At 41.3% G+C, this 109,115-nt stretch overlaps 5 protein-coding genes across 10 annotated transcripts; 3 read left to right on the top strand and 2 right to left on the bottom strand.

The window, feature by feature from the left end:
* Positions 1-1,402: 1,402 nt before the first annotated feature.
* Positions 1,403-29,412, bottom strand: zer1 (zyg-11 related cell cycle regulator). 2 transcript variants are annotated; one of them, XM_033048963.1, is made up of 16 exons: positions 29,267-29,412; positions 25,869-26,106; positions 24,000-24,159; positions 22,219-22,661; positions 20,128-20,304; positions 14,938-15,052; positions 14,572-14,718; positions 13,665-13,838; positions 12,826-13,041; positions 11,969-12,010; positions 10,418-10,537; positions 8,394-8,509; positions 7,082-7,270; positions 6,497-6,594; positions 4,645-4,747; positions 1,403-3,678 (listed from the first exon to the last, which is right to left on the bottom strand). In XM_033048963.1, the coding sequence occupies exons 2-16, from the start codon at positions 26,024-26,026 to the stop codon at positions 3,621-3,623; spliced, it is 2,316 nt and encodes a 771-aa protein (XP_032904854.1). In that variant the 5' UTR covers positions 26,027-26,106; positions 29,267-29,412; the 3' UTR covers positions 1,403-3,620. The 2 variants fall into 2 exon arrangements, with proteins under 2 accessions (XP_032904854.1, XP_032904855.1); XM_033048964.1 differs by having other exon boundaries at positions 29,360-29,409.
* Positions 29,413-29,503: 91 nt separating this feature from the next.
* Positions 29,504-64,483, top strand: tbc1d13 (TBC1 domain family member 13). 4 transcript variants are annotated; one of them, XR_004416647.1, is made up of 13 exons: positions 29,504-29,828; positions 30,611-30,684; positions 31,532-31,572; positions 38,756-38,817; positions 40,688-40,787; positions 45,406-45,488; positions 45,676-45,835; positions 46,340-46,541; positions 48,129-48,292; positions 49,459-49,619; positions 51,215-51,272; positions 54,205-54,323; positions 54,994-55,096. XR_004416647.1 is itself a non-coding variant. In XM_033048967.1 (13 exons), the coding sequence occupies exons 1-13, from the start codon at positions 29,806-29,808 to the stop codon at positions 58,435-58,437; spliced, it is 1,296 nt and encodes a 431-aa protein (XP_032904858.1). In that variant the 5' UTR covers positions 29,504-29,805; the 3' UTR covers positions 58,438-64,480. The 4 variants fall into 4 exon arrangements, 3 of the variants coding, with proteins under 3 accessions (XP_032904858.1, XP_032904859.1, XP_032904860.1); XM_033048967.1 differs by lacking the exon at positions 54,205-54,323 and adding an exon at positions 58,372-64,480 and having other exon boundaries at positions 54,994-55,095; XM_033048968.1 differs by lacking the exon at positions 54,205-54,323 and adding an exon at positions 58,372-58,463 and having other exon boundaries at positions 54,998-55,095.
* Positions 64,484-65,788: 1,305 nt separating this feature from the next.
* On the top strand, positions 65,789-69,094 carry endog (endonuclease G). The gene is made up of 3 exons (XM_033048972.1): positions 65,789-66,402; positions 67,255-67,364; positions 68,533-69,094. The coding sequence occupies exons 1-3, from the start codon at positions 65,866-65,868 to the stop codon at positions 68,813-68,815; spliced, it is 930 nt and encodes a 309-aa protein (XP_032904863.1). The 5' UTR covers positions 65,789-65,865; the 3' UTR covers positions 68,816-69,094.
* spout1 (SPOUT domain containing methyltransferase 1) lies at positions 68,822-91,056 on the top strand. Of its 2 annotated transcripts, none has more exons than XM_033048971.1 (12): positions 68,822-68,839; positions 75,643-75,685; positions 77,389-77,502; positions 79,184-79,343; positions 80,145-80,234; positions 83,413-83,462; positions 85,849-85,979; positions 86,321-86,393; positions 87,962-88,060; positions 88,157-88,259; positions 89,371-89,518; positions 90,477-91,056. In XM_033048971.1, exons 1-12 carry the CDS (start codon positions 68,831-68,833, stop codon positions 90,537-90,539), a joined length of 1,083 nt encoding a protein of 360 aa, XP_032904862.1. In that variant the 5' UTR covers positions 68,822-68,830; the 3' UTR covers positions 90,540-91,056. The 2 variants fall into 2 exon arrangements, with proteins under 2 accessions (XP_032904862.1, XP_032904861.1); XM_033048970.1 differs by lacking the exon at positions 68,822-68,839 and adding an exon at positions 73,443-73,569.
* A 292-nt stretch (positions 91,057-91,348) lies between these two features.
* On the bottom strand, positions 91,349-105,443 carry cel (carboxyl ester lipase). Its single transcript, XM_033048966.1, is given in 13 exon segments — positions 91,349-91,542; positions 92,451-92,525; positions 92,527-92,614; positions 92,617-92,645; positions 93,604-93,807; positions 95,056-95,239; positions 96,758-96,875; positions 98,286-98,393; positions 99,115-99,245; positions 100,120-100,317; positions 101,559-101,678; positions 102,994-103,141; positions 105,087-105,443. Coding segments are annotated over 13 exon segments (1,611 nt in total). The 5' UTR covers positions 105,117-105,443; the 3' UTR covers positions 91,349-91,364.
* Between the last annotated feature and the right edge of the window lie 3,672 nt (positions 105,444-109,115).

Below are 109,115 nucleotides of genomic sequence, written 5' to 3'. Positions count from 1 at the left end.
CTCCACATAGACCTTTATTGTGCAGTCCCTGTCGTAGTTTGATGTACCATCATCTTACACTTCGTGGAAGTAATTTAGGATGTCAAGGGCTAGTTCAGAAAATGTGTTCATTTTGACAAGGCATAGAGCATCCGGGATTTTGAAAATATCTTGCATCAAGTTCCCATGTGATTCCAGTAGCTGCACATCTCGCTTTGCGTCAGGGGAAAGTACTTGCACTGACTCCATTGCTCCTGGATACAAACCTTCTGCTCCTTGTACACCCGATACTTAGATGTTTAGACTCTGAATTAGAATTCCCTTGCAATTTAGAGTTAGACATCCATTTTTCTGTAACATATTTGCTTCAAAATTAACACATCCTTCAAATACTACACCTTTAGAATGCAACATTCTTCTGCAGTTATGTTCTTCATTACACAAGAAATGTATTGGTTTGAGTACCTCACAGCTTCTTGATAATATGGCCGTCTACTACCCAGTGAGATTGGCCTTTAGCCTGTGTTTGTTGATCTCAGCTTGTATAATATTTTGGAGGGATAGGAGGAAGGAGGGAAAAGGGTACTGATCCATGCTCTCCAGACATAATTATTAACATAAGGTAGGCAAAGGCGCAGCTTAGCTGTGTCACACTGACCAGTTAAATGATACCCTAAAGATGAAAACTCAGATCATGACACTTAAACATCTGTATTCCAACTAGTCAGCTGATAAAAGGCATGGATAGAATAGAAGACTCATTGATGCAATTCAGCTTTTGCATTGTGTACCTCCTGTTCATATCACAGCCTATTCACTGTATACAATAGAGACCCACTTCCATGGACTGAAATACAGAGACAAGGAATTGTGAGCTGCATGTCTTCCGTCTTTTTTTTAAAGTAGCCAAAGAATAAGAGTACTGATAAACACTTTTCACAACCAGAGTGTCTCAAAAGGCTTTGTAGTCAATGAAATAGAAATATTATTTGTTGGAAATGTTGCAATCTTCCCTGGGAAATTTGGAATTATTTTCTATAATAGCAGGTATTTGTAAGATATCCTTAACCTCCCATTCTTTCTGCATCCCCTTCTCATCTCCACCAACACCTTCTTCAAATTGCTTTTGGAAGTGAGCCATTATATTAACTGTCCAAATAGAACTCCAGTTCTAAAGGCTGGGAATTCTCTCAAGATGTGTTAAATCCATTGATGCCAAAACCCACGACAGTGTATGCCATATAGGTTTACACCTAACGTAGACTTGATCACTGGAACATTGGGTTCTCCTTTTCTAAAGGCTGCAACCAATATTTTCCTGCTTGGTAACTAAAGTCAGGGGGCAGGGATGACTGCTGCATGGAAGATCATGAACTTTGTGCTGGGTTTGAGGACTTCATTCTTTTTCTCAAATAGCAAAGCAGCTGTGCTGGCAGAGGTACCAACAACATCACTGCAAATTCCTCCAAATTCACCGGGATGTCAGCAACCTCTTTCAACTCAACACATAGGCCATGATGTAGTTCAGTTGGCCAGACTCCTGGTGGAGACACACTGCTCTGAGCCTCGCCACTCAGAAAGACAGAAGAAATCATTCAAAGAAGGTTTCAGAATCATCTTGAAAGTGTGCAGAATCCCCACCAACTCAGAGGTATCACTGTCCATGATCAGTCAAAGGGGAAAATAAGTTTTTGTCATTATGAAACTTGATAATATTACCTTCATTGTGCTGCCACAACTTTGGCCCTACAAGGAAAATTGTGTTTGAACCCAATGTTCAGAGATTAGAAACACCCTAAAGCCCAGTGTAAATTGAGTGGAAGCAAGTTAGCCTCTATGCCAAGAGGCTGCCCAAGAAGCAGATGCCTAAAGCTTTAGTGGGGTGTGACAAACAGATTCCTAACTACAGCAGTCTTAACCTCTGGAACACACAATTGCTCTTTTCTCACAATGGTAATAAATATTTTCCCACTACTAGTTGTTTAATAAAACAAGGATTCTCAGTGCAGTTGTCCAGCTGTTCCATGTTGACAGTATGTTCGGGAGCTTTTAGACCAGGTAATCACAAGATATACTCCAAAAACAAACCAAGCCTTGGATAAGAGAACTCAGGCAAAAATAAGAGTTGGTACAATGATTACAGTTAATATAAATACTGTGTCCTCTTTGATTAAAACACAATGTGCTGGGGTAACTCAGCAGGTCTGGATAGGAGGGAAGGGAATGGAGGGAATGGATAGGCGATGTTTCAGGTCAGGGCCCTTCTTCACTTAAGATTCCAGCATCTGCAGTTCCTTGTCTCTGCATCTGCTTTGATGCTGGTTTTCTATTGTAGACATGTACCATCAGTGGGTGCACTGGCTCTTCATCTCCAGTGTTCAGAACATGGAAGCCCTGGCTTTGAGAAATATATGAAGTGCGATTGCTTCATTGTGTGACTTGGCCAGGAACAGAAGCACAGCCATGAGATCTACATAGATGAGTACAGTACGTTTTACATCTTCAGCACCCACCTTCACATATAATTTGACACGCTTTCAATACATGATCATAACTGGTTGATTAACATGATACGTGACTGACCATATTAGTTAAATTGCATTCGTTAGATTGCCAAGTGAAAGAGCATCCTCTTTCCCCTCATCTTCCCATCAGTCCTTCCAGATTCAATTTGAATCTAGGTAACTTACGAGTGGGTACTGGAGGGCAAGTGATGGGGGTGAACAAAAAGCGACAATAAATCTGTTCAGCATTCCCCCAAAATGTAAATGTTATTAAAACAGCAAAGCATATGCCTAAATCAGCTTACTAAAGATTACTTACACACCACTGAATTGGCACACATTACCCACCAATATTTGCGATTGTGACTCAAATTGGGCAGTTTTCAGTGGAACTACTCAGCTCATTTGAGGTCATGCCACTATATTATTTTTGCAATTAAATATATTGTATTGATATTACCCGCCAATTGAGAATGCTGAGTCTGTAATTAGAACTGAAACATAAAGAGTCCTCTACAAAGAATAGGTAAGATACAACTTTGCAACAGACCTACAGACCAGGTTCACAGGCTGGTGATTGAATTATCAGTTGCAAGAACTGAATATTAGCACACTTACAGGAACAAGTGCTTCAACAACAAATCATTTATTAATTATTCCTTATTTTTCTTAAAAGTTTATAACTGTTGACATTTGATTAACTGGCACAGCCCAAAAGATTTCACAATCAAATTTTTTCAAGACAAACCATGGAAGCACAATTTACAAAATGACGGGGAAAGAGTGGAGGGAACATGGGACAGGGAGAAAATGTAGCTGAAAAGCAAGAGTGGAGGGAAAGAAAATGAGACTCAAATGGCAAGGAGAGATTAAAAGGAAGAGTCAAAGTAAAGGTAAAAGGGATAAAGTGAGAGAAAACGCTAATTCCTTATCCAATAAAAAATGACACGAATTAACATTTTCTTGTGCAACACCAAATATTCTGCTGTGTGTCATCTTGACACCGTGTCATGCACAGAGGTTCCTCCCTATAATGCATCTTGTGCATTATTGTAGCAGGACATTAAAGTTCCTCAGTGTCTACACAGCACGCTTGACAGGAAGTAGTGAGAGTTGGTGAGAGCTTATTTTCAGTCTTTAACTCAACGTGTCCATCTGCTCCTCTTTAAAGTTCTCACAGAATTTGATGACATTTCTGTTGGAAAGCGAAATAAAAGAGTGATCACTTTCTTGAAACAGATTTGTATATCAACAGTTGCTTTTAATCAAAAGCTGGATAATATTGGTAGAAAATGTAAAGTAAACTGTAGATGCTGGAAATAAAACCAGAAAATGCTAGAAACACTCAACAGGTTAAGCAACAGCCGTGGAAAGAGAAATAGTTAACATTTTCAGTCCAGGACCCTTTATTAGATCTGAGTTTCAGCATTTTCTGTTTCATGATATAACTGAGAGGTGCTTCATCGCGAGGAGTTGTGTCTTCTACACACACAGCAATGCCCACCTCCAATTATTGTAAGCTGACATTACACATTCCACCCAACACTACAAAGGGGACACGTAATTATGTTCCTGTTGCTTCAACCCAAATCTGATGGATTTACTACCAAATTTCGTGGAATATCCATTCCTCACACTGTCTATCTAGTCTGTGAATTTTGTAATCTCAGGGTTTGAGATTACAAAAATCTGCCGATGCTTGCAGATTTCAGCATTCTGAGACATAGCTGTTCATATGAAACACGCAGGCTCTGGCAATTCAAATAGACTGACCAATGACCAAGGAATTAAAAAGATCCCAAATGGGTTTTGAAACGAGATTGCCAAGCACTGAGATGCTGCCAGCAACTTTAATAAGGCAAATGAGTTCTAGTCTGAATATGTCTGCCAATTTGCGAGTAGCTTTATGAGCTTAACCTTTCCTGATGTTGTATTGTAACTCAACTTATTTGCGTTTGGATCCTTGGAATAACTAGTGCAAGATTTGTCTTATGATGCTACGGTGTCCCTTGCAGTGTAATGTTAAAAGCTGAACCACTGCACCATGATAAAATGGAAGAATCAGAATGAAACCTGTCTGGACTGCAACCTCCCGATACAAACTCTGGCTCAAAGTGCTTTGTATGGGACATGTCGTCCTATCTTTGAGAGTTTCACTTACTTTGCCATCTCTTTGGTCTCTGATCTAGCTGCGTCACTCTCGATCACACCCTTCAGCAGTTCAATTCCATTCTCTTTTATCAACAATGTGCAGTATTTCTCAGCTGAAGATTTAAATTAAAAAGTGTTAGTTTACAAGCTGCTTTCAGCTCAAATTTAGCATCTAATTTTCTGATCCAACATTGTACTTTTAAAAAAAGTTATTAAAATGTTTTTATTCCCTAAAATATGTGCATCAAATTCAACAACTGGATTGTTTGATTGGAGAGAGGAGAGGGGATGGGGAGGGTGAGATCAGAGGCAGCATTGAGAACTGCACAGTTGAACATTTCCCTCCCCTTCTTTCATTTGTGGGACACATTATTCTGACAATTTCACAGACCATATTTTCCTAGCACATTCTACTGTACTGCTACTATATTAACAGCACAGACATGACTGATTGAATGCACTGTGTTATTCAACACGTATCTTACAATTTAGGAACACCTCCAAGTCTGGTGTGAATTATGCAATTTACTCTTAATAACTCAGCATTTCATATTTTAAGATGAGTCGCAGGAATGTTATTAGATAAGATCTGACACTGCTCACTGATATAGGTTTTATGAAACACCTTAGTGGAAGGAAAGAGAGTTAGAGATAGAATTTCAGAACTTCAGTTAAAGACACAACAGCCGGTGGGAGGATGAAGAACTTCAGGGTGTAGAGACACTGGAACTGGATCTGAAAGGTGTACATTGGGGATGTTACAGAAATTAGAAGAATCATGGCCATGGAAGGATCTTCAAATAAAGATTAAAATCTTCTTAGTACTGTAAGTACTTAGTACTTAGTGGGCAAATGTTTGGCAGATGCAGTATAATGTGGATAAATGTGAGGTTCTCCATTTTGGTGGCAAAAACAGGAAAGCAGACTATTATCTAAATGGTGGCCGACTAGGAAAAGGGGAGATGCAGCGAGACCTGGGTGTCATGGTACACCAGTCATTGAAAGTGGGCATGCAGGTGCAGCAGGCAGTGAAGAAAGCGAATGGTATGTTAGCTTTCATAGCAAAAGGATTTGAGTATAGGAGCAGGGAGTTTCTACTGCAGTTGTACAGGGTCTTGGTGAGACCACACCTGGAGTATTGCGTACAGTTTTGGTCTCCAAATCTGAGGAAGGACATTATTGCCATAGAGGGAGTGCAGAGAAGGTTCATCAGACTGATTCCTGGGATGTCAGGACTGTCTTATGAAGAAAGACTGGATAGACTTGGTTTATACTAGAATTTCTCTAGAATTTAAGAGATTGAGAGGGGATCTTATAGAAACTTACAAAATTCTTAAGGGGTTGGACAGGCTAGATGTAGGAAGATTGCTCCCGATGTTGGGGAAGTCCAGGACAAGGGGTCACAGCTTAAGGATAAGGGGGAAATCCTTTAAAACCGAGATGAGAAGAACTTTTTTCACACAGAGAGTGGTGAATCTCTGGAACTCCCTGCCACAGAGGGTAGTCGAGGCCAGTTCATTGGCTATATTTAAGAGGGAGTTAGATGTGGCCCTTGTGGCTAAGGGGATCAGAGGGTATGGAGAGAAGGCAGGTACGGGATACTGAGTTGGATGATCAGCCATGATCATATTGAATGGCGGTGCAGGCTCGAAGGGCCGAATGGCCTACTCCTGCACCTAATTTCTATGTTTCTATGTTTCTATGTAATGGTGATGTTTTTGAACTAGTTGTTCAGAACTCTGGAATAACAAATCCCATCATGAATATTCGTTTGGGAAATTAAATTCCATTGCTATTGAAATCCTTGCCTATCCTGCCGTGAACGTTAGAAACATAGAGATACGTCACTAAATGTTACTTACGATAGACTGATGTGAGGTTAAAGAGTGCCCAGGTTGCCCAGTGCTGGCTGACTGGAGCTACTCGCTGAGGAAGAAGGCGCAAGATTGGCTCAAATGATCTGTGGGAGAGAAGGATCATCAGCTCAAAAAGTCGTGTGCTCAGAATACTGTCATTGCCGTAAACATCCCATCACTGGCTGACTAGTCCATCACTAACTCTCCAACCAGCAGACGCTGTGAGGGTAATAGAACATTTCTTAACTAACACACACTTCACCACCTCCCCTTTATTATGAGCAAAGTGAAAAAATAATTAATTCGTCAAGTGGATATTTAGCCAAGTCAAAACATACTGTCACTGGATAAAACATCCATCGCTGACCAAAAAGAGTTTCCAGTGGCCAAAACAACTCTTGCTCTTGCCATAAACGTTCAACAGAACACACAACGGCTAAAGCACTGCTGGTCAAAACAGTCTGTGACTATCCTGCCATTGGCCAACACAACAGAATGATCTTCGCAAGGCTAATGACGCACAATCCCACTGTCCCCAGCCACCCGCACCCATCCTTAGCTCATGCCACAGTGAATGATTCCACTTCTCACCTGTAATTAATGTTTCTTCTTGAGTTCTCATCCCAGCTGGAGATTGCTTGCCACATTCGATCCATCACTTCAACCCGGCGAGGTTCTGCGATGGTCCAGGCTTCGTCTCCATCAAATATGATATGCGACAGTACCCCGCAGGCATTGTACGACACCTCGATCCCATCGGCATTGCTTTCTAGGAGACGGCTGTGAAAGAAACATACAATAATATTCAATTTGTTTGAGGGAAGAGTGTGTGGATGGGGATGGGAAGAGAAAGGACAGAGAGGACTTCCCTCTCATTCTTACCGAGTAAAGTGCTCACTAGCAGATTGGAAATCCAGAAATAATTTATAAATAATAAATTTGTTTACAATGGATTAAAGTAATACAGAGCTATTCACTGTCTGATGCATCTTCACGGTTTATCGTTCAAACATTAACCGGATTAACAAATCTAGGGGATAATATTTGTTCAATATCTTCCCCTCTCCTTCACTTAATATGTCTAGTTTATGAAGCTATAATTTGATTATTTTAGCCTTACTTTCATTCTGATAGATCTGAGCTATACTCCTTCCAAGGCTATATCCTGGATTATCTTAATCTAATTTGATTGGTATTGGAAAATACGCTGATCTCATTAGCCTCCTAGCCGGCACCATAGGTTAAAATTATTCCCCCAAACTTCTCCCATCCTCTTAACTCTGCAAGGACCACTTTCTGTTCTTCTTGTACAAAGTGGGATCAATAATAATATAGAAAAGAACAAGTGCGAAGGTAGCTCGTGTCCTGCACTGAAGGAATAAATGGATCAGACAGGCTCCATTTCCTAACTGACTCTAATTCAGTGAGTTCTCAACAACATAGGCAGGATTGTAGCCACTGGATATGAAAATGTCAGACTGATTAGTTAAGTGGAGAGATTGGAGAAGTCAAGCTTAGTCTCCTCTCTCCTCAGTGGGTTACTATGAGATTCAGGTGCCCAAAATCATGAAAAGATTTTGATACAATAAGTAGGGAGAAACTGGCAGGACAGGCAGTAACCCAAGGTCATGCACAGATGGTAATTGCCTAAAGAACCAGAGGGAGGATAAAGATTTATTTTTAAATGTGCGAGTTATAATTAGGAATGGATGACATGAAATGATGATGGAAGTTGATTTAATATTAACGTTCAAATGGTATATGCCTATGGATATGTAAATCAGCAGACTATGAGATACAAGTGGGCAGATGTGGGAGGAGTTGAAAAAAAAGGGCAAATAACTGAAACAACTTCATAATTTGCAAGCAAATTATTTGTTCCAACTGTTCCTTCAAAACAGACCTGAAGACGCTGATAAACTGTGTGGTCATTAGGTACGGCCGAAGCTGTTTGACCTCAGCAACATTTCCCAAGAGTCCCAGCATGTTCCGGTGTAATTCTTGTTTTCCTTGGAATTCCTAGGATTAAGGAAGGTTAAAGAATGAGGAGAAAAGTAGGATGCATTATATGTGGATAATCAATGTTTGGGGAATTCTAACTTGCTCCTAGACCTTGGGCAGCAAACACTGGGCTCCTAAATCACAACACTCCACAGTTGAGCTCCAAGATCCTACACCAACAAAAAATGGTCTCCAGTAACTTCAATTGTTATTTGCTCACAAGATGCAGTGCCAGCATTTATGGCCAATTCTTTCATGTATCACAGAATAATTACTGATGTATCGCCTTAAAATATTACAGACCTGCTGAAGATACACCCAGTGCTGTTGGGTAGAGGTGGCACACTGCCGTAGCTGGTGGAGCCGCTGCCTCATAGCACCAGAGACCTAGGTTTGATCGTGACATTAGGGTGCTGTCTGTGCGGTGATTGCATGTTCTCAATATGACTGCATGGGTTTCCTCCGGGTGTTCCTGTTTCCTCCCACATTCCAAAGACGTGCAGGTTTGTAAGTTAATTGGCTTCTGTAAACTGCCTTTAGTGTGTAGCGTGTAAAAGTGGTCTAATATAGAACTAGTGTACAGGTGATCGGTGGTCGGCATGCACTCAGTGGTCCAAAGGGCCTGTTTCCATGCAATGTCTCTAAACTAAGTTCCAAGCTTAATGTTTGACAAATTATTTCTGAGTCAGACACGTGCGCGACTTGGGAGGGAAACATACAAATGTGACGTCCCTATGACCCTGCTGCTGTTGTCTTTTAACTAATAAAAGGTCCCTGCTTTGGAAGATGCAGATGTGTCTCCAATGCATCTTGTTGATAGCAGACACTGGAACCAGAGTTTGCTGTGAATGTGGGAGTTAATAGTTAAGGAGGTAGATGAGGCATCTTATCACACAGGCTGCCTTTTTCTGTATTACAATGGAATTATATAATGTTATGTTGTTGGTGCTACAGTGATCCAGGCGAGCAGAGAACATGCAATGACAAGTTCATCTTCAAATTCTGTGACGTTTCAGGTCGAGACCTTTCTTCAGATGCGATAGGTGTCAATCTGAAGGAGAGACCCATCCCAAAATGTCGACTATCCATGTCCTCCAGAGTTGCTGCCTGTCCCCCAGAGTTACTCATTATCTGAGGAGTTGTAAATGAAGCCACATATCGTGCAATCTTAAGCAACCATCCCAAACATTCATGTTTTCAATGAAGGGAAGGTCACTAATACAAGCAACTCTCATGAAAATGTGCACTTTAGCCACATGTGATTTTTTCCATTACAAATTTCAAATTGTGGAGTACAGAGGCAAATAAATAAATGATGGGTCTGTCCCAAACATTATGGAGGGCACTGTATATCTTTAAGAAACTCAATAACACATCGGAACAGTGCAGCACAAGAACAGGCTTTTCAGCTCACAACGTCTGTGCCAAACATGATGTGATGACCATCACTTATCTATCTGTGCGTAATCCATGCCGCTCCATTCCCTACATGTCCATATGCCTGTCCAAAAGCATTTTAAATGCCACTACCCTATTTGCCTTTACCACCAATCCTGGCAGCACATTCCAGGCACTCGCCACCCTCTATGTTAAAAATGTTGCCATGCACATCTACGAAGGCAAGCATATCTATCCACAGTAATACAGTGAAGGCCACTCCCTTCCAAGAGTATATTTTCAGTCCACTGCCTGTGTGTTTAGGTGTTGCAAAACCAAATATAATTGGATTTCCACACTGGCTGTTATGAGATGACTCCATAGCCTTCAAGCACATGAAAAGTACAGAGGACACCAGAATCACATTTAATTAGCCAACAAACGGTGTTGCAAGTCACAACTAAACAGAAAGAGAATCAAGTAATTTTTACCCCAAAATGCACATTGAACATGCACAAGGAAGTACACAACCTCCAGGAAAGAACTTACGTTCAAACACTCAAGAAACAACTTCATTCCATTGCAGTTTAGGAACATCTCGCAGTTGTCAGGAGTCTCATCTGTAATGTTCCACAGTGCACTCCATGAAAACTCCATTACTTGGTCACACTGCACAAAGAAAGAGAGAGATGTACATGGGGCATGTTAGAAACATTTCACATTTTACGTTTTTGTTCACAAATATGCTGAACATTGTTCAATATAATTCACTATTGGAAGTGAAAAGAAAATTATTTCAGGCTCAAAGTCTCCAATAAAAATAGAAAACTCTGTGAACACAATGCTAATCACGTTCTGTATCTAGAAAGAGGAACAGAATCAACGTTCCACTGTTCTTGATGAAAGGTTTAACTATTTATACACTTTCCACCAATGTTACTCAACCTGCTTAGTGTTTCTGCTACGGTATTTTCTAATTGAGCAACTGACTCAGGGGTTGACCACAAAAAGTACAAAAACACATTGGATACTGTTATATGTGCCTTAAATTTCTCCTAAATGTTTGATTGAGGACCATTTCAGAATGAAAGTGAGCTTGAAGTGTAGCACATGTGGGATGTGGATAACAGCTGAAGTCCATTCTCTCTTCAATCAGTTTTTGCCCAAGTTTGCAATTACCGAAAGTAGCCACATATTTTTGGTCATGTTTTTTTCTGTTCTTATTGGTGCCAAGCTGTCATGATCGGCTGCATCATTTGAGCTTTATCAGCCACTGTTATGCAGTCTGGTTAATGAACTAGTTACATTTGTCAGACTTGCAGCAGAACTGGATGGCACCTTGATCCACAAGCTCACCCATTGCCACTATCTATAGTTTAATGTGAAAAACACCTAACTGGGAGAAACAAACTGCAGTGCCCACTGAAGCATAGGTTAATTGCCAGCATCCTCCCGAGGTGAGGAGAAACCACTGGGGGAGAAAGAACAGTGCTTTCAGTCTTGGCTCAATGGGCAGCATCTTCATGTCCAAGATAGAAGCTTGAGTGTTTAAGTTTCATTCTGATAATGAAAGTATCAGAGTATGGTGCAACATATAACACATGGTCAATTATTGCAGAAGTACTGTGATGTCAGATGAACCTTGTAGTAGGCGAGTCATGATAATGAGGTGGATGATACCGACTGCAGACATTGGAGTTTGTCTCTGGAACTGTTGCACTAAAATGCTGAGAACTATACTCTGCACTTTATCTTTCCCTTTGCTCTACCAATTGTACTTGAATTTGCCTTCATTGTATTTTCTGTGGTATTATCAGGTTTGATTAGATAGCATGCAAAACAAAGCTTTTCACTATACCTCGGTAAACGTGGCAATATTAAATCTTAACCTAAAGGTTTTATGATACCATGCAGACTAACAATATTTAAACCTCAATCAACATCACTAAACGGATAATATGGTTATAAATGTTTGTTGGCCCTTATTATTTGCAAATATTCATCCACTTTTCCTACATTATAACTGCGACTTGATAGGCTATAAAATGCTTTGATAGGTTATGAAACGCATATGAAATGCAAGTTTTTCCTTGAACTTACCACTTTGTCTGTCAGTTTCTTTTGAATCAATTTCAACATTGTCTGAAACATGGATTAAAATAGGTCAGAAACATAGTTCACGAGGTCCAATGTAAAACATATTTGAACATTTGGTATTCATTCTGCTTTCTAAAAGTAAATATTTTAGAGATCTTCTGAATTCAAATTAACCATCACTCCAGTCCAAACTATTCAACTCTGTGACCATTGGGAGTGCCAAAGCATTAAATGCACAAGTAGCTTATATTCCATGGAAAGCCTGCTGAGAGCTCTAGAAATTAATCTCAAAAGTTGATTCTTAATGGAATATGAGTAAAGAGTTAAGAACTTTTTTGCATCTGCCAAAAAAAAAAAAATGTTTGCAGCGAAGAAATAGGTGATTCAACCTGACCACCTCTACTATAGTAGCTGACTGCTCATAACTGGATTGTTTCAGTTTGTTCTTCATTAATCGCTTTGTGCATTTCCTATAATGGTGACCACCTTTGTAAATTATTTACTGGCTGTAAAGCACTTTGGCTCAGATACAACTTGTTGTGATGATGTTGGATTTTGTAGATTAAATAAAGACAGAGTACAACTTAGAACATACCATTATGTCAAAGTGTTTAAGAAGGAACTACAGATGCTGGAAAATCGAAGGTAGACAAAAGTGCTGGAGAAACTCAGCGGGTGCAGCAGCATCTAGATGCTGCTGCACCCGCTGAGTTTCTCCAGCACTTTTGTCTACATACCATTATGTCACACTTCTATCCACCAACCTCCCCACCCTAACATACTCCACCAGCATAGTTAAGACTGTTACGATGACACAACTGTACAGTGCTTCTCCCAATCCTCATTCTCACCATACTTACCGTAACAAAGCCCATTTTGCCTACAGCTTCCTTGTGGTCATTGTCAACTTGGCAGACCAGTGCATTGCAAAGATGTACCGCTATTCGCTGAATAGATTCATCCTGCCGTGTCTGATTGAGGATGCCGAGGAGCAGCTCATTCACCCGCCGGTACTGGAATTCCAGCTCTTCCGGAATACTGAAGTTACAGAGCGTCAAGCAGCAATTCCGTTGTACCTACAAAGCCAGGGCGGAACCACAAGATGGAGTTAGGCAAACGAGTGCCACGGTGCTCACCATACAAATTAACAGCAAGAAAAAGCTCATTTTAGAATCAGAGCCAGCGTCAGACAGCGTTGAAACAGGGTCTTTGGCCCAACTTGTCCATGTAGCCCCAACTAAGCTAGTCCCATTTGCCTGTGTTTGGCCCATATCCCTTTCCATGTACTTGTCCACGTGCCTTTTAGATGTTGTGTGTCTGCCTCAACTACCTCCTCTGACAGCTTGTTCCATATACCCACCACCCACTGGGTGAATTTTGTGGGAGCAAAGTTCATGGGTGAGGATTGGAGGGAGAATGATGCCAAACAAAAAAAGCCTGGTTTTACAAGACTGGGGAATCAGGGGCAAGAAAGACATTTGGAGGAAGGGGAAGGTGCACAGGGAGCTCCCACAAGAATAGCCAGAATTCAGCCATCAATCTACAGCACTGTATATCACTGTAAATCCTCAGAGACTAACTCAACTTAGTAAGTATTTATACTGAAGGGAATTGTAATATCTGGCATACATAATGAAGAGCTCAAGTCTCACACAGTTTACAGACGTGCATAGGTGTTGAATTAAGGTATATTTCATACCGTCACCTCGTGGTAGGACTCCATACCATTCAGCACAACCTGGATAACCTGGCGACGGAGCTTAATGCTCTGTTCTTGCCGGTAGTCAGAGCCAGTCAGGTAGAAGAGTGCTGCGCTGCCCGTCACCTGAACACTTTTGTCAAATTTGTGATACTTCAGTGCAGAGATCACCAGCTGCAAAAAGAGAAAAGATTTTCAAAACATTCTCCTTCTATCTATTTTATGACTAGCTTTGTGGTCAGTACATCTCTTAATGATGCTTTCCACATGTAATTATCCCTTCATGTTTTTAATGGAGATTCACACTCCCACCGTTTGCTTGATCATCTTTAGGGTTCATAGAGGAAACACCTAGCATTTTTCCTTAATTGGTACAAGGTTTTATCCTGTCTCTTTCGGGGAGATGGTCAGACTGTAGTGTGGGTGATTAGGGATATTGCTGCATGCCTTAGCTTTCCCCTCCATCCTCTATCACACAGAAAGTTAAAAGCTAAATTCAATATCATCTAATCACTGCCTCCCAATTTATCTTGCTATATCTTACTGAGAAAGTACTGCGCTACTGGAGGTGGCATCTGTCAGATAAGACATTGCACAGAGGCAGTTTCCCCGCAGAGGGGAAAATGGTTCATGTAAAGACATAACTAATGTACCGAACATGATTGCATTCAGAATCTAAAGGAGGTAGTATTTGGGCAAAATGCTGGAGGTCTGTAAAGCTATAAAATCAGTCAGACTAATTTATTTTAAGCAGATTGCCCCTGTAGCAAAATAAAACATCAAAAATTTGACTAAGCACCAGGCCTGTCTTCCAGATGCAAGCAGCGATTTCTTTACATTCAATCGTTTTAAAATTGTCACCTTCCATTTCATGCACTCTTCCTTACTTTTGACTTTTGAACCTTACCCTTAGGGCACGCAGTGGCTGGTCACATTGTTCAATACGTGCGATGTCAAAGAGATGATTTATTGCACGTGAAGCAATCTCTGGTCGATATTCTGTATAAGCCTCAATAGCATTCAGGATTTGATCCTCATTCGCTTCCCCGGTTATCTAGTAACAGTAGCAGAACTGTAACACAATCTGCAGATCAATTGTATGAAAAAATTCAAATGGTGCTACAGGCTCCACTATGCTTATCATTGAATGTAAGCAATTACAGCTGATCATGTATACACACATTGGCATACAAACATACATGCTTACACGCCCCTAAACTAGCATCTTAACTGATGTTAGAAAGAGCAACCAAGGAATGGCAGCCTCACTCACCTTATACGAAGGTATATGAGTTAGATTGCAGAGAGTGGTGTCAAATAATCCCAGGAACTGAAACGACCTATTCAGTGCACGGAATGGTTCAATGCTGCTCTTTTGTGGCTCATTACTGAACACATAAAGTAAATAAGATAAATTAGTGTGAAAACTGGCACGGATTTATTAAGTTTCTCAGAAACATTATATACATTGGAAAGCTTTTTTTTTTTTGCCTCACCCTTACCAACTGATCTTTCACTTTTTAGGTCCTTATTCCTGGAATTCTCTCTTCAAATCTTTTAACAGTTTCATCATTTACGATGCACCTCAAACGTACCTCTTTAATTAAGTGATCAGGCACTTACTGTCAATTTTCACCGAATATGGATATTCTCTTGTAAAGCACCATGAGACGTTTTATATAATAGAGATGTTCTATGTATTGTTTTAAAGTGCAAAATGACAAATGGCTAATTAGATGGTTATATTTATGAAACTATAAATTGATTGCTGGCTAGGATCTTGTGAGAACATTCCTGCTCTTTTCCAGTGCCTCCATTCAATCTTCAACTTTCAGTCTCAATAACAGCAACAGGGCATGAAACTTTGGATCAACCTCTGATCCAAAGGACTGGCCATAAGCGAGGCAGGTAGGGGGAACCAGGAGGAGATGTGGCAGGAGCCACAGCCCTTGTCCCTGACGAGCATGACCGAGGCTCTTACTCAATGTAAGGACGGGATCAGGGGCTGTGGGAGGGATGAGCAACCTGGCTGCAGCACCGTGGATCAGGAGGCCATTCAAGAGGGGGGAGTTAGAAGAAATGCCGTAGTGATAGGGGATAGTATTATTCGGGGGGTAGATAAGGTTCTCTGCGGCCAGCAGAACATGTCCCGAAGGCTGTGTTGCCTACCCGGTGCTAGGGTTAAGGATATCTCTGCGATGCTGGAGAGAAATTTGCAGAGGGAGGGGGAGGATCCAGTGGTCGTGGTCCATGTGGGGACCAATGACATAGGAAGGACGAGGAAGGAGGATCTGCTGAAGGAGTTTGAGCAGTTAGGGAATAAATTAAAAAGCAGAACCTCGAGGGTACTGATCTCCGGATTGCTACCTGAGCCACGGGCCAAATCGGCGAGGGTACGTAAAATTAAAAAGCTAAATGCGTGGCTCAAAGACTGGTGTGGGAATAATGGGTTTGGTTTCTTGGGCCACTGGCACCAGTACTGGGACAGGGGGGATCTGTTCTGTAAGGACGGACTTCACCTGAACGGTGCTGGGACTGGGGTCCTGGCAAATCATATAACTAGGGCAGTAGAGAGGTCTTTAAACTAAGTAGCGGGGGGGAGGTATCAAGGGGGGTAATAACGGCAGGGGTAGAGGAAATAGAGCAGGGTATCAGTGGGGAAGCGGAAATTCAAAATGTGACAGGAGACAGAATTTGTGAAGATAAAGATCTAGATGTAAAAGGGGCAAAAACGGAAAGGAAGGGTAGTAAAAATCATCTGAAAGTGCTTTATCTAAATGCACGGAGTATTCGTAATAAGATAAATTAATTAACGGTGCAATTAAGTATATATAGTTATGATATCGTGGCCATTACGGAGACATGGCTGCAAGGAGATCAGGACTGGGAGTTAAATATAGAGGGGTACTCGACAATTAGGAAAGATAGACAGGAAAGAAAGGGAGGAGGGGTGGCCCTTTTAATAAGGGAGGGAATAACGGCAATAGAGAGGAAGGATATTGCGTTGAAGGATCAGGATAGTGAAACAGCTTGGGTACAGATAGAGAATAATAAGGGGAAAAAAACACTAGTGGGTGTAATTTATAGACCTCCAAATAGCTGTGACGCTGTTAGTCAGAACATAAATCTGCAAATAGTTGACGCATGTAAAAAGGGAACTGCTGTAATCATGGGGGACTTCAATTTTCATATTAATTGGGCAAACCAAACTGGGCAGGGTAGACTAGAGGAAGAGTTTATAGAATGTATTAGAGACGGGTTCCTAGAACAGTATGTCACCGAACCGACAAGGGGGGAGGCAATCTTGGATCTGGTCCTGTGTAATGAAGCAGGATTAATTAAAAATGTCATAGTTAGGGACTCGTTGGGAACAAGTGACCACAATATGGTCGAATTCCATATTCAAATAGAAGGGGAGCAGGTTGAAACTCAGGCTAGGGTGCTTAGTCTAAATAAGGGGGATTATGAAGGTATGAGGACTGAGCTGATCAAAGTTGACTGGGATAGCAGACTCAAGAATAAGACGGTACATGAGCAGTGGTGTACGTTTAAGGGTATACTGTATAACCTTCAAGAAAAATTTATTCCTATGAAGAAAAAAAGGGGTAAGGGTAAGAACAGTCAGCCATGGCTCAGTAAAACTATAAAGGATAGTATTCGGCTGAAGGCAAGGGCATATAAGGTAGCCAGAGATAGTGGGAGGGTAGAGGATTGGGAAGCATTTAAAGGTCAGCAAAAAATAACTAAGAGATTAATTAAGACGGGGAAAATAGACTATGAAAGGAATTTAGCGAACAACATAAAAACTAATAGTAAGAGTTTTTATAGCTATATAAAAAGAAAAAGGGTGGCTAAGGTGAACGTTGGTCCATTGGAGGGTGAGACTGGAGAGTTGTTGGTGGGGAACATGGAAATGGCAAAGGCATTAAACGAGTATTTTGTATCAGTCTTCACCATAGAAGACACAAAAAATATTCCAACGCTGGATAAACAGGGGGCGGTAGGAATGGAGGAGCTAAATACTATTAAGATCACCAAGGAGGTGGTATTAGGGAAATTAATGAGACTGAAGGAGGATAAATCCCCTGGGCCTGATGGATTACATCCAAGGGTCTTGAGGGAGATAGCGGTGGGGATTGTGGATGCATTGGTGATAATTTTCCAAAACTCCCTGGAGGCAGGAACGGTCCCAGTGGATTGGAAAATGGCCAATGTAACACCTATATTTAAAAAAGGAAGTAAACAGAAGGCGGGTAACTATAGACCGGTTAGTCTAACATCGGTGGTGGGTAAAATGTTAGAGACAATTATTAAAGAAACACTAACGGGGCACTTGGATAAACATGACTTCATCGGACAGAACCAGCATGGTTTTGTGAAGGGGAAGTCCTGTTTAACGAATCTGCTCGAATTCTTTGAGGAAGTAACAACCCGGGTGGATAAAGGGGAACCGGTGGATGTGGTATACTTGGACTTCCAAAAGGCTTTTGACAAGGTGCCACATAAGAGACTATTGCTAAAAATAAAAAATTATGGGATTGGGGGTAATATATTAGCATGGGTAGAGGATTGGCTAACAAATAGGAAGCAGAGAGTGGGGATAAATGGTTCATACTCGGGATGGCAACCGGTAACTAGCGGGGTTCCGCAAGGGTCGGTGCTGGGACCCCAGTTGTTCACAATTTATATAAATGATTTGGAGGAGGGAACCAAGTGTAATATATCAAAATTTGCGGACGATACAAAAATGGGAGGAAAAGTAGGGGATGAGGAGGATAGGAAGAGTCTGCAAAAGGATATAGATAAGCTAGGTGAGTGGGCAACAACTTGGCAGATGAAATTTAATACTAATAAATGTGAAGTCATTCACTTTGGGAAAAAAAATGATAGGGCAAGTTATTTTCTAAATGAGGAGGAGCTGCGTTGTAATGCAACGCAAAGGGATCTAGGGGTATTAGTACATGAATCACTAAAAGTTAGTATGCAGGTGCAGCAAGCAATCAGGAAGGCCAATGGAGTTTTGGCCTTTATTGCTAGGGGGATTGAGTATAAAAACACGGAGGTCTTGCTGCAGCTGTACACAGTATTAGTGAGACCACATTTGGAATACTGTGTACAGTTCTGGGGTCCATACTTAAGAAAGGATGTACTAGCCCTGGAGGCAGTGCAGCGAAGGTTTACAAGATTAATTCCTGCAATGAGGGGATTGACATATGAGGAAAGGTTAAGTAGGCTGGAACTCTACTCTTTGGAGTTTAGAAGAATGAGAGGCGATCTCATTGAAACATATAAGATCGTGAGGGGCCTTGATCGGGTGGATGCACCGAGGATGTTCCCAATGATCGGGGAAACTAGAACTAGGGGACATAGTTGCAGAATAAGGGGGGGCTCTTTTAAAACTGAGATGAGGAAGAACTTCTTCACCCAGAGGGTGGTTAATTTATGGAATTCACTGCCCCAGGGAGCAGTGGAAGCAAAAACTTTAAATATATTTAAGACTAAAATAGATGGTTTTTTAGCTGCCAAGGGGATAAGGGGCTACGGGGAGAGGGCAGGGATATGGACCTAGGTATGGTTAGTATAGTAAGACCTGAGTGATCTCCTGGACAAGTGTCGATCGCCTGGATTGGGGTCGGAGAGGAATTTCCCGGATTTTTTTCCCGAATTGGACCTGGGTTTTTATCCGGTTTTTTGCCTCCCCCAGGAGATCGCGAGGTTCTTGGGGTGGAGAGGGGTGATAGCGGTATAAAGGGGAGGGTAGTGTCTTGTGTTCTGTGTCTTGTGTCTGCTGTTTGTGGGTAAGTGTGTCTGTTTAGTGTTCAGCCATGAGCGAATGGCGGTGCGGGCTCGACGGACCTGGTGGTCTACTCTCGCACCTACTTTCTATGTTTCTATGTTTCTATGACTGTATCGGACTAGAGTAACCAGCTTGTGCACTCAATAGAGTAGCATCAAACCCAGGACTTTCTGACAGAGATGGGAATCTCTGTACATGTAATACGACTCTGGTCATTATGCAAAGAAGGGCAGGAAGTTCAGAGTGTTTTTGCCAAGCAGATTAACCAAATTGACAGCATTGAAACAGGCCCTTTTGCCCAATGCCGACCAAGATGCCCCATCTAAGCTAGTCCCATTTGTCTGCATTTTACCCATATCTCATAAAACCTTTCAGATCCATCTTTTTGTCCAAGTGTCTTTTCAATTATGTTATAGTACCTTCCTTCAACTACCTCCTCTGGCTGCTTGTTCTGTATACCCTAAGTGAACTGTTTGTATAATTTGCATACATTGGCTACTGCTCTTGCCTACATACCAATGATTGCCTTTCAGAACTAGTTGGCTGTGAGAGCTAAGGTGAAATATAAATCAAAGTTGCATGATTTTATCTGAGTTTTTTTGCCAGGTGACATATCTACGGTCAATAAAGAAACTTTGGCTTTTGTGATTAAGCCTCAGGTCTCACCTTGCAGGGCCCAAGGCCTCATCATGACTTGAGATTGCAGAGTTATCCAGCATCAGGTGTCCTGAGATGTCTAACGAGACAAGGTTTTTAAGGTTCTGCACAAAGGCAGTGAGGACTTTCCGAGTCAGCTTGAATTTGTAAAAACTGGAAGTTCTGTCACGAGAAATGTCTAAGTGTCTGTAGAAGAAATTGAAGCAAGATATTTGAGATGAATGCATTGAATGACTCATCAGTAACAATGACTTACTCTCTCCCTATCACTCCAGCTTTGTAGTATCTGACTGAGACAGTTAACAGTTTAGTTTATTGTCACTTGTACCAAGGTACAGTGAAAAGCTTTTACTGCGTGCTATCCAGAGGCGGAAAGACAATATGTAATTACAATTGAGCTATTTACAGTGTTTAGATACACGATAAAGGAATTATGTTTAGTGCAAGGTAAAGCCAGCAAAGTCCGATCAAGGATAGTCCAACGGTCACCAATGAGGTAGATATTAGTTCAGGACTGCTCTCTGGTTGTGGTAGGATGATTCAGTTGCCTGATGATTCAGTTGCCTGGGAAGAAATTGTCCCAGAATCTGGAGATGTGCGTTTTCACGCTTCTATACCTTTGGCTTGATGGGAGAGGGGAGAAGGAGGAGTGGCCAGGGTGCGACTCGTCCTTGATTATGCTATTGGCCTTGCCGACGCAACAAGGTAAAAATGGAGTCAATGGAACGGAGGTTGGTTTGTGTGTTAGTCTGGGCTGCATCCACAATTTGCTGCAATTGAGACATGCAGAATATAATGATTCCAGGTCAGATTTCTGATCTGCGTTGACCATGCTTAATTTGCCAAGAGTAATCCAGAAGCTCCCTCCCTTAGCTTGCCCATACCGACTCATGCAAGTTCAAAGGCAAGTTCTACTGGACCCTAATGATGGTCCTATGGAGGCAAAAGTGGTCAAATTAGAATTGCCAATGGCTCTCCTTCAGGATTTATGCTCCTCGTGTACCCCTCTGGAGGGTCAGTGCATATCATTCACTCTACCTTTTCCTTGTGAACGGGCAAAGCAGGGCCCCACCTTGCAATGAAGAAAAAAAGAACAATAAGTCCTTGGTGAAGTTCATTTCTCCTAGATTTGTTTATGGAGGAAAAAAATTGACACTTTTGTTAAATTAATTCTGACCTACAGGCATTAAAGGTGTTAGTAAAGGCCATTGACCCTAATTGCAGGACATGATATGCTGGACAAGGGTTATGGAGACAGAGTGAGACAATGAGGGATAATGAAAATAAGAAAGAAATCCTTACACTTGAGGAATTATTAAATATTGAATATGTGCCAATTACGTTGTGGAACTGGTACTGTCATTGGCACCAATTTAATATCTGGTCATGGGTCAAGTGCACGTTTTACTTGCTTCCTTTCATGCTTTTGATCACCTTTTCTACTGATAACCCCCTATAGAACTCTTTAGAACGCCAGATGGATTGGTATCTGGCTTACTGGGCTGCAGTTCCCACTCTTCCCTTCACATTATAGGCCCTGGTTCATGGTTCCCAGTACTCCCTCGAAACTCACCTGGTTTTGTTTCCTGAAATCCCTAGAAACTTCCCACGCTTCCTTTTAATTAACTTACTGGGTTCGTGAAACAATTTATTACTTTCATCTAGAAAAAAAGCGAATTGAACAATTTGAAGAATTAACAGGGATAACATCCAATATTCTGTTAATCCAGTACCAGCAACATTCTAGGCATGCTGGAGTTTTATTGTACTTCATGAGGCCTGGTAACAATTATTGTCCACTATTTATCATAGTAATTGTTAGGAATGTTGGACTCCATTAAAGGAGCTATTGAATTACATTCCACTGTGACTGAGACACAGGGAATGCAACAATTACGTTTGGAAGGTTTGAAGATGGGTCCCAACTTGAAATGTCACCCATCCTTTTTCTCCAGAGATGCTGCCTGACCCGCTGAGTTACTTAGCACACTGTGTCTATCTTCGGTATACACCAGCATCAGTAGTTCCTTGCTACACAATAAGTTCTGAACTTTGGGTCACCATGCAATCATGACCTAGAAAAAAAATAGGTTCCTCTACCTGAGGTTAGTGAGCTGCAGGAGGACCCAGATGTGCTCCTCAGAGAGGTCCATGTTGTACAGCACTAATGACCCAAGCCGCTTCTGCCACTGCAGCAAAAACTGGATGTCATTCAGCTGGATCCCAGAGAGGTCGAGTGAGGTCAGAGTAGTCAGTGGCCGCAGGAGTCGGTCCACGTTCACTCCATCAGTTATATGACCCAGATTGAGAAAGCACAGCCGGTGGAAGCCAGTGAAGGAGAAGTCCTTGACGAGAACCTGCCGTGAGGGGTTCACCATGCTGTTGTTGTCCCCTTCGCAGCCGCCAGGATTCTCCTCTTCGTAAAAAATGTTATTGCACCCAAATAGGCTGAGTGAAACCAGCGTGCTGCGGAAGTTATTCAGAGTCTGTAGGCTTTTGGCAGAGAGTCTATCGCAGTTCACAAGGCGAAGCTCAACGAGATCCTGAAGAACATAGCAAAACTAAATGTCAGTGGAAGAAGAGTCAGCGAGTCCAGATTACCAAACAAAAATGTTAGCTGCAACTTTACAGTCTGCAATTAGCAAACAAAAAATAGTAATCTCATAAAAAAATAAAATGCTGGAAGAATTCAGGGGGTCACGTAGCGTCTATGGAGGGAAATAGACAGACGGCATTGCGGGTTTGGACCCTTCTTCAGATATCGTTTATCTATTTCTCTACATGCTGCCTGTCCTGCAGAATTCCTACAATAGTTATTTTTTTACTCAAGGTTCCAGCATCTGCATTCTCTTCAATGTAAGTTATATTTAAAAAAAACATGGACTAACAGTCCAGAAGCCTGAAACAGGCATCGCAAAGTCTAGGCTATTAATCCAGAATGTTCAAATGCTGCTGTAATACTCTGAGAATTTAAAATATTGCTCAAGGATAAATATCATATAGCAGCAGAAATGACTATGTGATTGCCTGATTGTAAAAATGATTTCCCTGCTGCCGTACTCATTCCAGCCCATTCTCTTCCACATCCACAACATGGTTGACTGAACTGTCCTTGAATCTTGCAAAACTATCAATTCTCGGGCAAAAAGTATAGGAAATAAATTGTGGCCTTGGCAGAGACGTAGAATGAATAACATTAAAAGAAAACTAACCCCTAAGCTCCTAAAGAACCCCTAATTAGTTTTATTAATACAGTTTTCAGCACATCTATTGTTCAGTTTAGTTTAACGATACTGAAACAGTCCTTTGGCTCATCGATGCCATGCTGCCAATCACTCATTCACACTAGTTTGATGTTATTTCTCATTCCCTCTCTACACACTGGGGGCAATTATTCAGAGGCCAATTAGCCTACAAACCCCTCGTGTCTTTGGGATGTGGGAAGGAGCTGGAGCATCCCAAAGAAACCCAGGCGGTCACAGAGACGGTGTCAACTCCACACAGATAGCACCCGAGGTCAGAATAGAGCCTGGGTCTCTGGCGCTGTGAGGCAGCAGCTCTGCCCGCTGCGCCACTTTGCCGCACTGTTGTCTCACCTTTTTCAGAATGTTTCATATTTTCTATATGGTTTTACACACATCAAAAGTGGTATGCACAGAATGTTCTTAGAAGCTCATGCCTACCTCAACCATTTTCAAAACAATATTTGTTCATTAGCAAAATATTAATAGCAGCAGCGAAGAAATTGTAGTAAAGATTTACAAGGATATGACCAGAATGTAGAAGTTGCAATTATTACAGAGTATGGAAATTCAGTTGTTTTTCTCTGGAAGAAAACAAGGATGAATTAAGAAACATAACCTTACTCATGTAACTCATACCTGTTTGGAAAATGCCACCAAGTCCTCATCGTGAATGATATCCTCATGAATCCCCCTCAGGTGTACATGAGTCAGACGGGTGCTCCGATGGTCTGAGAACAAGCTAAAGAAACTCAAGTGTCCTGGGAAGCTGTTGTCTGTGTTCACTAGGTCCATGTACCTAGAGGAAGCATTGGGGACAGGATGAGCCTTTTTAAACCAACTCGAATTCAGAACTGGAAAGAATGATTCAAATGAGGGGTCAGGAAAACATGGGAATTTTTTTTTCTTGGAACGTCACCATATTTAGTTACAAAGTGCAAATTGCCATTATATATTGCTTCACTTCCAACCCATCAGTCTTTCAGCATCTCACTCAAGCCAGCCTTCAATCCTCTAAACTCAAATTTCCGCAGCTCAACCTTATACTTTAGCTTTTCTAACATATTCTTATCTATTTTCCTGTTAAATTTACCTGTGATTTTTGCCTCAACTATTCCATCTAACGGTAAGATCCATAGTTTCATTATTTTCTTATTGGTTGCGTTCTGCTAAGATTTTCGTTTAGATATACAGTATTAGTGACCTATGTCAGTTAGCAGCACAATACAGAAGCATCTTTGTAACATAGTTTAATAAATCTGGAGCTCTCTGCATCTAAAAACTCTACAAGTATCCGAGGTTAGATAAAGCACGTGAGGCCGAGACCAATAGAATTTGTGGATACATCAAGAAACCTGGAGCCAAGATGTGAATATTGGGTTGAGATAAAGATCACACAAGGTAGATCAGGCTTGAAGGGCTGAATTGTCTCTTCCGCATGCTAGATGGGCTCTTTGGACCTTACTGCCCATAATTACCTTGGTCACTCTTGATTACTTCCTGTTGAATCATTTCCAGTTTCTGAAACCACATAAACCTTGAGCCACTCAATCTTGTTCTGCCATCCAACCATGTCTTGGCCAATCTGCACCTTAACTTCATCCAACTCTCGTGGTTCCTTACCCATTTAATATCCTTGTCCAACAAGAATCAATTTCAGTTTTTGAAATTATCATCTCACTAGCAGTCATAAAAACTTTTCAGGAGAGTTAATATAAAAAAACATTTATAAAATGTCTTTTGTGATCATGGGACATTACAAAATGCTTTATAGATAAATAAACATTTTAAGTGTTACTGCTTTGTAATATAGGAAATTGGTAGACAATTTGGACAGAGCAAAGCAACGGCATTCCAGATCTTCTCTACCCTAATGTGAAAGTTCGTTTCTTAAAAAGCAGATAGCAACAACCGTTGAAGGTAGACCATGGCAATCTTTAATTAAATTGTCAGACGGAAGTGGCGAGATACAATGAGCACAAACGTTGCTCAGCGCTTCTCGGGCTCCCACTCACAGAACAAAGATGAGTTAGCACAATTATACATTTTTCTTATCAGTAAAACACTCCTACCAAGTCTACATATGACATGACTGAAAGATTCTGTAGCCTTTCACAAAATGGGAAAGCTGGGTCCAAATCGAGCTCCTCCAATGACAAGTTATTACTTATCTCTGGAGCGTCAGCTATTTTTTAAATCTTGGCTTCTTTATGGCCTTGAAGAAGAACATGTTATTACTGCAGGCTGCCATCTTAATGTCTTTATTGAAAAGACAATCTGTCCTCCATATTGTGTTCCATATAATTTACAAAGTCATTCAGACTTGGCACCGAGCCATTCTTTGTTCTACTAGTCCATGCTTTTGTAGAAGAACGACTCCATTTTAGATTTGACTATTAGATTTGACTATTAGCTCTTTCACTAAGACATTGCCATCCTGACATCGCCATCCTGAATCATCGCTCTGCCTTCCTTCCCCTCCTTTCCAATTTCGTACACAAAACTCACATATTGACGAGATGGTTACAGATCTCACTGGGAAGGAAGATATCAGGGTGCAGTCTCAGCGTCTCATTATCTTGCATGTAGCACAGTGTTCCCTCGAGGTTCCACAAACAATATTTGGTACAAACAGTCATCAGTGATTCAGGGCTGTACGAAGCCATGTCTGAGAGCACCCTGCACCTCTTTCACAGCCAGCGAGTGGAGCAATGGTGACTGGAGCTACACAGACATCGGGAGAGAGCTGTGGAAGATGAAAGCAAAATATAAATCAGTTTCAGTTACAACAACAAAAATAGCCCCTTTGGCCCGTCACGTCCACGTTGACCGAGTTTAGCTACGTTTGGTTTAGTTCATTGTCACGTTTACCGCGGTACAGTGAAAAGCTTGTGTTGCATGCTCACCAGTCAGCAGAAAGACAATACATGATTACAATCAAGTCATCCATGGTGTACAGATACATGATAAAGGGAATAATGTAAAGTGCAAAATAAAGTCCAGTAAAGAGTTGCAGAATTGATTTAGTCGCACTTGCCTGTGCCTGGCCCGTATCCCTCCAACCCTTTTCTTTCCATGTACCTGTGCAAGTGTATTTTAACCATTGTAATTGTGCACCCCTCCATCCATCCTCTGGCAACTTATTCCCCATACCCACCAGCCTATGTGAAAGAGTTGCCCCTCAGGTCTCTTACAAAACTGTTCCCATTCAACTTTAAACTTCATTGAGCTATAATGGACAAAATGTAGTTTCAGGTTCCAGGTTACAAAGCAAACTATAAATCCTCCAACAACACAATGGACAACAAGAGATTGCTGGAGTCTTGAGCAAAACACAAGATGCTGTAGGAACACATTAAGTCAGGCAGCATCTGTGGAGGGAAATGGAAGAGGAAGTCTAAAGAAGGGTCCCAACTCAAAATATCATCAGCCTATTTCCTTCCACAGATGCTGCCTGACCTGCTGAGTTCCTCCCGTAGCTTGTTTTTTAACACAACAGATAAACTGAAGTTCTGAGAAATACTGTCAGCCATCATGGAATTGTTCTCCTTATACAAGAGAAGATTAGGCACAAGCAAACAGAATTCTAAAAAGATATGAGTGTTTAAATGAAATAAATATTGTCCTGTCACAGATCTTACCTGCCCTTCAAACTTTATACATTTATCTGACAGGGTGGTATAAAGCCTCCCCACAAAAGCAGGATTTCCATCAACATAGCACTCTCAATGCTGCGGTACACAAAAATGCTGGAGAAACTCAGCGGGTGCAGCAGCATCTATGGAGCGAAGGAAATAAGCAACGTTTCGGGCCGAAACCCTTCTTCAGACTGATGGGGGATGGACAGCAAGAGCTAACAAAATTGGGAGAATTCAAGAAGGGTTTCGAAGAAGTCTGAACAAGGGTTTCGGCCCGAAACGTTGCCTATTTCCTTTGCTCCATAGATGCTGCTGCACCCGCTGAGTTTCTCCAGCATTTTTGTGTACCTTCGATTTTCCAGCATCTGCAGTTCCTTCTTAAATGCTGCATTTGGAGTGTTAGCCAGAACTGTGTGTTCAAGTCCCAATTGTGTCCATAATCTTCTCGTTCAGTGTTGAACCCACTGAAATTATTCTTTCTAAATACTGCTTTACCCAATCAATTGTATGCAACCAACCACAGGACAGGATTCTACATTAAATTATATCAATCAAGACACAGATTTCAGGCTCCGATTAATTCTTTACACAACTAACCATGAACAGGCCAGCCCCCATTCAAGGTCACAGCCCCAAACATTGAATATCCCTTTGCCTCCTCAGATGCCACTAGACCTGCTGAGTTCCTCCAACAGCTTGTATTTTTTAGAAACATAGACATAGAACATAGAGAATAGGTGCAGGAGTAGGCCATTCGGCCCTTCGAGCCTGCACCGCCATTCAATATGATCATGGCTGATCATCCAACTCAGTATCCTGTACCTGCCTTCTCTCCATACCCCCCTGATCCCTTTAGCCACATCTAACTCCCTCTTAAATATAGCCAATGAACTGGCCTCAACTACCTTCTGTGGCAGAGAATTCCAGAGATTCACCACTCTCTGTGTGAAAAATGTTTTCCTCATCTCGGTCCTAAAAGATTTCCCCCTTATCCTTAAACTGTGACCCCTTGTTCTGGACTTCCCCAACATCGGGAACAATCTTCCTGCATCTAGCCTGTCCAACCCCTTAAGAATTTTGTAAGTTTCTATAAGATCCCCACTCAATCTTCTAAATTCTAGCGAGTACAAGCCGAGTCTATGGAGCGAAGGAGATAGGCAATGTTTCGGGCCGAAACCCCCACCTCTATCTCTTTATCTGGCAGCTTATTCCATGTACATACAACCCTGTGAAAAGATTGCCCCTCAGGTTCCTTTTAATCTTTCCCCATTCACTTTGAATCTATGCACTCTAGTTTTTGACTGTCCTACCCTGGGGGAAAACACTGGGGCTATTCACCATATCAATGCCCCTATTGAGTTTGCATACATCTATTAAATCCCCCCCCCCCCCCCCCCGAATAAAGGACCCAGCCTATTTTCATAGCTCAATCCTTCCAGACCAAATAACATCCTCTTTTGGATGCTTTCCAGTTTAATGACATCCTTTCAATAGCAAGATGACCAGAACTAGTACTCTAAATGTGGCCTTACCAATGTTTTGCAATACTGGAAAATGACATGTCAACTCCTGTACTCAATACCTTGGCCAATGCAATCAAGAATTCCAAATGCCTTCTTCACCATTCTGTCCGCCTTGTATCGCCATCATAACCTAGGATGTTATCACCAATACAGCAAACCACCCAGCATCTCACTCCCCTCATGATGACCCATAAGCCAAACAGATCCACCTCCCTGCTACAATCCCACACCTGATGCCAACCCCCTCCCCTTCTCTGACTCCCTCCCCTCCCTTCCCCAATTCCCTCTCAAGTGACTCGCCCTCTCCTGCCCCAACTCCTCCCTCCATCGCCTTTCTTTGGACCAAATATCTTATAGCAGAGCTATAGGATCTTTGCTTTGGACCACACTGCGTCCTGCACTAACATCTCACTCTCCCTTCGCTGGATCCGCCTCCCAAACTCCCTTCCACCTTTCCCTCTCACCTCTCCCCACTTCCTCTCCGCCCCCTTTCCTCCCTCTCCATCAACCCCTTTCATCCCTCTACGATCTCCTGTCCCTTCCTCCCTTCCTCCCTCCCTCCCACCACCATCGCCCCCCTCCCCCAAGTCACTCTCTCCGGTCCCCACACTCGTTGACAGCCTCCGTCTCTCTACTCTCAGGCCCCGCTCCGATCACCATCCCTCCCCCCGGCTAATGTTGTCAGGCTGGCTCCCTCCACCCACTACCTCCCACTCTCCGGGCCCCCCGCCACCACCTCACCCACCTCCTGCTGCTCCTCTTCCTCTGCCTGTTTTCTTAATGTTATTTGTTGTTAAATCGTCTTCTTTTCAAACGGGACTCGCCGCACCGCTCTCACCAAACTCCAGCTCCACCTCCGGGTTACCGGAGCCAGTCTGTCAATGGCCAGCCGCTTCCGGGGTCAGCTCGGTCCGTCTCTCCGCCGGGTCCCGGAGACAAAACCGACCATTCGTTGCCCTGTTGTTGCTGCTGATGGTGCAACAGCAGCTCCAGCAACACCTCCTGTACATCTAATATCACGGCTAATTCTGTCATTTCTTCCGTTTCTGTGAGTGAAACGGAGAGTAAGATTTTACTTTTTTTAATCGAAATATTGCCGCTTTAGTTTTGGAAATATTACAGTTTTGGAATAAATCCGAATACATCCACGTCAATGTATAATTTTACAAGACAACTCGACTGTCCCTACGGTTGGAAGAAATAATTAATTTGGCAGCTATTGCACTTGCCGGACATCATATTGACGGCACCGGCTTCCGGGCGGTGGAGAAATAGGAAGTCAACATGTCGACTCTGTACAAGAACAGGTGAGGAGGAGCTGGGAATGGGTTCATGTCCGGGGTCCCGCGAATGACGGGTCGTTTGGTAAACGGGGCCGGGGTTTGGTGCTTCTCTGCGAGCAGCTCTGAAAAGACTGGGTGAAGTGTTGAAGGATTGTCCAGGGATGGTGGGACGAGACAAACTCTGGGCATCTGGATGTCCTCAGGCCAAACCCTGTTTTCTAGGACAACTGTGTTTAAGAAGGAACTGCAGATGCTGGGAAATCGAAGGTAGGCAAAAATGCTGGAGAAACTCAGCGGGTGCAGCAGCATCTATGGAGCGAAGGAAATAGGCAACGTTTCGGGACGAAACGTTGCCTATTTCCTTCGCTCCATAGATGCTGCTGCACCCGCTGAGTTTCCCCAGCATTTTTGTGTACCTTAGGACAACTGTGCTTTCTTTCAATAGCTGGAACCAACGCTTATCTCCACCTCCGTACCTCTGACAGGTGTCTGAAACCTTAGGAACTCCAGCTTTTTATGTCTATAAGAGTGGAAGAAATCTGTAATACCTGCTGGATGTCAATGGAAAATACATTTGATCGCCCAGATGTTAGTGGACATAAATTTAAATTAGAAACATGCTGCAGACCATGCTGTTATTGTTTAAGAAGGAACTGCAGATGCTGGAAAATTGAAGGTAGACAAAAATGCTGGAGAAACTCAGCGGGTGAGGCAGCATCTATGGAGCGAAGGAAATAGACAACGTTTCGTTATTGTTGAACTGTTTTATAGGACCTTTACCTATGGACTGTATTTTCTGTTGTTAGGATTGAAGAATTCAGGATCGCTTTGAATGAACCAAAGATCAGCCTCACCAAACTGCGGGAACTCTGCTTCAGTGGTAAGGTGCATCCTTTCAATATCAGATTCTGGAGAATGGATGGCAAGATGCCTGTGAACATTTGTGTCAGTCCTTAATTGAGGACTGTTTGATGCAGCGAGTTGCTGATCTCTCAAAAACTCAACAAAATCCAAAATCTGATCTCTATATCCCTGTGATCAATAAATTGTAAACGGAAATATGTATTACTTGCAACAATCTGCTTTCAATTTAATATAATCTCAAAATTAACCTAAAACATTGGTCTATCCACAATTAATAATATGCTGTAGCGTAATATCGTAAACAGCTCATAATGGGTTGAAAGTACTGCAGATAGAAAAGCAAATGTGATGACACTGGACTGCAGATGTTGGAATCTTGAGCAAAATACAACACTGGAGGAACTCAACGGGTCAGAAAGCATCTGTGGAGAAAATGGATAGATAACATTTCGGGGTGGGACTCTTCAGTCTGAAGATTGGGCCCCAACCCGAAATGTATTCTGTCTATTTACTCTACAGGTGTTGCCTGGCCTGCTGAGGTCTTAAAGCCAATCCTTATGTCCCACTTTGTTATTCTAGTGCATTAGTCAGTATCCGTTTAGATTGTATCCTGGTGTGTGGCTGAGTGGTAGAATCTATGGGATGTTGATGAGAATGTGAGGACAATAATTTTTTTTAAGGGATTAATGTAGGTTTAGTGTAAAAAAATGGTTGATGGTTGGCATTGACTAGGTGGGTAGAAGGGCCGATTTCCATACTCTATCTCTGCACGACTCTGTAATTGTGCGCGTGATGTACCTTTTCTCTTTTATATTTCACAACGGTCTTTAACCAAGTCTGAGCTTTTTACCTGCTTCTCACAGGAATTCCATTTGAAGGAGGACTGCGTTCGCTTTGCTGGAAGGTAAGTTTTCATTTGAGATCATTAGGGTTGCCAGCATTGGAAGATTTCCTTACATTTTTATCACCTGGCCTCCTGTGCCCATTTGCTGTGCCTGGTCTTTTGATATTTCCCACATTTTTAATAGCCGGTAAACAAAGGTGTTCAGAGAAATAAAACAATTTTCTTTCAATTTTTGTTTTCAAGTTTGCTCACAGCACTGTCCAAAAAATGTCATTACTGTAGATTCCAACAACATATAGGAAGTTTGGGAATTCTGTGGTTGTGTCATGAAAGGGGAATGTGAAACTGATTCTTCAAGGTAATTGGTCTGTCAGAATCCACCTTATAGATTAGAAAATGCTCTCACCAGTAAGTCTAGGTCTGTGTGCCTGCTGAAATATATATATTTAAATTACAACATTAATGCAAAATTATACATTTTTAAAAGGGTTTTGTATAGAAGCGTATTTGAAGATGATAGGATAATCTGTATGTGGATGGATAGATGGATGTCTCGTCTTGTTTCTATCTATGTGCACGTATGTGATCTGGGACCTAAGCCAAAACGGTAGAAGGTAGCGCTAAGATCTTTGCACCACTGTACTGATCTTTGTCCCGTGGTCCTTCGTATACAATTTTGTTCGGATAGATGTTATATTTCACAAGCTATTCATAATTTTTAACTTTAGAAATTCAAGTTTAAGAATTTAACAGCTATTAGAATCCAAATTCTTGCTGGGCCAGCTTACAACAAAGTTGCATACAAAGTTGAGGAACAGTCAGTCCTTCCAGCAAGTTTTTACCTGAACAGGAGGGGGAGGGGGTGGGGGCAATTGCATTCTTTTTTTAAAGTCCTCGAAGCAGCCCCTGCACAGTTGTGGGCTATGGGTGAGTGCTGGAATATGGTGGAACGGGTGAGTGGTGGAATATTGTGTTGGTGAACGGGTTGCGTTGGGGGACAAGGCCTCCTGTGGGTGAGTGGTGGAATATTGCTTTGGGGGACCAGGCCTCCCGTGTGGCAGGGTCCCAACGGGTCCCAGTTGGTCTAGTTTATTTAACAAAAACCCACATCTTGTTTGTTTCTATGTGTGCGTGTGAGCGTGATCTGTAATTGTGATCCTGGACTACGCCACAATGGTACTCAATAGCGCTAAAACATTTGCACCATCTTACTCACAATTGTCCTGTGGTGGTTTGCCAAGTTTCGTTCAGATTGATGTTATATTTCACAAGTTATTAACATTTTTAGATTTACAAAACGACAATTTGAGAAAAAATTATTTCCTGTGCTTACATCTATGTCGTCACAATGGGATTGTAGCCCTGCTCGCAACATTGTTGCTATCCAAGTACACTGAGTCCTGCTAGCCATAGCAGGTGCAAATGCATTTTTTTAAGTCACAGTACACTGAGTTCTGACAGGGACCCAACGGGTCCCACTTGGTCTAGTATCTATCTATATACTATTAAAACTCTCGTGCCATCCGACCGGCTGCCGTCCGGCTGCCTTTCTGCCTTTTGATTCGTTGACTTTCTGCCTTTTGATTTGTTGACGGCTGCTCCTTCCTATCAGCTTCCAACACACTTCGAAACAGCTTCCAACACACTTCGAAACAAACTTGCAAGACAGGAACACTCTGAACCTTTCACTGCTGCAGCAGGCAGGGGAGGTGCAATTTGATTTATTTTTTAATCCACTGCTGAGGGAGGCAGGGGAGTGCTGGAATCTTACATTTGGGAACGGCTTCAGTTCCATTGGACGAATATTGGGTTGGGGGATCACACCATTGGGGGACTAGACCCAACGGGTCTGCACTTGGTCTAGTATATTACTAAAAGTCTGATCTTGACCGCTTTTGGCCCACTGTGCTGTGATTTCCTAGAGAACGCCGCCACCTACGTCCGTGATTTTTGGCCACCTCGCTCAGAGCCCCCCCCCTCTGCCTTCCTGGACCAGAGGATTTTTCCTATTGATGAAAAATCAGAGTGATATTAATGTTTTTTTTTAATTTGTCATTCTCTCTGCTGCCCCTGCTGGAGGGAGGGGGAGCGGCTATAAAACCAAAAAGTGGTGTGCCTCACTCAGTCTCTGCAAGATGGAGGAAGCCAGAGGGTCACGTCTCTCTGAGCTCTGAATAACACTGAACACATGTCTACTCAACTGTGAGTGCCCTTAATGTGGTTTGAAAATGAAAATATGGTTGGTTTGAAGTAAAAAGGCACTGCGTGCAAATGGTTGTTTGGGGGGTTTGGGTTGAAGTAAAAAGGCACTGCCTGCAAATGGTTGTTTGGGGGGTTTGGGTTGAATTAAAAAGGCGCTGCCTGTAAATGGTTGTTTGGGTTGAAGTGAAAAGGCACTGCCTGCAAATGGTTGTTTGGGGGGTTTGGGTTGAAGTGAAAAGGCACTGTCTGCAAATGGTTGTTTGTCTAAATTTGACAACTTCCTGTTTGCACTATATCGATTTGGATAAAACGCTACCACTTACGGCTGTGAATTTTGGCCATCTTACTCAGTCCCCCTCTGCTCATCAGGTGCAGAGGATTCTTCCCGTCAATGAAAAACAAAAGTGTTAATAGTGTTTAAAAAATGTTGAGAATCTCTCTCCTGTCAATCACGCCATGAAGGCCACACCTTTTGTGGTGGGAGGGGGAGGGATTATAAAACCCGGAAGTGTGGGTGTGGCTCAGTCTCTGCATGATGGGGGAGGGAGAGGTCATGACTCTGTCTGAGCTGTGAATCAACTGAACACACTGAATGTCTACTGAACTGTGAGTGTGGTGTTTTGTGTGGTTTTATGGTGGTTTTCATGGTGGTTTCACCCTGCTTGAAATAGTATGAAAATGCATTTGAATGTGGTGGCGTTGCACCCTGCATGAAATGGTATGAAACTGCATTTGAATATGGTGTCGTTGCTCCCTGCATGAAATGGTATGAAACAGCATTTGAATTCGGTGGCCTTGCACCCTGCTTGAAGAGGTAAGAAACTGCACTTGGATTTGGTGGCCTTGCACCCTGCTTGAAGAGGAAAGAAACTGCACTTGAATTTGGTGGCCTTGCACCCTGCTTGAAATGGTAGGAAAATGGATTTGAATTTGGTGGCCTTGCACTCTGCTTGAAATGGAATTTCAAGGAATAGCCGTGAGTCAACTGCCAGCACACCAGCCGTGAGTGAGCTGCCAGCACATCAGGCTTGAGGGACTGAGCTGCCACCCCAAGAATCCATTTGGCCCACAATGTCCATACTAGCCCTCTGGAAACCAGTAGTCCCTGCAGCCAACAACACCCATACCAACGCTCCAGAAAGCCTCCCCCCCCCCCCCCACTGGCCACCAATATTGCGTCGAGGGACCAGCCCTCCCGTGTGAACATAGGACCCAACGGGTCCCACTTAGTCTAGTATATTACTAAAACTCTCATCTTGTCTGTGTGGATGTCTGTGTGTGTGTGTCCGTCATGCCCTGAATTATGCCAAAACAGTACACGATAGCGCTACAATTGTGGACCGCCTTACTCGCCATTGTCCTGTGGTGTGGTGTATCAAAGTTTTGTTCAGATTGATGTTATATTTTACGTTATTCACATTTTTAACTTTACAAAATCTATCTTTGAGAAAAAATTCTTCCATCTGCACTGGGAGTTAACAGCTATGGTGTCACAATGGGATTGTAGTCCTGCCCGCTACAATGTTGCAAATCCAAGGACACTGAGTCCTGGAAGCAATTGGATTTTTTTCCCTGGGAGCACGTGCAATTGGATTTTTTTTAAAGTTTAAAAAGAGTAAGTGTGAATAAGGGAAAATGAGCCACCCCTGCGCATTTGGGGGGTATGGGTGAGCGGTGGAATATTGCGTTGGGGAAACTGGTTGCGTTGGGGGAACAGGTGAATGGTGGAACAATGCGTTGGGAAATGGGTTGCATTGGGTGACCAGGTCAACCATGTGACAGGGACCCAACGGGTCCCACTTGGTCTAGTATCTATCTATTATATAAAAGTCTGTGCCTGTCGCCTGCGGTCCGTCCGGCTGCCTTTCTGCCTTTTGATTCGTTTCCATCGTGTGATGCCCAACGCTCGCAGATGTCCAATCACAATGCCCAATGCTCGCAGATGTCCAATCGGAATGGATCCATTTACATGGCCGGCTGCCGGCTGCATATCTTCCTTTGATTCACTGCAACTCCGAAACCAGACGCAGAATCGCCGACATCTTTTCCATTTCGGTAAAGATTTCACTTTTCTTTCTAAGTATCCGCTCCTCATTACATTTCGTCGTGTTTAAGTACACGTTTTTAATCAAATCCTTCTCTCCCCCCCCCCCCCCCCCCCACTAGTTCAAAAATAAACTGGCTTCTCACCCATAGAAGCAGCACCAGCCCCTGGTGAACGTTCCATCGTGTGATGTCACAATGCCCAATGCTCACAGATGTCCAATCGGAATGGATCCATTTACATATGCCTTTGCAGGAGCCCCAGACAATGGTGAACGTTCCATCGTGTGATGTCACAATGCCCAATGCTGAAATACATTGTTGCCATAGAGGGAGTACAGAGAAGGTTCACCAGACTGATTCCTGGGATGTCAGGACTTTCATATGAATAAAGACTGGATAGACTCGGCTTGTACTCGCTAGATTTTAGAAGATTGGGGGGGGATCTTATAGAAACTCCTGATTACATCTCGTCGTGTTTATGTACACATTTTTAATCAAATCCTCCCCCCCCCCCCCCACCAAATATTAAAAAAAAAACTGGCATCTGACCCATAGAATTAGCCTCAGACTCGGTTTGTACTCGCTAGATTTTAGAAGATTGAGGGGGATATCTTTTAGAAACTTACAAAATTCTTAAGGGGTTGGACGGGCTAGATGCAGGAAGATTGTTCCAGATGTTGGGGAAGTCCAGAACAAGGGGTCACAGTTTAAGGATAAGGGGTAAATCTTTTACGACCGAGATGAGAAAAACATTTTTCACACAGAGAGTGGTGAATCTCTGGAATTCACTGGCACATAAGGTAGTTGAGGCCTGTTCATTGGCTGTATTTAAGAGGGAGTTAGATGTGGCCCCTGTGGCTAAAGGGATCAGGGGGTATGGAGAGAAGGCAGGTACATGATACTGAGTTGGATGATCATCCATGATCATATTGAATGGTGGTGCAGGCTCGAAGGGCCGAATGGCCTACTCCTGCACTTAATTTCTATGTTTCCCTCTCTACACCCGTCTCCTTCTCCCACCCATCCCTCTCTCCCCCACCCCCCTTCCCTCTCTCCCCCACCCCCCTTCCCTCTCTACCCCACCCCCTTCCCTCTCTACCCCACCCCCTTCCCTCTCTCCCCCCGCCCCCTTCCCCCATACCGCTCTGTCCCTCTTCCACCACTCCCCTACCCCTCCCTCCCCACTCTTCCACTTCTCTCCCTTTACCCCACCCCTCTCCCTCCATCACCCCTCTCTCTTCCCTTCCCCTCTCTCCGCCACCCCTTCCCCTACCCCTCTGTTCCTCTTCCACCACTCCCCCGTCCCTCTTCCACCACTCCCGCTACCCCTCCCTCCCTCCCTCCCCACTCCTCTCCCCCACCCCCCTTCCCTCTCTCCCCCACCCCCCTTCCTTCTCTCCCCACCACCCCCCTTCCTTCTCTCCCCACCACCCCCCTTCCCTCTCTCCCCCACCCCCCTTCCCTCTCTACCCCACCCCCTTCCCTCTCTCCCCGCCCCCTTCCCCCTACCCCTCTGTCCCTCTTCCATCACTCCCCCTACCCCTCTCCTCCTCCCTCCCCACTCTTCCTCTTCTCTCCCCCCTTCCCCCTCCTCTCTCCCCACTCCTTCCCCTCTCTCCCCCCACCCCTCTCCCCCTCCCTCCATCCTCCCCTCCCTCCCTAGCCCCCCCTCCCCCACGTCTCCCGATCCCCCTCTCTCACCTCCTACCCCGCTCTCCTTTCCCTCCCAAATCTGTCCCGTTTCCTCCTCCTCCTCCTCCTCTCCCCTCCCTCCCCTCTTCTCACCCCCCCCCCCCCCCCCCCCACCTGTGTGTTTGGGGGGTGGTTAATGTGAGTGTGATGCCTCAGCCCCCCCCCCCCCGCAAAAGCCGTTAGGGAAACAGACCCAACGGGTCTGCACTTGGTCTAGTATATTACTAAAACTCTCTATTTGTATGCGTGTGAATGCGTGATGATTCAAAACCCTGCCAAAACGGTACACGATAGTGCTACAATTTTTGGCCCACCTTACTCACCATTGTCCTGGGATGGAAAAGGGACAAGTTTCGTTCGGATTGATGTTATAGTTTACAAGTTATTGAGATTTTAAACTTTACAAAAGCCACTTTTTGACACTTTTGCATTTCCCTGCCTGTCAGCCATGTCGCAATGGGATCCCGAATCTCATTTACATAAAAAATTACGGCTTAAAAAAAAAAATCCTTTTTAATCTATTTCTTCCATTTTCATTTAAAGAAAAAACATGATTTTAATTGAGAATTCCATTTTAAAAAGGGGAGGAAGCAGGGGAGGGTTGGTGGAGAGTGGGGAGAGGGAGGATAATGGTGGAGGGGAACAGGGGACTGAAGAGGAAGAGTGAGATGTGTTCACATTGATCTAATATTTTACAAATTTTTGCCTCTTTAATCTTTAAAAACGTCAGCTGTGCAGTTGGGGGCTATGGGTGAGTGGTGGAACATTGCGTTGGGGGAAGGGGACCCAATGGGTCCGCACTTGGTCTAGTATATCCCTAAAACCTTTACAACCAAGGTTTTGATCATACTACTTAATATCTTTTCTATTATGTGGCTTGGGTAATACACCCATAAAGGTCCATAAATCAGTCTGGCATTATATGTTATATAAATGCATGTAGTTAGTTCAGAGTTTATGATTATATAAGAGTTTGCTGATGGGGACTGTTTACACAGGGGAGAGACCAAACTAGGAGCCATAAAGATAACACTGACATCCAGATATCAATTACAAATTTAGGGTAAATGTCGTTAACAAAATAGTGGTAAAATTGCAGGACTCGGTGAATAATATAAGTAAGTTGAATGAATACATGCGAGGGTAAGAAATAAAAAGGAATATTGATGGTTATGTGAGGTAGTGCCACGGATCAAAGGATTACACGATCTATTTCTGTGCTCTAAATGGTGTAAAAAAAATCACTCTTTCCTGGTTTGCCAGCTGTTTCTTAATCCATGATTTTATTTTTGTCTCCTCTCAGATTCTCCTAAATTACCTCCCCCTAGAACAGGCTCAGTGGAGCTCTTCCTTGAAGAAACAAAGGTGAAGAACTGCATACAAAAATTAAAAAAACATCCATCAGGTGCTAGAAAACTAAAATAAATACAAAGGGAAAGAGAAACCAAGCTAACATTTTGGATTGAAGATCTAGACTAACCTTCTGTACATTTTCAGAATTTTTTTCATGTTAGTGCAGAGCTGCATTTTTCTCAGTGCTTAGCAGAGACCTACCTCTTTTCTTGGAATTGTAAAAGAAATCCTGTAATTTGGTGAGGATATTGGTGAAGGGAAGGCTTGATGCATGTAAAAAAACAGGGATGTAGTCTTCGAGCAATGAGATGTCATTTTGTATTTTAGGGGAAGAGGGAGAGAGAAAGGTTTAAAACCTATTGCCTCTGACATCAATTCCCACAATGTCATTTTTACAGAATCTGAAAAAAAAAAGCCAGAGGAAATAATGTTATGTTTGTACACAGGCCTTTTTCACCACTTATTCCGCTTATTTTCCCTGTTCTTTACACTGCCCCATGGACTCGCGGCATCAGTTTGGAATTTTTTTCAGCAGTGAGAATTGGTCGGCATGATTCTTTTGAACTCATAATGTAGTGGAGTGGGGCCGCTAGGCAGTTGAGGTAGCCGTAGGCAATCTCCTATGCTGACCGGGCATTTTAATTGGCTCATTGGAGTTTTCAGAACCAAGGAAAACTGACCAGTAATGTTAAATGCCCGCTAAACTTTATTAAATGTTGTCTGGCTTCTTAAAAATGTCTCCATTCCTTTTCTTCCCCACCCCTCTCTCCCCCCCTCTCTCCCCCCCCCGCTCCAAAGGACTTACCATGCACTGTTGCAGCCGTCTGTTACCTTCCTGTTCATCGCGGGTGTGAATTTCAGACAGCGCTCCCCCATTTTCCGTGGCCCCTGCCTTTGCGATGTGTGTGTTCGTTCGTGTGTGTGTGTGTATGTGTTCGTTCGTGTGTGTTCGTTTGTGTGTGTGTGTGTGTGTGTGTTTGTTTGTGTGTGTGTGTGTGTGTGTGTTCGTTTGTGTGTGTGTGTTCGTTTGTGTGTGTGTGTTCGTTTGTGTGTGTTCGTCCGTTTGTGTGTGTGTGTGTTCGTTTGTGTGTGTTTGTTTGTGTGTGAGTGTGTTCGTTCGTGTGTGGGTTCGTGTTTGTGCATGTTCGTGTTCGCTGTCGATCCAGCTCGCGGTTTCATCACTGACGCTAGATCCAGCTGGAGGTTTTTCAGGCGAGCGCCCTCTGAGTTTGAAGGTGGAAGTCAGTCGCCGAAAAGTCCCTTTTCTCATCACCAGTCATGCTGCACCCTGGTACTTGTTTGAGCATTCTCGTTATGTCATGTGTTGTCAAACGCACTCAATCGGATCCGGTATCTTTGTTCATAGTGCCCTGAGGACATTGCATGAAGCCTTACTCATTTGTATACAAAGGTGTTTTTTTGTACAAACTTTTTATCAAGCTCGTGTTGCACAACTCAAAAACCCAGAAGCAATGCACATTGCTTTAACTTGAAAGGCTGTCAATGGTATCAGTGGAAGGATCTTGTTTCCTTGTGTGCTGGATAATTCTATGGTCTATTTTAAATAACTTCCATTAGGTACCTGTGGGCTGATTTTTCTAGTTTAGTTATTTTAGATTGACTTAATGCTGTATTTATAATATTTTAAAGAACTGGTATTTTGTTTTTTGTACCTTTGCTGTGAAAACAAAGTGGTCGTAAAATGCTGAAACATTTCAGCTCTTATTCGGTACAGCATTTTAAATGCCTGTCTACAATGGGAGGAAAGATTTAGGCAGGGCAGTCATCAGGATGAATTTTGAAAGCATAAGGTATGCATTTTGTTTGGCCCTGTAAATCGATCTGTGTTTGATCTGACCCCATGTGGTGTATTCATTTGCAGGGAAACTTATGCACAGTTTTTGAAGGAGATGATTATTCAGCCTGGCATTGCCAAGGCAAATCTGGGCATCTTCCGGGAGGATGTCACATTGGAAGACCACGTGAGTCTCAATCTGCTTTCTTTCTTGAAGGGAAAGAACTTGCAATGGTCAATTAATTTTAGATGTTGACTATTATATCATCTTAGGTACACAAAATTGCTGGGGAAACTCAGCGGGTGCAGCAGCATCTATGGAGCGAAGGAAATAGGCGACGTTTTGGGCCGAAACCCTTCCTCAGACTGTATATCATCTTGTTTGGTGGTGACCTCTGGTGCTGTGTAAACAGGTTTCCTCAGGTTTCCTCCAGTCTGAAGAAGGGTTTCGGCCCGAAACGTCGCCTATGAGTCTGAAGAAGGGTTTCGGCCCGAAACGTCGCCTATTTCCTTCGCTCCATAGATGCTGCTGCACCCGCTGAGTTCCTCCAGCAATTTTGTGTACCTTCCTCTGGGAAATCTGGTTTCCTCCCTCATCCCAAAGACATGTGGGTTTGTAGGTTAATTGGCCCTTGTGTCTGGGTAGCATAGAACAAGTGTGCACGGATGATCGATAGTTGGTGTGGACTTGGTGGGCCAAATGGCCTGTTTCCATGCTACACCTTTCAATCAATAAATACAACATTTCAATGCCTGGAGTAGAGTATTAGAAGTGGTATAGTGACTTCGGCATGACTGCAATGATCTTGGTTTATAGAGTCTTCCAGTATTTTTTTTTTTTAAACAGGCCATTTGGCCCACCCATGTTGACCAGTGGACACCCATTTGTATTAATTCCATCTTCCTGCACTTGGCCTGTAGCCTTCAATGCCAGTGTGATTCAAGTGCTTGTGTAGTAATGTTACTCTGTTTCCATTACTCTCTCTGGCATTCCAGGTGCTCACTACTTTGTGGATGTAAAAGATCATTCTCGGATCCCCTGTAAATCTCTTGCCCCTTGCCCTAAGTCTACGTCTTCTAGTTTTATTCACCTTTAAGAGGAAAGGTTTATATACATAGATTTCAAACTATATTTTTAGACCCTTTAGAAGAAGCAATGAATATTAAGGCTGATTCACAAAAACTAATATCATATTTTTATAATAGTATATTAAATAGAGAATTACCCTCAACAGAGGCACTAAGAGAAGATTGGGAACATGAACTAATGATAAAGATCCCGAAAGATAGATGGGAAAAGTATCTGATGAACACACATAATTGTTCCATTAATGCAAGACATAATTTAATTCAATTTAAATTATTACATAGACTATATTATTCAAAAACGAGGTTGAATAAATTCTACCCAAACGTCTCTCCCAGATGCGATAAATGTTTGTTTCAAACTGCTAATATAACACATTCATTTGTAGGAAGTGGCTGCGCTGGTGAACGGCTGCGGCTCGCCTGCAGTCCGTTTGTTTTTACTTTTTTGTGTTGTTTTTTTTGTTTTGTTTAGCTAAGTTTTTGGTTTTAGGTTGTGTTTATGTGTGTGTGGGGGGGGGGGGTTGAAACAGGGCTTGCTGTCTCTCCCTTCGGGGGAATGCGACTTTTTGTCGTATCCCCCTTCTCTGCCTCCGTCTGCGCTGAGGCCTAATGGCGGAGCTGGCGACCTCGAGGCTCTGGAGGCAGAGCCTGTCAGGACTCGCCCTGGGCTCGCTCCCGTGAGGGCGGCCCAGCTCGAGGGTAACGGCGCTCCCGTGAGGGGCTGTGACGCTCCGGTGAGGGCAGCCTGGCGCGAGGCTGAGACGCTCCCGTGAGGGCGGCCCAGCCCGAGGGAAACGGCACTCCCGTTGGGGCGGCCCAGCTCGAGGGTGGAATGGCGCTCACGTGAGGGCGACCCGGCTCGGGGCTGGAACGGTGCTCCGGTGGCTGAGACGGCGTTCTGGCGGCGGCGGCCTGAGTCCAGGGTTTGGCCGTGGGCCAGTGGACGATGTCGTCAACAGCTGCGTCCGCTGGACTGGAGGGCGGCTGTTTCGACCACCCCGGGCCGCGGTGTTTGAACCGGCCCGTTCGCGGAGCTGGGTGAGCCGCGGGACTGACTTACCATCGCCCGGTGGGGTATCGCCTCAGTGCAGAGGGAGAAGATGAGGGAAGAGACAGCAGCCCTAAGATTTTTGCCTCCATCACAGTGAGGAGGTGCTTGGTGGACTCACTGTGGTGGATGTTAACTTGTGTTTACTGTCTGTTCTGTTGTTTATTATTGTATGTATGGCTGCAGGTAACGACATTTCTAATAAAGACAAAAAAAGGATCTAATTCTAGGATGTACAAAGTTGAATAAATTTTGGAGCGATATATTTGATATATTTACAAAGCTCTTAAAGTCAAGAATAGAACCTAATATGGAATGGATTATATTTGGAATAATAGTAGAAGATATCAAATTAAATAAAGATCAAAACTTTTTTTAAATTATGGGTTAATAATTGGAAAGAAATTGATACTTAAATTTTGGAAAAATACAGCTATACCATCTATTAAAATATGGATTAGGAATATGATGGACATAGCACACCTTGAAGAAATGAGACTCCGACTAATAGATAAATATGACCAATTCTTAAGGAGTTGGTCCCCTTTCATCAACTTTTTGGAATCATGTGATGCAGCGGTACCGTAAAGATTACTGATTTCAGGTCAGGTCGTGGCTAGATTTACATCTCCGAACAAAGATTTGAAAATTTATTTTTTAAGGGTCTTTTTCTCCTATTTCTACTTTCTACTTTTTCTTTTCTTATATACACACTTCATGTTTTTCTATTTTCTGCTATCTATTTTCCCTCTTTTTCTTCTCTCTTTTTTTGTTTTTGTTTTTCTTACTTCCTTTTCAAAAACATAAAACTAGAGGTTGTACATAGAATGTATTACGTTATGACATAGTTGGCAACTAGAATTAGGTCCTACTGTATTGCTTTGTACTGTATTAACTTCTAATAAAATAAAAAATAAAAAATAAATTTAAAAAAGAGGAAAGGTTTCCTGAAGCCTACCCTCTCAATTTTATATACCTTAATCATGTCTGCACAAATGTTCCATCCCTGGCAGCTTATTGATCAATGGTTTCTGCATATTCTTCAGCTTTATCACATCTTTTCAATAGTGTAGTGACTAGAACTATATGCAGTAGTTTGAGGGTACACAAAAATGCTGGAGAAACTCAGCGGTATGTGCAGCGCTACATGCAGTAGTTTGAGGTCTGACCACCATATAAAATTGGAGCATAAACTCATCCTGATCTTGGATGCTTCCTGTAGAATTTGCAAGTTCTCCCTGAGACCATGTGAATTTATTCCAGGTGCTACAGCATCCTTTCACACCCTAAAGATGTGCCGGTAGTTAATTGCTAACTGTAAATTGCCCTTGGTATAGGTGTGTGGGCATGAGAGGGAGAAATAAATGTGAGAATAAATGTTGACACAGTGGCGCAGCTAATGGAACTGCTGCCTCTCGGCACCAGAGACCCAGGTTCGGTCAGAGACCCCGGTGATGTCTGTTGTGGGGTTTGTGCATTCTCCCTGCCACCACTTAGGTTTCCTCCCACATCCCAATGATGTGTGGGTGTTTAGACTAATTGGCCTCTGGAGTGTAAGGAGGGTAACCAAAAGTGGGAGAACGTAGAACGAGTGTCAAGGGATGACCAATGGTTGGCGTGGACTCAATAGGTCCTGTTTTCTTGCTGTGCCTTTCAAATGATCATTCGAAGAGGCCTGATGGTAATGCTGTGAGAGCTGGCAAAGATTCAGTGGGTCGAATGGCCTCCCATATTGTGAGAAAACACTACATGAGAAATTCAGCTGGTGGTTTCTGCTGATGTTGGTCGGATAACTATTTGTGTTAAAATTATGTTTTACTTCCTTAAGTATTTCTTACACATTTCAGTGAAAGACAGAAATAGACAAACATGAGAAAGGAAACAAAACAATGAAGATGACCAAATCTTTACTATGAACCTCCATTATATATTTAACATTCATTGTCTGCTGGTCTGCCAATGTCTTATTACTTAGAAATCTTATATTTGCGTTCAAATGGTTCTCGGACTTCCCTCCTGCTCTGTAACATCAAACATTTTCAATCCTTGGCTCGCACCCCCCTTTTTTTTTTTTGCTCCACCTTGTGCCTAATGTTTTAGAATTTCTTCTCTAAATTGCTCTCTGCCCTTGTTAGATTTACTTTTAAACCAGTCTGTGGCCAAGTTGTTGATCATCTGTTCTACTACATTCCAATGTAGTTTAGAGTTAAATTTTGTTCAGTAAACTTTTGAATGAAGGGTCTTGGTGTGTTTTATAATGACAAAGGTTGCTGTGTAACTACAAGTTGTCCTTGCCGACAAATATCATTTTGCTTCTAAGGAATATGGTTCCATTTCCAGTAAGGTTTCCTTTTACATATTGCAACAGAAATTATTCTTATCCTAAATGTGTAAGAAAGAACTGCAGATGCTGGTTTAAATCGAAGGTAGACACAAAATGCTGGAGTAACTCAGCGGGTCAGGCAGCATCTCTGGAGGGAAGGAATGAGTGATGTTTTGGGTCGAGACCCTTCTTCAGACTGATTCAGACTTCAGTCTGAAGAAGGGTCTCGACCCGAAATGTCACTCATTCCTTCTCTCCAGAGGTATTGCCTGTCTTGCTGAATTACTCCAGCATTTTGTGTCTACCTTTGTTCTTATCCCATTTCTTTATTTCTTTTCTGAACAGCCCTTGAATCCTAACCCTGATAGTCGATGGAACACTTACTTCAAAGACAATGAGGTTCTCCTGCAGATTGACAAAGATGTCCGGTAAGAAATGAAAGACTCTATACTGAAAAGGCATATTTGGTTTCATTGGGATAATCAGGAGATGAAAGCATTTATAGTGATAAGCTGGGGGTGATTAGAAAATGACTTTTTGTATTTTAAACTGAAGTGACACATTTCTGCTTTTTAAACTCTTTCTAATGCACTCCGCCTAATTTCTCTCTTCCAGGCGACTGTATCCAGACATGGCATTTTTCCAGCGGCCCACTGACTATCCATGCCTTCTGATTATGGATCCCCAAAATGAGTTTGAAACACTTCGCAGGCGGGTCGAGCAAACCACTTTGAAATCCCAGACAGTTGCACATAATCGGAGCGGCGTTACAAATGTAAGTTCTGCACAGCGGCATCTTTCTTAGACCTTTAATAACCGATTCAGTCTGGCAAGGACTTGCATTTGTATCATCTAATTCTTGCTCGGGTTAATCTTGTTGGCATTTTCCCCTCAGTGGTCAATCAAAAAGATTCGTAATCTTTGTTGATAACTTGTCTCATTAACTAAAGTTTTGTCTTTCTGCATTAAATTGTACCATTGTGTTTTAAGGGCATTGTCTTTAACTACCAGTCAATGAATTTAAATTAATCTATCCTGTACATTGCGATGATAAAATGCTCACAGATATGATGGTGATATTTTAGAGGCTTTAGATAAGCATATTCAGAGGATGGAGGGATATGGATCACATGCAGACAGAAGAGATTAGTTTGACATGGCATCATGTTCGGCAAGGACATCACGGGCCGGAGGGCACTATTCCTGTGCTGTTTTATGTTCAATGTTAACCAGCTTTGCTTTCCAGTTGCATCCTTCACTTTTCTCCCTCTTTCATTAGGTTTGCTCCCCTCGCAAAACAACCTCGGCCAGTGAATATGAAGTGCTCCCCAATGGCTGTGAAGCTCACTGGGAGGTGGTCGAGAGGATCCTCTTCATTTATGCCAAGCTGAACCCAGGAATCGCTTATGTGCAGGGCATGAATGAGATTGTGGGTCCAGTTTACTATACCTTTGCTACAGATCCTAACACTGAGTGGAAAGGTGAGGCTCTAAAAGTTCTGTTGTTGAAATACTAGAAACAAGATTAATGAATTATATATAATATTATATTATAATATCAACAATACAAGATTAATGAATGAGGTATAATTCTGACCTCATGCGCTCCCTCAAATCCCATTCCTTAAGTGGTATTCAACCATTTTCTATCACCTTTGTTGGATGGGGCAACAATTGGAAGGGGTCATTCTTGACTATATCGAATTTATGTCACAGAAGGATGTCCTTTAAACCAACTCGCATATTGCAATCTTTGTAGGGGATACAAATACAAATACCAGTATTCATACAACTCCTTGAGCCTGATTCACTTATGTCAGATCCACTTTTTCTATTCTTTCTCAATAACACTCGATTCCATCAGTATCTAAGTCTCTATTATCCCAGCCTTGAATATATTGTGACTAAGCATTTCACAGCCCATTGGTAGTAGAGAATTCCAAAAATTCCCAACGCACTGTGTGGAAATTCTTTCTCAGTTCTGGACTATCATCTGCTTTTCCTCATTCTCTATTAAAAAATACTCTTAGTACTCACTCTGTTAGAGTTGCCAAACATTTTGTGTATTTCTGAGATCCCTTTTCATTTATGTGTAAACATGGAAGATAAGCCGCTCCTACTTTCTCCTGATAAGAAAGCCCTCTCATCCCAGAAATAAAAGGGGTTATTCTGTATAACTTTCTTTCAGTATGTCCTACCATTAATTTATCCATTAAATGTTTATCCATCTTTCCCTGAAAGGACATCTGAAATATTTTCATCAGCAATCCCAAATAGTAATGCAATCCATATTATTATTATTATTATTATAACTGTAAGACAGTTTAGAATTATGGCTATTGATTAAAAAAAAATCATTCCAAAGTTTGACAATGTGTATTTGTAATCTACTTATCCAAATAATGCTTTGTAACTGAACCAGACCTTGTCCTTCCTGATCATACGTACTTCCAATCTGGGGTCATTGGACATTTATCAGTTCAAGAGGCGTTAGTGGTTTTTTCATTTATCCTGGGGACAGGAGGCCTGGTGACAATTGGAGTACCCATAACTTCGTAACTCAACACTGACTTTCAGTCAAAGGTAGTCATTCTTAGTCTGTGTGGCTGCAGGTGCCATCAAATGATGAAGGGTTTTCAATCTCCTTGCTGTTTTGAAGAATACATACAATTCATGAAACACTTCAGCTTTAGGATTTTTATTCTCTATTCCCAAGTTGCTTGCCCCCCACACTGCCCCTCTACCACCACCCAGAGATTCCAGTCTTATGTAATATCTTCCAGCTCTACAACAACCATAAGCTATGACATTATCATCCCAAATTTCTCTGCCGTTCTATCTCCCTTAAAATACTCCTGAAAACAGACTAAATATTTGGCCATTTGCCTTCCTATTTAATAGATGTTAGATTCTGACTGTTAAAACTCACCGGTACATTTTGCAATGTTAAGGCCATAACATAAATCACAAATTATTTCTATGTGAGTATTTCTCTTTCCAGATAGAAATTTGGGGGAAAAAGGAATTCTGTATATTTTACACTTTTTCTTGTTTCCCTGAATTATACAGAACACGCAGAAGCAGACACATTTTTTTGCTTCACAAACCTGATGTCAGAAATCAGGGACAATTTCATCAAGAGCCTAGATGACTCGCAGTGTGGGATCACATACAAAATGGAGAACGTTTACTCTACACTGAAGGAGAAAGACATGGATCTGTATCTTAAATTGGTATGAAGTGATGTTTTAGATTTTAGTTATAGAGATACAGCACGGTAATGTCCCGTCGGCCCACAGAGTTCGCTCTGACCAGCGATCCCCGCGCATTTATACTATGCTACACACATTAGGGACAATTTACAATTATACCAAGCCAATTAAACACAAATCTGTACGTCATTGGAGTGTGGGAGGATACCAGAGATCTCGGTGAAAACCTGCGCAGGTCACGGGTGGAGAATGTACTAACTCCATACAAAGAGCACCTGTAGTCAGGATCTGATCAGGGTTTCTGGTGCTGCAAGGCAGCAACTCTACCACTGTGCCACCCACTAATTGTACTAAGTAATTGTATTAACTAATTGTATGAAAGGTGTGTTGAGATGAATAAGATTGAACAATGAAGAGTGTTTCAAATCCATTCAACCTTTTGCTCACTGACAATAGCAATTGAACTGACAAGGCCTTGATTTTAATCTTTGTGATCAAACTCTTTGATAGTCTTGTTCCTCTTCCAACCCACCAATTCTACGTTCTCACTTCCAGAGATTTCTACACTCTTCTGGGCACATTTCTCATTTATTTCACTCAACCATTGGCAGACTTGCATTCAGCCATCTAAGCCAAAGCCCTGGAATTCTCTCCTTAAATCAATTGCCCACTCCTTAAAACACCTTAGTTTACCAAGCTCATAGTTAGTACTAGATAGTTGTAATCGGACGTAAAACTTGTATTTGATAACTGTCCTTGGTATACTTTCCCAGGTATTTCTTAAACTCAATTCATGCATCGAATGTGGGTTCCATCAATGACCCAGTTATTGTGTTGGATTCTACAAGCCTGAACCCATCTTTAGGTTTATGCACCAATTCAGTACAGGGGAAATGACAAACTGTTAGGATGACATATCTTTCAATATATTGTGTTAATATTGATTATGCTGAAGGAATATTGTAATGATTGGCAGGTGAGATAATTGGCACAAATGTAATTAAAGGGAAGCTTGACAAATACACAAAGTGGCAGAAGATCTAACCGATGACATTGTTAGCTGCGTGGAAGGAAGCCTTGAGAGAGCATTAATGCCGTGGAAATGTAATGGCCTGTATTTGCACTTTAAATACTATGCAATAGCTTTTATGTAATTCAGGCCATTGCTTGACATGTTTACATTCCAGCAAGAACAGAATATCAAGCCACAATTTTTTGCCTTTCGCTGGCTCACACTGCTGCTGTCCCAGGAGTTCCTTCTTCCTGACGTTATCCGAATATGGGATTCCCTCTTTTCTGATGTCGACAGATTCGATTTCCTCATCCTCGTCTGCTGTGCCATGTTGATGTAAGTTGCAAAATCCATCATTTTTCTGATGTGGGAGAGCTGTTGTGCTATTTCAAAGATGCTTTCTTTTCAATTTGTTTTTAATGTGAGGCTAGCCAAGGCTGTCTGACAGCCGGGTTCATTGAAATTGCCTGGTCTGTTTATTTGTAAGCTGCTTCATGTCGCCTGCTGTGGTAGGAACCAGAGGTGGTCGGAAAAAGTTTTTGCACAAAGTATTGTATGCCCCAAACACGCTGCCAGAAGTAGTGGTGGAGGCAGACATGATAGTGGCAATTAAGAGGCTTTTGGATAGGCACATGGATATGCAGGGAATGGAGGGATTTGGATCATGTGTGGACAAAAGAGATTAGTTTAACATGGCCTCATGTTCAACGTGGACATTGTGGGCCAATGAGCCTGATTGTGTGCTGTACTGTTCTGTGTTCCAACAGGTTATCAGAGCATTAGAGTAATCCATTTAACTAATTTGTACATGGCTGATACTTTTTAACAAATGTTTTATTTTTAAGAGCAGCTGTCAGCGTCTTTCACCCCTTGTTCCTCAGCCAGTTCTTTGAAAGTTCTATCTAATTTGTCCCATTACTCTTGGTCCATACATAGATCTTTGAGAATTTACCTTTTTTAAGTATTTCTGAAGCTCAATTCATGCATCGGATGTGGGTACTATCAATATGATCTGGAGTGGAACTTGGTATTGAAAATGGACTGCTTTGATGTAAATGGTGCTGAACATTCCAGTTTTTGAGTCCACCTTTAGGTTTATGCACCAATTCAGTACTGGGGAAATGCCAAACTGTTAGAATGACCTTTCTCTTGGGTGCACTGAACCCCACCTATCCTTATAGCATTGTTTCAAGAGCAGGGGAGCAGGGTTTATTTTCCGCTTATCCTGGGCATTATTTATCTTTCAGCCAATATGACCGGAACAATTTACGTGATCATTATCTTATTTCTATTCATGAAATCTAGTTTTGTTCAAATTAATCTTCATGTTTCCTACATTGTTAAGTGACCAATTCTTTATTGAGTGTAAAATATTTGTGATGTTCTGAAGTTGTGAAAGAAATGTGCATTTTTAATTGCTATTATGAATGCGAAACAAAAAATAAACCTAAGTGCGATCAGGGAACCTGCAAATCAAATAAATGTATTGAATACATTTCCTTTGGTAAAATTGAAAGAGTGCAGGGTGCCCTGTCAAATATGGACGTATTTGAAATAGAATATACATTCCTGTCGTACCTCATTGTCAAGTTGGAAAGATTGTAATTAAGTGCAATCCTGGAGTACTAAAACTACACGATTTCTTGCAACAACAAAAAAAGCGGGATTCAGCAAGTTGCAAATTGCCTTACCAAGCAAGGTTAAAACTTACTCGCTTGTACGGCTGATTTGAAACTGGTTAAAATTTACAAATTGTTTTTTTTAAAGTTGATGCTGGAATACAATTAAATAAATTTATTTGAGCAGATTTAAATAACTTCAGACATTATCATGATATTTTTGTCTCACGGACTGTGAAAGGGCACCTATATCAAGATTTTTAAAAACTTAATTATTGCATGTTAGTGAAAGCTGTTGTGCTTCTCTTGCAGTTTAATTCGGGATCAGTTGCTAGTTGGAGACTTCACAATAAACATGAGATTGCTACAGGTGAGGAAATGTTCAAAATATAATCAAATCATGAAATTGCATTTTAAGATTGTCTAGGTTATTACTGAAGAAACAAAATAAGATTCCGACCACTTTAGCTGTTCATCTTGTAACTTTTGAAGAGCTTAGACTGATTAACAATCCAGGAGGGCAGTAGTGTTGTTTAGGTATCTCTACACTTTTATCATACTCTGGCCTCTGATGTGAATGCTCCATCCATGCCATAATAACATTTATGAATTAATTGAGGAGAGGTGGAGTCGGTCCTGTTAACATGGAAAGGTGTTTTGAATGTACATCGTTGAATTTTCATTAAAATGAGTATCCTTCTGGGTGCTTGCACATAGCTTGAGCTCTGACATCCATTCTCAGGGACTGATGAGAGTGATTTCTGCACCATCTTATTTAAAGGCATCAATGATAGCACTTGGTCGAAAACATTAGTCTGCTATTCTACAAAGGACATTAACCATTCCAGCACAATCAAATAGCACTACTTATTGTAGCATTTAATGTCTAGCCCGTTGCTTTGGAGTAAGCTCTACAAGATGTACAGGAACTATTAAATAATAATGATAAATATTTGTTTTCTGTTATGTCTTGTGCTAGCTTAGTGCCTCCCTTTGCTGGACCCTTTTGTTTGTAGCTTGTATGGTCGCACTTTTGGGGATGGCTCTCCTGGTGCTGCCCAGCCTTCTTTCCCATCTCCCTCACCCCAGTCCCCACACTGATGTGCTTTGGAGATGCCTCTCACTCCAAGGTGCAAGCAACTGCAATGAACATAAATAGTGCTGTCGTAAGAGATCCAACAGCATTGTACAATTGACTATGGCTTGTAATATCTAAAATAACCAGCCTCTCGTATCGGAGGACACAAAAAGCAAGGTCACTTTTCAGAGGCTGGGGGTCAATTCTGCAAACACACAGAAGACAAAGGAAGCCCTGAAGGAATTCCACTCTTATTGCCTCTTTAAATGAGGAATTCCACTTTTTTTCTCATCTTCCTGCCTCTTTCACTCTAGACTTGTAGAACTCCGAAACTCTGCTGTCCATATCTCAACTTGCATGATCTTATCCTGTGGGTGTGTTAAGCAATAATGCAGTTCTCGCTTTCAATGCTGTCATCTTTGTTTTCAAACCTCAAGCCTCCTGCTTTCTGTATTCTCCTCCACTTTTCCAGCGCCCTGTCCCTCATCCAACCCCCCTGCAAGGAACATGAGTGTCTTCAGTGGTTGTCTCATGAGTGTCTGTGATATTGATAGCTCCGAATATTGGCAGATGTCGCTGTAGGTGCCAAGGCCCTTGCCTCCTGTAACACATTTCTAAAGATGGCCACTTGGAGTCATACAGCATGGAAGCAGATTATTTGGCCAACTCGCCCATGGTAACCAAGATGCCCCATCCAAATTTGACCCAGTTACCCATGCCTGGTATGGTATAAACCCTCTAAACCCTATCCATTTTTATCTCTTTCTTCCTCTAAGTTGCTCTTTGCAAGATTATGTCTGACCAAACTTTTGATCTTCTGTTGTAATAGATGTATTAGTGCAAAGTCTTATTTGGTAAGACTTCAATTTGGAAACATTAAGGACACATAGTTATTGTAGCAATCTGGCAGGTGGAAGAAGCTTCAGAACTGGTTGGTGTGAGGATTTTTGTTTTCTTATTAGCATTGAGACATTTCAGGCAATGGTCACTAATAAATCATATGAAACCATAAGAATGAGGAACACACAACTGCTTGGGATTGTTGATGAAAATATTCCAGATGCCTTTTCAGGAAAGATAGATAAACACTTATTGGAAAGACATTCTGAAAGGAAGTAGAATGGGGGGAGGTTTACACACCATTTATTCCTCGGATGCGAGGGTTTTCTTATCAAGAGAAAGTAGAATAGACTTCTTTCCCTGTTTTTAGAAGAAGATGAGGTCTCATTGAAATGCGCAAAATTCTTGGCAACATTAACAGAGTGAGAGTACTAAGAATATTTTTTTAATGAAGGGCTAGGATAGGAAGATGATCATCCAGAACTAAAATAAAGAATTTCCACTCACAGGTAGGAATATTTGGAATTCTCCAACCAATGTTCAGTCATTTAATATATTCAAGGCTGGAACAACGGACTAATGGAATTGAGAGTTATTGAGATAGAATATGAAAGGTGGAGCAGGCCCAAGGAGCTGTATGATCTAGAAATATTGGCAGGGATTTGTTTGGCAATAGTACTTCCACAGCAGAAGGTTTCAGGACTGTAACACAATAGTGAAGAACCCATGGACAGTATATATCCAGGGTGGGATGGTATTTGATCCGGAGTGGAACTTGGTATTGAAAATTTACTAATTTGATGGAAATGGTGCTGAACATTTTAGTTGTTGTTTACAGGGGTTTCAATAATAAAGTTGAACTAATATATTTAGCTCTAATGGAATTGAAAATGGAGCAAGAAATTAGATGGAGGCAAGAGAAAACATTGGGTTTATAGTTAATTTGAAGACAAAGTGAATGTCTAATCAACCCTGAGCTGAAATTCTGGACATTTGTATTGAATTCTGTTTAACCCTGTGCAAAGCAGTGTGGTAAATTGAAGTACTTCACTTCAAATAATTTTGGTCTTGTGTGGTGGAGTTTGCTCAGATATCATATGTAGATATAACGTGGTAACATAATTTGATAAAATGAAATCCTTCAACGTGCAGAATAATGCACTGTCAGCTAGTGGACGGACCATGTGCCTAGAATAGTTTCCTCGTATTATTTTGCCTATTGCCCTCCCTGTTCACCAGAGATCTGTCTCCGCTGCCATGCAATCTTGCTTTAGAATAAAAAATGATCCATGTAATGGCACGGGGATACAGTTGGTGAGGAGGTTGCTTGTTTCAGTCTTTTGAAAAGTTGAAATGCTTTTAATCAAAAGTCATTTCGTTTCAGAACTGCACCATAGAAAATGGCCAAATTATATCTGCGTTTGCATTGCAATGACTGTGCATCAAGTTCTGAAACAAATTCTCACTTAAAAGGGGAATCAATATTCATCAATCCAAATCTGGGTATAAGGATATTTTTCTTCATTTTCTGTGTCTTCATTGCTTCAAATGCACTATTCTTACTTTGATATTTCGGATCTCTTTGCTGCCTTAGGATGGCGACTTCTGCTTTGGAACTGCAGTAGACTTTGGAGTTGGTTCAACACGCTAAAAGCAAAATTAGTCACTTAGTGAGCGGCTGTCCTCAGGCATATTTAACTTGACCTTCCTAAATTCTCTAATTCCTTCCTCTAATGATGTTGCAAGGAATTTTTACAAAACCTGAGCTTTTAATTTCTGAACATTTGTAATGTATATACTTCACACTGGAGTGTCTGTGCTCATCTCAGCTGATCTGAATGTGTCTGTCCATCTCAGTGTTTATGACTCTGTGTTTATCTGCCTCAGTCTGGCTATTGTTTATCTGCAAGTGCAGTGATTGCCTTCTGTGCTTTGTCTGCCATTACCTACATCTGTAAAATAACCTTCTTATCCCGCTTTCTGCCCATGTATATTTGCTTTACTTTGCTTGTGTGTGTCAGACAGTACCTTTCACTGTCTGGGTGTGTTTGTCTAAACATATGTTTGTATTAATACTATATATACTATTTCTAAATGTTTAACTTGTCACCTCAGTTCTCATGAGTAAGATGCTTCCTTTTTTCAAACTTGATAAGTGAGTTCCTCTTATCAGACAGTGGGTTCCTTTCGAAAAGCAGCACGCTGGGAACTGCCTTTGGGTCCCATCTCCAAAGATCGGGCGGGGGATTTCTCTGTCCCAAAGGCCCAGTTTTTGGTGAGTACTAGAAAATCTATAATTTTAACAAAAATAAAGGCCAAGGCTGGGCTGATCACAGTCAGTTTGTAGTTTGATTTGACACAAGCTAGAAAGTTTTGTCTCTCAGAGTTGTAGTCCAATAATGTCTATTCCATTTGAGCACAGACATTAATAACAAAACTTTAATAGGCAAATCACTAAACTAAAATCAGCATACTATCTGACTATAGACTATTATCTGAATGGTGGCCGATTAGGAAAAGGGGAGATGCAACGAGACCTGGGTGTCATGGTACACCAGTCATTGAAAGTAGGCATGCAGGTGCAGCAGGCAGTGAAGAAAGCGAATGGTATGTTAGCATTCATAGCAAAAGGATTTGAGTATAGGAGCAGGGAGGTTCTACTGCAGTTGTACAGGGTCTTGGTGAGACCACACCTGGAGTATTGTGTACAGTTTTGGTCTCCTAATCCGAGGAAAGACATTCTTGCCATAGAGGGAGTGCAGAGAAGGTTCACCAGACTGATTCCTGGGATGTCAGGACTTTCATATGAAGAAAGACTGGGTAGACTCGACTTGTTCTCGCTAGAATTTAGAAGATTGAGGGGGGATCTTATAGAAACTTACAAAATTCTTAAGGGGTTGGACAGGCTAGATGCAGGAAGATTGTTCCCGATGTTGGGGAAGTCCAGAACAAGGGGTCACAGTTTAAGGATAAGGGGGAAATCTTTTAGGACCGAGATGAGAAAACCATTTTTCACACAGAGTGGTGAATCTGTGGAATTCTCTGCCACAGAAGGTAGTTGAGGCCAGTTCATTGGCTATATTTAAGAGGGAGTTAGATGTGGCCCTTGTGGCTAAAGGTATCAGGGGGTATGGAGAGAAGGCAGGTACAGGATACTGAGTTGGATGATCAGCCATGATCATATTGAATGGCTCGAAGGGCCGATTGGCCTACTCCTGCACCTATTTTCTATGTTTCTATACTATGGATGCTGGGAATCTGAAATAAAAACACAAATAAACTGGAAAGGCAACAGATCAGGCAACTTCTGAAGAAAAGTCTTACACTTCTATCACATTTTTCATGACCTCTGGACTGCGCCAGATTATTTTGCCAATCCTCAAAAATCTCTCCATTCTCCTTTCAACTGTATATTTATTTCTGTTCCCCATAGGGTTACTAACCCACTGTTAGAAAGTGGGAGTGGGTTGAGCAGTTCTTTTTTGACCATTGACAAGATGGATCATATAGTCTTATTTTATGTTTTAAAGTTTCTATGTTTTCTGTGAAGATAGCCACGGTGCAGTGGATAAGAAGGGATACCTTGCCGAGGTTGGCAGACTATAGTTCACCAGTGTATCTGTGCCCAAGGTCTCTGTACTTCAGGAAATAGGATGGGGATTGAACGGGATTACAAAATTGGTGTGGGGTGGAGGGGGTGTGCACATAGCGTGGAGGAATTTGAACAGTGAGAATTTCATTTTGGAGGTGATGGGATACTTGGAATTATTGTAGATCAGCAAGGATGGTATAGGTGAGTGTAATATGATGCCAATTCAGACGCACTTTCTGGTTGAGCTTTGTGTGGAGATGAGCCTCATCAGGAGAGTGTTGGAACAATCTGAATCTGGAGGTTGAGATTTTTGACAGGATTTTATTGGCTGATGTACTGCAGACATTTCTGGCTCATTCGGATCAACAATCTGTTGGCATGCAATGTTCGCAGAGTTTCTTGAACTTCCAATGTACTCTCCAAGAGGATCATAGTCTAAGGAGGATCTCCCTGACTATGGTATAATAAAGCTCTTTCTCTGGAGGCCAAATGTGAGGACTGAAGAATACTTGCTTGGAGTTGGCAAACATGTGATTCCTTGCTAGACAGTTGCCACAGTTGAAGTCAGCACTGACTTCCAATTCCTATCTCGGCAACTCTTCTTGCCCAAAACCCACTGAGGTTGCTGCACTCATCCAATTTCATTTTTTTTTTTGTGCATAACCTTTTTCTTTCATTGATGGCCAGAAATCTTTCCTCCAAACCCAAGATTCTTTCCCCCAATCCCCTAAAATCTCTCTTATCCATTTTTGTCCGTGGTCTTTTAAAGATGCAGTTTGCCTTGCTGAGTATTTCCACCACTTGCTTTTTTTCCTGTGAAACTTACTCTAATCAAGCTTTGGCCTCCCATCCTTGTGACTACATTACATTTTGTTTGATTAAACACTTGTGAAAAGCCATCTTTAGCTATACTTTTAAACTCTGGTACCTTTCATCCAAAATCCGGAGGCTCTGATTTCTTTATTATAGCAAGTTATGATCTAGAGTGCATTGTTTGACAAGTATAGTGAAAGTAGGTTCAGTAATAACTTCCATTAGGTATTAAGTATACATAATGGAAAAAAAAGTCACATGGCCATGTGGATGGGACGTGGGACGGAGGCTAATTGCATCCCATTTAGAGCTCGTACAAACATGTAAAGTTAATTGACGCCCTGTGCTGTAAGACTTTTATGAAATTGTTACAAATTGTATGGCTGCTGAGACAAAGTTGAGTTGGCTCAGCCCCAACTCGTAGAATGTAACCATAGCAACTTATTCATATTATCCAGAGCACCATGTGGGCTATGAAGACCTAGTTTTCATCTGTTCAGTGTAAATATCTGAAAGTTCAGCAGGGTGTGAAACCGCGACCCATATATTCAGTGATTGGAATGCTAGTGTTGAATTCATGTCCGGGTTTTGACTCGGAATAGTTCATGTGATTCTTGGAGACTCCATTTCCAGGGGACCACAGCAATTAATCTCTAAGGATTTGTGAGCTGTCATTAGATGTAGATTGTGGCTCTTTTGGAAACATTCTTTGCCTCTGAATTAGGTGTGTTTATTCTTGTCCTACTCTCAAATATTATAATCCAGACTGACACTCGCAGTACAGTTTTGAGGGAATGTTGTATTGTTAGAAAGGCCACACGGGGGATGTTAAAGCAGGTGCATTTCTTACACCTCAAATGACGGTAGAAGTTGCAGGAGCATCAATATGCCTCAAATTTGATAGCCAATATCTATTGCTTAACCTTCACTGATTAAAAACAAAACAAATTATACAGTTGTTATCTCAATGTATGGAACTTTGCTTTGTGTAAATTGACTACCGTGTCTTCTATGTTTAAAAATACTATATTCTTTTTAAAGCTACAAACATGGCCTATGTAATATTCTGACAGTGGAAGTGTTCAAATGTTTAATTGGTATATATTTTGTCTCCTCCCCCACCCCTCCCCTCACACTGCTGACCAGGATTATCCAATTTCCGATGTTGACCTGATCCTGAAGAAAGCAAAAGAACTACAGGATTCTGCATAGCAACGTTGCAGCTCTGTTCAATATTCCAAAAACTGCCAGATACGCACATACAGCAAATATTTGGTGTGAAGGTGATCAAACCTACCTCTGTAGTGCCTTCTGAGATAACTTCTCCACACTGCTATGCAGTGTGTGGCGAAAGAGGTCTTTTACTCTGTACTTTGCAAATCTTGTGATTTTTCTCATCTCATCCCATTTATGTCACCACCCACCAATCCCTCCCCACTCTCCCCACCCCCCCCCCCCCCACACTCTCTTCTCCTCTTGTCTTTTCCCTCCCCGAACCCATGGGTAAAAAATCCTGAGAGATTCTTGATCTTTCTCTCTCCGCTGTGAATCAATGTGCATTAATGGTGCTAGGTATGGTCTTTGTTCATTCATAGGCACTCCAAATGAAGGTTAATGTCCTTTCATGAAGGAATATGGTTGAAGATTATAAACCATCCCTTATCACAGAACTAAAGGAAGCAAAAGCACAATTCTCTTAACATTGAGTCGATGCTAGATGTTTGCTGTCTTTATTGCTGTGATGGAGAGCTTGATTCATGAGAGATTGGTCAGCGGGTGAAAGATCAGTTACTGAGTCAAGCACTTCAAATGGAACTGCCCAACCCACACCAGAAACACTTAATCTAATGTTGCTTTAAAATGCAAACTGTAAACTCCTCGCTGTCATGAATTTTGAAACGTACAATAAGCTTTACCATGTTTCCGGTACTAACAGGAATACGCCCGCAAGAAATGAAAGTTTTGTCATGTTTTGAGGGACCAGGTGGTGTTTGACCAAAACTTTTCCAGGCATCAAAGCAATATTTTACAGGTCTAAGCCACTGCCTGTGGTAGTTAATATTTCCACCACATCCTACAAGATAATATTGTCTAAGTTCTTCTTTCACAGTTGTGAGCAGCATTTGAATGATAGTATAGACTTTCACTGATTGCCTCCCAGAGTAAGATCTGTTAATTGCTGCTGATTTGGACAAAATGCAAAATGTTTTGTTCCTTGACATTTCAGCTGCTGGTAACTCACACTAAGCACTCAGATTTGCTACATATCATATGAATCCGTGGTCATATCACCAGAGTTACATAAGATTTATACTACCCTCCAATTTCCCATGTTGATGCTACATAATATTTTTTTGTGATGTTTTGAGTATAACTCTTGGCGAGAGCAGTGGAAGGGGTTAAACATAAGGAGCTTTGCGAAACATTGTCCAAAGTGAAATCAGTTCTCTTAAATTTCCACCATTAACCCTTGGTTACTTTTGCTTCAAACACAGTTCACGGTTCAATTTAAATTTTAATAGTTATAGTTATACAAAAGATTTCAGCCAAGATCCAAAGCATACAAAAGCAGTTTGTAAAAAAAACCCATCTGAAGTTATCAAGTTTAATCTTTTAAGTGCAAATGTCAGGTTTACAGCTAATATTGATTTTCCTAAAGTTTTATTTCTTTAATTTCTTACCTATTTGTTACTTAATACTAAATCATCCTGACATTTCTATTTAAAAGAAAGCTTCACCTAACAAAAATGACTATTGCTGAAATGATACCAGATCTGTTAGACCTTGTAAAACATCATGGGGGAAAATTCCCATTTCGATTTCTGACTTTAACCACTTTTTAATCCGCTATTAGATTTGCCTGTGACTTTGGATTTACCCTGACCTTATTGAAAATATATCATTGCCCATATAAAATAATATTAGCTTAGAAATGGGCTGGACTAAACTTGCAGCATTTAATTCCTATAATTGGTCTTATCTTTCTAAAAATCCTGATAGTTCTTGGAGGACAATTACACACCATAATGAAGTGTGAAGGCTGCATGAATTATTGTGTGACGAATGTATAGATCCAGAAAATATCATCATTCTACTTTTCAATGTTTGCATGAATTTAAAATCAACCCGTAGTTCAGTTAGTCTCCAGCGTATGTAATGTGGTTTGTATTTTGATAATTGGTGCAAACTATATGTGACTGTGACAGGACCCACAATCTTTACCAGACATCACTACTTCACTGATCAGACACCATAACTCTCGAAGTTCTTGCTGTGGACCTAGGGTTAAGGACCTGGAGTTGCCCCTTCCACCCACCTAGGGTCATTTAATGCAATTACTGCTGTTACTACGCCAGTTGATCTTGTATTTCACCTGTACTCTGCTCCCATCTCAGCGTTCTTCACAGTTTAAAATAAAAATTTGAATGGAATAGGCAGCACAGAGGAAATTGCAAGACCAACTGAACACTTTCAGTGTTGGGTAAGCAAAAGGAGCTGGCAACTTTAAAAACATAGAAATGGATGGAAGAAACTGAGCATTCAGCTGCCTGCTGTCAAAATATATAACAGTGAACTTTCTGCTGTAAATGCTCAGTGAAGTTTTCATACAGCTCACTTCCTTTGACATGTACATCTGCAGGTTTGTTAGTGTGATGTTAAGATATGGAGAGTATTCTAATGTTTTGAAGCCTTGCTTTGCCTTGTTCCTTCTCCCATTCGATCTTTGTCTGACTGCCTTGTTTTATTCTCTACGAAGAGAGGTCTTGTGTTGTTTTTTTCGATGGGAACGAGAGCCCTTGTTTGTCAACATGCCAGAAGCTCCTCTGTGGTGCATGCATGACATCAATGTATCACAGTGTGCAAACTAACTACACCTGACAGTATTCAAACATTTATTTTCAAATGATGCTGGGAGAATCTCATAGGGGTATGGACTCTATTTAAATCTTGTTAAATTTCCTCCAATTAATCTTAAAATATCCTTCAGATTCACAGCACGTAATAATATAATCCTTTCCAATCCTCCATAAATCCTATGAATTTGAAGAAATAATTTAGTCACCCATCTGTTTTTTGCCACTCAGTAGAATTGTGGTCAGGTTGTAACTTAACTGTCCATCTGCTTTTTGTTTTTTTTTTACTTTACTATATAAACTTGGTCTTGAAATATCAAGTGTGTTTGATATCCACCACACTTTGTTTCGTGACATTATGGCTGAGTAACAATGGCGTCAATTTAATGGTCGTCCCCTTTGTTCTGCACCACACCAAGGGAATTTTGCTATATCATCCTCACGGTTTGTTCACCTTTCGTTGGGACAAACCATTGAAAATTTTGATTGAAGGTTGCCGAGGCTGTCATAGTTGGATTACTGGGTCTCAAACTGTCCAAAGGAGGCCGTTTTGAGACTGCAGTTTTATATCATGGTGGACCAGACTTTCCCTTGCACCTTCTCATCAAGGGAAAATTCCAATTTAATCCTGATTATTTTTCAAATTTTATAAGTATATCAACAAGTACATCTTGAATCTCATATTAGCCTAGTCATTGTCTGCTGCAATCTTAACCCCTTTGACATCTCTCTCCCACTGATATTTCCCTACATGTGAATGCAGGTGTCCATGTCTACCTTACTTATGTAATCCCGTCTTCTATTGACCGCCTGGCTAATGGTGCATAGGGTGCAGTATTGTGTTCGAAACTGTTTTTCTTGTTTCAAATGCGATAAATAGTAAAAAGCTTTAAAAAATAAATAAATAAAAGAAATCTTATTCTGGTGACTGGAGTTTAGTTTCACAAGGTTGGCATGTACTCATTATTTCTCTAATCTCTGGCAAAAGTATAATATACTCAACTCAGGTAAAGGAAAGATTACCAGCACTGCAAGATGAATTTGGATCAAGTTGGCATATGGAGAAAACTGACTGCCCCACAGCTGCAGTAGCGATCCCGGTTTCTATGCATGTTGTGCATGTTGCATTTTCTGCATAACTGTGTCTTGCATTATTCCTCAAGCACCCGATATGCATGCAAGTGCTTTCTATTACATTGTATCTGCCACTCCCTGTCTTACCTTTCATGAAACCCAACAAAAAGTCTGTATCTTGTATACGCTCTGACTGCTTTCTGTTCATTGGTATTCTATTTCTCATATACTGTACTTATTTCCCCTTACAAGCTTGCAGTCTGTAGATGTTGGTTTCTCCCCTTAAATGAGAACATAAATTGTCTTTCATGTACAGTCTCAGTGTCTGTTTTTCACTCATTCACGCATTTGTGTCACACTCAATGCCGTCTCTTTGTGTGTTATGGGAGAGGTGGTGGTCAGTGTTGGAACAAAGGAGTTAAAATAAGTGGCAACAGAAAGACTTGTTTCTGCAGTTGTGCAGTGTTATTTAAGAGTTGCTTGAAACAAGTTTAATATGGTTAGAATTATGTTCATTTATAATTAGATATCAAATGAACGGTTATGGTTTATTGTGCTGATGCCACAGCTATCAGGGCATGTTGACACTAACGAGAGACCAAAAACTGTTTCAATGAGTAGTTTCACCTAAATGTAGTAACTATCTATCTGTCAAACTGTGAATATTATTTTTATGTTGCTTTACAAGTTGCAATAGGTTTGGTTTTCAGGGTTGGGATTAATGTACAGGAGCTCTGCAGTTTATCCCATCTGTGAGCAAAGCCCAATAGTGCTAATGGGGTGAGTGGAGATATTGGGAATTAGACATCGAGTTGGAAAACTGATTTAAAGCTTTTACTTTGACACTTGCACTTCATTGCTGCTGAGAGGCTGTGGTCAATGTCATGGATGCTGTGGTGCTGGTGGATGCAGTTTCTAGGTGTGGGAAGGAAGCTTGGGTAAGCTTCCAACTGCTTCCAGGGTTCATCTGCAGCTGGATTAAGATGCAACTCACTCATTAGTAGATGGTTGATGGTCCACCTGATCCCAAGCTTGTGGAACTGTGATCCAACAGCAAGGGTGCTGCATTTCTGCCTGCTCAGATATGAAATTGTTAAGTCCAACGGAGGGTTAATATGAATCTGTGCTCTCAGAACAGAAAATGGCCTTTGTTTCCATGGTGGTAGAGAGGGAAGGAAAAAGACAAGATGGCAGGTAATTTTCCAACAGCAAGCTTGCCATACGCCAGAGAACTTTAATTTTGAGTTAAGTGATACCAATTGCATTCACCTCCCAAGATTTGTCATAATCGAAAATGTTGAACATTTGTGATTGATCTGGGATTGAAGCATGTTAAACAACCACTATATATAGAATTATTCTCTGAAGCTAATAATGCTCCACCCACAACTGCTGATTATTTACAATGACAGTCACGGAATCCTATATAGGAGAAAACCATTGATACGTTTGTGTTTCTCTACTTAAACATTTGCATGTGCCATCAAAAGCATAAATGCGGGAATAAATGGCTTATGTGTTTTCATTAAATTATTTGGGAATTGACGAAGGCAGCAATGAAACATACTAAATTACAGTGCAGAAAGGAATAAATGACAATTGCCAGTGTATGATATATAGAAACTGGAATATGTTGCATTGTAAAAGCTAGTAAATTATTTTTGTGTCATTAATAATGTAAACTTTTATTTCATGCAGAAAATAGCCATTTGTTGAGTGGCAAGTTTATAATTTGCTGCATTTTGTACAGGTCAAAAAAATCAAATCAATCAATTCAGCGCATCAGAAATGCAACAAAGAAAGGAAGTTTATTTACTACGAGAGCACAAATGTTATTTTACTGAGGAATTATAAGACAATGGTATATAAAGGGATTATGTTTTTTTCTGTTGATTACGACCTTGGATTAGTATCTCCCCACATCCTCCTCCATCCCTGTGTGTCGCCTGTCCAATGGTCACTAAACTTAAACAGGGTTCATTATCTAAATGCCTCCAATTCTTAAAATAAATAAGTCAAACAAGCCATTAGTGTCTAGCACCTAATGACGGTTTTGGAGGCAGGGGCATTTCATTTGAGCTTCTTCCACATAAGCTCTTAATTGTGTTTTTGGTTTCAATGAAGGTTTACTTAGTGTGATATTCCAATGACTGTTAATAATGTTTTCCCAAAACGATGTGCACTTGTATTTAAAAAAATAAATTTTTACAAATTGCGCTTAATGTCTGTCTGAATTTTAGAATTGAAATAAAATTGTTAGCGTATTTTGTTCAAAATGCACAATGTATATTGTTGTTTTGAAAAAATAATTAAAAAATATATCCATATTATTTTGGTTGTTTGATGTAATCTTTGTGCATCATTAGTTCCAGGTATTTGTCCATCTTCAATTCTCAACACTGCCATTTTTCAGCCAAGCTTTATCTTTCTAGGCATCAAGCTGTAGAATTCTATTCATAAACTTACTGCCCTTTCCATGTCTGAAGATGCTCCATGAAAACTACGTCATTGCTTCCTTCCATCTTCATGGTGCATTGCATCAGGAAGGCTGGAAGTACTGTCAAGTATACCTATCATCTTGGCCATTCCTTTTTTCTCTGTACTACTTTCTGGAGAAGGTACAGGAAGTTGCCTGGCTCCTTAGATTTATATGCACACCCTATTGGAAATGCAGCCAGATCAGGCACTATCACCGTATTGCTTGTTTTTGTTTAAGAACACAGTTTAATAATAATAATTTTTTTTATTTATGGGCGCCTTTCAAGAGTCTCAAGGACACCTTACAAAAATTTAGTAAGTAGAGGAAAAACATGTAAGCGGAATGAAATAAATAGTAGAGACATGACTAGTACACAAATTAAAGACAGAATTCAATTCAAAACACAATACGAGGCAATTCAAGCACAGATGAAAAGGGAGGGGGACGTGGGGCTAAGGGTGGGCAGAGGTGAAGAGATGGGTCTTGAGGCGGACTGGAAGATGGTGAGGGACACGGAATTGCGGATCAGTTGGGGTAGGGAGTTCCAGAGCCTGGGAGCTGCCCTGGAGAAGGCTCTGTCCCCAAACCTGCGGAGGTTGGATTTGTGGATGTTTAAGAACAACAGAAACGTGAGCAGTCCATTGGGCTTGCTTTACCGTGCAGTAAAATTATAATTGGTCTCAAGCTGTTCTTCCCGCTTTATCGCCATACCTGCTGATGACTAAAAGTTCATTTGGCCTTAAATAAACTCGGTGAAGAGCCTGTTGAGAGCAAATATTACACAGATTTATAACCCTCTTCATCCTGAAATGTCTCACACCATCTTGAGACTGAACTGCCTGTTGCAGTTATTAGAACTTAGACTCTGCATCTGCCCTATCAATCTTGTTTCTTTTTGTTTTAGTGAGATTCTGGCTAAAACTGAATGCCAGTGATTTAAACCAGCATCTGCAGTTCTTTCCTACACATCCACTGGAAGCATTCTCTTTGAATAAGTTCTCTCTCCGACTATTTTACTACTGGAGGCACTCAGCAGGAAAACGTCGTCCATTCCTTCTCTCCAGAGATACTGCCTTCCTTACTTTGATATGGGTTTGATTTGGACACATTGGGGCTTCACTTACTCGCGTCGGTTACATTTGTATCGGGCGCCGCGCATGCGCCAGGCGTGTGACATTGACACAGTCCCATTCACAGAAAAAGTTGCAAGCAAAGAGGTTGCAAGGTTCTAGAATGCGCCGCGCACTGAGCTCACGGTGGCTGTTGGCGGGAGTCTCCTTGGCTGCAGGGGCCGGTTTGGGGGTGGGATACGGAGCTCACCGGCACCAAGATGCTTCCGATTCCTTCCTCCATTGCCCCGTGATCCCTATCCCGTCTGTAACCGCGGATGCCGTTGCCAACGAGTCCTTTGTGCCGGTCAGTCCGGCACAGCTGACCCTCGGCAACTCGACCGAAATCATGAAATTCGGTTTCCCTTCTCTGTCCCACATCAAGACCCGCGAATCATACGTGTTGGCCTATGACCCACGAACCAGGAACGCCCTGTGGGTGCTGGAGCGACTGGACGCGGGCAGACTGGGCCTGACTGGCTCCGACCGCAATCGTTGTGTATTTAGGGAGGATGAGTCTGTGCATGAATACCACCGAGCACAGAACGGCGACTTCAAAGGTAGCGGTTTCGACCGGGGTCACTTGGCAGCAGCCGCTAACCATAAGCACAGCCAGAAATGCATGGATGATACCTTCTACCTCAGCAACATGGTGCCTCAGGTAACCAGTAGGGAAGCATAACATTCCAGATCCTATAAATTCGACACACAGACAGAAAGTTGGAAATGCTCAGCAGGTCGGGAGATATCAACGAGGTAAGGACACACAGGGAAAGTTTGGAGATTTAGAACTTCATCAGAACCGCAATGGTGAGAAGACGAAGTTGCAAAGACAGGAAGTGGAGAGAGAACCGAGGGAATGCTTGTGATAGGGTGCAGACCCAAGTTGCCAATTATTTAAATAACAATATGTTCAAGAGATAATTGAAACAAATGTACTGCTGCATTTCGAGCGGAACAGTATAGCATAGGAGCATCCCACAATGTCTGTGCCAAACATGATGCTAAGTTAAACAAATCTCCTCTGCCTGTATTGTGATCAATATCCCTTCATTCCCTGCATATCCGCGTACATATCTAAAAGCCTAAAAAATGCCACGATCAAATCAGCCTCAAACACCATACCTGACACTGTGTTCTAGGCATCCACCACACTCTTGAGTTTAAAAGAACTTGCCCTGTACCAAAGGACCCCTTTCCATGTTGTATGCTTTATTATTGATTATTTTTTTCATTCTGAGATAAGGTAAGTTTATGATAAAACATAGCTTTTTATAGCTGAAAACCAAGCTGCTTTGAGAAGGACATGCATACAGTCTGAAGCATAACATTCCTTCAGTTTTGAGGGGAAGAAGTGAATCATAGTTAGATTCAGTTGGGATATGTTTATAGATCATGCAGTCTGGACCAACAATGGAATTTATTTTCATTTTGGTAACTTAAACACATTTTACTATCTATATACTGTCCTTTTCTGTGCTAGTTTTAGATTTACTTCATTTCTTTCCTTTAGAATCCTGATTTAAATAAGAATGCCTGGAACAATCTGGAGAGGTATTGTCGGAGTCTGACCAAGTCCAATAAAAATGTGTACGTTTGCACGGGACCCCTTTATTTGCCGAGGTATGACTCTGACCCTTCCGTTGGGTTACTTACAATAGCAGATGTGAAAGTATTGCTTTTGAGGAAGATCTCGTAGCAAGTACCCAGTTGGTGTTAGTTGATCGCAGACAGAGCAACGCATGGCTTTACAGCTTGGGAAAGGTTCCCTGCTCTTCGTTACATTCGAGTCTTTCTGGAGAATGTGAACAGGATAGATTCTGCCCCAATGCCTTTGTTCACCAAATAGCTTTATAGATTGTTGAGATTCATATATTGAACTCGGGCGAGTTAAGGGAAGGTTGCCATCTTTGGTTAAGTGATGTGAAAAGATGAGGAGACGGAGAAAGGGAATGAGAGTGACAAGAATAGAACAACAGTACACTACCAAATTCATATCTACCCTCCCGAATTCTGCAGCTCTTGCTCTGGGACCCATCACAGAGTTGACCAAGAACGAGTGGGGGAAGGGAGGTCTTGCAATCTTAATGGAGTCTTGGGAGCTGGTTACTATTAGACACCAAGTACAAGATATAGGTGGAAATGGCAAATGAGCAATATTGCACTTTCAAAAAAACACCAGGTACAGTAAAAAGGAATTCATATAAAGTCTAAAAGAGGTTGCTCCCCCTCAAATGTATTACCTACTTCAAACACAGAGAGCTGAAGGGCCTGTTTCTAAACAGCACTGGTCTGAGTAAGTTAAGTTTCCATGTCAATTCAGGTAATAAATACTACATCACTAATGTGCTGCCTCTTGGCTGAGACACCAAACTGATGCTCTGTTTATCTTATTAATTTGGAGCAAACAATCATGTGTCACTGCTGCAAGGAAGAGCAACAAAATTCTTCTTGGCCAATATTTTTCCTCAAAACAACACCAAGACAGGTTGTTCAAAAGGGAACTGCAGATGCTGGAATATCGAAGGTACACAAAATTGCTGGGGAAACTCAGCGGGTGCAGCAGCACCTATGGAGCGAAGGAAATAGGCGACGTTTCGGGCCGAAACTCTTCTTGTTGCTTAAAAAACCTTACTGTGTGTATATTGGTTACAACACTTTTTGCATTATAACATATACACTCCCTTAGCACTTTGCCTGTAAAAACACTTTGGGACTTCCTGGGGCCATGAACGGGCCATCTAAATTAAAATTATTTTAAAATTGAGTAATTTGGTTATATTTTGATCAGGAAGGAATCGGATGGGAAGTTGTATGTTAAGTATCAAGTCATCGGGAAGAATAACGTTGCAGTTCCAACACACATCTTTAAAGTGGTGATACTGGAGAAAGACAGCGGGGAAATCGAATTGCAGTCGTATGTGATGCCAAATCTGCCAGTTTTGGATAACATTCCCCTTGAACGTTTCCTGGTGCCAATCGAGAGCATTGAGCGGGCATCTGGCCTTCTGTTTGTCAGCAACATTCTGAAAAGAACCAATAGCCTGAAAGCGATAACTGGCAGTAGCAAATAAATGACAGGATGGACAATGACTGAGGTAGGAAATTATCAGGACAGGGGATAAAGATTTGTTCCTGAACAAATTGTACCGCTTCATTTTATGGCTTGAATAAGTAACGTTTATCCTTAATTTCCAAATTACTTTATGTAGCTATACCTTGTATATTTTATGTAGCTATACCTTGTATACCTTGTATATTTTATGCACCATTCTTAATACTATGTTATTTGTTTATTTGAGATTATTATTACATTCAAAACTGCAAAGAAAGCTCAATTAAATTATTGGAAAAATCTGTTTTTTTCTCAACCAAAATATTATTCTAGGCATTATTGTGGCTATCAGTGATCAGATGGGGGTGGTTCCTTTTCTTTAATTATCGTTGTGGCCATTGGGGCCAGCATTTATTCACCATTTAGACATGTGAAAGAATAATAATAATAATAATAATAAATTTTACTTATGGGTGCCTTTCAAGAGTCTCAAGGACACCGTACAAAAATTTAGCAAGTAGAGGAAAAACATGTAAGCGGAATGAAATAAATAGTAGAGACATGACTAGTACACAAATTAAAGACAGAATTCAATTCACTACATAATATGAGGCAATTCAAGCACAGATGAAAAGGGAGGGGGACGTGGGGCTAAGGATAGGCAGAGGTGAAGAGATGGGTCTTGAGGCGGGACTGGAAGATGGTGAGGGACACGGAATTGCGGATCAGTTGGGGGAGGGAGTTCCAGAGCCTGGGAGCTGGAGAAGGCTCTGTCCCCAAAACAAAGAATAATGGTGGGCCTATTGTTTGTACCATCACAACTCATATGGTGGAGGTGATACCCGATTTATAGCCTGATATATATCTGAGGCTTCTTTAGCAATCCACCCTAAGCCTGTGATCCTCGCCACTCAGTGGAAGGTAAAACAAATGCTTGGCTTTAGAATCCCAGTGTATCTAGGAATCTGATGCTTCTTTGATTACCTTTTAAAACACCATGTCATCAAAACTAGTTATTTATGTAGTGCATTGATGTTGCTTTGTTGGACGACACAAAATTCTAGGGCAACTCAGCGGGACAGGCAGCACCTCTGGAGAGAAAGAATGGGTGACGTTTCGAGTCGAGAACCTTCCTCAGACTGAGAGTCTGGGGAGAGGGAGACACAGAGATAAGGTAGTGCACAGTGTGAATATGAGACATCAAAGGGGATGTAGACTAAGGAAAATGTAGAATCGATCATTGTTAACTAGGAGAAATGGTGACAATGAAGCATACAGAGATAACATTTAATCAGGGGGACAGTCAGACTGGTTGAAGAACCAGGAAGGGGGAGGGATAGAAAGAGGAAAAGCAAGGGTTACTTGAAGTTAAATAAGTCAATATTAATACCGCTGGGGAGTAGGCTGCCCAAGTGAAATATTAGATGCTGTTCTTCCAATTTGCGCTGGGCCTAGTTGGTATTGGGTTGTCTGGGCTTGAGTTATTAGCAGTAATTTCCAATCAATCCCTGTCAAAAGGTGGTTGATGGGGTGAGGAGTGAGAGTTGCTGTGGTTTATCCAAATTAATTGATGTAAGTTTGAAAAAGGCAGTATGCTGCATGAGTACATTATTCTCTTTTCTCAAATTATTTTCCAAATGATTAATTTACTTTTAATTCCCCCACCAGACAGTACTCAGATAATGTTGCGTGGAAATGAACAGCTAATATCACAATTTTGAGAATATACATTTCAAATTTGTAGTAGTGTGACTCAGAGTTTTACATTTAAGGAAAGACTTCAAATCAAATCTCCCATTGCGATCTTGAGTGTTGAAAAAAATCCCATTCTATTTGAAGAAGAATGAGAGTTCATCTTGCAACCCCCCCCCATTTTGTAAAATAAAACTGCTTGATTAACTTCTCTGTTTGTGGTGCTTGAAATGTCTCGTATTCAAATGTACTTTTTTTCCCATCTCATTTTGATCAGTCTTTCGTAGGACACTGAAACATTATGCAGTGTTTAACTCCCCAAAATCAATACATTTGTGTGATGAAAGAAGGCACTGTAAAATATTTTATCATTTGTTATTGATCACTATGCATTTATTTACTCATAATTCTGGTCTGCAGTCCTAACGAGTGGTTCAAAAATCAGACCACGTGGGGTCTGTTTTGGACCCAGATATTTCTGCTACCTAAGGAATTTGAATCCGTTGGCCCTTGGAACTTCCTCCATTGCTCATTGTTGCCATTCTGGATTCTCTACCTTGACCGTACCATCCTGCTCATCTGCACAAGATTTTTTTAAAAGTATAATTGAGATCCCTTTTAATTCTTCTGAACTCTAGACAACACCATCCTCGTCTACTCAATCTCACCTGATCTCCCATCCCACAAGCCAAGATAGTAGTAGATCTTTATTACGCTCCCTCCATGGCAAATCACGTCCATTTTTGGATAATGAAAACAGGTTTGTGTGCATAGTACTGATGATGATGGAGCTACTCTGTTGATGTTGGAGTTGCAACTTGTGAAGGTAAATCCATTCATATTTGGGCAAATTTACATTGCCATTTTGGAAGGAACACTCTGGCCACTGGGACAAGACAGTTGAAGATTCCTACAATGAATCCTTACCCGGCTCCTGGAAGGATGTCATTAACTGGATAGAGTGCTAAACAATATTTACCAGGATATTACCATGCCTGGTGGATTTGGATTTTAAGGAGTGATTGAATATGCTGTGGCTTTTCTCCCCAGTACATTTGGAGTTTGAGGGGTGACTTATAGATTTATAAAAAATAGTGAGGGATGCAGATAAATTGAATGGCTCCTCAGCAAAGGAGAGTCTAAAACTAGAAGGCATAAGTATAAGGGAAGCAGGGAGGATTTAAATGGGACCAAAGAGGCAACTTTTTCATGCAGAGGGTGGTGCAACCAGAATCGTACAGAGTACTACAAATATGGCCATACCAACTTCTTGTACAGCTGGACGATGATGACAGACCAACTCTTCCTCTCGGTACTCTGACCGATTAAGGCAAGTGTGACGAAGGCCTTATTCACCACCCAGCGAGTATTATCAGAGTCCCACACCACCATGGTCACGCACTCATTTCATTCCTGCCATTGGGAAAAAGATATCGGAGCCTGAAAACTGTAACATGCAGGTTCAGGAATAGCTGCTTCCCTACAGCCATCAGGCTATTAAACCCCAACCAAATAAGCTCTGAACTATATTGACTTGGGCATCGGTTTAGTCTTTTTGCACTATTATTGTTTGTTTGTTTTTGTATGTGTATATGCACACACAGATATATATACACACACACACAGATATATTTGTGTGTATCTTTGAATGTATAGGGTGATTTCACGAAAGGTCACTGGAGCGTAAATCCCCACTCACGTGACCGAAAATTTTAACTGGGGGACAAGCGTCACTTCCGGTACATGTTAGTGGATGGGAAAACACGCACATTCACACCCGTTAAAAACATCGAAAACGGCCAGGTTTTGAGCTGCAATTAAGTGAGCCAGTCGGGGTGACCGTGAGGAACAGCTACCTAAATTTACAGTCCAAAAAAAAGATAGAAACTAAGGTAAATACAAGAGGGAGCTGAAGGGGCAAAAACGGCGGAAGTTGATAGCCGACATTTTTCGTGGAGATTTAAAGATCCAAAATATCGGGAATTATCACGTTTGCTCGCAGCATTTCATCAAAAGTGGCATTATTGGCTTTGTTATCTTTATTCATTTGTTAGATGAAAAGTATTAAAAGTTAGAAACCCGTCAGTAAAATTGCAAAATCGCCCATGGTTCTCGGGTGGGTTTTAACATGCAAAATGAAAACGCTTCTGAAGCTCCATTTACCATTTAATTAATCGTAAACTATCAATGCGTTTGGAAATCAATTTTACTGAGATGCAAGTTTACGATTATTTAAATGGTGAATGGAGTTTCAGAAGCGTTTTCATTTTGCATGTTAAAACCCACCCGAGAACCATGGGCGATTTTGCAATTTTACTGACGGGTTTCTAACTTTTAATACTTTTCATATAACAAATGAATAAAGATAAAACGTCAATAATGCCACTTTTGATGAAATGCAGCGAGCAAACGCGATAATTCCCGATATTTTGGATCTTTAAATCTCCACGAAAAATGTCGGCAATCAACTTCCGCCGTTTTTACACCTTCAGCTCCCTCTTGTATTTACCTTAGTTTCTATCTTTTTTTTGGACTGTAAATTTAAGTAGCTGTTCCTCACGGTCACCCCGACTGTCACAGTTAATTGCAGCTCAAAACCTGGCCGTTTTCGATGTTTTTAACGGGTGTGAATGTGCGTGTTTTCACATTCACTGACATGTACCGGAAGTGACGCTTGTCCCCCAGTTAAAATTTTCGGTCACGTGAGTGGGGATTTACGCTCCAGTGACCTTTCGTGAAATCACCCTATACGCACTGAACTTTTGTTCTCGTCCATTACATTGTTTACACTACAGAGTACAACGTTTACATATTTTGTTGTGCTGCTGCGAGTGAGAATGTCATTCTTCTTCTGTCTGGGTCATATGACAATAAAACACTCTTGACCCTTCATTTCCCTGCACCTTTTTGAACACAAGGCAGGCAACTTGTCCATTCTCCAGCTCTGCAGCCATTGTAGGGCGTGGCTTGCTAGGCCTCGTCGGCGACCAATGGCAGCGCCTCTTGTTGAGTCTTGACGACCGAGGGGAAGCCAAGATGGCCGGCGAGCAGCGGCCGCCGACGCGGTGGAAGGGGAAGCATGTGAGTCCCTCCATGGCAATCGTTAGATGCAGAGAAGGACATTTTAAAGCGTGTGTGTGTGTGGGGGGTTAGGAGTTCGCTCAATCGCCCACGGGCTTTTGGCGGCCCCCGCGACCGCGCTGTGAGGCAGCAAAGGCTCAGCGGCCGGCGGGGCCGGTATTGCTGGGCACTCGTTGATTTAATTTAAACCGCGGGGAGTTTCTCCTGTGTCGTTTCCACATCAAGAATAAACGACGGCAGTGTAAATAGTCTGTCCAATTTCGGTAGAAGGAACGGAGAGGTGCAAATAAAGTTTTAAATGGTGTTTTCCCTCTATGTTAATTGGAATCGTACAGCATGGAGGCCCTTCGGCCTAACTCGTCCGTGCCGCCCACGTTGTTATTTGAGCTACTCCATTTAACCCCGTTTGATCTTTCCCATCCATGTACCTGTCCAAAAATGCCTTTTAAATGCCTTATGATTGTATTCGCCTCTGGCAGCCCGTTCTATTTTCCTACCACCCTGTGTGGAAAACGTGGATCTCCTTTAAGTCTTCCCCTCTCACTTTATATTTATACCCTTTAGACTCCCCTACCCTGAGAAGAAGACAGTGATCATTCACCTCATCTATGCCTCTCATGATTTTATATACTTCAAAATAATCTCCCTTAAGTCTCCTTCACTCTAGCGGGGGGAAAAGTGTGTAACTTAACCCTTTCAGTCCCAGGAACATCTTTGAGAGTCATTTCTGCACACTTTTCAACTTAATTACAAACTACAACTAGGTAACTATAATTATACACAATATTCCAAGTGCAGTCTCACTGATGTCTTGATTTGGTTCTTTATATCGTGTAAAGCATGTAACATGATGTCCCAACACCTGAAGAAGGGTCTCAACCTGATACGTCACCCATTCCTTCTCTCCAGAGATGCTGCCTGTCCCGCTGAGTTACTTCAGCTTTTTGTGTCTATCTCCTGTACTCTATGATGAATACAAAATGCTGGAGTAACTCAGCATTTACCCGTGTTGCCATTTTGGAGGAACTGTGTACCTGTACCCATTGATCTCTAGGTTCAATAACACTGCAAATCTTAGCCTGATTTAACTTCCTGAAATACAACACTTTGCACATCCATGTTATATTTCATCTGGCATTCTTTGGCCCACCTTTCAAGTTAAATTTGATCCTGTGGTAATCTTACATAGCTTTCACTGTGCTCTATATCACCAAATTTACTAATTCTGCCAACTATATTTTCATCCAAAGCATTAATATACCTGACAAACAACAGTGGACCCAGCACCAATAAAGGCACAACATTAGCTTTTTGGTCTAGAGCTTTCAGTATTCTGGTCCCTCGCCTGTTGCTAACAGGAAAAACATAAAGTGCTGGAAGAACTCAGCAGGTCAGGCAGCATCTGTGAAGGGATTGGACAAGCAACTTTTCGGGTTGGGATCCTTCTTCAGACTTGAGTCTGAATAGCCTTTTGCTACTTATTATGTGCACATAAACTGATCCTTTACAGCTAATAACCTCATTGCTAATAGCATGTAACGTACGACCGGTGCTTGCACTTGAAGAGATATATACTTTAAAAGTATTTATTGGAGCAGAACATACGTAAGATTTTTCAGGTCCTTCATAAGGTAATTGCTAAAAGGATGTTTTCCCCAGAAGGAAATCTAAAACAAGGAGGTGCATTTTCAGCATAAAATGGATGAGGGAACTTTCTGTCAGTTGTGAATCTTTGAAGAACTTTATTCCAGGGAGCTGTGGAGTTTGATTCATTGAATATTATCAAGGCTGAGATAGATAGGTTTTGGTCAAAGGGATAGCTAATATTTTTGAGAAAGTGGAACCACAATTGGATCAGTCACAATCTTATTTGATGTTGCAACAGGCTCAAGGCACCACCTAGCCTCTGCCTTTTTCTTGTTCTTATCTGACTAGAATTTTTTCTGCATAAAAAGTGGAAGCATATCTTCCACAGATAACGAATATCAATAGCATACACCTTTTTGTGAGTTTTATTGATCAACACACATGGTGTATGTGTTTATATAATTTATTGACTTGGTGTTCTCTCAGGGTGAAATGACCGGACCTGACTGGAAGAAATCAAAAGATGCCAGTGAGTATTGAATTTTTACTTTATTAATATTCCAGTTTATTTCCCTCTTATGTTTTCTTTTGCTGATTATCCTGGGTTTCCTGTTGCCATGAGGATGGAATGGTTATTGACAGTGATTTGTGTATAGTTCCTATTTACCCTATGTGTAAATATTCTTGATGCCATTTGCAAGTGAAAAACCCAGCCAATTCCTAAAGGTTAGGGGAGAAAAAGTAGAAGGGATTGGCCCCTCGGGCTGCTCTTATGCACAAGATACTGTTCCTAAAGAGGCTTTGGAAAATCATAGAATCTGAGTTGGAATAGCTTATTAGTTCTTCAGCTTTAAGAAATACTTTAAATACTTAAATACCTTAAATACTTGACCTTCACTGCCTTCACCCTCTGGGTGAAGAAGTTTCTCCTATCTAAGTTCTGAAGAGTATATCTCAGGTTCTAGAATCACCACCATTAGTAACATCCTCCCTGTATCTAGTTTATCTTGCCCTGTTAGAAGTTTATAGGGTTTTATAATATGTCCTCTCATTCGTCCATAATCCTTTGAATAGGATCACTGACGATCTCCCCTCATGAATCTGACTCGCCGTCCCAGGAATCAGTCTAGACCAGCCCAACCAAGACTGCATGCAAAACTCTAGATAGGGTCACATCAAGGCCGAAGAGAGCTGCAGGGAGTAATTCCAGTCCTATACTCGGGTCCTGTTGTGTGGGGTCTGCACGTTCTCCCTGTGACTGTGTGGGTTAGTTCCAGGTGTTCCATTTTCATCCCACATCCCAAAGTCATTTAGGTTTGTAAATTAATGTAATTTGCCCCAGTGTGTAGAGAGTGAATGCGAAAGTGACACAACATCAAATTAGAGTGATCGATGGTCAACATGGACTCGTTGGGCCAAAGGGCCTGTTTCTCTATTGTACCTTTTAATCAGTCAACCACAAAACATCATTATTTACCTAACTGCCTGCTGCAGCTGAATGCTTGCTTTCAGCAACTAGTGTAACAGGACACTCAGGTTTTGTTGCGCTTTCTCTTTTCTCAGACTATCACCATTCAGATAATCTGTTTCTAAAAGCTTGCAATTATCCCCATTTATTGCATTTGTCCACTCACCCATCTTTTCTAAATCACATTGGAGCACATTGCAGCCTACTCACAGCTCACACTACCCCCCCCCCCCCCCCCCCCCCCCCCAATTCAGGCTTTGTGTCATCTGCAAACTTTGCGATATTACATTTAGTTCTCTCATCCAAAACATTGTTATGTATTGTGAATAGTTGTGCCCAAGCACTGATCCATGCAGCACTCCACTCTATCTGCCACCCAGATAAAGACCATTGGGCAGAACATACAGCAGCCTGAAGCTTCACACCACCAAGTTTCGGAATAGTTACTTTTCAACAACCGTCATGTCCTTGAACTAATTTGTACAACCCTAATCCTACTTTAATTCTACGGAACTCAACAGATTGCAAACTGAACTACTTACCATGGACTTGTATTCTATTTGTGTATTTTTGCATTCATGTCATTTTTTACAGTCTTGAAACATTTTTTGTAGAATGTAAGCTGCTGCCTGTATCCAAATGAACCTTGACGATGAATTTAAATACAAGAATGACAAAGATTAAGGCCTTGAATTAAGTGATAGGTTGGCCAGTTTAACCCACTAATGACAAAAACTGTTAGCTGATTTTTCTTTTGTTTCTAGGAAAACAGGCGCTGAAACAATTGAAAGAATTAAAATTATTGAAGAAGCTTGATAAACAAAGGGCGGAGCAGCAGAAAACAATAGAGGAGCAAATGAAAAAAAAAGAACTGAAAGGTACAAAGAAAAGATTCAGAACATTGTAAATATAAGGGTATAATCACTAAAATAACACAAAGCTGCTATATTTTCCAATGTCTACATATTTCTTCCTATTACGTCACAGTTGAGGGGTGGATGGGCAGAAATGATGCTTCCTTTACGGTCATGTTATAGGAGTAGAATTAGGCCATTCGGCCCATCGAGAGTACTCTATTAAATCATGGTTGATCTCTGCCTCCTAATCCCATTTTCCTGCCTTCTCCCCATAACACTTGACACCTGTTCTAATCAAGAATTTGTTTATCTCTGCCTTAAAAATATCCACTGACTTGGCCTCCACAGCCTGCAATGAGTTCCCAAGATTAACTACCCTCTGACTAAAGAAGTTCCTCCTCACCTCCTTTCTAAAAGAGCGCTCTTTAATTCTGAGGCTACGACCTCTGGTCCTAGACTCCCACCAGTGGAAACACCCTTTCCACATCCACGCTATGCCTTTCATTATTTTGTAAGTTTCAATGAGGTTCCCCCTCAACTGCTCATCATATGCTAACCCACTCATTCCGGAATCATTCTTGTAAACTTCCTCTGGACCCTCTCCAGAGCCAGCACATCCTTCCTCAAATATGAGGCCCAAATTTGCTCACAGTACTCCAAATGTGACCTGATCAGCACCTAATAGAACCTCAGCATTACATCTGAGTCAATATTATGGAGGAAATTTGGGCATATAGCCCATCTACAGTGTCTTCACTATGATTAATGTTGTAAACATGGGTTGCAAAATGTAGTTATTAAGAAACATGCAATACATTTTTGATCAGTAAAATCACCTTTAACAGGGCCAATTGATGCTTGATTATTTTAAAATATGTATTTGCAGATTTTCTGTCGTCTGATAATTGTAATTTACAATCAAATGCTAGAGATATACATGACTTGCAGATTAAACATAAAGTAAATATTCTTTCATCTTAAGTTTAAAATGATTGCTGAAATTTAGGACACTATTTGAAGAAGAGCAGGGAGTTATCTTACTGTCCATGCCAATAGTTCTCCTTCAACAACACCTAAAATAGATTTTTTCTTGTTGCTGATGGTGCGATCTTCTTGTGTGAAAAACAGTTCCTGTGATGGGCTTTACAACGTGATGGCACATCACAAGAAACAGTCTGTAAAAGTATTTTGAGCAATTTGAAAAGACATAAGGTGTTTAGTTAAGGTACACAAAAAAGCTGGAGAAACTCAGCGGGTGCAGCAGCATCTATGGAGCGAGGGAAATAGGCAACGTTTCGGGCCAAAACCCTTCTTCAGGTGTTTAGTTAAAGCAGTTTTTGATTCCTGATAGAACCGATAAAGCTATCATCTTTTCCACAGCTTCTGCAGTACAGGACCAGCAATAAGAACACTCTACCATTAATGACAATAACCTGAAGAAATGTTTAACATGTGGGAAAATAAATCATAAAAATGTTATTCAGATTGTTTATTCATATTTTTAAACAATTATACACAGGCTGAAAATTTTATATCTAAAACAAGTATATACAATTTAAAATTTGACCCTTGGTAGGATGAAGAATCCATTAAGGCCTTCACCATTCTGCATTAAGAATTATTAAGCAGTTCTGTAATACAGTCCACTGTGCCAATTAGCATCTATTTTATGATATATACTGACCATTTTTATATTTTATAGGTCGACTGTATACTATTAGTGTGGCATTACCAGGGTCAGTTCTGGACAATGCCCAATCTCCAGAATTCAGGACATATTTGGCTGGACAGATAGCTCGTGCCTGTACGGTGTTCAGTGTGGATGAAATTGTAGTCTTTGATGAACAAGGAGAAGATGCAAAGTAAGATGGCTCAGAAATATTAATTACTTGTACCTCACGGCTAACAGGTACACATTTAATTATGCAATGTACAAAAAATGTTTGAAGGTTAGATGTTTCAAACTTTACAGTCATTTGATTCCTAGTTATGAAGTAAAGTTTATTTCCAATTCATGTGGGCTTAGAAAAAAGCTGTGGTCTGATCTGTTTGTTTCAGTTTTCCTATTGTATGCATATATAAAACAGAACAAAGATACTGAAGGAGGTCATTCACTGTCTTAAACCTGATCTAATAATTATTTATATCTCTACTATTCTGTGCATAAAACATACTGACCTATGTTTTCCACATATCTCTTAATATAGATACCCCAAAATTCCTATCAACTGATCCACATCACCCCACAATCCATGAATTTTTGGAGGGAATAGATACAGATCTTTACTAACAGTTGCATATTTTATTTAGAAAGTGCTTCCTGAATACTTTCCTATTATAGTTGTACTTTTAATCTTTGTCTTGCATAACCCCACAGAAGAGATAGTTTTTCTGTATCATCCTTCTCCAATCTTTTTAACATTTTCAATAGCTTAGGACCAATCTTCCCTTGATCTTTTAAACTCGGCATAGTGTCCGTGGATTAAGAAATAAAGAAGATTCCAGGGCAGTGCAAATGTTGACACTTATACTGATTGGAGCTAGCCATATGATTATTAATTTGCATTAATATAGCACTTTTATTAAGTGATAATCAACATAAGAGATATGGTAGTGTTTGATTATTGAGAGTGTTTCATTGGAACCTATCTATGTAAATACAGAACTGTGGAAGGCGAATTTGGTGGAATTGGAAGGAAAGGACATGCCAATGTTCAACTTGCACGAATCCTGCAGTACCTTGAATGTCCACAGTGAGTCACTTTGGAGTAAAAGTGTGTTTTTAGTTCCGAAACAAGAGCAGCATACATTTATACAGATATTTTACTATTTATTTAAAAGTCATCTCAGAAGTGGAATAAGACAAAAGTTAATACTGAGCCAAACAAAGAGGTATAAATAGGGGGTACTAAAAGCTTACTCTAAATTTTGCGTGTTCCAAAGGTCACGAGAGAGGCAAACACCTTTAAGAAAGCAATTCTTGATCTTAGACATGGGAGGTAGCTGAAAAGTGTCCACATTTATTTTACATTAGACCATTTGGAGCATTGCTGGAGAGAAATTGTTTGGTTCACAGAGATCATTGGCCAATTCTTATTACCCACGGTTTAATATATCAGACCCAGTTTCCCTCAATGGGTCTTTCTGGTGCAAGACATTTCTCAGAGGTAGGAATAATCAAAGTTCATTCAGTGTTGAGACTCCATATTAAAGGAATACAGTCTATAGTCCGACAAGGTATACAGACCACCAAACAGCAGTAGGGAGATTAGGGAGAGCATCAAGCAGGAAATTAGGGATGCATGTAGCAAAGGTACAGCGGTTATTATGGGTGACTTTAATCTACATATAGATTAGGCCAACCAAATTGGTAACAGTGCTGAGGAGGAGGATTTTGTGGAATGTATACGGGATGGATTTTTAAACCAATACGTGGAGGAACCGACAAGAGTGCAGGCCATCCTCGGCCAGGTATTGTGTAATGAGGAAGGATTAGTTAGCGATCTTGTTGTGCAAGGTCCCTTGGGCAACAGTGCCCATAATATGGTGGAATTCTGCATTAGCATGGAGAGTGACATGGCTGATTCAGAGACTAGGGTCCTGAACCTGAATAAAGGAAACTTTGAAGGTATGAGACGGGAATTGGCTAGGATAGACTGGCAAATTATACTTGAAGGGTTGACAGTGGAGATGCAATGGCGAAGATTTAAAGACCGCATGGATGAACTCCAGAAATTGTTCATCCCTGTCTGGTGAAATAATAAAACTGGGAAGGTAGCTCAACCGTGGCTGACGAGGGAAGTCAAGGATATTGTTAAAGCCAAGGAAGAGGCATAGCAATTGGTCAGAAGAAGTGGTAAACCAGAGGACTGGGAGAAGTTTAGAACTCAGCAGAGGAGGACAAAGGGGTTAATTAAGAGGGGGGGCAAAAAGAGCACGAAAGAAAGCTTGCGAGGAATATAAAAACTGACTGTAAAAGTTTATTTAGATATGTAAAAAGGAAAAGATTAATGATGTGGGTGCCTTACAGCCAGATACAGGTGAATTTATATTGGGATGCAAGGAAATGGCAGAACAGTTAAATGAGTACTTTGGTTCTATCTCCCTAAGGAAGACACAAACAATCTCCCGGAAATACTAGGGGACCGAGGATCCAGTGGGAGGGAGGAACTGTAACAAATCCACATTAGTCAGAAAATGGTGTTAGGTAAACTGTTGGGACTGAAGGCAGATAAATCCCCAGGGCCTGATGGTCTGCATCCCAGAGTACTCAAGGTGGTGGCCCTAGAAATCGTGGATGCGTTGGTGATCATTTTTCAATGTTCTCTCGACTCTGGATCAGTTCCTGTGGACTGGAGGGTAACTCCACTTTTAAAGAAAGGATGGAGAGAGAAAACGGGGTGTTATAGACCAGTTAGCCTTACATCGGTAGTGGGGAAGATGCTGGAGTCGATTATTAAAGATGTTATAGTAGCGCACTTGGAAAGCAGTGATGGGATCGGCCAAAGTCAGCATGGGTTTATGAAGGGGAAATCATGCTTGACTAATCTTTTGGAATTTTTTTGAGAATGTAACAAGTAGAATGGATTAGGGAGAGCCAATGGATGTGGTGTATCTGGACTTTCAAAAAGTATTTGACAAGGTCCCAAACAAGAGATTAGTGTGCAAAATTAGAGCACGGTATTGGGGGTAGGGTATTGACATAGATAGAGAACTGGTTGGCAGACAGGAAGCAAATAGTAGGAATTAACGGGTCCTTTTCAGAATGGCAGGCAGTGAGTGGTGGAGTGCCGCAAATCTCGGTGCTGGGACCCCAGTTGTTTACAATATATATTAACGATTTAGACAAGGGAATTAAATGTGACATCTCTAAGTTTGAGGATGACACAAAGCTGGGCGCAGTGTGAGCTATGAGGAGGATGCTCTGAGGCTGCAGGGTGACTTGGACAGATTGGGTGAATGGGCAGAAGCATGGCAGATGCAGTATAATGTGGATAAATGTGAGGTTTATGTGGCAAGCATGTGAAGGCAGATTATTATCTGAATGGTGTCAGATTAGGAGAAGGGGAGGTGCAACGAGACCTGGGTGTCCTTATACATCAGTCACTGAAAGTAAGCATGCAGGTACAGCTGGCAGTGAAGAAAGCCACTGGGAGAGGATTTGAGTTTAGGAGCAAGGACGTCCCACTGCAATTGTACAGGGCCCTGGTGAGACCGCACCTGGAGTATTGTGTGCAATTTTGGTTTCCTAAACCAGGAGGGACATTATTGCTATTGAGTGGGTGCAGTGTAGGTTCACCAGGTTAATTTCCAGGATGGCGGGACTAGCATATGATGAAAGAATGGATCGACTGGGCTTGTATTCGCTGGAATTTAGAAGGATGAGAGGGAATCTTATAGAAACAAATAAAACATTTTAGAGATTGGACAGGGTAGATGCAGGAAAAATGTTCCCGATGTTGGGAGAGTCCAGAACCAGGGGTCACAGTTTAAAAATAAGGGGTAGGCCATTTGGGACTGAGATGAAGAAAACTCTATTTTCACCCAGAGAGTTGTGAATTTGTGGAATTCTCTGCCACAGAAGGCAGTGGAGGCCAAATCACTGGATGTTTTCAAGCGAGACTTAGATTTAGCTCTTAGGGCTAAGGGATTCAAGGGATATGGGGGGGAAAGCCAGAACAGGGTACTGTTTTTGGATGATCAGCCATGATCATATTGAATGGCGGGGCTGGCTTGAGGGGCCAAATGGCCTACTCCCGCACCTATTTTCTATGTTTCTAAGCTCATTTGGTTTACTAGTAAAATACACAAACACTGATTAGGATTTGTATTGTAGAAACCAACTACCAAGGTTTGCTTTAAATGTAGAGCATATGCATTTTTCTCTATGACGTTTAGCTGTACACTAACATGTGCTTTGCGTGTAAACAGGTACCTTAGGAAATGCTTCTTTCCAAAACATCGGGATCTAGATTTTGCAGGTAAGCAAGTCTGTTATGATGCCATATGATGGCCACATATTACAAATAGAATAAGTGACTTGCACACCAGTGAGATAAATGGATGTGTGTGTGTGTGGTTTTGTTGTGCTGGTCTGGCTGCCATTTTACCTACATAACTGCGGAAGTGTTTTGGGATATCGCAAAGAATGCAAGAGTATTTAGACATATTTCTGTGTTTTATTATTAATGAATGAGAGTAATTCAAAAGCAACTTTTGGGAAGATGCTATATTGTGGAAGTTGGTCACTACCACCTCGTGTGGTTGCATTAACTGGCATGGCAGCATTTAAGAGAAAGGTGGATAAGCACAAAAGAGGAAGGACAAGTGTTTAAATTTTATTGACATTAATTACCATCAATTTGTATTGCGTGCCTTTCCCTAGTTAAATCTGTTACCTGGGAACCTTGTAAACTTTCTGAGTGCCGAGTGGAATACATCAGCTGTTTGTAGGCAAGGGTTTGCATGGTGAAGGTCTTATTGAAAGCTGTGGCTATTGCAGAGTTGTTAAAACTAAGTACATAATTCCATCTGATGTGGGGATATTGAAATAGTGGTCTGGTGTTTGTAAATGGGATGGGGCTGTATTTCACAGCTCAATGCAGTACAGCTTTACTGTATGGTTATCTCTTTGTCACTGGTTAGCATTTGTCACTGTTTAAGTTTATCAATATGTATCCCCCTCTGGGGTTCTTTCAACACCATTTGCCTTGGCACAAAAACAAACTACTGCCTAACACCTTCTAGATGTTGAACAATAATAACACCTCTATCAGCACCAGAATTCAGGCAGACCCAACTATATTGGATATCGTAGATCTACATTAGTGAAACCTAGGGTTCATATTTACTCCATAGAGGGTACATACTTCATATAGGGAACAGAGACAATTTATGAGGATGTTGCCAAGACTAGAGGGAACTACAGGGAAAGGTTGAGTAGGCTGGGACTCTATTGCCTGGAGCGCAGAAGGATGCGGTGTATAAAATCATGAGAGGAATCGATCGGGTAGATGTACAGTCTCTTTCCCAGAGGTGTTTAATCGAGGACCAGAAGACATTGGTTTAAGGTGAAGGGGAAAAGATTTAATAGGAATCTGAGTGGTAACTTTTTCACTCGGTTTCCACACTGTATCACTCTATGACTCGACTTCTAAACACTTGTTTTGAAAGTAATACAAGATTAGAAATTACTGCACTCTGTCCAAATCTGGAAAAGACACATTTTTAGTCATTACAAACTGGGGTCAATAGATATTCTTTCCAAAGGCATGAATAGGTCTCCTGTATTTGAAATCTCAGGGATAGTATGGTGGTGCAACTATTAACTCTGCTACCTCGTATCTCCAGTTACTTGGGTTTGATCCTGGCCTCTGCTGCTGTGAGTGTGGAGTTTGTACATTCTCCCTCCATGTGGATTCTTCCTGATGCTCTGGGTTTTCTTTCCACATCCCAAATTAACCCTGGTAGGTTAATTGATTATTGTAAATGATCCTGCAGTGTGGATAAATGGCAAAAGGAATTAAAAAAAAGATTTAATGTGTATAAATAAGATGGGGTGAATGGGATGTTAGGGTTGGTCGGTTGGGGGCTGGCACGGATTCAATGAGGCAAATGACTCTCCTGTGTTGTAATAATAATTAACCTGCTAATTCTCTTGGGTGCTGCATGGATTCCCAGGTTGGGGCCATGGCCCAACATAAGGACCAGGAGACACCACATGCAGAACATTGTAGCAGAGGCGAATGCTGATGAAAGAAGTGGCACAGCTGGCAAGTTGCTGCCTTGCACCACCAGAGAGCCGGTTTCAATCCTGTTCTTGGGCGCTGTCTGCGTGGGATTTGCATGTTCTCCCTGTGGTGGTCCGGTTTCTCTCACATGCCAAAGACGAGTGTGTTTGTAAGTGAATTGGCTTCTGTAAAATTCCCCTAATGTATAGGGGATGGATGAGAAAGTGGGATAATATAGAACTAGTGTGAGCGAAGGTCAGCATGGACTCGGTGGGCCTGACATCGCGCTGTACCTCTAAACTAAATATAAACTAAATCAATTAAGAGAAAAATGAATTAACATTTTCACCTGCATTATGATTTTTTTTTAAGCCTGTACGTGCTAGCAGCAGGTACTGCCACTGGAAGTCATGGCTTAGTATGGAACCATCAGACTTTTCCGTATTTTTTTCCTCCACTCATACTTCGCATCTTAAAAACTGGGTATCTCATTTGCCCCAGTTATTATTACATTGATACATTAACTGTTTTGTCCTCTATGAATGCTGAGTATTTCTATAATTTTCTGCTTTTATTAAAGATTACCAGCATTTGCAATATTTTTCTTTTAGATGTATTTCTGCACATTATGTTCTAGGGGTCCTGAATCCGTTGGACAGCCCACACCATCTGAGGATTGATGATGATGCAGAATATCGGGAGGGAGTGGTTGTTGATAGGCCTTCTAAGCCCGGGAAAGGATCGTTTGTCAACAGTGGCTTGAGAAAGGTTTGCATATAAGGATCCAAATTCTGATTTGAATGCATACAAAGCACTGTAGCTTGTTTTCACTGCATCGTTCCTAAAAGCTGGCAGTAGATCTGAATAAGTTGCTGATCAGATTGTAAATCAGACATGCTAATGAGTAGTTATACCAACTAATCAGACTGTAATGATAATGTGAGGCAAGGTAAAGAGAAGCTCATTGGTTCCTGGACTCTGTGTAAACTCTTTGAAAGAACAATCCCACTTCCCTGCCTCCAAATGTATCCTCTTTTTCATTTGGCGAACGTTACTTCATGAGAGTAATGAACTGGAATTTCAATTTTGCTTTATGTAATTTAAACCAGGAAGTGCAGATTGACAAACAACTTCAAGCTGGCCTCCGTGTTACAGTTCGTTTACACAAGATGGAAAATCCAGGTAAAAGGACCAGGACATGCTGGTTATATCTGTAGTTATATCTGAAGTTGATTCTATAATGCTGGATAAAATCTCCATTCATTTTCTTGAAGCATTCTTTGGGCATTGTACCTGTAGAGTAACATTTTTAACTTTGTAAATTTCTCTGTATTTCCTAGACCATTGAAATATATAGTTAGGAATAGAACACAAAATGCCTTATAATTAGACCACTGTTTAAAACTTCAAGCATTTTGCTACAAACTCCGTTAATCCTCTTTGGTAATAATTTTTACAGTGTGACAGTGGCAGATGAATTCCACTGCCTCATTAAAAAATCACCCCTAATGTGTAAGGATAACATTGAACTATTGTGAATTGGTGATCGATGGTCAGCGTGGACTCAGTAGGCCAAAGGGTCTGTTACCATGCTGCATCTCTTTAAAAAACAAACTCCTGAATGAGTAAGAAGGGTGTTAATTTTATAACTGCTACGTCCCCATGAGCTAGAGCAGTTAAAAGGGTCCCAAACCATCGGCCATCAGCTTATCATGCATGTGCTACAGGCACATTCCTGTAGAAAAGATATATTGAGCAGGAGTGCAGTCCAAATTTATCAGGGAACCCAAGTCATATGGACACATCATCTGGAGACACAAGGAACTGCAAATGCTGAAGTCTTGAGCAAAACACAAAGTGCTGGAGGAACACTGGGTCAGGCAGGATTGGACAGATGACCTTTCGGGTTGGGACCCTTCAGACTGACTGTATTATAGTTGTGCGGGGAAAGCTAGGAAAAATGACGCTGGAGTGGGACATAACCTGGCACGTGATAGATGGATACAGGTGAGGGGGTTTTAGATGGCAGATGGGTGTCACTTATTCCACTTGGCCTATCCATTCTCCCCACACAGATGCTTCTGACCTACTGAGTTCCTCCAGCACTTTGGGTTTTGGCAGGATCATATACAAGACTTGTAAAACTAGACTGTTAAGAGGAGTGAATTGATCTGTAACTAAGATTTGAAAGGAACTGCATATGCAAATAGAGGAAAGATGATATTTTTCATTGGTGTGGAATCATCAGAGGTAGGCTTTTGGGGAGATAACTCACACAAAAAGCTTGACCAGAGTTCGATTAATAGTTTAAAATCCTGACAATAGATTTTTTGCTAGACTAATTTATAAAAGTAAAGGATATTTTCAGGGCTGCCATCTCAGTGAATAGTGCAACAATTCAACGGGCTAGAGCTCAATGATCTTTGATTCCTACTGATGTGGTATTTTAGAACACAGCGTCTGTCACAAATAGAGACCATTTATTTCCATAGTTTTTTTTTCACCATTCATGTCATTTAGAATTTAATGCTTTTGGGTTTTTTTTGCCGCTTTTTAAATAACTGACTGCTTGTTGGAATATTACTGCACCTGAATTATGTTCTATTAGACCATTGCTTGGCAACAGATTAAGTGCTATTACGGCAGCAAGATTTTTTATAGTCGGTGTCTTTCATTTACTGTTCTGAAAAGAGGTATAGTTTCTTGAAGGTCCACATTATTCTGAAAGCCATTCTTCTAAATGTTTTCAGAGAGCAAAGTTTTGAAGGGTTCAGTTATCGCCCCTGACGTTCCCCGAATGGAGTCTGGTCTGTACTGGGGTTACACAGTTCGTCTTGCTTCTTGCCTCAGTGAGTTCTAAATCTGTATTTGGGTCTTGTAGATGTTACTTAACCCATGGACAACATTTTAAAATGGGAAAAGGCCTGACTGTCTGTGTTTGGTAGGTTCTGTATTTACAGAGTGCCCATTTGAGGATGGCTACGATCTTACAATTGGTACATCTGAGCGAGGGTCAGACATTGACAGCACAATACTTCCCACATTCAGGTAAGATGTTCTGTTGTGTGCCCCTACTTGGAGAAGTAATCCTTTAATCTATTACTCTGGCGACTGCAGATGTTCAGGAAAGGCTGCAAATTCACTTACTTTATTTAATAACGTTGTCTGCGCTGAGTGCCAGTTACAGAATCTATTTGTAACACATTCATTGTGGTTTTCTTGATTTGTTTCTGTTCTATGCAATTTTCTTCAATCTACAATTTTCCTGCCACATAATCTCTCCAAAATAAAGTGATCTAACTCTTCTGCACTACCTTCTCTGATAGCTATATTGGCATATTATAAGCAGGATGTAATCATCTAATCTGCCCACCCAAAATTGCAATGAAAAGGTGAGTCCCATTCCAGAAATCATTTTATTTTCAGGCAAGGACTGGCTAATTGTTTGCATCTGCTTCTGACTTAACCCCTTCCCGTCTGTAGGGTCACCTGATCTAATAGGACAAAAGGGAAAAAGGCCCAGCAAGCTGGTTCCACCATTCAGTAAGGCCTCAGCTCAATCTCCTTCTCCTCTGATTTTGTGTCCAAAATACACATCCCGTCGCCCCCACTGGTTCTAGAGAAATTCATCCTCCTTTGCATCTACCTGTGAATTCCTTCTGCTTCTCTTCATAGGACCACTTATCATCTTAGGCATCAATGTAGTAACTCCAAAGAATGTACAATATTTAGAAAGAAAGGCAAAGCTGCATGCAGTATTCCAAAATCAGTCTCGACAAAGATCTGTGCAATATCGCTAAGATTTTCTTATCCACACTCCCACAGAACACCATTTACCTGCTCTGCCTGTATATTCACTTTCTACTCCAGAACCAGCTCTGTTATTGAATTTAGGCTTACTTTTTCTTAAGGCCACAATTGTTCTTGATCTTTAGGAAAGAATTCAGTGACCAATTTTATAATACTACCATTTTGTAGCTTTCTGCTATAAACCCACTTACAATCAATCAAACTTCAACAAGCATTTTTTAAGATGGCAGTTCTATTTTTTTCTATGTTTCACTTTTTGGTAATTAATTACACAGGACTATTATTCTATTCTCAACCTTTTTACAGGATTTGTCTCATCGCATGTAATTTGTTTTGTCATTGTTATTAGGCACATGTTGATAGTGTTTGGTGGTCTTCAGGGGCTTGAGGCCAGTGTTGATGCTGATCCAAACCTCAACCTTACAGATCCTTGTGTCCTCTTTCACCACTACCTGAACACCTGCCCTGGTCAAGGCAGCCGTATCATTCGTACAGAGGTATGTTTTGCTTAAAGATCTCACTAGTAGACAATGTACTGGTTTATTATGTATTCAAAATCAGGCTTGTAGAATGTATCCAGCATCCAGGGAAATACCTTCCCCACTTATAATCTGTTCTTGTGATCCTTTATAAGCATTTGTGTACCTAAATCAGCCATGATCATATCTCGAAGGGCCTACTCCTGCATCTATTTTCTATGTAAATAACTTTCAGTAATCTAGTCTGGACCATCATGTTCTGTAACATTATCAATCATGGCAGATATTACGTAGAAACAGGTTTAAATCCATTTGGTTTTCACGTGTTATTGTAGCTTAATGTGCTTTGAAGACATTACAAACTGCGGATTCATGGAGTTATGTGATTGTGCTATACTAGTACACCAATATAGTCTCAGAGTTCTGCCTCTACATAAAATAGGAGAAAACCCTTGGTATATTACAATATACATATTGTGAGCAGTTCTGCGTCTTCTAGCTTAATAAGAATATACTAGTTTTGGGGAGAATACAGCAGTTTTGTCAGAATAAGAACTGGTTTGCAAAATTACATGGTAAGGCTGTTCAAACTAGGGATACATATTCTAGAATTTAGAAGTGCTTTAATTTTTTGTAACGTTTTTAGGGGACTTGATAGGGTAGGCTGTAATCTAATTCCATTGTTTGGGAGACCATGAATAGAGAAGTTACTCTAAAAATTAGAGCAAGTCCTTTCACAATCAAAATTAGGAAATAATTTGCTAGGAAAGAATAGTCAAACTCTGCCACAAATGGAAATGGATGCTGCAGCATCACGCTGCATGGTATTAGGAGATATATTGGGAATGTGTGCACATGAAGTAGGGTTACCAATCAACTGAGTTTAGTGAATTGTTTAAACTAGCATGTCTTATAGACCAATATCTCTCTGTTTGGGGAATGGATTTTACTGTGAATTATCTTTTTTGTTTTCCAGGAAGCTATCCTCATCACTCTTTCTATATTGCGACCAAAGATTGATAAAGCACTCAAAAGCTAATTCAAGTTGAATTGGTGAAAACATTTTGCATCACATCTTTTATTCTAACCTTGAAAGATTAATTACCTGACATTGCTCATTCTCCTGCCTGAAATTAGAGCTATCTCTAAATTACAGAGATCCAGTTCCCAGCATGTGTTGGTGTTTACCTAGGAATCTGCAGATTGGTTACCAGATTACAAGTTTTGGGGAAGATTTAAAATGCCAATTTTCCAAAGGTAATGTTAAACATCTTCAATCATTCAAGTAATTATACAGAATGTGTAGATGAGAATCCAAACTGAGTAATCATGCAACTGCTATTCTGATATTTTCTGTCAATTACACAGAATAAATGATTTTATAGTTGAGCACATGAGTTCAGGAAAGTTTCTTGTAACCTTTCTTGGAATCACATTTAAGACGTGTAGGCTGATTATTGACTGCTGTGCAGAATCTCTCCAGTGTAACACTGCTATTAAATTGTAATTTTATGAATTATTGACATTATGTGGAGTAAAAACCCTATTTTTTTTTTTTTAGAAGTGTTTGATTTTTGGTTCAAATGTTACTTGAAAAATTGTCACAGAACAGGCACAGACCACATGATCATAATTTTGTTTTACTCTGAATAACTTTTCTGTCCGCCATATTACTGCCTGTTCACCTCCAGCTATTCCTTCTATGAGCAGCTGATTTACACAAATTAGCGTCTGTGTTCTGTAATTGATGAGCTATTTCTGAATGCAGTTGGGATATAATATAGGACAAATTTCAACATCTAGAAGATGTCCAAAATAAAGTTTTTTTTTGAATTGCAAACTAATCAGACCCTTACACACAGGTTTAAGGAGTGACATGCAAAGTGGTATAGGTGTGGTTCCAGAAGTTAACCATCTCGGTGCGAAGTCTCTGCTTGATAGAGCTCATGTTGATGTCCTTGTTAATCTCCAAATACTGAGTGTATGTTGACGTATAATGGGTCCATGCGGTGGGAACTTCGGAGTGGCCCCTACTTGGATCGCTGAAAGACAAAATGTGTTTTAGTCATGCTGGTTACTTTGAGCAGCTTATAATCAAAGCTTTGATATTAGAAACATAACTTCTGATGCTGGAAAACGGAGATGAAAACAGTCAGCAACTCAGGCAATCCGTTTCAGCATGGTCTTGCTCTTATTTCTGCCCACTTTGACACCATCCTTCCTTCCTGGTTCAGTCCCTACCAATTGACATCTGTCATACCACTTCAGCATATGTACAACCAGATCAATTGCACAATGGAGGTAAAATCCCCCTAGACTTTTCCCCAACAATGGTAGTGTGTAACACCTGTCCCCATATTGATGATGCCTGACCTGCTGTGTTCCTCCAGCACTTTGTATTTTGCTCAGTATCTACATACAAATGGTTTTTTAAAAAAAAGAAGTTTTAGTGCATCATATAAAGGATGCTGTGGACTGTCTGAATAAAAATCAGTCAAACTATCTGACTTGACGCAGCATTTGATACACATCTTGCTGCAGATCTGTGGATGGAATTTTCACCTACGGCCTGAAGGTTATTCCAGAGGCTGGACAACAAAAAGAGAGGCCAATGTAACCAGTGCAAAACTGGAGTCTCTGCTCAAGCAGAAAAAGCCATCTTTCATTTGAATTGCTAATCTGTCCTTCCGGGAGAATGCAAGAGATCTCAAAGTCTGTGGAAGGACTTTGCTCAGAGTCTGTTTTAAATTTTATTCCTTTATAAATATCACTAAAAATAAATTATCACCCTCTCATTTGCAGGGTTTTGCTCTGCACAGGTTGGCAGTGATGTTTCCTGCATTACCAGTAACAATAGGCAACCATAATTGAGAACTACATGAGCTGTGAAATGGTTCGGCAATTCCTGAATTGAAAGCCGAAATGCAAATCTATTCTTTCATTTACCCACCCTGTGTGGGCAAAGTTGGTCCAGTAGGCAATCATGCTTCTTGAGACATCTCTGTCCCTCGATCGGTATCCGACGAGTAGCAAATGGTTTTCCAAAGACGTACTGCAGATCATCTGCATGGTCAGCGCCCATCCATTTAGGATATATAGGAGCCCGGGAGGGGTAAGAAACAGGTAGCTGAAGGTTTGTGCTCCCCTAGGAGAGGAGTGAAAAGAAAGAAAGAACAATGAAAATAACACATGCTAACACAAAAACAAAGTTGCGAGGTCTGAAGAAGGTCCAACGAATGCACCCATCTGCCTTTCCTAGATGCTGCATCCACGGAGTCTCGAAGTCTGTTCTCTGTCATCCTATCATCGGAGAGGGTTCGGCCGAAACGTCCTATTTTATCCATAGATGCTGCCGCACCCGCTGAGTTTATCCAGGCCTTTTGTCCACCTTCCTTGTTTGGCCTTTTGGACAAGGATGGCAGGCCAGATTTCATTACTGCTGGTTTATTGGATAGCTGATTATACCTTCCTCACCCTCGTGTGGTGGTCGTCTAGTAATTCAGTCCGCCTCACAATCTCCCGGTTGCTAAACACTAACTCTCCTTCCCATTCTGACATTTCTGTCCTGTGCCTTCTCCATTGTCAGAGTGATGCCCAGCACAAATTGGAGGAACAGCACCTCATTTTCACTTGGGCAGTTTACACCCCAGCAGTATGACTATTTATTTCTCTAACTTAAAGTAACCCTTGCTTTCCCACTCTCCGTCCCTCCCCCACCCTAGTTCTCGGACTAGTTTCACAATTCTGATTAATTTTACTGATTGATTGCCCCCTTGTCACCTTCCCCTCAGCTAACAATGAACCATTCTACATTTCCTTGTCATTGTCTGCTTTGATTTATAGTTTTCACACCTTACCCTTCCATATCTCTAGACTCCCTCTCCCCTGACTCTCAGTCTGAAGAAGGGTCTCGACGCGAAACGTCATACCCATTCCTTCTCTCCAGAGATGCTGCCTGTCCCGCTGAGTTACTCCAGCAATTTGTAAACCAGCAGTGTAAACCAGCAATCCTTCCTGCACTAAACATTTCCACTTCTGTACAGTGCTCTGCTTAATTTGCTACGCAGATGTAGCTATAGATTAAAGGTCTAAATTAAACTTACTGAGCATGGCGATAATGAAGATCCAGTGCCAGTTGTGTGGGCACCAAGAAGAGCGCATCTGTCTCCAGATCCACGATTGTCTTTTTAATGGTCTCCTGACTTGGACTGGAAGGCCAGTTCTTGGTATATTGCTTATAAGTGATGTCAACACCCTGTCCTTTTGTGTCTACGGTGAGTCCTCGAATGAGATTATTCAGATCACTCCTGTAGATAACAACAATTAAGGACATTTGGTGGATTTTTTTTTAAATTAAAGCTTGACGAGATAATACTGTTACGATTGTAATGAATCACTGGATAGGTTGTTTAAACTAAGCCATTGCCTATTAAGTCCATTACAACTTATACTCCAATCCCTGCCTTTGGTTCTTACCAATATGCCATTATTATAACCTGCAAAAGTAAACTATAATGTCTAATTTTAAAATAAATTTGTTTGTAAATCTCTCCTTTGACTCACTCCTCGCTTTTCCCAACATCCTCTCCAATCCTACACCAAGAAGTTATTATCTGTTTCACAACAGCATATCGTTGCTTCACAGGAGTGACAGCAACCAAAACTTGGCATCAATACACATGAGATATTGGGGCAGATGAACAGTTTGGATAGGCTGTCTGCTTGAAAAGGAAGGATTACCAGGTCTATGTGGAAAGGTCAAGCAGGATGGAACAGGTAAAGAGTGTTTAATTGTCATATGTGCCAAAGTGGAACCATGAAATTATTTTCTTTTCGTTCAGACCGAAAGGTCTGAATGACAAATAAAGGATTCAATTCAATTCAATTCAATTCAATGAAATTCTTACTTGCAACTAATTGCTCTTTGGACATCAGTGTAGGGATGATTATATGATGCATCATGAAACCTACCTGCGATGAAGCATCTGGTCACCTGTACTCATACCCTCCCTCTAAGGTGGTATTGCATCAAAAATATTTATTTTCATATTGATCTCGCTAAGCATATCAGGATGTTTCTAAACTTCAGTTTCTATGACACTGTTGATATATTCTATGAAAAAGCTGTCAGAAATTGATTGCACTCCAATTCTAGTGTTACATAAAGGTACAAGTGTCATCTCTACATCCTGTCGATACTTCTCTATCCACTTTTTCACCTAATACAGGCCAGGGACAATTTGATCAATTTATTAGAAGCTGTCCAGCTTCATGGGATCACTGGAATCAACTTTTATAATACGAATGAACCAGGAACAGAGGGAGTGGAACATGTACTTGTGTCCCCTAGATCTCTACACCAATGATCAATGAGTTCTGAATCTCGGAGAGTTTTCAAACAAGAACAATTTATTTCTTCACAAAGGGACTGGAGGGGGTTTGAGCCACCTGCCGATGATAATTATGCTTGATATAGAGTCAAGGGGAAATAGGAAGGACTCTAACCCAAGACAAACAAAAATAATAGAATGAATAAAATAATACATGTTCCATACGGGTAGGTTTTTCCAGCCTTATTGATTGATTGTACATCCAGGCCAGCAAAAAGATGTCCATCCATATTGTTGACACCGGCGATGTAATCAATTTCAGCAGCATTGTGGTAGAGCTTCTTTGGCTCATCAGGAATGAAGTCTCCATCAATGACAGGAGACCATATCAGATAGTATACAAGAGGAGCTAAGGGATTGTAAAGAAAGGGAAAATAATTGGTCAGTTCTGCTGTTCCTCACCCATGCAAAATAAATTCACAATTTAATTCCCTCGGTATAGATAATTACCACTTAATGCTTTTCGTTTTTCTGATTACTTGCTTCAATTGCTGCCATTTTAGGTACAGGAAGAAAGCCAATAGTAACAGTGTTGGCTCTTTTTTGCAGAGGAAATGGTCAATGCATTTTATAGGGCAGTGTGATAAATAGCAAACACTGTGCAGAAGGAAAAAGAAACAATGAGTGGGAAAAGGGTCAAGCCTTTTCTTTACTGAGTGTTGAGAATTGGGAACGCCTTAACATAGGCAAATTGTCATGGTGTTATGGCATAGTTTGCACTAGAATTGGAGTATAATCAATTTCTGACAGCTTTTTCATAGAATATATCAACAGTCATAGAAACTGAAGTTTAGAAACATCAATATCAATGACTGCTTAGCGAGATCAATACGAAAATAAATATTTTTGATGCAATACCACCTTAGAGGGAAGGTATGAGTACAGGCGACCAGATGCTTCGTCGCAGGTAGGTTTCATGATGCATCATAAAATAACAGAAAAATGAGATCAAGATATGAAGGAGAAAGCAATAGGTTCTGAGAATGGGATTGGCTGGTGGGTTGGGAGGAAGTTCATGTGGAGCATAAATGATCATCAGGTGAACAGTCTAAAGAAGCCCCTTGAAGGCAGACAGAAGACATTTGCAAAGGGAAGAAGCAATAATCAATTGACAGAAGCAACTTCAGCCCATTTTAGATACCTTTCACGTAAATACGTTGTGCTTTAGGTTTGGTTTCGGTTTAGTATTGTCATATCTACTGAGGTACAGTGAAAAACTTTGTTTTGCATGCTATCCAATCAAACCAGATAATACTGTACATTGATACAATCAATCCAAACTCAAGTAAAATAGCAGAGAAAAGGAAAAGTGGTGAATATAGTTCTCAGGATTGTAGAATATCGTTCTCAGAATTAGAGTGTAATATTGCCAGACACAACAATTCTTAAGGGGTTGGACAGGCTAGATGCAGGAAGATTATTCCCGATGTTGGGGAAGTCCAGAACTAGGGGTCACAGTTTAAGGATAAGAGGGAAGTCTTTTAGGACCGAGATGAGAAAATCATTTTTTACACAGAGAGTGGTGAATCTGTGGAATTCTCTGCCACAGAAGGTAGTTGAGGCCAGTTCATTGGCTATATTTAAGAGGGAGTTAGATGTGGCCCTTGTGGCTAAAGGGATCAGGGGGTATGGAGAGAAGGCAGGTACAGGATACTGAGTTGGATGATCAGCCATGATTATATTGAATGGCGGTGCAGGCTCGAAGGGCCGAATGGCCTACTCCTGCACCTATTTTCTATGTTTCTATGTAACATCCAATGTCCGCAAAGGGGTAGAGGTGAATTGAACAGCACCCTGGCTCATGGAAACCCCAGAATGTAAACAGACTTAAATGAAATAGAAACATTGACATTATTATGCATCTTACTTTCTAAGTTTATCAGTTTTAAAGGAATAGCCAGAGTGACAGCTTTCGGGTCGGTGATCTTCAGACAGGCCATCATGGAAGCAGTGTCATTCCTCGAACAGCCCACCTTGTTAGCAAGCTGAAAAATTCCAGATCACGTCTTAGAATGTTCAGTTACTGCGAATGTTTCTCAGAGTAACCATTGCCCTCATCAAGTACACCCAGACCAAGAATTTTTAATTCAGTCTCATTGTTTATCTTAGATTCTAAAATGGCAATAAATTGGCCACTAACATGTATACTTCCTGCATCAGCTGGTATGAAATTAACAAGTTGTATGAACATTTTCATGATATTCAACACTTCTTTAACATTAGACATTAAGATGGGAGCTTAACCTGGAAAGTGTGAAGTATTGCACTGTGGAAGGTCAAATGTAAGGGGAAAGTATAGTTATAGCAGAACTCATAACAGCATTGATGTAAAGAGTGATATTAGGGTCCATTTCCTTAGTTTAGTTTATCATTGTAGTGTGTATCGAGATACAGCGAGAAGCTTTTGTTTGCATGTTATGTAGTCAAAAAGTCTGGACATGATTACAAATTAAGTCGTCCACAGATAAATGATGAAAGGTACAACATTTAGTGCAAGATAAAGTCCGATTAAAGATAGTTCAAAAGTTTCCAATGGGGTAGATGGGAGGTCAGGACCGCACTCGAGCTGATGGAACCTTATTAAGGTGGCAAAACAACTGGATAGAGGGGTGAAGAAGGTGTATGGTATGCTCGTCATAATTGGTCAGGACACTAAGTAAAAGAGTCAGGAATTCATTTTGTAGCTTTGTAAAACTTTGGTTAGGTCACATTTGGAACATCGTGTGCAATTCTGGTCAGCCTATTACAGGAAGAACATGGAGAGGCTTTGGAGATGGTACAGGAGGTTTACCAGAATTCTGCCTGGTTTAGATAATATTTGCTATAAGGAGCGGTTGGACAACCTTGGATTGTTTTCTCTGGTGCATCAGAGGTTGTGGGGAGGCCTGGTAGAAATATATAAAATTATGAGAAACACAGCTAGGATAACAGTCAGAACCTTTTTCTCACGGTGGAATTGTCAAACACTAGAGGGCAAAGCTTGAGATAAGAGGGAATGTTTAAAGGGGATGCGCAGGGCGAGTTTTTTTTTAACATACTGAGAGTGGAGGGTGCCTGGAATGCACTGCCAGAGGTGGTGGAAGAAGATATTATCTTGGTGTTTAGATAGGCATGAGATTCTGCAGGAAATTGTGGGATATGGATCATGTGCAGGCAGGAGGAATTAGTTTAATTTGACCTCATGTTCTGCACAGCAACAAAGGGCTATATGCACTGAGTTCCTGAGCTAGATGCACACAATTTGCTCTGTGGGGTGGGGGGGGGGGAGAATACCTTTTCACCATATTAAATAAAGCAGATGATTTAAAACTACGGGTGGCATTGACAATCCAACTCTGCTGATTTTCTGAAAGATAGTTTGCTTGTTGTCTTGATGTTTCTGCAGCTCTACTGACCTGCTGTGCCCAATGTAACGGGTTCCTCTGAATTGCCCAGGAAGTAGTAGCAACCCCACTCTGTGAAATTGCTCGCTTTATTATTCCTTTGTTGTATGGTGACAATGTCTGTGAAAGAGAATAAAAATCTAAATAAGTTTGACGTACAAGTATTCACTTACTGTAAGTATTTTTATGGGGCGGGTGAAGAATGTGGTCACAATGTGGTTGGAATCCATATTAAGGATCCCTAACTTAATACAATGGCTTAGGTGCAGTCTAGTACTCCAAGCACTTCAGCTTTGAGTTGTGTTTCCTACGGTACAAAGTGCTAGATTATCTACTATAAATGTCTCAAAAATTAGTCAAGACGACTAGCTAAGTTCATCTACTGTCCAAATAAGGATACATGGAGAAAGCAGAGAAGATTATTTTATCTAGAAAACAAACCGGAAACAAAATGATCTGGCACACCTTTCATAAAATTCCTTCAGGTAAATTGGATTGAAAGGAGAAAAATGAGAGAAGCAAAATCAATATCCATACGATGCTACAGGTGAATGATCTCCCATGCTAAAACAATTCTAGTTCTGCTTCCCCAGAGATGTAGGCCATCACCCCATGCACTGGGTCACCGACTCTTTCTGATAATATCAAATAGTCCAAGTAAAACTGGTCCCATTTCCATTTTATCAAGGACAAAGTCCAGGAATTGTCCAAATGTTGGCTTATGTTATTTTTCCTGTCGGGCCAAAATTGTCAAGTTTAATTACAGTGAAACTGTTCCATCTGCAGCTCAGTCCTGTTCCATCCACCACGTCACCCATCCATCAATGCCATGTCGAGTTACCTGCAGGGAGACACTAGCAGCTCCTGCAGACTCCCCAAAGATTGTGATTCTAGTTGGGTCTCCACCGAATGCAGCAATATTCCTTTTCACCCAACTAATGGCCATGTGCTGATCCCATAAACCTTGGTTACCTATGCATTGCGACAAATAGCAGTGATGGACAATACTGAAGAAAGAAAAATATAAACATTTGAAAATTGTTAAGAAAAATTCATTAATCGTGGAATTGGCAGGTAGTTTAAACTGTTTGAGATAAATTGTCTCGACCCGTAACACCTTCCACAGATATTGCCTGACCCGTCAAGTTCCTCCGTTAGCTCTCTTATTAAAGATACCAACATCTGCAGTTTCTTGCGTCGAAACGGTTTACTCTCAGGACCAGATTTGTATTTATAATGCATTAAAGGATAATATAATTGGTTGTCCAAATATATTACTGAATTTGAAGTATAGCTTACTGCGGTGCCGAGTTGTAAAACTAATTAATGTCCGGCAAGTTATTCAGATGTTGGAAATTGTCCTTATGTTTTTTAAGTGGAGAGTGAGTCAGGGCAAAGTGAGTGGAAGTGTAGGAGCTAAGAGTGGATGGAGGTGTGGGTGTGTGTGTGCATAGTGGATTGGAGGAATAAACTTTGAGCAGGAGGAGGGGTGTTTGAAGTTAGGAAGAAAGAAGGAAGCGGCTGACTAGGAACGGATGCAAGTTAGGAATTGGAGATGGTGGAATTTAGAGGTAGGGGGATGGGGACTAGGAGATGTGTGAGGGTGGAGACCAAGAATCAGGTAGGAATGGCAGGGTTGGATGCATTATACCATTAGCATTTACATAGCAAATTATAGCAACATAATCTTTAGGCAGATTAATGTAAATCTGACCAAAATAGTATAGAGATCTTGAATAATATAGCCCTAGGGAAGTTACAATGATAGGCAGAGGCGAAATCAAAGAGAAGATTAAAAATAAGGATGAGGAACTAGTAATGATAGTAAAAGGGTCTGAACACTCACCTGGTGCATTGGCATCACCTGTACTCAGAAACCCCAGAGGACCAACCCGATAGTTGAAGGTCACGACTATTACTTTGCCTCGAGATGCAATCTCCAGCCCATCGTATAGATAGTTATTCAGGAAGTTGGCTCCGTGCCCTGATCCTATCAAGAAACCTCCTCCAAAGATCCAAATCATAACAGGCAGATCGGTGGACACTGAGGAAGACACGTGAAGAGAGATTTTTCATTATATGATCAGATTAAAATCAATAATAGGTGTTTTTTAGAAAATAGATACAGATGGAAACAGGTCCACGCTGGCCATCAATCACCTGTTTTCACTAGTTATGTGTTATCCCATTTTCTCATCCCACACTGTACACACTATGGGAAATTTTACACGCGTCAATCAACCTGCAAACCAACACGTCTTTGGAACATTGTAGGAAACCGGAGCACCCGGAGGAAACCCAGGCTGTCACAGGAAGAAAATGTAAACTCCACACAGACAGTACCCAAGGTCAGGATCCAACAGACAGTGGCTCGACCAGCAGCATCACTCTCCCACTGCAAGTGTTTATATAAATGAAGTATGGATCTCGTTCATTACTATCATTACTATTACAAGAGAGCTTACTGAATACGCAGTGGAACTATTACAAAATACAAAAATGCTGGAATTATTCAGCAGGTGAGCCAGTGTCAGGTCTTTGACATTAAATATTTCCTTTGCTTTTTCCACAAACGCTGGCTGGATGTTCCTGGTACTTTTTGCTTTTGTTTAAATTTTCCAGCATTTCCAATTATTTTATTTCCATTTAGTAGTGAAAAAAGTTTGTTTTGTTTTAGCTGTATCAATGTCAAACTGTCACAGGTAGAGCATAATTTACAGACAATAAAATTCCCTTTACGGTGAACCATTAAAATTCCCAGGTGGAATACAGATTAAGTTGTAATAAAGCTATCCGTTCAAACACTTCCAGTTGTGCTGCAGGTGCAAACTCAAATTAATTGGTATTTATGTCGGGATATTTTCAGTGTATTGAAACTTAGGTGAAGAGAGGCACACTGGCACAACTAGTGATATAACTATGCCCGTGGGTTGCCACAAAATACACGCACTTTGTCAGGCAGGGTACAGTTGATGGAAACTGTGGATGAATAGCAATTGGGTTAAAGGTATTTTATTACAAGGATCTTAAATCTACCATGTGAATAATTGGATCTGCCAAAGATCAGTGCCAAGTATTTTTCACGAGTGTAAAAAAAAACAAAAAAAACTTGACATCACAACACCGACAGAAGTTTCCAAACAAACATATTATTTCATGGACATTTTAAAAGGAAGAAAGGCGGCAAAGAAAGTGGGACACACGTTCCTAATATTGATGCACCTTTACAATCAGTAACATGAGAATGTTAGCTGCGTACAGTTTTAACCTGTGACTTTCATTTACCTTTTCTCCCATGTGGGACCCAAATATTCAGGTAAAGACAATCTTCATTCCCATAAACAGAATCCTGAGTCAAAGTTGCCTGGAAACACCTGGGTTTGAATTTTTTAGCCGTCAGGATATCTGGTAATGACATAAACACCAGAAGTTAGTGGAAAGAAAATACAGCGATTGTTCACAATCCTCGGAAAATGTCAAGAGCCTTTACAGAATTTAAGTGTAGACATTGTGATAGCAGAAGGCAAGAGATCAGCAAAATCAACAACAAATTCAGAAAGCAAACTTATTAGTGATTATTTGGAGCAGATTTTTTAAAACGAATGTTTTAACAGATTGGTCCTCCCCTTCCCCTCCTCCCCACACACCACCTCTCCCACACCAGCCGCCCCCCCGCACACCGCCTCAGCATGGGTGCACCACAAGGCTGGGTACTCTCTCCTCTCCTCTACTCTCTCTACACCGACGACTGCACCTCCACAGACTCCTCTGTCAAGCTTCACAAGTTTGCGGATGACACAACCCTGATTGGACTGATCCAGGATGGGGATGAATCTGCCTACAGATAGGAAGTGGCACAGCTGGCAAAAAGAAATACTACTGAACTAATATCCACAAAAATACATTTTAAAATTAAGTGCATTCTGTTGTATAATTCTATAATTTTAATTAAGACTTTCATGTTGATAAAACTAAACTAAATTAATGGCTCTTACAACTCCGGCAATATTGTACTAGTAATGGCACCTGAATTATGTGCTTTGGTCTCTGGAGTGGAAACTGATTTTGGAAGTGACAACAAAACAGTGTATTATCACCCAGTGGTGCAGTGGCTGTTTCTGGTCTGGTAATCCAGGCTGATTTGTATTGATAATGCAGTGTTACAGGTTATAATCTCTTCATGGCAGTCAATGATTTTAAATTCAATTTTGTGAGAGAGAAAAAAAAAAATCAGACTGGATAGATGGTTCACTGTTGTGTTTTAAATCAAGGAAATCTCTCGTCATTAATCATACCCTATGTTTCTATGTTTCTATACCCGACTATATTACATGTGATTCCCCGACAGACGTCATATGCAATTCATTTTGGATTTGCTCTCTGAAATGGCCATTTAGTTACACCAAATTATAAAGTACATCTGACTATATGGGCTGCAAGAATTCAAACATTTGATTTGCCAACATCTTCTCAAGCATAATAAATGCTAGCATTGCCAGCAACACTCACAACTCAAGTCTAAATAAAAAAAAATATCTGTTGTCTATTGAGATTAAATTCGCAATCTTTGTAAAAGAAGAATGGTAGTTTCCAATGAACCTGACTTCTACTCAGCTTCTCCCTTGCACCGACTGGATATTGGACATTGAAGAAATATTGTATCAATTTTTAAGAGACGATACAGGCATCGCAAAATGCAAACAAAAAGGAAATTTGTTACCAGGCCATCTGGGGTGTGGTTCAGCTTTCACAAATCGCTTTGGGGTGGCAGCAAAAGGAATTCCTCTGAAAATGTCCACAGATGAAAAAAGTCCATCTCTTTTATAGGTGCCTTCCACAAGACCGCCTTCAGTTTGCACAACACCCAGCTGTTGAAAAGGAGCGAGAAACCAGAGAAGGAGAAAATAGTGTGAGAGAAAGAGAAATATGGTAAAGAGAATCAGCTGAAGGAATCATATGGAACCTGTTCCGAGGCGGTTAATTAATCAATTAATGTTGGTTGATTCATTCATGCAGAATTGCTACGTAACAGCATCATATACAATTCAATGTCTTACATTTTTTAACAATGTTCCAATTGTAAATCCAAAAACCCTTTCTACTTCAGAAAAACAGTGCTGGAAGAACTACATGAACTGCAAGAACTGTATTTCCATTCTTAATAATCGAACAATTCCATGCACATACAATTTCACTGTTCTTTTAAACAAACTCTTATCAAAGGACTATGGAAACAAGGAACTGCAGATGGTGGTTTACAAAAAAGGACAAAAATTGCTGGAGTAACTCAGCCGGTCAGGCAGCATCTCTGAAGAACACGGATAGGTGACTTTTGGGTTGTGTCTGATGAGGGTCCCAACCTGAAAGTCTCCTATCCATGTTCTCCAGAGATGCTGCCTGACCCACGGAGTTACTCCAGCACATTGTGTCTGTTATGTAAGTAATAGAAATAGTGTTACCTGCCTCCAAGTTAAATGTATTCATCCCGAATACATAACAGTGTCTTCTTTTGTAATCTGCACTTCATTGTTGCTACTCTTGTAGGGAGATGGATGTGAAAATGGGATGACAGAGAACTAGGGTGAACGGGTGATCGATGGTCGGCATTTATCAAAAGACTATTAAACCAGTTAAATACAGAATCAACGCACCTCTGCACTCTCATTAAACATGTCTAGTGGATTAGATGGAGTAAACCTCCTTCTAAAAGGCTTTGATCTGAAATCAGAGATCCTTTTCACTGTCTGCATGAGACTGGCATCTTGCAAGCCAGTGAAACACTTACTAAGCACCGATTTCTGTTATGGGTGGATTCCTTGTTTAACACGCATCATACCAACTACCTCCATAGCTGCAGAATTTCCTACTGTGACAGTAATATCGAGACCCTCAAATCGCTTTGAGAGCAACTCAATTGGAACATTTGTCCTTTTCCCAAAATTTGCAAATAATGGAGTTTGATGAAACTTACCGTGGCTCTTGCTGCAACACTGAGAAAGAAACTGCCAAACAGGAGCCCAAGAAACTGCCAGCAAGCCATCTCACAGGTCTGCACTTTGAATCTGTGCTCTTCCAACATGCATGTTTATATACATGAATCTATGCCAGCATTGTGTATTGACCACAAATAACGCTGTCAAGGTTGGCCTGTTTATTTTAATAAACAAGCATATCTTAATCACATTATTTAACATGGATAGGCATTAATATCAGCAAAAGACTAGTTTTCAAGGCCAGTGACAATACTTTATCAATATTACAGTTCAGTAAAACCTCCTGCTTAAAGTAGGAATGTTTCAGATGGTTTCTTTGTTCACTCCCCTCCCCCACAATTTTAACCAAACCATTGAGATATATTCACAAAATCAATATATCTCTATATCAGAGGACAAGGCGGGGACTCATCCCGGCCAGTTGCTTTCCAATGGTTCACTTTCAGGAACTGATAGCTGATGGTGGGTACAGGTGGACTGAGGAAAACTGAACAACTGAACAACCTAGAGTTTCTACCTGGTGAAGAGGAGATGAAAAAAAAGCTTTCAATATCACCATGGAGTTCCTCAAGTAGATGCAGAAGTCCATCACCTCTGGTATTTCATATATACATTCCACACAAAAGTGCTTTTGTATAGAAGGGTTTCGGCCCAAAACGTTGCCTATTTCCTTCGCTCCATGGATGCTGCCTCACCCGCTGAGTTTCTCCAGCATTTTAGTCTACCTTCTATTTTCCAGCATCTGCAGTTCCTTCTTGAACAATGCTTTTGTATAGACTAGATTGTGCTGGCCATCATTCCGAGATTAAATGATACTCACCAATAAATTGGCCGAGGCAATTCTACACATAATTAAGCAAATGCAGACCGCAGGAGGAATAAAGTGGGTCAGGCAACATCTGTGGACAGTATAACACAGAGTGCTGGCTTAACTCAAGGCAGAAACTCGGGAGTACGTGGATAGATGACCCTTCTTCAGGCTGATTGTAGCGTGGGAGAGAAAAAGGGAGGGAATAGGCAGGCAACATTTTAGCTTGTGTCTCTTCCTAGATTCCAACGACTTTACATAAGTTTGACATAGCTGAAAATGTCCTGGCTTCTGTTGCACATTCACAAACCTAATTTACTTAATTGTGATGTACGCAAGAGCAATTTTGTTCAAAAATGTTAGAAACAGTAATGCTGCTAGGAACATTTTGTCAGGCTAATTGGTGGTTTTATCTCAGGAGATAAACTTCTGGGAACTCAGTACGCTGCAGAGCTACTTGGAAACATGGCCTGGATTTGGCATGAAATCTTTAGCATCAATAAGGAATAGCTTCTAAATTACAACACAAGAGTTGTACACATCAGAAGGAGAAAGTTTGTGCATTAAAACACCCACCAGGAGCAGTCAGATCTTTGCTCTCCGATATACCATCGATTGTCTGATATCCATTCCGACTGCTGGGACTGTCCATCTCACATGCCAGCCATGAACAACAGCAGACCGGGCTGGCACTATGCTTGCCATGTGTAGTGTACCATGGGCACAGGAACAGCATTGATCACAACATGGAATGAAGCATTAAACACGTCTCTCGGTTTCCAAACATAAAGGATTTCCGTATCTCTAGTCACAGAGGGGACATCTCCCTGGTATCCATCAATATTCATCAACTGACATTCGCAAAAGAGAGAACTGGCCATTTACTTCTCCATATTGGTACTCTGAGAGTTCCTGTGCATGTGAAAGGTAGAATCACCGGAACATCAGTTCTGAAAGAGGTCATCTGGAGCATCCTGCCGGTACCAGTTCTTTAAAATACTTTCCAATCTGATCCAGGGATTCTCCTTTTACCCCCGGAAGGATGCATATTAATCAATAGACAATAGACAATAATCTTCTTTAATTAAAACACTTGGACAGGTACATTGATAGTATCACTTTATTGTATACTATAAATGTCAGTTCTCTTTCATATGCAATTGAGAGCACAGTTTTACAACATCCAGCTAATGATGAAGAAAGAGGGCACCAAAAAAACCAAAGCAGATCTGTGACAGGGATGAGTCAGTTTTCATGATGGCAGCTCCATAAAACAATTTGTGCTGACCTCACAATACCCCCCCCCCCCCCCCCCCCCCCCCCCCCCCCCCCCGCCGCCGCCGGTCTGGCACTGTTGCCTCCTGTGGGTAAACAGTTCCAAGAAGCACACACACTAATAACTGTTTACACAGCTGAGAATTTCCTACCCTTGAGATTAGTTTAAGTTGTGAGTTTGAAGCAGCTGTTGCCCACATGCTTTCCATTTGCATTGGATCACACCGACTGCACTCCACAATTCTCCGACAGCACCTATTTTCGCATGGCGGACAGAAGAACAAAGAGAATAATCACAGGGCCACTACCCTGCACCCATTGTTGGACTCTCCTTCTTATTCCATGCTGTTGTCATGTCCTGCCTCAGTCAGATTCAGAATGTCCACAGATATCAAAGTTAACTGTACATCATTCACCAAATGCAGAAAACAGCCCTTCTGAAGCTGTAGTCACCCATGAGTGCGGTCTGTGTCCATTCAGGCCACACACAATCCTTTCCTAATACTAACAACCTCCGCACCACACTACCAAGAAATCCACATGGGAATACCAAGGGTGGGGAGTGATTAAAGATGCGTTTGGTAATGTGAGTGAGGGTCATGTCATCTCTAACTATTCACTTGCAAATGTATTAACACATGAGTATAGAAGCTGGGATGTAATGTTAAAATTGTACAAGGCATTGGTGAGACCAAATCTGGAGTATGGTGTACAATTTTGGTCGCCCAATTATAGGAAGGATGTCAACAAAATAGAGAGAGTACAGAGGAGATTTACTAGAATGTTGGCTGGGTTTCAACAATTAAGTTACAGAGAAAGGTTGAATAAGTTAGGTCTTTATTCTCTGGAGCGCAGAAGGTTAAGGGGGGACTTGATAGAGGTCTTTAAAATGATGAGAGGGATAGACAGAGTTGATGTGGACAAGCTTTTCCCTTTGAGAATAGGGAAGATTCAAACAAGAGGACATGACTTCAGAATTAAGGGACAGAAATTTAGGGGTAACATGAGGGGGAACTTCTTTACTCAGAGAGTGGTAGCGGTGTGGAATGAGCTTCCAGTGGAAGTGGTGGAGGCAGGTTCGTTGGTTTCATTTTAAAATAAATTGGATAGACATATGGATGAGAAGGGAATGGAGGGTTATGGTATGAGTGCAGGCAGGTGGGACTAAGGGAAAATAATTGTTCGGCACGGACTTGTAGGGCCGAGATGGCCTGTTTCCGTGCTGTAATTGTTATATGGTTATATGGTTCTCTCCCAAACCACAGCCAAGGAATTTACGTACAAACTGAGTGAAACTAGATTCACGGGCTGTTTTGTGCAGAGTGCAGGTTTGTTCAAAGTACATACATTTCAGGGGCGTTCCCATTTGTCTGCAGTATTAACTGCTGGGAAGTGGGAAGAATCCTGGTCTTCAGAGACCAATCCAGGCACAACTGAAATTGGAAAGCAAAAATCTACAGGCGCTGAAAACCTGAAATAAAACAGTAAATGCTGAGACCACTGAAGCAGTCTGATTGTGGAACCTCCACTTCCCTTCCACCTCTAATGTCTGTTGGTTGTTCTATCCCCCCCCCTCCACCCACACACTGTCCAGAACCGGACAATGTTTCCCCCTCTACCCTCAAGCTCTGTGCCGAGCAACCGGTCCACACAGACATTTTCAATCAGTCCCTGCAAACCTGCACTGTCCCTGCCTGCTTCAAAGTCTCCACTATTGTTCCTGTACCCAAAATGCCAAGGATTACTGGTCTTAATGACTACAGGCCTGTCGCACTGACCTCTGTAATCATGAAAACCCTTGAAAGACGTGCTAGCCCAGCTGAAAAGTATCACAAACCCCTGCAGTTTGCATTCCGGGCCAATAGGTCAGTTAACCTCAGCCTGCACTTCATGCTCCAGCATCTAGACCGCCAGGGGACCTAGGCAAGGATTTTATTTGTGATTTTAGCTCTGCGTTCAACACCATTGTGCCAGATCTACTACACTCCGAACTCTCCCAGTTGACTGTGCCTGAACCCCTATGTCAATGGATCACCAACATCTTGACAGACAGGAAGCAGCATGTGAGGCTGGGAAAGTACATCTCAGATCCACTGACCCTCAGCATAGAGGCACTGCAAGGCTGCATACTCTCCCTTCTCCTCTACTCTCTCTACACCAATGACTGCACCTCCACAGGCTCCTCCGTCAAGCTTCTCAAGTTTGCGGACGACATAACCCTGATTGAATTGATCCAGGATGGGGAGGAATCTGCCTTCAGACAGGAAGTGACACAGCTGGCGTCCTGGTGCCATTACAACAACCTGGAGCTCAATGTTCTTAAGACAGTGGAATTGATTGTAGCCTTTAGGAGAGCTCCCCCTCCCCTCCCCCCACTCACCTTCAACAACACCACAGTCACATCTGTGGAGTCATTTCCTTGGAACCATCATCTCCAGTGACATAAAATGGGAGGCCACCATCGACTCCATGGACAAAAAGGCCCAACAGAGGATGTACTTCCTGCGGCAGCTGAGAAAATAATCTGCCACAGGCAACGATGGTCCAGTTTTATACTGCTATCATAGAGTCTGTCCTCACCTTCTCCATCATTGTCCGATTTGGCTCAGCCACCAAGCACGGCATCCGGAGGCTGCAGCGCATTGTTTGATCAGCCGAGAAGGTTGTTGGCTGCAACCTTCCCCCATTGACGAACTGTACACTGCAAGGGCCAGGACGCGAGCGGGTAAGATAATCTCTGACCCCTCACACCCTGGCCACAAACTC

The sequence above is a fragment of the Amblyraja radiata genome, chromosome 32, assembly GCF_010909765.2.
Source record: "Amblyraja radiata isolate CabotCenter1 chromosome 32, sAmbRad1.1.pri, whole genome shotgun sequence".
NCBI classification, from domain to species: domain Eukaryota; kingdom Metazoa; phylum Chordata; class Chondrichthyes; order Rajiformes; family Rajidae; genus Amblyraja; species Amblyraja radiata.
The sequence above is the reverse complement of the archived record's forward strand: the minus strand, read 5'-3'. Positions and strand labels throughout refer to the sequence as shown.

Bases quoted from the DNA above. Each gene is read 5' to 3' on its own strand.
- zer1 (XM_033048963.1), bottom strand. From the start codon at position 26,026: ATGGCTTCGTACAGCCCTGAATCACTGATGACTGTTTGTACCAAATAT. The intron at 13,839-14,571 runs GTAAGGTTCAAA...CTCTTTTTGCAG, and splicing joins AGCCACTGCGTGCCCTAAGG to CTGGTGATCTCTGCACTGAA. The intron at 4,748-6,496 runs GTAAGTAACATT...TTAAATCTTCAG, and splicing joins TAACCTCACATCAGTCTATC to CTGAGAAATACTGCACATTG.
- tbc1d13 (XM_033048967.1), top strand. From the start codon at position 29,806: ATGTCGACTCTGTACAAGAACAG. The intron at 45,489-45,675 runs GTAAGAAATGAA...TCTCTCTTCCAG, and splicing joins CAGATTGACAAAGATGTCCG to GCGACTGTATCCAGACATGG. The intron at 49,620-51,214 runs GTAAGTTGCAAA...CTTCTCTTGCAG, and splicing joins GTCTGCTGTGCCATGTTGAT to TTTAATTCGGGATCAGTTGC.
- endog (XM_033048972.1), top strand. From the start codon at position 65,866: ATGCGCCGCGCACTGAGCTCACGGTGGCTGTTGGCGGGAGTCTCCTTG. The intron at 66,403-67,254 runs GTAACCAGTAGG...TCTTTCCTTTAG, and splicing joins TCAGCAACATGGTGCCTCAG to AATCCTGATTTAAATAAGAA. The intron at 67,365-68,532 runs GTATGACTCTGA...TATTTTGATCAG, and splicing joins GGACCCCTTTATTTGCCGAG to GAAGGAATCGGATGGGAAGT.
- spout1 (XM_033048970.1), top strand. From the start codon at position 73,525: ATGGCCGGCGAGCAGCGGCCGCCGACGCGGTGGAAGGGGAAGCAT. The intron at 73,570-75,642 runs GTGAGTCCCTCC...GTGTTCTCTCAG, and splicing joins CGCGGTGGAAGGGGAAGCAT to GGTGAAATGACCGGACCTGA. The intron at 75,686-77,388 runs GTGAGTATTGAA...TTTTGTTTCTAG, and splicing joins GAAGAAATCAAAAGATGCCA to GAAAACAGGCGCTGAAACAA.